The sequence below is a fragment of the Sciurus vulgaris genome (assembly GCF_902686455.1).
Source record: "Sciurus vulgaris genome assembly, chromosome: 17".
NCBI lineage: Eukaryota > Metazoa > Chordata > Mammalia > Rodentia > Sciuridae > Sciurus > Sciurus vulgaris.
The window spans coordinates 61,014,287-61,147,159 of record NC_136478.1 but is presented as its reverse complement, the minus strand read 5'-3'; the positions used below and the strand labels follow the sequence as shown (position 1 = coordinate 61,147,159).

General features: G+C 51.1%; 12 protein-coding genes across 43 annotated transcripts; 4 read left to right on the top strand and 8 right to left on the bottom strand.

The window, feature by feature from the left end:
• Positions 1–1,630: 1,630 nt before the first annotated feature.
• On the bottom strand, positions 1,631–4,275 carry RPS11 (ribosomal protein S11). The gene is made up of 5 exons (XM_079118072.1): positions 4,126–4,275; positions 3,075–3,206; positions 2,807–2,882; positions 2,396–2,525; positions 1,631–1,808 (listed from the first exon to the last, which is right to left on the bottom strand). The coding sequence occupies exons 1-5, from the start codon at positions 4,138–4,140 to the stop codon at positions 1,685–1,687; spliced, it is 477 nt and encodes a 158-aa protein (XP_078974198.1). The 5' UTR covers positions 4,141–4,275; the 3' UTR covers positions 1,631–1,684.
• A 3,986-nt stretch (positions 4,276–8,261) lies between these two features.
• On the bottom strand, positions 8,262–11,481 carry RPL13A (ribosomal protein L13a). Of its 3 annotated transcripts, none has more exons than XM_079118070.1 (8): positions 11,408–11,481; positions 10,101–10,173; positions 9,784–9,849; positions 9,471–9,572; positions 9,195–9,280; positions 8,962–9,021; positions 8,501–8,623; positions 8,262–8,375 (listed from the first exon to the last, which is right to left on the bottom strand). In XM_079118070.1, the coding sequence occupies exons 1-8, from the start codon at positions 11,420–11,422 to the stop codon at positions 8,289–8,291; spliced, it is 612 nt and encodes a 203-aa protein (XP_078974196.1). In that variant the 5' UTR covers positions 11,423–11,481; the 3' UTR covers positions 8,262–8,288. The 3 variants fall into 3 exon arrangements, with proteins under 3 accessions (XP_078974196.1, XP_078974197.1, XP_078974195.1); XM_079118071.1 differs by lacking the exon at positions 11,408–11,481 and adding an exon at positions 11,170–11,211; XM_079118069.1 differs by lacking the exon at positions 11,408–11,481 and adding an exon at positions 10,942–11,091.
• Positions 11,482–12,451: 970 nt separating this feature from the next.
• On the bottom strand, positions 12,452–27,269 carry FLT3LG (fms related receptor tyrosine kinase 3 ligand). 5 transcript variants are annotated; one of them, XM_079118062.1, is made up of 9 exons: positions 27,149–27,269; positions 21,632–21,698; positions 21,127–21,237; positions 20,904–20,957; positions 20,591–20,734; positions 20,050–20,188; positions 15,009–15,192; positions 14,844–14,912; positions 12,452–12,652 (listed from the first exon to the last, which is right to left on the bottom strand). In XM_079118062.1, exons 2-9 carry the CDS (start codon positions 21,662–21,664, stop codon positions 12,481–12,483), a joined length of 906 nt encoding a protein of 301 aa, XP_078974188.1. In that variant the 5' UTR covers positions 21,665–21,698; positions 27,149–27,269; the 3' UTR covers positions 12,452–12,480. The 5 variants fall into 5 exon arrangements, with proteins under 5 accessions (XP_078974188.1, XP_078974187.1, XP_078974186.1 ...); XM_079118061.1 differs by lacking the exon at positions 27,149–27,269 and adding an exon at positions 22,017–22,855; XM_079118060.1 differs by lacking the exon at positions 27,149–27,269 and adding an exon at positions 21,850–21,951 and having other exon boundaries at positions 20,050–20,134.
• Positions 26,048–38,098, bottom strand: ALDH16A1 (aldehyde dehydrogenase 16 family member A1). 2 transcript variants are annotated; one of them, XM_079118058.1, is made up of 17 exons: positions 37,967–38,098; positions 34,466–34,568; positions 34,004–34,130; positions 33,270–33,448; positions 33,094–33,171; positions 32,752–32,933; positions 32,515–32,667; positions 31,749–31,934; positions 31,499–31,594; positions 31,168–31,304; positions 30,915–31,020; positions 30,705–30,835; positions 30,219–30,386; positions 29,838–30,039; positions 27,436–27,621; positions 27,149–27,271; positions 26,048–26,706 (listed from the first exon to the last, which is right to left on the bottom strand). In XM_079118058.1, the coding sequence occupies exons 1-17, from the start codon at positions 38,054–38,056 to the stop codon at positions 26,545–26,547; spliced, it is 2,409 nt and encodes an 802-aa protein (XP_078974184.1). In that variant the 5' UTR covers positions 38,057–38,098; the 3' UTR covers positions 26,048–26,544. The 2 variants fall into 2 exon arrangements, 1 of the variants encoding a protein (XP_078974184.1); XR_013760327.1 differs by lacking the exon at positions 26,048–26,706 and having other exon boundaries at positions 29,838–29,986.
• PIH1D1 (PIH1 domain containing 1) lies at positions 37,988–43,040 on the top strand. 5 transcript variants are annotated; one of them, XM_079118068.1, is made up of 10 exons: positions 37,988–38,121; positions 38,931–39,024; positions 39,604–39,670; positions 40,174–40,353; positions 41,358–41,419; positions 41,508–41,589; positions 41,924–42,053; positions 42,267–42,342; positions 42,657–42,800; positions 42,919–43,040. In XM_079118068.1, exons 2-10 carry the CDS (start codon positions 38,935–38,937, stop codon positions 42,958–42,960), a joined length of 873 nt encoding a protein of 290 aa, XP_078974194.1. In that variant the 5' UTR covers positions 37,988–38,121; positions 38,931–38,934; the 3' UTR covers positions 42,961–43,040. The 5 variants fall into 5 exon arrangements, with proteins under 5 accessions (XP_078974194.1, XP_078974192.1, XP_078974190.1 ...); XM_079118066.1 differs by lacking the exon at positions 37,988–38,121 and adding an exon at positions 38,196–38,315; XM_079118064.1 differs by lacking the exon at positions 37,988–38,121 and adding an exon at positions 38,214–38,354.
• Positions 43,041–46,042: 3,002 nt separating this feature from the next.
• SLC17A7 (solute carrier family 17 member 7) lies at positions 46,043–56,826 on the top strand. The gene is made up of 12 exons (XM_079119730.1): positions 46,043–46,225; positions 50,640–50,892; positions 51,871–51,989; positions 52,229–52,343; positions 52,432–52,519; positions 52,673–52,759; positions 52,851–52,993; positions 53,602–53,751; positions 53,895–54,027; positions 54,607–54,717; positions 55,111–55,238; positions 55,451–56,826. Exons 1-12 carry the CDS (start codon positions 46,164–46,166, stop codon positions 55,742–55,744), a joined length of 1,683 nt encoding a protein of 560 aa, XP_078975856.1. The 5' UTR covers positions 46,043–46,163; the 3' UTR covers positions 55,745–56,826.
• A 264-nt stretch (positions 56,827–57,090) lies between these two features.
• On the bottom strand, positions 57,091–60,718 carry GFY (golgi associated olfactory signaling regulator). The gene is made up of 4 exons (XM_079119455.1): positions 60,616–60,718; positions 58,291–59,467; positions 57,877–58,050; positions 57,091–57,438 (listed from the first exon to the last, which is right to left on the bottom strand). The coding sequence occupies exons 2-4, from the start codon at positions 59,444–59,446 to the stop codon at positions 57,239–57,241; spliced, it is 1,530 nt and encodes a 509-aa protein (XP_078975581.1). The 5' UTR covers positions 59,447–59,467; positions 60,616–60,718; the 3' UTR covers positions 57,091–57,238.
• Positions 60,719–61,875: 1,157 nt separating this feature from the next.
• On the top strand, positions 61,876–64,369 carry PTH2 (parathyroid hormone 2). Its single transcript, XM_079119456.1, has 2 exons — positions 61,876–62,022; positions 62,524–64,369. The coding sequence occupies exons 1-2, from the start codon at positions 61,898–61,900 to the stop codon at positions 62,696–62,698; spliced, it is 300 nt and encodes a 99-aa protein (XP_078975582.1). The 5' UTR covers positions 61,876–61,897; the 3' UTR covers positions 62,699–64,369.
• Positions 64,370–64,553: 184 nt separating this feature from the next.
• KASH5 (KASH domain containing 5) lies at positions 64,554–89,297 on the bottom strand. Of its 6 annotated transcripts, XM_079118659.1 has the most exons (22): positions 88,956–89,078; positions 87,104–87,142; positions 86,825–86,962; positions 83,714–83,818; positions 83,061–83,247; positions 82,540–82,604; positions 81,494–81,560; positions 81,074–81,235; positions 80,385–80,502; positions 80,030–80,080; positions 74,768–74,845; positions 74,419–74,475; positions 74,065–74,124; positions 73,362–73,426; positions 73,110–73,197; positions 72,526–72,648; positions 70,844–70,902; positions 69,158–69,203; positions 67,628–67,692; positions 67,424–67,540; positions 65,196–67,322; positions 64,554–65,163 (listed from the first exon to the last, which is right to left on the bottom strand). In XM_079118659.1, the coding sequence occupies exons 3-21, from the start codon at positions 86,865–86,867 to the stop codon at positions 67,181–67,183; spliced, it is 1,698 nt and encodes a 565-aa protein (XP_078974785.1). In that variant the 5' UTR covers positions 86,868–86,962; positions 87,104–87,142; positions 88,956–89,078; the 3' UTR covers positions 64,554–65,163; positions 65,196–67,180. The 6 variants fall into 6 exon arrangements, with proteins under 6 accessions (XP_078974785.1, XP_078974780.1, XP_078974781.1 ...); XM_079118654.1 differs by lacking the exons at positions 87,104–87,142; positions 88,956–89,078 and adding an exon at positions 89,174–89,297; XM_079118655.1 differs by lacking the exons at positions 87,104–87,142; positions 88,956–89,078 and adding an exon at positions 89,174–89,297 and having other exon boundaries at positions 67,424–67,537.
• A 9,880-nt stretch (positions 89,298–99,177) lies between these two features.
• DKKL1 (dickkopf like acrosomal protein 1) lies at positions 99,178–106,576 on the bottom strand. Of its 6 annotated transcripts, XM_079117992.1 has the most exons (6): positions 105,363–106,576; positions 104,161–104,299; positions 102,944–103,118; positions 102,364–102,504; positions 102,148–102,237; positions 99,178–99,542 (listed from the first exon to the last, which is right to left on the bottom strand). In XM_079117992.1, exons 1-6 carry the CDS (start codon positions 105,391–105,393, stop codon positions 99,231–99,233), a joined length of 888 nt encoding a protein of 295 aa, XP_078974118.1. In that variant the 5' UTR covers positions 105,394–106,576; the 3' UTR covers positions 99,178–99,230. The 6 variants fall into 6 exon arrangements, with proteins under 6 accessions (XP_078974118.1, XP_078974122.1, XP_078974119.1 ...); XM_079117996.1 differs by lacking the exon at positions 102,944–103,118 and having other exon boundaries at positions 104,161–104,319; XM_079117993.1 differs by lacking the exon at positions 102,148–102,237.
• On the top strand, positions 104,808–119,613 carry TEAD2 (TEA domain transcription factor 2). Of its 10 annotated transcripts, none has more exons than XM_079117983.1 (14): positions 104,850–104,882; positions 105,252–105,349; positions 106,583–106,820; positions 107,182–107,246; positions 107,703–107,765; positions 108,710–108,721; positions 108,948–109,055; positions 109,163–109,221; positions 111,664–111,728; positions 112,756–112,898; positions 115,212–115,385; positions 117,364–117,534; positions 118,127–118,279; positions 118,987–119,613. In XM_079117983.1, the coding sequence occupies exons 3-14, from the start codon at positions 106,589–106,591 to the stop codon at positions 119,098–119,100; spliced, it is 1,359 nt and encodes a 452-aa protein (XP_078974109.1). In that variant the 5' UTR covers positions 104,850–104,882; positions 105,252–105,349; positions 106,583–106,588; the 3' UTR covers positions 119,101–119,613. The 10 variants fall into 10 exon arrangements, with proteins under 10 accessions (XP_078974115.1, XP_078974106.1, XP_078974114.1 ...); XM_079117984.1 differs by lacking the exon at positions 104,850–104,882 and adding an exon at positions 104,904–104,921; XM_079117989.1 differs by lacking the exon at positions 105,252–105,349 and having other exon boundaries at positions 104,808–104,882; positions 117,364–117,495.
• Positions 119,614–119,870: 257 nt separating this feature from the next.
• CD37 (CD37 molecule) lies at positions 119,871–125,034 on the bottom strand. Of its 2 annotated transcripts, none has more exons than XM_079117991.1 (8): positions 124,842–125,028; positions 124,680–124,752; positions 123,552–123,676; positions 123,142–123,216; positions 122,390–122,494; positions 121,452–121,691; positions 120,996–121,079; positions 119,871–120,097 (listed from the first exon to the last, which is right to left on the bottom strand). In XM_079117991.1, exons 1-8 carry the CDS (start codon positions 124,908–124,910, stop codon positions 120,017–120,019), a joined length of 852 nt encoding a protein of 283 aa, XP_078974117.1. In that variant the 5' UTR covers positions 124,911–125,028; the 3' UTR covers positions 119,871–120,016. The 2 variants fall into 2 exon arrangements, with proteins under 2 accessions (XP_078974117.1, XP_078974116.1); XM_079117990.1 differs by lacking the exon at positions 119,871–120,097 and adding an exon at positions 120,110–120,754 and having other exon boundaries at positions 124,842–125,034.
• Between the last annotated feature and the right edge of the window lie 7,839 nt (positions 125,035–132,873).

The window sequence follows — 132,873 nt, the reverse complement described above, 5'->3', positions numbered from 1 at the left end:
CAGGCCCAGCACACAGCAGGCATGGCCTGTGCCGCAGACCAGGTAACCTGATGTGATGGGGTGCCAAGGAGACGCCCCAAAGACCGCTGGGAGGAAACAGGGGAGCAGGCCTGTTGTTGTAAACACAGCCACCCCGCCCGGAACGGAAGCACCTGTGGCCAGAGGGGGCCGCACCTCTTGAGCGGCCTCAGATCCCTCTGGGTCTCTGTCCCCACCCCCGCCCCCACCTCTGGCTGCCTAGGGCTGTCCCCTCCCTCTGGGTCTGAGGACCCCTCTGCATGTCTGTACCCCTATGTATGTCTCTCCTGCTCTCTTCCCACCTAGCACAGCAGGCCAAGCTCTGCAGCTCGGGCGGTGCCCCCCTGACCTGTCCCTACCCCTTCCTGCCCTCTGATGCGAGCCCACTTCCTCTGGCAGGAACCCCCGCCCTCCCCAGCTTGGGTAAAAGGCAGAGGCTGGGCCCACTGGGTGCGGTGTCCCTGGAGGCAGCGACAGCTCCTTTCCTCAAGGCCCTGTCTCCCAACCCTTGTACCAGTGCTGTGCCTCAGACCCTGGTACAGGTCTGGGGGTCAGGGACCTGGGGATCCCCAGCACCGGCAAGACCCATTTGGCAAAGGTGAGGCAACTCCAGCATCTCTCTCCGGTCTCTGGCTGTGGTAGGTCTTACAGGTTCTCTGTCTTTGCTTTCTGCTCCCTGTCCTTTAACATTTCCGAGTAGCTGCTTTGCAGACCTGCTGCCTGTCCATCTGTGGGACACTCAAGGTTCATCTCTCCAGCTGCTTGTGCAGTCCCCATCTGCCCTTGCAGCCTGTCCCTGTCCCACTGAGCCTCTGCAGCACAGACTGAAGGCCCCCTTCCCATAGGGGGCTGTGTGGCCTCGCCAGAAGTCTTTCCCTAACCCTACCATCCTTACCCAGCCTCCATCTTCTCCCGACTCTGCAGCTGTCTCTCCCTGTTGGTCTCTTCTCTAGGGCTTCCAGAGCCCCATTTCTACACCTGAGCCCTAGCACTGCAGAGCTGGGTTTCAGACCAGCTCCACTTGGCCTCCCTCAGGCCATTTACCCTCAAGCCTGATCCCCTTAGAGGCAGATGGTATAAAAAGTCACCAGAACCTGAAGCCTGGAAATCAGCAACTCACTGGGACTCCAAGCACAGGACTCTCCCTCTCCCAGGTGTTCACCTAGGTGTGTGTGTGATGGGGGGAGGGCTCACTGGGTCCCTCTTTGGCTACTGGGGAGACTGGAGGACCAGGTAGAAGCCTAGATCTTCATAGTTCAGTCAGATAGCTGCGCCCACCAAGCCTTCCACAGCAGAGGGTAGCTGCTTCTCTCTTCCCTCCCAACCAAGGCCCATGGGTCCAGACCAGATTCTCCATCCTACCTTACTTCCTCCCTCAGGGACTTGGGGGGGGGGGGGGGGGAGACGACACACGAAGTAATTGACATCAAGAGGTGACAAGGACCAACACAAGAGACCAGGGAAGGACATCATCTTAATTCAGGTGGCACTGTCTGCACCCTGAGATGAGGGGAGCAGGCAGAAGTGTGCCCAACCCCAACCCCAACCCCACTGGGCATGAAGAAGTTCTCTCCACCAGCCCTGCTCAGTCCCAGAAATCTCAAGTCTGGCCTATGAATTAGAAAATAAGTTTATTTTGCTTTGCGGGGTGGGCAGGTATCCAGTCTCAGAACTTCTGGAACTGCTTCTTGGTGCCAGCAGCCTTGGTGACCTTGAGTACATTGAAGCGCACTGTCTTGCTCAAGGGCCTGCATTCACCCACTGTGACAATGTCGCCGATCTGGACATCCCTGTGGGGACAGGCAGGAGTAAGTCCTCAGGAGAGGCTAACGCAGCAGACCAGTAGAGGAAACCCTTGTCCCGTCACCAAGCTGAAGGTGCTCCACTCATGTAACCCCAGCCCAGCTACCGCTGCCATTCAAACTGCCTCCTAGATCTTTGTCAAGCACAGATTGTGTCTTCATCAGCTGAATTTCTATTTCACAAAGAACAAAGGGAGGCTCCTGGGAATGGTCAGCAGCCTCCCCCAGCAGACAGAGGCTCCTAATGACAATGAACCAGGTTCAATAACCAGGATCAGTGGTGGCCAGCCCTCTTCTGTCAGGTAACCCCCCACTCTGTTCCCATATTTGTTTCTTGACATCCTCCCTTATGAGCTACCACCCCACTGCCCACACTCTCTTCACTGGTCTGGTGTCCTTCCTGTTCAAGGTGCTCTCAGGAGGAGCAGGACCTTGCTCCTTGCTTGTCCCTGAACACCAAGTGTCTAACAAGGGTAAAATGTTAAACATGTTAAAACATGTTTGATGAAAAAGCACTTCATTCTAACATAGATGTCACCCTGGCCAGCTGCTTCCTAAGGGACCACTATGCTCACCTGAAGCAGGGGGACAGGTGCACAGACATGTTCTTGTGGCGCTTCTCAAAGCGATTGTACTTGCGGATGTAGTGGAGATAGTCTCGACGGATCACAATGGTCCTCTGCATCTTCATCTTCGTCACCACACCTGGGGAGGAGACAAGACAAATCGTGGGTCAGTCAGGCCTCATAGGAATGGGAGCCAAGGGTTGCCCGGATATACTAGGGATCAGAAATTGCTGAGTAGGGGATCCCCAAAAGCCCTGCTTCTGACATCAGCTTTGCCAACCAGCTTTCTCAACAGTACCCACGGTGGGCATCTGAAGACCATGGTGAAAACAGACATCATCTGCCAGTGCCCTGAACCCAGGAATCTAGGTCCCAAGCCCCTTCCTTCCAGTAGTTAGTCCCCCAGAATTCTTCACTCACCAGACAGGATTCGCCCTCGAATGGAAACATTACCAGTGAAGGGGCATTTCTTGTCAATGTAGGTACCCTCAATGGCCTAAAAGGATAAGAAAGGAGTGAGCCTTGGACAAGTAGTTTGTGAACAGAACTGGGGGGCGTGGCCTCATGGACACAAACTACAATTCCCAGCAGCCCAGGGGGCAGCCACTGAGATGTAGGCGGGGCAACTCTGCTAGGCACATGTGCAGGGACAAGAGAGTCTCATTTTCTTCTGAGAGTTCTCGCCCACCTCTTTTGGTGTCTTGAAGCCCAGGCCAATATTTTTGTAGTATCGAGGGAGTTTCTCCTTCCCAGTTTCTCCTAGCAGGACCCTCTTCTTGTTTTGAAAGATGGTTGGCTGCTTTTGGTAGGCACGCTCGGTCTACAGGAATGAGAAGAAAGCTGGTGAACTTGCAAGCTTGAAGCAGATGAATTCCTGACCTGAAGACTTCCCCCAAACCTCCAGATCCATCCTCTACAGTATTTACTACCTGCATGCCAGACCCAGAGGATCAGTGTCCTAGAAATATCCTCTACAGCACAGCCAATCCCAATTTTCCTATAATTCTAAGACGTCTCTGAGCCCAGGATTACTTCACTTTAACTGCTCTAGAACATCTCCCACTACCAGACGATTTAATCTCTTGAGCCAGAAACCCGGGCACCTTTCAGCAATAATTATTTTTCAAGATACAAGTCCACTCACTGAATACACTCCTTATTTAATCCAAGGGAGTTCAAATTTAGCTGCCAAACGACGGGCTCCCTGAACTCGCCCATAGGTCTCAGATCTCAAATTATCCTCAATGGTTAGAGATCTCCAAACATCATTTTTTTTGCGGGGGGCAGCGGGGGCGGGACGTACCAGGGATTGAACTCGGGGCACTCGACCACTGAACCACATCCCAAGTCCTATTTTGCATTTTAATTAGAGACAGGGTCTGAGCTGCTTAGTGCCTCGCTTTTGCTGAGGCGGCTTTGAACTTGTGATCCTCCTGCCTCAGCCTCCTGAGCCGCTGGGATGACAGGCGTGCGCCACCGCGCCCGGCAAAACATCATTTCCTAACCCTTGGGCTCTTGGAGGATGACTCCTAGATGCTTGAGCCTGCATTAACGTGAGAAGCCCGTAAGATTTAGGAAGCGTTTATCTAAGCTTAAAGCAAACGCATACGCTCTTCGCCTTAGATCATTCCTAAGAAATCGGAGACGCCCAGAATAACCCCCAACTGGAGAGCAGGGTCTGGGCCTCCCGAACGCGCCCCTGAAGCTAAGAGTTAGCCCCGCAGCCCCAGCGCCAGTACCTGAATGTCCGCCATCTTCCCGGCTGCCTGAAAAAAAAGAGAGCAACGGCAGCGTCCGGGTTTCCTTATCGACTGCGCAGGGGCTGTAGAGGAAGTGACGAAAAGGGGCAGGGTAGCACGTCTTTGGGCGGTGCTTCGAAGCGACTCTGATCGACAGGTTTTAACCAAGCATGTGCTTCGGAAACTGCAAGTACGCGGCCCGGCGAAAGACTCAGGGGCGGGAAGTGGTTCACAATATCTCGCGAGAGTTTCAGGCTATCATTGCTCTGGGAGCGTCCGTTCAGGTTGGTTTGGTTTGCGTTATCGCGAGAGTCGTGAAGAGGCCGTAGTTTCTGAGGCTTAGGTTCACGTGGGATTTGGGGACCGCGTGGCTCTGTTCTGGTAGGCTTCAAAAAAGAGATGAGGCGGCCATCTTTTTGTGGGGCAGGCGCCTTGCAGTTCCAGAAGCATTGCGGCAGCGCCGTCTTTGCGGGGGGCGGAAGCTGCCGGTTAGCTTTCAGAAGTTGAATGAAAGTTACTCGCCTGTGGAGGTTTTCATTTCCAGACGGTTATTGGGGGTTATTCTTTTGCGCTTTTTCTGTGTACAATAGCGTTAATAGAACTTACCACGATTATGGAACGCCGCTATACCCGCGCTGGGCTTTGGCATTTGAAATGTGACTTTTGCGACCGAGGACCGGAATTTTTGAGCTTTATTTTTTTAGGCTTAAATTTAGGGGCTGTGGATGTAGTCCAGTGGCAAAGCGCTGGCCCACGGTGCGTGAGGCTCTGGGTTCATTTTCCAGCACCGCACACTCTCTCACGCAAAAGTGCCACGTGTGACTACTGGCGACTGTGTTGAACATCATGGGACTATAACTGAATAATTTTATTGTTATAAATTCTTAAGCAATTGCCACTTGTCCGCCATTGAGTTAAGACTCAAAGGATGGTTCTGCTATTCCCAGTTTTTAGATGGATGGGTCAGCCGAGTTGTTTCAGCAGAAAGTAAGAAGCAGAGGTCAACTTTTAACCGGGGAAGTGACTCCAGAATCTCCCCCTCGTCATACCAGGGATTGAACCCAGGGGTCACTAGGTTGCCCAGCCAAGCTGGCCTTGAACTTACTTTGCTCCTGCCTTGGGAGTTGCTGGGATCACAGGTGTGCCACTGGCTCCAAATTTTTATTTATTTATTTTTAGGGTTTTATTTTTAGGATCAAATCCAGGGTATGCTAGTTAGACCCTGAACTACATCCTCAGCCCCGGCTCCACAATTTTTTTTTTTTCCCTGCGGTGCTGGGAATCGAACCCAGGGCTTTGTGCTTGCAAGGCAGGCAGTCTACCGACTGAGTTATCTCCCCAGCCCCGGCTCCACAATTTTTTATCACCTACCCACAAAGAGGGAAGCTTTTTGTTTTTTTCTTTCATCAATACTGGGGGTTGAATCTGAGGCCTTCCTTGCACGTACTGGCAAACACTACCACTGAACTACAATACATCCTTAGTCTGTTTTCTAAATTTTGAGACAGGGCCTTGCTAAATTATCCAGGATGGCCTCACCAGATTCACATTCTTTCTAAGGGTCATTTGGTTTAGTCCTCAAAGAGAGTCGAATAGTTGCGTCTTGAAAAGTGCTTGAAAGAGCAGGAGTGAATTGCTTTCAAGACTGCGCGTAGCAGTGGAATCCTTTTCATGTTTGGCTTACAGCTGATAGGGACGCACCGTGTACCTGGCACAGTGCTGGGTTAAAGTTAGTTGCATCTCAGGTCAATCCTGAGTGCCCTCTACTCCACAGGTGACTGAAATGACCCATACCTTAGCATATGCGTGTTCCACCTCTCTTCTTAAATCTTGGCCTAATTTGTTGGGTGTTTCCTGGTTGTGTCCCTGAACAAATGTCACCCCCTCTCAGGAAATCCGTGTACAATTGGCTCCTCCCACCTTGGCAGGAGTTACTGTTATCCCATTTTACAGAAGAGAGACTGGGGCTGAGAGAGCAGCAATCACTTTCCAGGGTCAACGAGTCTGCCAAAGCCAGTCAGGAAATAAACCAGAGGATCTGAGTCTTACTAACTCCTCACCTAAACCCTAAATCACTGAGCAGGTGGAAAAGGTGCCAGAGGCCCAGAAATACAGGTTGTAAAACTGAAACAAAACAAAAACCCAAGGTGCAGTAGCACTGCCTGTAATCCCAGCCACTGGAGAGGCTGAGGCTGTGGAGAATGCCTTGAGCTCAGGAACTGAGACCAGCCTGGAAACATAGTGACCATAGAAATAATGATAGCTAAGTGAGCAGTGCACACCTGTAATCCCAGCAACTCTGGAGGCTGAGGCAGGAGGATCACAAGTTCAAAACCAGCTTCAACAACTTTTACAGGCCTTAAGCAATTTAGTGAGATCCTGTCTCTAATTAAAAAACAAAAAACAAAACAAAAAAAAAAAACGGCTGGGGGATGTGGCTCAGTGGTAAAAAAGCCTCTGGGTTCAACCCCAGTACCAAAAAATTCAAAATAAAAATAGCTTATTACATAATTGTAGGTTGTTTTTTTAAAAGGCATTACTATGGTTTTTTTTTTGTTTTTTTTTTTTTAATTTTGAGATACTGAGGAATAAACCCAGCAGGGTATTCTACCACTGAGCTACATCTGTAGTCCTCTATTTTGTGAGACAGGGTCTCATTAAGTTTCTAAGGCTGGCCTGGAACTTGAGATCTCCTGCCTCAACCTCCAAGTCAAGTCTCCACTTCTGAAAGCAGCTCCTCTGGGATCCCCTGTCTCTGAGAGGAGCACCATGCAGCGATTTCAGGGAAAACCCAAGCCAGTCTGGTCTTTTCAGGGGCTGGGGGAGTAGGTCAGTAGCAGAGGCACTTTGCTTAGCACACGTGAGGCACTGGGTTAGAATCCTTAGCACCATAAAAATAAACAAAGGTATTCTATTTATAATTACAAAAAAATTTTTAAAAGTTTAATGAGAGCTGGGGACATAGCTCAATTGGTAGAGTGCTGGCCTCACAAACACAAGGCCCTGAGTTAATACCCAGCACTGCAAAAAAAAAAAAAAAAAAAAAAAATTGAGACCACTTTTGACACTGGATAAGTCACATTTCCTGTACACCGTGGCTAAAGGCAGTCCACAGAACTCAGTGTTTCCTCTGTGGTGAAGTTGTGTGGCAAAGCACAGAACCTTTACCTTGAACGTCCCCAGCATGCCACCTGCCTGGCCACTGACAGGCTAACAGTAAAAGGCCATAATATTCAGCTTGGAATCCTAGGTCACTGGGAAAGTGGGGAAGGGGCTTCCCAGGCAGGCCCGGACCTGTGAAAACATTGTCCCCAGTGCTCCCCAACCCCAACCCCCTTGGGGGTTCACACTGGCAGTCTTAATCCTCAGATGAGCCCTAACACGTTTACTCAATACCCAATTTGCTTGCTGTGATGTTAGACCCCTGGAGTCAGGCAACGGGGGATACTGTGGCGATCAAATACTTTGCAGCTGAATTGGAATGAGACAGCTTTAGGTCATTGGGACACTGCAGGCCATAAGAGAAAACTTGGCATATAAACAAGTTAAAGGGTTAACCCTTCCCTCTGATACGGGCCCAATTACAGGCTTTTGTGGAAAAGCATGTCCTGTGTGAAGCCTCTTCTTGCAAAGGGCTGACCTTTCCTGGGCCTGCCTCCATGGCACACATAATGCAAAGACACACATTTCATCAAAAATAATTTATTTACTTTTGATCACAAAACAGAGGGAAGAGCAGGGGCAATGCTGTACCCCTTGGTCACATCTTCCAGTCTTTGCTCCTCTAAAACTTGGCCCACTTCAGCAGCTGTGTTCTCCCATTCTGTCAGCTACAGAGTATAGGATGGCCACGTGGGAAGGATGGATGCCCCTTAGTGTTCCAGCTCATTTTTTCTTTTGAATACTGCAAGTAACTGGTGGTTCTATCAATTACCTAAAATTCATGAATGAGCAGGTCATAAGTTCAACTCTTAGAAACCTCACAGAAAGACCTTCTGAAAAAGGAGCAGAGACTAAAGCTGGGCCCTTCTCTGCCTCAGCTTTCTGGGTCCCAGGCTGCCTGTGGTACCTGGAGAGCTGTCCTGGGTCCCCCATATCCCAGGTGGTGATGGAGGAAGGGCAGGCCAGGCCAAACATGAGGCATAAGACAGTCTTTATTGGGCTCAGACCAGGAGTCCATGTGTCCTGAGGACCTCCGTGAACTTGTTAATTTTCTTCTCCACATTCTTTTCTGCCTGTTTCCGTAGCCTCTGTGAGTTAACACACAATGGTTTTAGGAATCTGTTCCCCACTCAGGCTGGGATGTAGGCAGACCCTCTGGGGCAAGACCTTGCCTGCCTCTCCCCCCAACATTACCCCCCACACCCACACTCACCATAAGCTGTTTCTTCTTCCGGTAATGGATCTTGGCCTTCTCCTTCCTTTTCTCCTCCAGGGTGGCTGTCACTGCCTGGTACTTCCAGCCAACCTCATGAGCCAGGCGCCCCAGGTAGGCAAACTAGAGGAAGAGAAAATATTTAAGGACATAGGAATATATGAGCTCTCTTACCCTAAGGAAGCTGGATTGAGGCCGTGCACAGGAAGTAACTGATGTGTTAGAAGATCATGGGAAACAGACATTCCAATCCTCAGAAAACCCACATGAAAAGGAAACCTGTCCTGTGTACAGCTTCCCCACTCCTGGCATCAGCTGAGCCCTTGGCATTCTCGGCACTGCCCACAGTGGCATCCGCAGACCATCGTGAGAAAAGACATCATTTGCCAGTCTTGGGGACCTCAGGTTCACCCCAGCAGACCATAAGCCCCCAAGTTAAATCTCTCCAACCTGGAACTCACCTTTCTTGTAGGCTTCAGCCGCACAACCTTGAGAGCAGCAGGAACCACCATCCGCTTTTTCTGTTGAAGGAGAGGGGCTTAAAGACCTGGTGCAAGAACACCAGCAAAGAAGACTGGCTGCAGCAGGCGTCTCAGCCAGTGATGTTTTCATAAGGCTCAAACAATGTAGGTAATTTCATAACATCATGGACGCTGGATGCACGATGCTGTGCTGAGGGCTCAGTGTTGCTCACCTTGTCGTAGGGCGGAGGAATCCCATCAAACACCTTGAGGCGGTCCAGGGCCGCCTGGCCTCGCTTCGTCTTGTGGGGCAGCATGCCTGTGGCAGAAGTATGCCAGGCCTCAGTGGGGCTTGAGGACTTCCACCTTCCCCAACCAGGGCAGGCATGGGGCAGCCTCAGATGGTAGTGCATGTGGAGTCATCTCATGGTTGGGGAACTCGAACACTAGTGGGAGATATCCTCATCACTGGCTGCTGCTGCCACCACCCAGTCTCATGCCCAGCTCACCTCGCACAGTCCGCCAGAAGATGCGACTAGGGGCCCGGAAGTGGTATGGGCCCCGGGATGGGTTGGTATTCATTCGCTTGCGGAGGAAGGCCAGGTACTTCACTGAGGGAAGGGAAGAGTGTGAGGCCTGCCTTGCCTGCAAGACCTAACAGCCCCCAGCCAAACCCTAAGTTCCAGTAAAAAAAATTCCCTGGGTCTGTTCAGGCACTCAAACCAGCATCTCTCTCATTGCCAGGATAGTTTTTGGAGCCACAGCCCCAGCACACCTCAGGGAGACCCCCCTCCCAAATCTGTGATCATGGGCTCAACTTACACTTGTTTCTGTAGAAATTTCCAGAAATGTTGATGCCCTCACAGCGCACAACCACCACCTTGCGGCCTATAGGGAAAAACAAGCATTCAAAAAGGGTTAGGAAGGGCAGACCACAGGGAAAAGGGGATTATGCACACAACTGGCAGAGGCTGTGTACTAAAATCTGAGACAGGGAGGGAGTAGCTTGGCTGGCAGGTCTCAGAGCGGTGCATGGGGTTGATCTCACTGTCGTGAGACTCAAACGAAAGATGGTGATTGTTGCTCATCATTGACCTGCAAGTGGAACTGAAGGCAGGGAGGACTGTGAGCAGACTTACCCAGCAATACCTGTTTAGCCACAATGGCTGCCAGTCGGCCCAGGAGATGGCCTCGGCCATCCAGCACCAGGACCTGCAGGAGACAGGGAGGGATGGGAAAACTGACAACTTTACTTTCCCACTCCAAGCAACCCCTCCTTTCTATTTCACCTTGCCTCCAGAAGGCCTCTTATCCAGCTCAGACCTGAGACTTGGGCTAACAGATCAAGGAAACAAAAAGTCAACCCAGCATCATGGGCAGGACAAGACACTAAAGAACTCCCTTCCCAGGACTATTTTGGATGGTCAAAGGATGAGCTAGGATGACCCAACCCTGGCAATCTACAAATCAGTGCTGGGGAGATAGCTCAGCTGATAGAATGTGTGCCTCACAAGCACAAGGCCCTGGATTTAATCCCTAGCACTGCAAAAAAAAAAAAAAAAAAAAAAAAAAAAAAAAAACCCACAACACTCCATGTTTTTACTTTCTCACCTATGAGGCTACCATCTGCTTTGGGAGTACTGCCAATAAACGAACAAAAACAATGCACATTGCTATTCACAGATACACATACATGCTTGATGATTCTACCACTTACCTAGTGTTGCCTGTCTGGGAACAAGCCACCCCACCACCACAGACCCATGGAAATAACTGCACAATGAAATCCTTTCCAGGACCATTCTCTTATTTTTATAGTAATTGCTTTATTTGTTAACATCCCTCTGTTAACAAATTTATTTTGTTTATTTTCCCCAAAACAAGGGAGAATAAAGCGATTAATTACTGAACACCCACCAAGTTTTCTCAACCCACTGCATAAGGGAATTTCGCACTGAAATAGCAGAAGCTGTAGGAAACCTTGATTGCCACCTCCACGTCAGGCTTAAGCCGCTCAGGCCTTGGGCACATGGCAGTGGCCTCCATTTTGGCCAATCCTTAGCTTCGCGCTGCCCCGACTCAGCCAGACCGCCGCGTGTTCCCCACCTCTGGGGTCACGCAAAGTACGACTTATCATAAAGACCGAAGGCTCCCACCCACCATCCAAGAGCAAGGTAAGGAAGGCGTATCTGTAAAATAAACGCTCACCATCACCCTTCGCCTCGAGCAGGAGTGAGCTGCCGCATTTTAGCCAATCCTAGGCCTAAGAACAGCCGCGGTTTCTCCTATGCCCCTACGGAATACCCCTACCCCCAAAACAGCTCCTTTTTCTTTAACTGCCGACCTCAGGTTTCACAACATATGCACCAAGGAATAGAGAAGCCAGCTCCGTTCCCTCTGTAGCCCACTCCACCCCACGCCACCCCAACCCGCGCGGAGCCCGAACCTGCCCCTCCGCCATCTTCAGCAGCCGCCTGGGAAAGAAGGAAGTGCCGGCGCAGGGTTTCTTATCCCTTGCCGCAGGGGCGGAGGCAGTAAAGCTACGCGAACTGCGCGGAGAGGTTTCTGTCTTCTCATTGGCCAAAGTATTGTGCGCGTGCGCAGAGATGGCCCACTGGAAGGCGGGCGGTTTTCTGACTGCCCAATCCGGTCGGACCTAGGCGGCCATGCCTGTGAAGGGCGAGAGATCACGTGGGTTGTGAGGCCGTTCTGCCAGGGTGGAGCTGTCGTGCCTCGGCAACCATCTTTTTGAGGGGCTGGTGATACTCACTCCGCCTGTCGCCATTACTCCGTCAGGCGACTGAGGGCTGCGGGGCGCATGGGGGCCTGCAGGGGGCGAGCAGACCCGCCTGGGCCGCCTTTAGGCGCTCAGTCTAGGTTAGGAGGTGTGGATTTCGATGCCTGGTCAGCCTCATGTAGCCAGGATGAACCGCTGGCCTTATCTTGGCCGCAGCGTCCGCCTTTGTGAAACAGGTGGAAGTGGAGGATGAAGAAACGACTTCCAGATGCCTGGCTGCACAGTCTGCTGCGGATACCAAGGCTGCTTCCCACTTTCCGGACTCTTGGCCTTTACTTCCGCCATGTCTCTTGCCTGGGATGTCCTCCCTGCTCTTTCGCCCATGCTCACTGCAAAATGTGTCTTATCATGATCCCAGGGCTCAAGAGGCTTGCCCTCCAGAGACTTCCCCATCTATCCCAGGCTGGGCCAGGTGCCTCCTGGGGGCTCCCACGTTGTCTCGTGCTCCCTCCACGAGAGTGCATGTCATCCTGCCCAGGCTCTCAGGTTGCCCTTACTCCCCCACAGAGACCAGGAGCGCTAGAGGGCTGGGCTGGTTCTGCCTCCCATCTGGTTCTGAGAATTGCTTAGCACAGGCTCTGGGCCCCAGGAGGTTTGAACAAAAACACTGCATTAACTAAAAAAACCAAGACTCCGAAGCCAATGCCATCCTGTTCACACCCCGTCCCGTCCACAGACAAGGCCAACCAGAGCTGATAGAAAAGAACGATTTATATACAATTTCATAGGGACAAGGGTTTTATACAGAGGGCCGAGTTCTGGCATACCCTCCATCCTGGGGAGAAAGCCAGAGGGGCAATGGAGCCTAGGAAGGGACCAGTTTGTAGCCTTCTTCCTCTGTGTCCTGGGTCTGTGTCCTCTGATAGGTGAATCCTCTCGCTGGGCCTCAGTGTCCTGTGTAAAATGGGATGATAAATATGTCTGCCTTATTGGGTTGTTTGAGAATCCATGGACAGAGGAGAGAGGAAGAAAGTACTTAGCTCTGGGCTGGGCACAGACTGCCCCAAACAACTCTGTTCCCAGAGTGAGCGGCATCTGCTAGGACATTACTGTCCAAGAAAAACTGCAGTGTAGGAAATGTTCTCCATTCCTGTTCTCCACTTGGTCAGCCATCAGCCACCTGTGACTACTGAGCACTTCAAACATGTCTACTGCGACTCAGGAGTTTTAAAAAATTTCACCTAATTTTAGTTAAATTTAAGAAATTAATAATATGGTTATTGAAGAGTAAGAAAGCAGGCTGGCTGGAGACAAAGGTGGGAAGGAAACTTCTCAATGTACTTACTTCCTTTTCCAAAAAAAAAAAAAAAAAAGAAATTCCTGCTTAGAAGCAAATCCTGAAGTGAAAAATCACCAAATTTAAAAACGGACCCAGTCCAGTTATTGGAGAGTTACCTATGCTTTGAACAATTTGAGTTCATGACTCCCATGTCTGAAGTGCAGATTTCCTGAATGTTAAATGCAGATCAAGCGTTTCTGATAAAAAATGTGTCATTCTGTAGCTCAGTGGAGCCCTTGCCTCAGGATTGCAGAGCCCTGGGTTCTATCCATAGCATACACCACACCAAAAAAGTGTTATCTGAATTGAGATGTGTCATGTGTGAAACACATACTGATTCTGAAATATGCAAAGAATATAAACTATCTCATTGATTATGTTTTGGATATACCAAGTGAAATAAAACATACCTGTTTCTTTGCGTTTGTTTGTTTTTAGTGGTACTGGGGATTGAACCCAGGGGTGTGCTACCTCTGAGCTACATCCCCAGCACTTTTATATTTGAGACGGTGTCTTGCAAATTGGCCAAGGTTGGTCTCAAACGTGCAGTCCTTCTTCTTCAGCCTCCTGAGTTGCTGGGATGACAGGCATGTGCCACTGTGCTGTCTAAAGCTACCTGCTGCTTCCCCGCCCCCTTTTTTTAATGTAAGGACTAGGAAATTGAAAATCGCACATGTGGTTTGCATTCTATTTCCACTGGGCAGTGTTTCTCTGAGGGCCTTTCGTGTGTCACTTCACTTAGTCTCATGACAACCCTATGGTGGAAGGACTATTTTAGAGACTCTTATAAGGATAAGGAAACCCAGGTGGACAAGTGAAGGACACATGTCAGAGTAAGACAGCCTGAGGGCTGGGGTGTAGCTCCCGGTGGAACACTTGTCTAGATGCTCATGGTGCTGGTAAGAGTGGGGGTGGGGGTGGAGAATGCAGCCTGGAGTCAAACTTTAGTTGTCACTCACAGCTGTGTGACTTTTGGAAAATCATTTCACTCTCTGTGCCTTGTTTTCAGCCTGTGTGAAGTGGGGATAATAATAGCACTTCTCAATGAAGCGTGTTAATTTGTGGAGAGGTCCAGCCCCAGGCCTGTTGGTGTGACTATGAGGACTGTTTCTTGGTAAATTCCTCTGGGCCTGGAGACTCACTGGGCCTTCCTCCGGGTACCCCAGCCTCCTCTCCCCATACCTGTTTCCAGATTCTGTCTTCCCTCACATGTCTCCCACGGTTCCCTACTGCTCTGGAACACCCTGAGCTCTGTCACACCTGGAGGACTTAGAAAAGGCAGTTCCCCGCCACACCGCCGTGCCATGCCATTCCTGCCCCAGGAGGACACTCAGTCCTGGCATGCAAACTCCCGCACCCAGATATTTGCCAGGCTCTTCATTCCCTCAGGTCCCCTGAACTCAGTGTCTTCTCCTGATCTTGCTTTTCCCCCAGGTTCCCCACTGGCTACCCTGTCACCGGGACAGATCTGAGGTCATCTGTGTCCACCAAGCTGGTCAGTCCCAGTCTTGTGCTTCTTGACCCCCACCCCTGACTCTCTGCCCCCCCCACTCTCCCTCCATGGTCCTGCCCTGAACTCAGGTCTTGGTCACTTTCTGTGGACCCTCCCCTGACCTCCTCCTTGGCCTCCTGTCTCTTCTTCCGGCAGGTCTTCAGGGGCCCATAGGAATCTTTCAGCACCTAGCACTGGCCCTGCCGCTCCTCTGCTCACAACCCTCCCATGGCTCCCAAGGATACCCCCGCCCTCCAGACTAAGTCCAGAGTCCCTGGCCTGACATCCCGGGCCCCACAGTGTGAAGAACTCACCAAGATGAGGCCTGGGCCAGGTCAGCACTCCGCAAGCAGCACACCTTGGGGACTGGAGGCAGGCGGCACCTGTGGCCCCCACAGGGTCAGCCTCAGGTGGGTGGGCAGAGCCTCCATCCACCCCTTCTTCCCTTCCCATCCCTTCTGCCCACCCAGCTGGCTCACCTGGTCCTCACCTGAGGGGCAGGGCGTCCATTCGCCCTTCGCCAGCGCAGACACAAGAAAGTGGCCAGCAGCGGGAGGGCTGCGGGCAGCAGCAGCATCAGGAACAGCAGATGGGACTGTGGGGCTGGCCCAGCCGTTGCCCCCAGGGCCCCGGGACTGTTTGGGGGCGGCAGTGTCGAGGAGTCTAGGGAAAGAAGGAACTGGGTGACGGAGGAGAAGAGCCACATCAGGGAAGGCAGGAGGCCTGGTGGGGCTGGCTGTGTGACCTCAGTGGGCTCCTGGCCTCCCTGTGCCACAGATGCCTCATCCCCAGGGAAACGGGGAGAGATAATGGTCTCGTACTTACCTCATGAGGCTGTCACAAAAATTATGCGTGTATAAATACCGAGTGCTTAGAAGAGAAGCCGGCACACAGGTTCTATTTTCTTCCACACTTAAACTCAAATGTTTGCAGTAGTTATGTACCTGTTTGTCTTCTCCCAGTCCTCTGTGAACCCACCCCCAGGGCAGCAGGAACAGAATCTGTGTTATTCACCACCCAGAACCTATGATTTAAATATGCGAATGAATGGACATTTAGATAATAAAACAGTAACAGAGCTGGGCATGGTGGCACACCCCTGTAATCCCAGAGACTCAGAAGGCTGAGGCAGGAGGATCACATGTTGGAGGCCAGCGTCAGCAATTTAGGGAGCCTCTGTCTCAAAATAACAAAATTAAAAAGGCTGAAGTGTAAATAAATACAATTTTCTCATACTAGACAAAGGTGCCAAAAACTTGCAATGGAGAAAAGATAGCCTCTTCAACAAATGGTGCTGGGAAAACTAGAAATCCATATGCAACGGAATGAAACTAAACCCCTATCTCTCACCCTGCACAAAAATCAACTCACAATGGATCAAGGACCTTGAAATCAGACCAGAGACTCTGCATCTTATAGAAGAAAAAGTAGGTCCAAATCTTCAACTTGTTGGTCTAGGATCAGACTTCCTTAACAGGACTCCCATAGCACAAGAAATAAAAGCAAGAATCAACAACTTGAATAGATTCAAACTAAATAGCTTTCTCTCAGCAAAAGAAACTATCAGTAATGTGAAGAGAGAGCCTACAGAATGGGAGAATATCTTTGCCACACATACTTCAGATAGAGCACTAATTTCCAGAATATATAAAGAACTCAAAAAACTCTACACCAAGAATACAAATAAATCAACAAATGGGCTAAGGATATGAACAGACACTTCACAGAAGAAGATGTACAAGCAATCAACAAACATATGAAAAAATGTTCACCATCTTTAGTAATAAGAGAAATGCAAATCAAAACTACACTAAGATTCTATCTCGCCCCAATTAGAATAGTGATTATCAAGAACACAAGCAACAATAGGTGTTGGCGAGGATGTGGGCAAAAAGGTACACTCATACATTGCTGGTAGGGTTGCAAACTAGCACAGCCACTCTGGAAAGCAGTGTGGAGATTCCTCAGAAAACTTGGAATGGACCTACCTTTGGACCCAGCTATCCCACTCCTCGGCCTATACCCAAAGGACTTAAAATCAGCATACTACAGAGATACAGCCACATCAATGTTCATAGCTGCTCAGTTCACAATAGCCAGATTGTGGAACCAACCTAGATGTCCTTCAGTTACACACACACACACACACACACACACACACACACACACACACAATGGAATATTACTCAGCTATAAAGAATAAATTAAATTATGGCATTTGCAGGCAAATGGATGAAATTGGAGAATATCATGCTAAGTGAGATAAGCCAATCTCAAAAAATCCAAAAGACGAATGATCTCACTGATAAGTGGATGATGACACATAATGGGGGGTGAGAGGGAGGCAAGAATGGAGGAAGGAGGGACTGTATAGAGGGAAAAGAGGGGTGGGAGGGGTGGGGGGAAGGAAAGAATAACAATGAATCAAACCTCATTACCCTATGTAAATGATGTAAATGTATGATTACGCAGATGGTATGCTGTTACTCCATGTACAATCAGAAACAACATGTATCCCATTTGTTTACAATAAAAAAAAAAAAAAAAAAAAAAAAGGCTGGAGTGTAACTCAATGGTACAGTGCTTGCCCAGCATGCACAAAGTGCTGGGTTCAATCCCCTGCACTGCAGGTAAATAACGAAAGAAACTCGGTGACATAAGATATGATATAAGCCATGGTGCTCCCTGGGGCTCTGCAAATTTGGCCCTTTTTGTTCCCTCTGTGTCTTCAGCTTCCCTCCTACGCCACAGCTTCAGTCACATGGGCCTCCCTGATGTCAGTTTTCTGCCCCGGGGCCTTCGGCACTAGCTATTCCTTTGTTCCCAACTTTCAGTGATTTTCCAGCCACCACCGTGGCTTAGGATCCTATCATCCTGTTTTAATTTGATGACAGTTAGCTACTTTCTTGTTTATTTGTGTGCTGCGTGTTTATCAACTGTTTCCCGGATTAGTGTGTCAGCCCTGAGCTGCGGTTACTGGGGGTTTTTTTTGGCGGTAGTGTGGATGGAACCCAGGGCCCTGCACATGCCAGGCAAGTGCTGTGCCTCCTCGCTACAGCCCCACCCTACTTCTTTCTTTCTTTATTCAGATTGAGTCGAGCTGATTTGCCCAGGCTGGCCTCCAGCAATCCTCCTGCCTCAGCTTCCCGAGTAACTAGGATCGCAGCACCTAGATCACGAAATAATCTTTTAAAATGTTGAATGTATGTTGAAACGGTCATGTTGGGATATTGCCCTAAATAGAATATTATTTAAATCATTACCTACTTAATAGAATCGTAGACTGGGAATGTTGCTCAGTGGCAGAGCACTTTCCCAGCACATGCAAGGCTCTGGGTTTCACCCACCAGGAAAAAAAAATATGCCCCTTATGATCCCAGCTACTCTGGAGGCTGAGGTAGGAAGATCACAGTTCAAGGCCAGCCTGGGCAACTTAGCCAGACCTGTCTGAAAATAAAAATGTTTCATGTGGATTTTTTGACCCAGGGCCTCTTCCATGCTAGGCAGTGTTATGCCACTGAGCTACATCCCCAGCTGGAAATAAAAAACTTTGTTTGTTTGTTTTGTTTTGGTACCAGGGATTGAACCCAGAGATGCTTAACCACTGAGCCACATCCTCAGCCCTTGTTTATGTTTAATTTTGAGACAGGGTCTCACAAAGTCCTTTAGGACCTCGCTAAGTTGCTGAGGCTGGCTTTGAACTTGCCATCCTCCTGCCTCAGACTCCGGAGCTGCTGGAATTGCAGGTGTATGCCCCTGCACTGGGCAATAAAAATGTTTTTAAAAGGGTGGGATGTAGCTCAGTGACAAAGCACTCCTGGGTTCAGTTCTAGTACTGAAAAAAAAAAAACTAAATCATTAAAATAAAATTAAAGAACATAATTATAGAGAACAGGCTAGTGGCTGCCAGGGGTCAGAGTGACCATTACTAGAAGGCACCCTTAGTGCCTCAATCATGGGGTGGCTACACAAAGCGGTGCCTGTGGTAAAACTGCAGAGAGCTACACGCATGCGCGCGCGCACTCACACACACACACACACACACACACACACACACACACACACACACACACTGTGCTGGTTTGAATGTGTCCCCTCAAATTATATATATGGGTGGTGCTAACACCCAGTACCTCAGAATGTGACTTTAGTTGGAGGTTAGCCCTTCTACAGGTAATCAAGTTCAAGGGTGCTCATTGGGGTGGCTCCGATCCAACAGGATGGGTGTCCTTATTAAAGGGGGAATTTGGATAGAGGAATATACACTGAGATGGGCTGGGCTGGGGCTCAGTGGTGGAGCACTTGCCTGGCACGTGTGAGGCATGGGTTTCATCCTCAGCACCACAAAAAATAAATAAAATAAAGGTATTGTGTCCATCTACAGCTAAAAATATTTAAAGATTTAAATATATATATACACTGAGAAAACATCACGACCATGAAGCCAGCCAACTTCCAGCCAAGAGAGTCCTGGAGCAGATTTGCTGTCACAGACATCATGAGGGCTGGCCCTGGTGACAAGGCATCTTGGACTTCTGGCCTGCAGCACTGGGACATCTGTGGATTAAGTCACTTGGCTTGCGGGGCTTTGTCATGGCAGAGCACAAACTCATACACACACTCAAGTGTGTACAAATAAGTGGTAAAATCTGAATAAACTGTGGATTGGACCTATCAATGTCAATTTCCTGGTTTTAATTTTGTTCTTTTAGTTAATTTAACAAGCAAAATGTAACACTGGGGAGGCGGGGCACAGAGGGCGAGGGATCTCCTTAATTTCTTTGCAGTTTTCCTGTGAATCTATTATTGTTCCCAAAGGAAAAAAAGGTTAAAAATAAAACAACTGGGCCTGGGTTTGTGGCTCACTGTCAGAGCGCTTGCTTAGTATGTGTGAGGCACATGTGATCCTCAGCACTGCATATAAATAATAGATAAATAAACAAATAAATAAAATAAAGATATTTTTAAAAATAGATAAAACCAACTATTCACTTGCTAAGAATTAAGAAACATTGCCGGATGCAGTGGTCCATGCCTGTGATCCCAGCAGCTTTGGGAGGCTGAGGCAGGAGGATGACAATTTTAAAGTCAGCCTCAGCAACTTAACCAGGCCCTAAGCAACTCAGTGAGACCCTGTCTCTAAATAAAATATAAAAAGTGCTGGGGATGATGGGGATGTAGCTCAGTGGTTAAGTGCCCCTGGGTTCAATCTCTGGTACCAAAAAAAAAAAAAAAAAAAAAAATCCTGGGGGAAAAAATGAATCCATTTTTTTTTTTCCTCCACATGGCTGCCAGGAATTTAAAACTGAAACACGTGACTTGTGCCGTGTCTGTTGGACAGGGTTTCTTAGACGCACAGGCAGGGATTACTGTTCCCTTCTGCAAGATGAGTAAACTAAGGCAGAAAGGGGAGTGGACTTGCTCCAGGTCATAGTGGCCAGGAGAAGGGGCCCTCTGGACACACTGAGCGGGATGGTGACAGGAGGGTACCAGTGGGCTTCAGGGGCTGGGAGCCGTTACCGGGCTGGCACTGCAGCTCCAGGCACTGAGAGAAATTCCGGCGGGTGATCCAGGGCTTCAGAGCCACCAGCTGCTCGGAGGTGTCCTGCAGGAGGTGGGAGATGTTGGTCTGGACGAAGCGAAGGCAGCTGGGGAGGGGCTGGGAGCAGGGGAGGGAGATGTCACGGCCACATCACCCCAGCATCTCCAGCCAGCCAGCCCAGGGCCTTCCCTGCAGCAACACGCAGCAGTGATCCGAACAAGGTCTGGGTCTCGGAGTTGAGACCCCCAGCTGCCCCGTGCTCCCTGGTGGCATGGGGACATGACCCCTTAGCAGTCCCTTTCATCAGACCTAAGAAACCTGGGCTTCAATTGTGAAGCCCTTCACCATCTTCTGGTACCCAGCAGCGGGGTCCCTGGGGAACCTCTGGGGAAACAGAGCTCCAGCTCATTCTCCCTTGGGGTGCTACTGCAAAAGAACTCCCAGTGAGGCCACCAGAGCTTCCCCTGCAGTGCCTGGGGGCCATCCTCCCCTCATTCCTCCTCCAAGTTCAGGGCTCACCTGGAAGGCACATAAGGTGACAAAGTGTATTTCAGTGTTGACAGCCTCCAGGAGGCCTTGCATCTGGGACCCGGCCACAGTTTTGAGTTGCTCCATCCAGCGCTGGGCCAGTACCAGCCGCCACAATGCCCTGCAGAGTTCTTCCTGGGGAGGGAGAGACCACACCCTCAATCTGAGGGAGGAGGGCTGGGGCCTGGAGCCCTGGGTCTGAGGAAGAGGGAGGCTATTGGCCCACTAGTCTGGTCTCTGAAGGGTGGTGCATCTTGAGTCAGGTCCCCACCTCCATCCCAGGCCCATCCCGTGTGTGACTCACGTCCTGCAGGTTGGAGGCCACAGTGACTGGGTAATCTTGAAGCAGGTAGTCAGACTGCAGGAGAAAAGAGAGCTGGAGAAAACAGAACTACGGAGACTCAGAGATGGAGGGCAGACATCTGGGGCGGGGGCACAGACCAAAGGAGAGAGATGACAGATACCCAGCCACAGAACCTTGACCTCAAGCAGGGACCCAGGGGAGAGGGCCAGTCAGAGAGGCTCACCAGCTTGCGGATGGTGACTGAAAAAGTGGAGGTGATGGGGCTGTGCTTGAAGGAGCAGTCGGGGGTCCCCCGGAGGCCAGGGCTCAGCAGCAGCAGCAGCAGCAGCGAGGACTGCAGGTGTGCGGGGCTGGTCAGCTCCACTGGTCCCTCATCCTCTCTTGCCTCTTCCCTTCTCAGGTCTCATTCCAGATCTTCCCGTTCCCTCTCTCCCCTGCATCTTGGCTGGTGTGTTCCCATCTCTCCCCAACATGCCCTACTCCTCTGCTTCTTGTCCAGCCTGGTCCAGGTTCATCCCATCCTGTCTCAGGTCTCTCCTTCCCTCCACCTCCCCCACATCTCTCCCCTCCCTACCTCTGTTTCCCCACCTCTGTCCACCTCCCCACCTCTGCACATGTCCTCACGCTCTGTCCACCTCCCCATCCCTGCCACCTCCGCCTCCCCTCCCCATCTCCCCCTCAGCCCGCCCATCTTGACTTGGTGCCCCACTCCCCCCAGGTATACGCACAATTGGGCTCCAGGCTGGCGCCAGCACTATCATCTCGGCCGAGAGCCCCTCATGCCTGTGGCCGGGTCTTGGAAGGGACAGAAGAGCTGGTCTGGGACACGCACCCCTCAGCCCCTTCCTCGCCCGCCCCTTCGCCTCCCCGCCCCTCCCTCGTGCCCTTGATGTGGCTAAGTTTCCGCCCACTACTCCCCCAGGCTTCCTGCGTGAGCCCCAGTTACACTGAAAACTCATCTCCCCTTCCAAGAACCCCGACGTCCTGTCCCCGAAACCCTCTGCAGGTCAGGGACCCGGGACCCGGGCTCCCCATCCCATGCTCCCTCAGCCGCAGGAGCGGGGACCCCAGCCCCTCCCCTCGGGGACCTGGAGTCCCATTCTCCTCACGCACTAGGCTTGCCCCAGCTGGGTGTGGAAGGGCCAAGCTGGGTGACAGCCAGAGACCGAAAGTGAAAGGAAATTTTGGGGGGAGACCGCAAGCAGGGGTGGAATCGGGTCAAGGCGTAGGGCGCCCCCTGGTGGTGACAGGTGGCGCCTTCGCCTGGACGGCGTGCCCCGCGCACGGTGCTTCAGCACGAAGCTCTCTCTGCCTCTGCTAAGACCAAGGCACACTGAGAAAGGCACAGGACAACCTGAGCCTCTAATCGCCCTGAAATCTCCTTCCGCCTCAAGGTAGATGGCAGCTCCATCCCTCCAGGCGCTCAGGAGCAAAGCCTTGGTGTCCACTTGGCCTCCTCTCTGCCTTCCACTCCCCACTGGCAGGACAGTCTTTGAACGAATGGATTGGCTACTCCTTCAAAATGTAACCAGAATCCTACCAATTCTTGCCACAACTGCCTTCCTCTGGCTCCTGCCACCACCTCCTGCTCTGCCTGGGATACCACTCACTAGGCTCCCTGCTTCAGTCCTCAGGGGACACCAGATGCTCTCCAGGCAATTCAAAGAAGTCCATGCAGACCTGTCAGCTCCCAGCGGCTCCTGCCCCATTCAGAACAATAGTCCTAGTCTTCCCTGTGGTCCACATGGAACTGCAGGATCTGGTTCTGTCTCCCCTCTGACCTCACCTCCTGTCCCTCTCCAATACCAGTACACCTTGCTGTGTCTGAGGTGGGCACGCTCCTGCCTTAGGACCTTTGCACTGGCTGTGTCAGTCTGAAATGCCCTTTCCCCAGGTGCCTGCGTGGCTCACCTGCATCGCAGTCAGGTGTTTGCTTAAACACACAGGCAAAGGATTTCTGACACCATTTCAAAATTATACTCCTCCACACACCCCTTTTTAAAATGGACCCCCACCCCTGCAGCACTCCTACTCACCCCTACTTCATACTTATCATCTCCTAACACACCATGTAGCTTTCTAATATTGTCATTTCCACCAGGGGACATGGGCTTCAGGAGGCCCTCAGTGGGTATCTATTTTACCCCTTCTGAGTTTCTAGAACTATGTCTGGCCCTAGCAGCTGCTCCACTGAATCATTTGCACAAATGGATCCTGACCTCTTCCTTCATCACCATACTTGAGTTACAGAGAAAGTGTCTGGCTTTGCCTCTGGGAGATAAAACTTTGTTTCCCTGGGAGTTAAAACCTTGGAATTTCCCAGGTATTAGGAGTGTCACTGTTATTCATGGTTGCCACCTTGAGTTTATGCTGAGGTAGGCTGGTCATACTAGAAAGACCAATTATGTGATTAGAGGGCTGGGGATTTGAGCCAGACTTGCGAAACTCTGGAAAGTGCAGGGACCACGTCTGCCTAAGGAAGCCCAGGTAAACCTCTGGGACGCTGGAGCCTTCTCTATTGGTGAGCGCAGTATGCCAGGGAGGTGAGATGCTGGGGACGAGGGCTGGGAAAGTCAACCCTCAGCACTCACGAGTTCTTAATTCTCAGATTACTCAACCAAGGATTGAAAAACTATATATTTATGTGTATTTATATATACATTTTTTGGTACTGGGGATTGAACCCAGGGTGCTTAACCACTGAGCCACATCCCCAGTACTTTTTCATTTTTTATTTGAAGACAGGGTCTTTCTGAGTTGCTCAGGTTCTTGCTAAGTTGCTGAGACTGGCTTTGAACTTGTGATCCTCCTGCCTCAGTCTCCTGAGCCGGTGGGATTACAGGTGTGCACCACGGTGCCCAGCCTGGTCTGTATTCATTATGACGACACTGTGATTGTAAAGTATAGCACTTCCCCCGAGTTCTCAAACCTGAAGAGGTCATGGGAGCCCTGAATTTGTGACAGGTTAGTCTGAAGTACAGGTGGCCTGAGGACACCTGGGGGCACAGGCTTGTCTGAGACTGAGCCTTACCCTGTGGGCCTGGGGCCCACTCTGAGGACAGAGTGCATGCCTTCTGCTGTGCTGAGTGCGCACAGTGCTGCCAGCTCTGCGCTGGGGCATGGCAGTGTCTTGCCCTGAGAAAGCCAGCAGACTCTGAGTAAACCTACCTGAAATGATGATTTCATTGCAGATGTATTGTGTGTCTTTAAAATGAAAGCACTAGCTGGTGTGGTGGCATTACATTTGTGATTCTAGTGAGGAGGCTGAGGCAGACGGGTGGCAAGTTCGAGGCCAGTCTCAGCAACTTAGTGAGACCCTGCCTTAAAATGAAAACTAAAAAGGGCCGGGATGTGGCTCAGTGGTAGAGCACCCCTGGGTTCAATCCCTAGAGTGAATGAGTAAGAAGGCCCTGATGTGAGCTGGCCCTGGTCCTTCCACATTCCATCTCTCCAAGGCTCCCAGCTCCTCCCTGGGTGCTCTGGTGCTGCTGCCTCTGCAGCCTGGCTCTCACTGCTCTTTTGTTTGTTTGTTTCGTTTTTTTTGCAGTGCTGGGGATTGAACCCAGGGCCTTGCCCTTGTGAGGCAAGCACTCTACCAACTGAGCTACATCCCCAGCCCCTCGCTGCTCTTTTCCTTCCAGCTGCACTGACTTGGCCAACCCACCCCGTGGCTCAGGCTTGGTTGTATGGCTTCTGAGCTGACTACATGAGAGTGGAAGTGCAGGCCCGCGGGGTGGAAGCTTCCCAGGCTGGGCATGGACGGTGACGGAGGTAGGAGCACTGCAGGGCGCCTGTGCAACAACTTGATTGTGTCACCCAAATTTTACATTGAAAATTTAATCCCCAAATTCCTGATAATGGTATTTGGAGGTGGGACCTTTGGGGGGTGACTGGGTCGTGAGGACATTAATCCATTCATTAGTTAATGGAGGAGCAGGTTACAGAAGTGGCTTTGCTATGAAAGTGAGCTCTCCAGCAGACTGGCACTGTCTCGCCACACCATGCCCTCTGCCTCCTGCCGATGCAGGAAGATGTTCTCCACAGTCGCCGTTCCTCTTGGCCTCCAGAACCATGAGTCTTTATTCTTTGCAAATTGCCAGTCTGGTTGGGCATAGTGGCACATGCCTGTAATCCCAGTGATTCTGGAGGCTGAGGCAGGAGGATGGCAAGTTCAAAGCCAGCCTCAGCAACTTAGCGAGGCCCTAAGCAGCTTAGCCAGACGTTGTCTCAAAATAAAAAATAAAAAGGGCTGGGCATGTGGCTCCCTGGCTACATGCCCCTGGGTTCATTCAGTGGCAGCAACAGAGTGGAGTAAGACAACCTTTATCAGTCTGTTCCCTGGCTGACTCCCAGGGCAGAAGGACCCTGCCAACCCTGGATGGACAGGCATTGGGAGCAAATGAGCTCTGTGGCCTAAGCAGACATGGTGGCTGTTACTGCAGCAAAGCCTGGCACACCTTGTCACAGCAACGTTTCTCTTCCCTGCTCCCTTCATCTCCCTTCTCAATCAGCCCAGGTGAGCAGTCTTTCTGTGATAATTGACTTGTTTTCTGCCTTGTTTTGTGGCAGGCAGAGCTATGTCCCCCAAGGATGTCCACATCCTAAGCTCTAGAACCTATGGCTGACATATGGCAAAAGGGGCTTGGTAGAGGTGATGAAGGATCCTGAGATAGGGAGATGACCTAGGACAATCCAGGCAGACCCAATGTCATTATAATGATCCTTAGAAATGGCAGAGGAAGATGAACTAGTCAGAGATGTGTCAAAAGAAAAGACAACAGTGTGAACCATGCAAGACTGTCAGCCATTGCTGGCTTTGCAGGCGGAAGAAGGGGACTGGAGCCAAGGGCTGTTGGTGGCGTAGAGAAGCTGGAAAGGCACAAGACAGGTTCCCCAGAGCCTGCAGAAAGCAATGCAGCCCTGTGGGTTGACTTAGCTCACCAAAACTCATTTCAGACTTCTGATCTCCAGAACTGTGAGGCAGTATTTTGTTATTATTGTTTTTTAACCTCTGAGTTTATGGGAATTTGTGGCAGCAGTGACAGGAAGCTCACACATCTGTTATCAGCACATAGGCTCCAGGTAGCTAGGTGTCGACTAGCTGCTTCCCCCAGCACCCTGAACGATAGACTGGCTGGAGAGCCTACCTCCCACCAGGTGACTGGACCAGAGGCAGACACGTGGTGCAGGCTGGCCAATTAGATTTCTCTGTCCCGAGATGCTGGCAGAGACCTGCCTGGCACATTTGGCTCCAGGCAGGGTAAGCAACAGGAGGATTAACGGGAAGGACCCTGACGCCATCCATGGGAACCATGCCTAAGCACGCGGGCGACAGAGCCTTCCAGGGACTTCCCTCTGACTCCTCCTCTTGCCCCTCAGACTGCCCAGTGTGTGGGTTCTCAGAGTCCCTGTCATCTGTCTCACAAGTGCCGCTGCCCTGGAGCCGCCCACGGGGCTGCCGAACCAGAGGGGTTCATACAGATTGGAAGGTGCTGTCCCCTCCCCGCTCAGAAACACAGCCAGGGTAAGGTAGACAGTTTATTGGTGGACCCAGGAACCATGAGAGGAAAGTTCCAGGCATCTGGTATCTATCGGAATCCATCTCTTCTCCATACACAACAGTGTGCACGACACTCACACATCAGTCCCCCATGGGCAGCCACAGGGCCTTCGTCCGTGCTGCCCGCAGCCCCAGCTCTGGGCCTGCCCCCTCGGCCTCCTGATCCCAGGCCCGCGGGCAGCCTCTGTTCACCCACACGGGCTTGAGGTTTCCTGCTGAGGCCCATTCCACAAACTGGGAGCCCTGGGATGGGGAGAGGGAAGGATCAGCACTGCCAGCAGCTTGGTTACTAAGCAGCTGCTTCCTTAGCAATGAAGATTCCTTGGAGAGATCTCAAGGTTTGACCTAGCTGGATGCTCTGCTCCTAGCAAACAAGCCTTCCAGATGCTGAGGGAAAAGAGGTTGACCCTGTGGCTAGGGAATTTCCTCTGCTTCAGCGCCCACGTTCAAAGGAATGAGGCCCCAGGCCTTGTTAACTCGGAGTTCCCATCTGCTGCCAATAAGATGTTTAAGAGGGTAGACTTTGTACCTAACTCTGTTGCTAGGGTGTGATCCTTAGCAACAGGTCAACCAATGTCCTTGAGATCCTCTTCCTTACCAACTAGGGTTCTAAATGGCCAGGCATTTCTCCCCTTTAGCAACAGGAGTGCTCAGGGGATAGGGCTGTGATTCCAGGAAAGAGCACCTGAGCAGATCCGAAGTACCACAGGGCCTGAATGTCCTGGTGCAAGGCCAGGCAGCGGGTCAGGTGGTCCCGATCTCCTGTTACCACGTTCACGAGGCCAGCAGGGAACAGGGTGGCCATATCCTAGCAGGTAGGGGGAAGTGGGGTCAGGAGGGTGCATCGGGTTGGCTTAGGTGTGGGTGCTGGGACTGGGGTTACTATGGTTACCAAGAAGGATGGGAAGACAGCCGAGCTCCTGTATACCTGGGGGGAGCAGCAGGAAAATGCACAGGCAGGTGAGACTGTACCTGGCAGACCTCCAGGGCAAACAAAGGACAGGTCCCACTGGGCACCAAGACTACAGTGTTGCCATGAGCCAAGGCAGGGGCCAGCAGAGACACGAAGGCAAGCAGGGGCCGCTCGTCAGGGCACACGATCGCAAGCACACCCAGCGGCTCCCGAAGCCGGAGCACAGGGCCTCTCAGCCCTGCTACCTGCAGGGACAGGGGACAGGTCAAGGGTGGGGCAAGGGAGCTGACTACCTCCCACAGCCTTCTCTATTACTTGCCCCTTTCTTCCTTGCGTTCCCATCTGCACTTTTCCATAAAAACTCCAATAATTATATGGCAGGTGATGGTGCAGGCTACAGAACTCCACAGTCGGACAGCCACCCACCAACTAGGCAACCTTGGACAAGTTACTTAACCTCTCTGTGCCTGTGTCCTACCTTCAAAATAATAACCGTGCCAACCGTACAGATTTGTTTTTAGGATAAAATCAGTTAATGCGTGCAGGGAGCAGAGAACCCAGCCTGTGGGCTGATTTGTGTATGTGTATGTGTGTGTGTTTTACAGAAGTTTTATTGAATATAATTGACTTTCACCAAGCTACACTCACTGTAAAGGGTACAGTTTCACGGGTTTTGACAGTATGCATACACCCAAGCCACCCCCATTCCCATGCCTCTTAATCCCCACCTCCTACCCTATCTGAGTCCTCCATGTCCCTAGCCAATCCCTAATCTGCCATCTCCCGCAAAAGATGAATTTCTGTTTTCTAGAATGGTATAGGCACGGAGTCCTACGGTCTGCACTGTGGTTTTTATTTACTTGTTTTTTTTTTGCAGTGCAGGGCATGGAAGCCAGGGCCATGCACACGCTGGCAAGTGCTCTGCCACAGAGCCAGACTCCAGCTTCAGCGTCTGCTCTCACCTGGCTTCTCGGCTCAGTGTAATTACTCCATGTTTGTCCATGTTGTGGCATATTTGCTGCCCTTGGTAGCTGAGCCAGATTCCATTGTTGGATGTATCACATTCGTTTATCTATTAACCCACTGACGAATGTTTGGGTTGCTTCAGTTTTTGGTTATTATGGATAATGGTGAACGTTATTATAATGAACACCTCTGAATAAATCTTCGTAAGGACACATGCTCTCATTTCCTGGGTTAAAACCCAGGAATTACTTTCTTTGTTTGGGGGTGGCGGGGGGTGGGGTGTCTCGCTATTTAGCTCAGGCTGGCCTTGAACTCCTGGGTTGAAGTGATCATTCTGCCTTGGCTTCCCAAGTAGCAGAGATTAGAGACAAGTGCCACCATATCTGACTTCCTTCCCTCCCCTGCCCACTGCCTTTCCTAGTGCGGGAGATGGAAGCCAGGGTGTTATCAAGGCTAGGCAGCGCTCTGCCTGAGCATCTCTTCCCTGCTCCCTGGTCAGCCACGAGGAGACATCTTTTGAGTCCTTGGCTGTCTGTCAGGCGATAAGTGCTTAACTCATTTAGTTTTCACAAATGCATGCGACTGATCACAACGGTAAACTGCATGCTACTTATGGAGGAGGACGAGGAGACAGGTCAAGGGACTCGCCATCTTTCTATCAGCCCTAACCCTGAGCACTCCAGTGGTGCCCTGAGCCACTGACCCATGACTCGTCCACATCAAACTTCTGTGTGTGTGTGTGTGTGTGTGTGTGTGTGTATGTACCTAGGTGTGCTTTACCACTAAACTACACCCCCAGCCCTCTTTATTTTTATTTTGAGGTAGGGTCTTATTAAATTGCTGAGGCTGACCTTGAACCTATGCCCTGGTCTTCAGAGTCACTGGGATTATAGGTGCATGCCACTATGCCTGGCTAAGCCAGTATGAATATTGAACCAAATAATATGTATATAAATAAAACAAAAATTCCAGGAAACAATATTCAGTGCAATGCATTATTTTCTATCTTCTATTCTTTTTTGTTAAAAAAAAAGGCCCTTGCTGGGGAGATAGCTCAGTTGGTAGAGTGCTTGCCTTGCAAGCGCAAGGCCCTGGGTTCAATCCCCAGCACAGCAAAAAAAAAAAAAAAAAAAAAAAAAAGCCCCTTGTGGACTGGGGAGATAGCTCAGTGGTGGAGCTCCTTGTCTAGCACACACGAGCCCTGCATTTGATCCCTAGTACCATCAATTGAAAAAAAAGAAAAGCCATCATGGTTACATCCACTAAATGGATATCACAGCCCAGTAATGTATCCATGACCTTAATATGGACAACTACTATGGAGGTGGGCCAGATGAGGAAACAAATGCAGAGAGGTGAGGCCACTTGCTGGTAATCATGCAGCTGGGAGGGGGTGGGGCTGGTCTGAACCACAAACCCAGCTCATTCCAGAGCCTTTGCTCTGACTCTCTGTTTGGCTGCCTGCTCTGTCCACCTGCCCACAGACCCGTCTCACCTGCAAGGTGTGGCCTTGGGCCCGGGCCTGGGCCCCGCACGCCCGGAGTCGCCGCACGCTCAATTCCACCTCTGCCTTGGCCGCCTGGAGCTCCACTCCCTGCCTCTCCAGCCTGGAGGCCAGGGCAGGTTCCCGGCGCTCCAGTGCAGCTGCCAAGGCACACAGTAGAGCCGCCCGGGCTCCTGGTGACTGGCCTGCCCAGCTGTGGGCAGACAATGCAGACTGGGGGCAGCGTCCTTGTTCTGGCACTTTCCAGGTACCCACTCCACCACAGCCCCACCCTGGGAATCCAGGCACCCCAGGGCCCACCATCTACTGGGGGTCCCAGGCGGCCCCTCTGCCATTCCATGGCCCCTAGGCTTCCCATGTGAGTCCTCTTACCCCGGGGCAGCCCGGTGAGCAGCCTCCACAGCATCTCGGACGTCCTTGGCCCCGCCCTCAGCCACATAGCTAAGGAGGTTGCCGGAAGAATCTCGGATAGGTCTGGAGCTCCTGGACCCAGGTGCTTGGAAACGGCCTCCCACAAAGAGCCCATAGGGAGGTGCTGGGCTGTGTGAAGAGAGGTGAAGAGGTCCTGGGTCTGCTCAGGCCCCATGCTAAACCCCACTGTGCAGACCTCCCAGCTCCCAAGAGCCTCTGGGGGACTTTAAATTACTGCTCTCATGAACCAGCACAGACCTTTGTTAGGCAGAACTGAGACTCGTCAGGTCTAGGGAGTGAGGCATTAAGATACGGAATGCAACGCTCAGCAAGACCTGGGGACCCAGGAATGCCACTAACCAGCTTCCCTCTAGTCCTCCCATCCTTGGTGGAGCCTGATACAACCTGCTCTCCAACCTCTACACCACTGGGCCCTGGACAGCTCACCTGGGCCCTATTTCTGGCCCAGCTGGCAGAGCTGGGGGCACAGCAAGGCCAAAGGTGTCATAGTTCAGATTCTCACAAATGAAGCGTGCACGGGCTGGGGTCCCTAAGGGCTGCAGATACTCATACAGACCCTATGAGAGGGGTGGTGTCAATAGGGTGCAAGATGACACAAGGCAACACAGGGGTGGTGACCAGAGGACAGACACTCACATCCAGGCCCCCGTGCCAGGAGTGCCCACTCTCCTTGCAGCCACCTGTGGGCACTGCAGGGTCTCGAAGGCCATGGGCATTGATCCACACTGTGCCCACATGCAGCCTGCAGCGGAGATGAAGGGATCAGAAAAACAGGAAGTGGGGGTGGGAGGAAGAGGCCCAGATGGAAGGGAGACGGGAGATGAAGGAAAAGAGGAGCTGGGGCCACGCTCACAGGCTGCCCTTTGTGCCTCAGTGCACACTGACTGACCCGTAGCCCAGCTCCAGTGCTGGCCCCAGCCTCTCACTCCACACGCTGGCGCTGCCTCCCCGGGGCGTCCCATTGGCCATGGCCAGGGCCTCCTTGGTTGTGCGGAAAGCGGAGGCCGTGACTAGAGGCCATGGCACCTGGAAGGGGTGTCAGGAAGCTCAGTGGCTAGGCGAGCACCTCCTTTTAATACCCCATCCATTAGGGGACAAGCCTAGGCAGCAGCCCTCAGACCCAGGTCACAGGTCACCACCCCAGGGTAGTAGGGTGCTGCTGCCCATGACTGGCTGAGGACAGTGAATGGAATAGGATCTGTGGGACCCTAGGGACTCACCTCTGCCTGGGCGCATGGGGATGCAGGGGGCAGGCCAGAGACCAAGGTTGGGGGACAAAATGGGCTATCTGAGGGCATATCACCAGCCTGGAATACCTAGGAGGGAAGAGAAATAGATCTTTAAGTTACCATAGGCCCTCCTCCCTCAGATGCAGGGGTCCAGGCCCCACATCGTTCTCCCTCAGACCCAGAAGTTGAGCCTCCAGGCTCCTCCACCCTCAGCACCCACCATCTATGTCGCAGAGCTTACCTGGGCACCCTGCTTCTGGGCCTCACGCACATAGTCCTGGGCCAGGACATGTGCACCAGGCCCTTTGAGCCCCATGTCCACAGCCCCATCCAGCCCGTGGCCACTCCGAAGCCGGCCCATGCGTACTTGGAGCCTCTTCATGGTTTCATCCCACACAGACTCCTGGACAAGGAGCCTGAGGCCCCCCTGTTTGGAAAGGGGCATCAGATGGGCAAAGTAGGGGCCAAGTGAGGAAAACAGGACCCCACAGAGGGCTGGGCCTGAGGGAGGAGGAAGGTCATGGAGAAGCGGCAAGGACCAAATCCAAAGTAAGAGTTACAGAAAGTTGATGAATTGAAGGGTGAAGTCAAGGATGGAAAAGTAGGAACGTGGACACTCAGAAAATGAAGACAGTCCTAAAGAATGAGGGACACAGAGCCTCAGACTGTCCAAGACGAGGAAAGGTGGCTGTGGAGATTCAAAAATGATGTGAGGAGCCCTGGACCCACAGTGCTACAGACAGCATTTAAAAAAAAAAAAAATTTTTTTTTTTTAAGATGTTGATAGACCTTTATTTTATTCATTTATTTCTATGTGGTGCTGAGAATCAAACCCAGTGCCTCACGCAAGCTAGGCAGGCGCTCTACCACTGAGCCCCAGCCCCAGCCCCAGAGATGGCATTTTAAGACCCAAAGAACCAACCAAGTGAAGACAGACTTAAATCCCAAGGTCTACAGAGACACAGTGGTCCCCAAGGACGTTGGGGACATTAGTGTAGAGATCTCACCGGGCTGCGGTCAGACCAGGCTGCATCCACAACACCCTCCACGGCTGAGTCCACGTCTGCCGAGTCCGTCAGGAGCAGCAGTGACTCTGTGCCCAATGCCAGGCCCAGCTCAGCCCCCTCACCAGCCAGCATCCGCCGAAGGGCACGTCCTTCCTGAGGGACCCCTGTAGGCTTCAGCTGGGGCAGGACACTCCAGGCCCCAGTCTTGTCCCACCCCACTTCCAACCCTGAAGATACCTCAATGGCTCCACAGAAGGCTACCTTCTGGACTCCAGGACAGGAAGCCAGAGCAGGCCCCAGGGACGCAGGGCCACTGATCACGTTGAGTATCCCTGGGAAAGGTCCTAGCTCCCCTGCCAGCTGGGCCAGGAGGAGGGGCGTTGGGGAAGCCAGGGGCACAAGGGCCACCACAGTGCAGCCTGAGGAAAGGGGAACTCAAAGACACTGGCATCTAGCCCTCAGCCCTCCTCTCTCAATCCCAGGAGTCCAGGCCCCAGCCCTCCTTCCTGAGATCCAGGGGTCCAGACCCCCAATCTCCTCTCTCAGATCTAAGAGCTGAGACCCCAGCCCATCATTTACCCACAGCCAGGGCAGGGCAAATCCTCCACATCATCTCAAGGAAAGAGAACCTGGATGGCAAGATGAGGCCAACAACGCCTGCAAGGAAAAAAAATAATAAGGGGACACTTATTATATGGTCTGGCACACTGTGTCATGCAGGAGAAGGGGACTGGCGCAGGGATCCGGGTTCTCACCCACGGGCTCCCAGCCTGCCAGTGCCTCCTCCTGGGTGTACGCCTGAACTGCATGGAACTGCAGCAGCTGCTGGGCCAACGCTACATCCCCATCTCGAACCTCGCGAATGGCCCGCCCAGTCGCCAGGGACTCCAGGGTCCACAGCAGCCGTTGGTGCTTCTGCATCATCTTAGCCAGCCTATGGAGAAAGTAAGGGGAGGGTCCTTCCCCAGACAACATGGACTACCATCCCCATGAGTCTCTGGGGCATCCTCACAATTTACCAGAGGCAGAGGGCACCAAAGATTTGTGAGAAATGCAGTTGGGGACATTCTCAAACCCTGAGAGTGCTGTGGAAGGGTCTTGGCCACCAGTGACCCCCCAAAACATATTGGGAACTTGACAGTTTTTAATCTCAACTCTATTTTGGGAAATGGAATATTTGTCCCTAGTTGCCCCCAAAGCATGCTGGAAAATGGGGTTTGGAGTTACACCAACCCCAATGAACTGCTAAGAAATGGGGGCCTGATGAACCCCAAGTGTTTCCTGTGAAATAGAGGCTTTCTGGCTACCAGTGAATGGTGGGAAAAAGATACTGTGGTCACTAAAGACCCAAATGCATGCTGGGAATATGAGACTTAGCTGCCAGTCAATTCAGTGGGAGACTGGGAAATGGAGTCGCCATTTTGTCTCCAGTGGATGCCGGGGGATGCAGTTTCTCCCCACCTCCAGGGCCACACCTCAAGTGCATCACCTGGTCAGGTGCTGGGCACGTCCGGAACCAGGGAGTTTGCTCCAGCTCAGGAAGGAGTTCCTAGCTGCTTCCACTGCTGCAGCCACATCCTCTGTCTGGGCCTGGAGGCAAGTGGCCAAATTCTCTCCTGGGGAGAAAAGTGGGGGAACCAAGATAGGAGGAGAGATGTGGGGAGCCCGTGTGAGAACTGGCAGGAGTTAAGGTTCCTGGAGCCTGTGAAGGTTTAGGGCAGTACAGCTAGTCCCCAGCCGTCTGGGCCTGTTCTGTCACTGGTCTTTGTTCTGATCACCTCCCATAGGCAAGGAAAGGATTTTAGTAGACAGCAACTTCAAAGAGTCTTTGTAGGGACTTGGAACCACCATTAGGAGGATTACCCTCAGGAAGAACTAGACACCTCCCTGCTCCTTCCCTGCCCTCCAGACAAAGTTCTCCTTCCTCCAATGACCAGGGGACACCTCTTACCTGTGTTGGGATCCTGGCATGGCACAGAATCCCTGTGCACAGGTTTTAACCACTTCCCATTTACATAGTGGCCCAAGCATCGATCCTGAGTGTCCAGCCAGGCCTGGGGGAAGAGAGTTTGGAAAAGGGCCTGTGAGGCTGCTGGGGCAGCTCAATCCCTACCCAGAGTCCTCAGGGAGGAGACACTTGTACCCCTGATCCCAACCATGCATCTGTTTCTTCTTGGGTTTTTTTTTTTTGGGTGCTGGGGACTGAACCCAGGGTCCCCTGCTCTTCTACTGAGCTACACTCCCAGCCACACTCCACCCCTGTAATCTTTTTTTTGTTTGCTTGTTTCCATGCTTAACTTAGTGCTGTTTTCCAAGCAAGTGCACCATTTTATATTCCCACCCGTGACACAGGACGGATGTCCTATGAAATTTATTGACATGGAGAATTTGAACAAAAAATAAAAATTCTCTCTTCTCCATGAAGAAATGACCTCAGGTTAACTTTGTTTCCCTAAAAACCTGACATAATTCAGCTGTGTTGCTAGGAAACATTGACTCCAGATTGGCCCACCACACCTGATCTAGGAAGACTAGAAATGTACCAAAAATATCTAGCAGGAAGCCAGAGCTCTGGGGCTTCTTGGAGTGATCTTGCAACCGGGCATATTCCTGCCCAGCACTCTAGAAGCCATGCTCACGAAACTATATCAATATTTCTCTTGGGATGTGGGATTTCTAAGCCAGGGGGCTCCTGCAGCCATCCATGTGATCTTGTTCCTTCCCATCTCAGCTGTTCTCACCCAGAGGAGCAGTGAGGATTCCCACTGAAGACAGGCCTGACACTGACCTGCCATGGGCAGCCTATGTGGTTATGAAGCATCTACCTGAGTACCAGGTGTGACACATATGTGTTGCCCAGGGATAGCCTGTGGGGGAGCTCCTGGAGTTTGAATGCTTGCTCTGGTACTTCCTGATGTGTAACCTTAGCCAGGGGGTTATAACAATACTCTGCCTCTGCTGAGCCCTCTGGAGGAGGGTGGATCGACATCCCTTCCTCACAGGGCTGTGGTGAAGATTAAAGGAATCATGCAGGATTCATGTCCAGCAACACTACTTTCACTGAATCTCACCCTCTACACATTCCACGATGCTGATCCCACATACATTTCCTTTCTCCTACAAACTCTGTTTTTTAGCATCCTCTTAGCACATTACCCTGCACCCAGAGTTCCAAACACTTGCCCACAGGGAAAAGAGGTATTTTTGAAAGCCAGGGATATGTGAGCATGAACTAGGCATTAGATATTAAAGAATGTTTATAATGCTGTGAACTAGAACAATGACATGACAGTTAAACAACAAAACCAGTCCTTATCTGTTAGAAACAAGGATTCAAAAATGTATGGTACCCAGATGGGGTGGTGCACGCCTGTTATCCCAGCAGCTCGGGAGGCTAGGGCAGGAGGATCGTAAGTTCAAAGCCAGCCCCAGCAATGTGGAGGTGCTAAGCAACTCAGTGAGATCCCGTTTCTAAATAAAATAAATAAAATACAAAAAGAGGTTGGGGATGTGCTCAGTGGTCAAGTGCCCTGGGTTCAACCCCTGGTACCAAAAAAGAAGAAAGAAAGAAAGGAAAGAAAGGAAGAAAGAAAGAAAGGAAAGAAAGGAAGAAAGAAAGAAAGAAAAGAAAGAAAGAAAGAAAGAAAGAAAGAAAGAAAGAAAGAAAGAAAGAAAGAAAGGGAAAAAAGGAAAGGAAAGAAAAAGGTATGGGAAAATAACATGACATCTGGGATTTGTTTACTCTAAAAAAAAAAAAAAGAAAATAAAGAGATAAAGGGAATCAACATTGGATGAAGTGTGGGTGACTGCTGAAGTGGAGTGAGGGGTCAGTGGAGTTCATAAGTACCAATTACTCTGTGGAAAATGGAAAATTTCCCCCCAAAAGAAAAAAAGTCCAGAAGAATATCCACAAGGTCCTGACAGGTCAAGTACACAGAAGAGGGCCTGCTGCAGACTAACAGCTTGCAACCTGTTTAATTTATGACAATGGCAATTGGTTCCAGATGACTTTTGTCAGGCAACTGGACCCAAAGGTTGCAAATTTTGGAATTTTATTTTGAAGACAAGCTGGAATCCCGGATGTTTACATGGAATTAATTGTCCAGTAAGGGACATTTTCAAAAAAAACAAAGCTCAGGCCAAAGAAAAAACATTTGTTGAGTCTGGCCCACAGCAAAGGTTGGAAAACTTTGTTGCTGGGAGAGAAACATGAGTTCAGAATCCAAGGGTTCAAGTTCAGATCTTCACTTCTTTTAAGCAAAATTTGTTCTTTTCAACTCTCCGTGTGCTGTTACAAAAATTATGACAAGAATCTCTCAGCTGTTCTGGGGATTAAATGAGATCACGTTTTGCATAGAGGCTAGCACTTCAGAAAGCATCCAATAAATATCAGCCATTATCTCATTTTTGCTGTTTCAGGACATTCTATTTCTAACCAGCCTCCAAGTGTGGGGATTCTCTGTACTTTGTCCCAGATCTTGTTGAGTCTACATAGTGACACTTCTAGTCACTCCTACAGTTCAATTATCTTTCTATTCTGAAGTACCGGCCCAAGTAGCAGTGGACTCCCGCACACTGCTTTGGAGGACTCCAGAGCTCTCACATGGCCTTTCCTCCAGTTCCGCTCCTCCTGGATTCACCACGCAGGGACAGTCACACAGACATAGGGTTAGATGCCAAGACCAGTCCCTAATCTCTCAATCCTCCAAACCGTGTACCCCCAGGACCTGTCTCACCCATTCTCTCCCAGATTCAGAGCTGGCGCCAGACTCCTGCCCTCCTCCTTAAAGTCCGGCCTCCTCATGCCGTGGAGGACCCTGCAGGATCACGAGGACCCCATGAAGGAATTCTGCGGGACCCTCGGGATTACAGAAAATTCCAGGCGCTCTACTTATCCACGGGGAGCCCAAGAGGATCCCTGAGGGATCACGAGAGTCCTGGGAAGGTCTGAGGAAACCCAGGGGCTCACTGGCGCCTCAAGAGGAACTTAAGGGGCCCTGAAGAATTATGGGAACTCCTGGGGCATTTTGAGAGCCAGAGAGATCATGAGAGCCCCACGGAAGTCTGGGGCTGCAGGCAATTACAGGAAGTTCTGATTGTATCCTGAGGTCCCGAGTTCCCCCGAGCCCCATAAGCATTAAGGGGCCCCTGAGGAAGCACGGAGGCGCCCCGCAGGTCCTGAAGGTCTCCAGGTGATCAAGCGAGCCTCACGGGGAGAATAAGGAAGGGCCCTGAGCAATCACCACAAGGCATTCAGGACGGTGGAGCACGAGAAACCCTAGGGACTCTACAGGGACAAAACAGCAGCCGGGTCCTAGCCAGTGGCGGGAATCCCGGGAGCCCTGAGGGGCGGAGCTGCGTGGCGGCCGCGGTGGATCACGGGAGTCCGCGCGGAAGAAGCGGCCGCGAGGCCTGTGGAAGGCAGTGGGCAGCGACGGCCAGAGGCCCTCACCAGTGCGCATGCGTAGCTCTCGGGCACCGGTCCGTATTCCAGCGTGGTGAAGATCTCGCGCGCGCGGAAATCTGCGCGCGTCGCAGCCATCTCCTGCCCGCACGGTTTTCCGCGAAGAACTGCGGGGCGCCCGGGCCAAAGGAAGGAATCTGGAGGTCCGAAGGGCGGCACCGACCGCTCCAAGACCAACAGGGCGGGACGAAGGAGAAGGGGCAGGGCTACTAGAAGGGGCGTGTCCCCGCCCCCTGCCTCCCTCCTTGGGGCCGGGTGACCCCGCCTACAGGCCGGCTCTGGGAAATGTAGTTTGGAACATGTGAGCTCACGCCAGGAGGCTGTGGAGACCGGAATTGTGGGTACCCTGCTAACACAAGGGCTCCGCGTTTAGAAGGTTGGCTCGCAGTGATGTGTCTTCCCGCCCCTCTTTTGCATTGGAGATAGGAAGTGCAGCTTTTAGTTCGAAATACATTGCTAGGGATTCAGATCTAGTGTGTGGCAAGCTTTAAAGGCGCTGTAATCTGGTCAACAGAGGTTAAGATGGAAGGGTGGCATTTGGACATCCACCTGAGGACTTATTTTTGATTGGTTGTGGGGAGAGGCGTGGCTGCAGACTTGGAAAATGATTTAAAGGTTGCCTGCTTGGTGAATGAGTGTTGGGGTAGTCGGAAGTGTGGCTTACTCTTGTTCCTTGGTTACAAAGGGACCGGAAGTGTGGCTTTCGTTTACACTCTTGGCCAGTAGGACCGAGAGTGCGTCCTGGAATATTGGTTCCCAAAGGATTTCACGACGGTGTCTGGTTTAGAATGAAATTGTAGCCTCAGGCCAGATTCTTAGGTTTTCGAATAAAAAGTCAGTAGAATAGTGAGTGGGTAGGCGACTGAGGGCCGGGAAGCAGGCCCCAGGTTTCGGATCCCGGGAAGATTTCCCCACGTCGAGGGTGCTGAGGGCACCTAGATCTTCTTCCTAGGGCCATGGCGGACTCCAAGCTGCTGGTGCCAGAGCTAAGCGAGGCAGAGACGATGGGTGATGAGACGGCGCGGTTCGAGGAGCTGCTGCTGCAGGTGCGGACTGACTGGATTCCTGGGTCCCTGTGTACTGGAGGATGTTGCGGTGCTCAGAAATGGCAGTACAGCTCCCAGGATGCACTAGGGCGGCAACAGGCCTATGGGAATTGTAGTTATTTGGCTTAAAGTTTGCTAGGTTCTGAGAAAAGATAGGAATGGGTTTGGGGCTGTTCTTTGGGTGCTTGAAGGAGGAAGAGGACCTGGAATGTCTAATTTTTTGTGCCATCTATAACTCTCATATATAAGAATTGCTTCAGGGCTGGGGATTTAGCTCATTTAGTAGAGTGCTTGCTTCACAAGCACAAGGCCCTGGGTTCAATCCCCAGCATCACCAAAAAAAAAAAAAAAAAAAAAAAGGAATTGCTGCAGGGCTGGGGATGTAAGCTCAGTGGTGGTAAAGTGTTTTGCCTAGCTTGTAAAAGGCCTTAAGTTCCATCCCCAGCACCAAAGAAAGAAAGAAAGAAAGAAAGAAAGAAAAAAAAAAAAAAAAAAAAAAACCCTGCTGTAAATATTTAAAGACTAAATGAGAGGTCCAAGTGCACAGACTCCAAGCCTGAAGACTGTTTTTCTCCACAGGCTTCCAAGGAACTCCAGCAAGCCCAGACCACCAGATCAGCATCTACGCAGATCCAACCTCAGGCTGGTGAGAAAAACAATCCCAGAGAGGGAGAGGAATAGTGTCTCATAGAGACACCGAGACCCAGAGAAAGCAAGTATAGATTCTGTGGCCAGGGGACACGGAGGAAGGAAGAAAGAATAGGTGGGGGTGTAGTTTGAGTGGACAAGTGCTTGCCTAGCATGTGTGAGGTCCGAGGTTCGATCCCTACATAAACCAAAGGGTGGGGGAGGGTAAAGAGCAAAAAGGAGCAAGACGTTAAGGTATAAAGGCTTGGTGTGTGTGTACTGACACCCAGGGAAATCACTAGGGCTAGTGATCCAGAGAGAGAGCTGATGGAGGTTGGAGAGCACAGTGGAAGAGAACAGAGACTCAGCAAGAGGATCAGGGGTCTTAGGAATGGAAAGGGGAAAAGATCCAGAAAGAAGAGGATAAAGAGCCCAAGTAGGAGGGGAAACAGACCCAGCAGAAGGTGGATGGAGACCGAGGCTGTGCAAAGACAGATGGTCAAGACAAACCCACTCCCACAGGTTTCTGCATAAAGACCAACTCTTCGGAAGGGAAGGTTTTCATCAACATCTGTCATTCTCCCTCCATTCCACCTCCGGCTGACGTGACTGAGGACGAGCTGCTTCAAATGCTGGAGGAGGACCAAGCTGGGTTTCGTATCCCCATGAGTCTTGGAGAGCCACATGCTGAATTGGATGCAAGTCAGTGCCCTCAGAGGACCTAGGAGTCTGGACTCTTAAATCCCTTCTTCCCTAGAACCCAAGAACCAGGGCCCAGGATCCTTCTCCCTCAGGTCCTGGAAATCTGCTCCCCCATTAGTCCTTTTCCCTGTGGCATATCCCTAGTCTCCTGAGGAGATCTGATTCTGCCCACCTGAACAAGCTGGCACTCCTGCCCTACTCAGGGAGGGCAAAGGTGGGCAGAGGGCTCATTCTCCTGGCCTTAGTCCTGGGCCTGTGGTTTCTCCTCTGCCCTTCTCCTTTATCTTCATCTCTGCCTTGTCCCTATTTCTGCTTCCATATCTTTCTCTTCTATTTACGTGTGTCTCCAGCAGCCTGGGACTAAGCTTTGGGCAGTGCCAGAGGAATGGGGACTTATCATATCCAGATCCCACCCTTGAGAAACTCCCAGTCATGGGTCCAGGCAGAGGCCTGGATGCGATTTCATTGTGGTGTGAATTGGGCTGCACTGGAGGGGACATAGCCCTGAGGGGCTCTTCACTGACCCAGAGGGAGGCTTCCAGGAGGAAGCGCCAGATTTAAGATTTGAAGGAACAGGATTTTAGAGGGGCTGAGGATACAGTGATTGTATTGGATTGGTCAGTAATCCAGAGTTATTGGAAGAAATTGAAAGGCTGAGGTTACTGGACAGAAATAAGCTTCTCCCTAGAGGTTGGAGGGATACACCACACAGGGCCTGCCATTCAGAACCAGGCAGAGGGCCTCAGACCTTGGCTTGAAGGCTGTAAGCAGGGGAAGGGCAGGTTCCACCCTGGGGACGTGAACTTTAGAACCAGAGATGAGAAACAAGAGCAGAGGACTCTGGTCTGAGTGTTGACTGCACTGTGTGTCTTGAACTGTCACTACCTGATGCCTTTGTCTTTGGTCCTGTGGCTGCTATCCCTTGGTTCATGTTTCTTTGCCTGTGCCTGGACTGTGGGGTTACTGTGGAGGGCTGGGGAATCTCACCCTCTTTCTCCCTGCAGAAGGCCAGGGCTGTACTGCTTACGACGTGGCTGTCAACAGTGACTTCTACTGGAGGATGCAGGTTGGGGTGGAACTGTGGGTAAGGCCTGGGGAGGGGCCTCTCCCTTCAACCCTCAGCCCTACCAAGACTTTTCTCTTCCTCAATGTAGAACAGTGATTTCTTGCGGGAGCTTGTGGTTACCATTGCCAGGGAGGGCCTGGAGGACAAATATGGCTTGCAGCTGAATCCAGGTGAGGGGCGTGGCCCAGGCTTTGGAAAGGAATGGATCAGAGATGCCACCCTTGGGAGAAATTAGCTTGGTTCTGAAGACTAGAGGTTCCAGGGAGTGGGTGGAGCATGCCCAGAGGCTTCAGATGGGGGTGGGGCCTGGGGCATCTGAGGTGGGCTTTATTGGGTTTGCCTGGGAGGGGTGGGTCTTCCTAGAGCAAAGCTTCTGGTGTGATCTGAACCCAGACCTCCAGGGAGGGGGCGGAGCCTCTTGGCACTGCTGTCCTCTGGGCAGGACCTCCTGAAAGCAAAGGGACCCCTGACCCAGTGATCTTTCACTCTGCGATCCACCCTCAGAATGGCGCATGTTGAAGAATCGAACTTTCATGGGGTCCATCTCGCAGCAGAACATCCGCTCCCAGCAGCGCCCTCGGATTCAGGAGCTGGGGAACCTGTGTGCGCCCAGCTCCCAGCCAGCTGAGGAAGGGTGGGCCTTCGCAGATATCCTAAAGACTCCCCTACACCTCTGAACCCCTCTTTTGGTCCTCCTGCCCCACACTGGGCTCTGCCCTGGGGCTTTTGCCTGGGGATCCTGAGGCCGCAGGGCCTGGTGGGCAGAAAGGGAGCAGCAGCCAGGCAGAGGGAACTGTGCTGACAGACCTGGCAGCTGTCCTCAGTTCTGGACCTGGCTCCTCCTCAGCCCTGAGAGACCTCACCTGAACCTTTGGCTGGAAGCGCCCGACCTCCTCTTGGGTGAAATTGACCTCCCCAAACTGGTGAGTGCAGGCTGGGCCAGGACAGAGCTGCTCTGGAATGGTGGGGTGATGTGCCAAACCCATATGCTGTGCCAGGAGGCCTGCCTTCTGGTCCCATCCTGAGGATGCCTGAGCGATTCCTTAATTACTATCTTTTGCCCTTTTTCTGGGCTATCAGGCTTTTGTGTGTGCACGTGCTTGGAATTGAACCCAGGGCTTCAGACATACTGTAGCCCTTTAAATGTAGTTTCCCAATATGTGAGGCTACTGTTTCACGGCCATGTTGTTATTGTCCTGTTGCTGGAGAGGGTGGGCTGATTACACCGCATCTGCAGGATGGAGCCCTGGGGCTGTCGTTGGAGATCGGGGAGAACCGCCTTGTGATGGGGGACCCCCAGCAGCTGTATCATCTGGATATTTACATACCCCTGCGGATCAACTCCGAGGAGAGCAAGGCAGCCTTTCACCGGAAGAGAAAGGTACCTGGGGGAGGGGTTGGGGCTGGGACATAGGGGTGCCTAGGCCCTTGTGTCTGAGGGAGGAGGGGCTGGGGCTGAACTTCCAGGTCCTGAATCCTCATTCTTTTTCCTCTTTCAGCAACTTATGGTGGCCATGCCCCTTCTGTCGGTGCCTTCCTGACCAGAATGTCTCCTTATGCTTCCAAATGTAGCGAAGAGGTTGATGACTTCTCTAGCTTGAAATAAAAGATTTTTGCCTTTGTTCTGTCTCTGGCTAGGAATCTGTGGGGTAGAGAATGGGAGAGTGACTTGGGAGGCTGAGGCAGGAAGATTGAGAGTTCAACGCCATTCTCAGCAACTTAGCCAGGCACTTAGCAACCCAGCATGACCCTGGCTCTAATAAAATATTAAAAAGGGGTTGGGGATGCGACTTAGTGGTTAAGCACCCCTGGGTTCAATCCCCAATACCCCCTTCCCCCCCCAAAAAAAAAAGACTAGGAGGGAAGAAGGACATTGGATTGTGGTCCCAGAGTCCTCACCCCAGTTCAGGCCTCATCCTGTTCCCATGAACCCTTTCCTAGCCTCCTCTCCTTTGTCTTTCCCTTTATTTGTCCTGTTTCTTTCTGGTTCACAGCCCTCTGTCTCCCCGAAGCCCTCAGGAGAAGGTCCAGGCCCCTCAACTTAGCAATTGAGGCTCTGTGTGACCTGGCCCACTTCCTCCCTCCAAATGATCTTTTCTTGTTGGGAACTGGTCACACCCATAGTGACCACACCATTTATTCCCACTTTCTCTTGGCTTCTGTGTCATTTCCACCTAGCATTCTCCACTACACCTACCAGTTTTGAATCCTTCTCAGCTCTTGCGCTGTGGTTGCCCCCTCAAGGGGGCACTTCCTGACCCCTTTGGATCCACACTCTCTCTAGCCCCTCCTGCCCCTCAACTGAGGGCTTTCCATTCCTGGAATGCTGCTCCATTTCACAATCACACCAAACTCTGGGGCCTCAAGCCACCAGGTTGTTGTCTGCTTCCTGACTTTGCAAATGCTGTTGGGGACGTGCTCCCCACTCTACCCTTTCACAAACATCCATTGTCCCAGACCCCCTTTTCTTGATGCTGGAAATTGAACCCAGGGCCACTGCAACACTAAGCACACCCAGCTCCACTGAACTACACCCTCGCCGCCCACATCCTTTTTCTGAAACATTGCCTGAAGTTTTTTCACATCTTATACTTCGATCTTCCCTGGCTGAGATGAATTCTGGGTGGGACAATGCCTGCCTGGTACCGTAGTAGGAACTCAGTATTTGTTAATGAATTACTACCAACACCCTCCCTTCATAGTTAGCACTAGGAGGATAAATAAGTGGAGGAACCTCACTGGTAAATGTTGGAAGAACAGAGGAGGCCAGGGTGATGGGAACCGAGTGAACTGGGTCTGGAGGGAGTAAATTGGTGAAGCTCTCTAATAGGTTTGTCTGGCCTCAGACGGAATGAGCGAATGTGGCTGCTGTGTCCACCAGAGGGCGCAGCGCACCCTCATGAGTGTGGCTCCCAGAACTACATCTCCCAAGTGCTCTTCCCAAGCAGAAATGGAGGAGGGATGAAACGCATTGTGCGGTCCAGCAACCTCTGGGACTTGTAGTTCGGATGCGGACCCTCCCTCAGCAGCCAACGAACTCATTCCCACGTCTAGAAAAAGCGTGGAGCTAGGTCCTTTCCTCTTTCCTTGGTCTCCATGGCGATGATTCCGGTGAGGGCCAAGATTTGGCAGCGGCCGGGCCCCCTTCCCACTCCCTCCTCTGCACCATCTGCTCCTCCCTCACACCTGGCCGCGAGCCGCGGCCGCCGCCTCCGCACCCAACCCGGACTCTGCCGCCACAGGGTGGCGCGTGTGAATGCGTTCGCCCTTCTCCTCGGACCCACTGTCTGTCTTCTCCCGGGGATCTGGGAGTTTGTCATGCTCAGACAAAACTGTGAGACCCAGAGACCGAGCCAGTCCATCCTGAAGGCCAGAGGACGCGGTGTTCGGTGGTTTCCCGGTTTCTCGGCGCCGCCCGCCGCGCCGTCTGCTCCTCTCACCCCTTCGCTGGCCGCATCATGAAAATTTAATCTCAAATGCATTTGCGGTCCGATGCGGGGAGGCGGTGGGGAAAGGAGCACCCAGCTGGAGCCTGGATCTGGAGGTGGACAGCCCAGGAGAAGGGCTGGTCTGGAGAACCTGTCAGGGACAGAGCTGAAATCCAGGAATGGAGGCAGAACTCAGAGGGCGGGGACAATCCCCGGCCAAAGCAGACCCCAGGGGAGGGGACAGGCTCAGGGGACGGGGACAGATCCCTGAAGGCAAGGACAGAACTCAGAGGGCGGGTATATTTAGGGGGCGGGGACCCAGAGGTGGAGCCCGAACTCAACCAGTGAGGACACTACTCGACGAGCGGAATAGACCCAGGGAGCTCAGAGCGCGGACATCCCAGGGGAATGGGGAGAGAACTCCGAGTAGGGAGAGAACCACGGGGGTCGCATCCAGCTTTGGAGGGGTGGATATAACAGTAGGGAATGAAATTCAGAGGGAGGAAAGAAATTCAGGGAGAGAAGGAACTGGGAGAAGGACGAATCCAGCGGCGAAGTAGAACTGACGGGGTGTGGGATTCAAGAGGGAAAGAATGGAACCCAAGGATGAAGAAACTGGGTGGGGTAATAGACTGGAGGGGACAATGGGTGGATAGAAGAAGGGGCGGGAACTGAGGGGGAAAGAATTCCCTAAAGGAGAGGAAAAAGAAGTCTGAGTGAGAACTCTGGTCATGGGAATGGTGCGGGATAGGAATGGAACTGAGTGGGGGCCAGAGTTCCGGACGAGGTGGAAGTGGACTACAAAAGCAGTAGGGATGGGACCTGGAGGATGGAACTGTCGGGGATGAAATCTCAGGAGGAAATTAGGGGGTACTGAAGTGGGGAACCAAATCTAGGATGAGGAAGAGAATTCAGAAGCGGAGAGAAAATCCGGGTGGGAGGACCTAGGGAGGTTGGAGCTATCTTGGGTCGATGTAATTCCGAGTGAGTTCAGAAACTGGAGGCGTAGTCTTGGGGTGGACCGGCGGAGACGGAGGATGGGAGGGCTGGGAAAGGGGCGTGTCTAACGTATAAGGGGCGGGATTTAGCGTGTTCTGAGGCGGGGCCTCTCCGCGCCCCGCCCCGCCCCGCCCCGCCCCGCCCCCGGTGCTGAGTCCTGTGACAGCCCCCAGGCAGCCCGCACTCGCAGCCTCCTTCCCCCCGAGCGGAGCTGCGGGGCCGGCCGGGCCGGGGCGGACCCCGGGAACCCGGACGCGGCCGCCCGGGCCCGCGGGCGGGGGGGATCGGCGGGGGGACGGGCGTCAGGGGCAGCCACCATGGAGTTCCGCCAGGAAGAGTTTCGGAAGCTAGCGGGTCGCGCCCTCGGGAAGCTGCACCGGTGAGCCTGGTGGAGGTCTTGGGAGGGGAAGAGTGTGAGGGTCCAAGGAAAATGCTCATTCCCACCTGGGAGCAGGACAGAAGGACAAGGCAATACCCTAGTATGGTGTGTGTGTGTGAGGTCCACCCATCTGTCCATTTTTCTCGCTCAGTCTCCAAAGGCGCTGTTCTCCCCGTCCAGTCTGTCCATTACCTCATTCATTTTTGTCTGCACCTCACGGGCACAAAGGACTCTACTCTTTCTCTGGGACTGTACATTTCCCTTGCTCAGGGTCTCTGTCCCATTCTCTGATCCCTGTACCACTCCCTCTTCACGTTTATCTGCGGGTTCCTGTCCCCTCTTTTTCTCTGGATCTCTGTCCCAGTGCTCACTCCTGCTCCTCTCTGACCACTGCTATCAATAGATCTCTGTTAACTTCTGACTCTGGTCTTTTCTCTTCACTGAGTCTATGGTACCCCTTCTTTGGGGATTCTGTCTCCCTCTTTATCTGGGATCTCTGCCCCTGTCTCTCTGAGTTGTGTTTCCCCACCCTGGGTCTCCCCATCCTTCTGTCTTTCTCACTTTCTGTCCCTCAGGGAGTTTAATCTGAAGCTAAAGCGGATTGGGGCCCACAGGTCCTTGTCCTTGAGGGGGGTTAAGCTGGGGGAAGAAGCCAGGGTATCCTGGGTCTCTGGGGGAGTGTTGCAGGCCAAAAAATTAGGCTCCTGGGGTAGGACAGACTTTCCAAGAGATACAGGCTAGAGCTGAGAGGGACTTCCTTCTATCTGGAGTGATGACTCCAGTGACCTGGGTGTCCCTCAGGATAGTGTGGACACTTCCCCTGCAGTCTCTTACCCCCAACCTCAGCTTTGGCTCTAAGTCAGAGAAATAACTCAGCTGCGGAAAAGCCTAAAAATACCTGGCCACAGGGCGGGAAGGAGACAGCCTCCTTAACACTGTGCCCCTGCCCCCATGGCCTCAGACCCTGTCCCCTTGACCCACAGCCCTGAGGCCACCTTTAGTTGACCCTCAGTTCATCTCACTAGGCCATTCAAGTCCTTTTCTAAGTCTAACATTAGTCCTGCTTGCTGCAGGATCACCTCCTAGCTCCAACCAAAGTTACCCCACCTTTCAGTAACATGAGAGACAGGAATAAGGCAGGACAGAGGGAGGAGGCACAGGGATGGCGCAGTTCGGGGGGTAGAGGGGGGGCTGAGAGCACTTCACTCCTTTTTTTTTTTCCCAGTTTTTCATCCCCTCCCCACCCTTTTTCTCGCCTCCTTTCACGAGTTTCTCAAAATACATCAGTGCGAAGTCAGGAGAGGGAGAGAGATGTGCTGACGGAGGGGGCTGGGGGGGTGGCAGCAGGAGGGATGTGCTCCTTAGGCCCCCTCCCTTAGTCTGGGCTTCTCAGTTTCTCAACCGTGTCTGGGTTTCTCTCAGTCTATTTCTGCCTCACCCTCACCTCGCTGAGCTGCCTCCTGGGTCCCAGAGACCCCAGAGTTCAGAACTCGGGCCAGGACAATGAGCAGGGAGTTTGTGCAAAGAAGAGCATTTGCATCCAAAGCCCAGGGTTCCTTCTGATGGCTAGAGAAGGGGGAGAATGCCTGTATTGGACCTACCACAACATCCCATGTCATCCTCTAGATAAGGCTGGGGAAACAGGTTCAGTTTGGGAGTGGGGGTGTCAGTGACTGAGTACAAGACCCATCATCTGAACCCAGATGAGCCTAGTCTCCATCCCCAACCTGGTATATAAGCTGCAGATTTTCCTCGAGATGAGTGACGCTAGAGTGGGTGAAGGACTCTTGGGCCAGGAAACAGACAGTACCCAGGGAGACATGGGACAAGGACATGGGAGGAAGGGGAAAGCAGGGAGATGGAAGTCATAATACCTCCTTTGAGCAAAACTGAGGACCAAGAAAGACCAGGCCCCAGTGCTATTTTTTTTTTTTTTTTTTTATACTTGGGATTGAACCCAAAGGTGCCTAAGCACAAAGCCACATCCCATCCCCCCATTACTATTGCTATTCTTCTGCATGACCTTGATTCTGCTTTCTGAACCTCACTTTCCTTAGTTGTGCAAGGGGGAAGATAAAAACAAAAGGCCATAAGGAGAAAGAGAGTGGGCATTCCTGAGAGAGGGCAATTGAGACCTCCTCTCCATTTTGGTCAACTACTTCTTAAAAGTGGCTTCTCCTCATCACTGAGTCCCCAGGTCTGAGGTCTGGGCATCTCTCCAAAGAGGGGAGGGGGATCTCCACCCAGGCTGTCCTCTCTCTGTTCTGTTGTCTGTATTGCTGGTCTACTAGAACGGTTACCATCACCTCAACATTTCCTCTGTCGGAACTTGCTAATCTTGCCCCCATTTTATTTTTATTTTTATTTTTATATTTTTTATTTTTTTGTGGTGCTGGGGATTGAACCCAGGGCCTTGTGCTTGTGAGGCAAACACTCTACCAACTGAGCTTTATCCCCAGCCCTTATTTTTATTTTTTAAAGATTTTTTTTTTAGTTATAGATGGACACAATATCTTTATTTGATTTATTTATTTATGTGGTGCTGAGGATTGAACCAGTGCCTCACACATGCTAGGCTAGCACTCTATTACTGAGCCACAACCCCAGTCCCTCACCCCCATTTTATAGATGTGGAATACTGAGACCACCATTTAAAAAGTCTTGGCTTGAGATCTGACATCTCACAATATAAACCATGATTATCACATTTCAGGGGCTGCAATCACATTTTGAACTTCAGGGTCAAATATCTGATATCAAGATGGGTCAAGACCTAATCTCATTGGGTGACAATTGGGCGACAGGGGGTACCTGAGGGAAATTCCTGCCATACTGTACTATTCACTCTGCGGGCTCCAGTTCCACCTGTCTCAGGCTCTCTCAACCCTCACCCTGGGTCTCAGTCCTCATTCCCCTGAGTTCTGTCCACTCCTCCCTCTTTCTAACCCCTCCATTTCTTAACATCCCTTCCCCACCTCCTTAAGTTCTAGGATGGGAGCGTGGCTGTGTTTTCTCATCTCTTCCACTTCCCTCCCCCCAGACCGTCTGGCTGTTCTTTCCTCCCCCGTCCCAGTCTCCCTCGCCTCCATCTGTTCTAGCCCCTTCCTGGGATCCAGCCCGATACCCTGGTTGCTTACCCGCTTCAGAGAGGGGCCACACCTCACACATCAGTTCCCAGCCTGCCTCACCTTTGTCTCTTAGTCTCTCCATCTTTCAACATCCGGGGTATCTATTCTCCTCCCTCTGCATCTATGTCCTCTGTCCTGGGTTTTGGGTCTTACCTCTCTTTGGGTCTCTGCCTCCCTCTCTGGATCTCCGTCCTGCTCCCTCTCTGTTTATCATCCCTCCTCTCTCTGGCTTCTGCCTCCTGTCTCTGGGCCTCTGTCCCACTCTCTTTGGGTTTCTGTGCCCTTTCTCTGGGTGTCTGTCCCCCACCCTCTCCCCTCTCTGCCCCTTCTGTATTTCCAGCCCTGGCTCTCTGGGTGCCTATGCGGCTCCCCTTTATCTGTTCCCCTCATCTCCAGTCTTTCCCCACCTGTCTCCAGGCATCTCTTTTTTTCCTGCAGTCTCTCTCTGGGTTTGAGGCGGCCCTCCAAGTGCCCTATCCATCATCACAGACTCAATCCTGGATCCAGAATGGGCGGGGGCGAGAATCACGCTGGGGAATGAGCCAATCTCTCTACCAGGGCCATCTGTCCCCTGCCAGGACACCACCCGCCACTCCCCCCTCCCTGCCCCCTAGGCTGACAGCCTGAACTCAAGCTTCCTCAGGGATGCTCAGGCTGGGCTGCTGGATTCCTGGGCTTGGCTGGCCCTCTCCCCACCTCCTTGTTCCTGGGAATGGGGTTCTGGTGGCTGTGGTGGAGTCAGCTGGATGTCAGCCCCACACCTGGGCCTGAAAGCAGGGAAGGGCATGTGTGTGTGGAGGCGGTGGTGTATAGCTGGGAAGCATCTGTTCTTTTGACACCTTTGCTGAGGTCTCTCCTTAGCACCTTTTGCTTCCTCAAATAGACTGAGATCTAGGATGGGGGCTGGGGAGAGTATTTGGGCCTTAGAGTGGGTGATGGGGACATAGTCTCTTGGATCTCAAAGAAGTCTTTGGTCTAGAAGTCCCGAGTTGAGAGAGATGAGAGAGTTGAGGGATAAGGAGGCTGAGAACCTTCACGCCTGAGCCTGAGGGCGGGGAGGATTGGGGACGCGTTTTCCTAGTTCAAGAGAGATAGAAATGGGACCAGATTCCTTGATCGTGGGGAGATAAGAGATCCAGGGACCTGGACTCCTAGCAAAGAAAGGGGTGAGGGCTTAGAATTCTGGGTCTCGAAAAGCAGGAGTTTTTGCATTGGACTCCCGTGTCACAGGGAGTTGGGGTCTGGGGGTACGGACTTCTGAGACTTTAACTCTTGTTGCACTGAAGACTTCTGGAGAAGCGGCAGGAAGGTGCGGAGACCCTGGAGCTGAGTGCTGACGGGCGCCCGGTGACAACGCAGACCCGGGACCCGCCAGTTGTAGACTGCACCTGTTTTGGCCTCCCTCGCCGCTACATTATCGCCATCATGAGCGGTCTGGGCTTTTGCATCAGCTTTGGCATCCGCTGCAACCTGGGCGTGGCCATCGTCTCCATGGTCAACAACAGCACAACCCACCGCGGGGGCCACGTGGTGGTGCAGGTAGCTCAGGGCAGGAGTCCTGGCGCAGCAGTCGGGTGCTAATCTTGCCCACGCCCCTGATGACGTCATGTTCGCCTACAAGCGGTCCAGACCACGCCCCTCACAACCACAGCCTTAGTGCCGGGGTCCAGCTGTATCACTCCTTAGCTCTAACTCCCCCCACAGGGCTCTCCACTTCCTAAGCCCCACCCAGATCGAAATGAAGCCCCGCCCCCTTTTCTGGTCTCTGATTCCAAAAAGTAGACTCCGTTCCAGCATTAGGTCCCCTATGTGTTACCTCTTTTCCATTTCGTACCTACCAGCAATTTTGTTCACGCCTGTGCCCCAAGCTCATGTTCCTGGCTCACATTTATTCAATTCTAGTCCTATCTCAAGTTCCTCCCTAAACTTGATCCTGTATTATCTGAAGTCCCGCGGCCGCCTTAGTTATGCCCGATGTACTCTGGTTGTCTTAAAACCCGGCCCCATCTCAGATTTTCCGATATTTTAAGTTCAGTACTGTAGAGACCATGCCCCTGCCTTGCGGGGAAAAATCCTGGTTTGGACTGTGGACTACCAGAGGCCCTCCTTTTGCTCCTTTCCAATCAGGACCACCCCTAATTTAGCAGTTCCTTGTCCCTGCCCAGACCTTATCCAGGTCATCCCACAAACAGGTTATAAAATGGATAGAAGTAGAGACAACCCCATGCTATGGGCCCTGGGACATTCAGAGAGGGGTATTGAAGTAGGAAAGCAGGCAGAAGGAAGCTACTAGGCAGCAATGTGTCCTGTTGTTAAGGCGGTAGTACTCCTCCTAGCAACTTGAAGAGCGGTTTGTCAACTGACAGAAGATGGCCTGATATCTGATTGGCAGGTGTTTGGGCGGTGGGAGGGTATCCTTGCTGCTGATTGGCCAAGGGGCTAATTCTCTGGCCGCTGATTGGTGGAGGGCAGGGCCTGGGGCTGGGTGGCTGGTTTGATGTGCCTTTTGGCCCACAGAAAGCCCAGTTCAGCTGGGATCCAGAGACTGTCGGCCTCATACACGGCTCCTTTTTCTGGGGCTACATTGTCACTCAGATTCCTGGAGGATTTATCTGCCAAAAATTCGCAGCCAACAGGTATGGTGGTGGGGCCTCAAGGTGGATAGACCTACAGTTGAGTGGAGTGAGTGTATCTTGAACTTGGGGATCTGCCTCCAGGGAAATGGGAAGAGCCTGAGTTTGGGGCGGGGCTTGTGATTGTGGAAGGTGGGAATCACGGATTTGGTGGGACTAGGAATTCTGGGGAACATAGGGCCTAGCCTGGTGTGGGCGGGGAGGGCATCCTAGGAATCTTTTTCTCCCACCCTTCCCATCAGGGTTTTCGGTTTTGCCATTGTGGCTACCTCCACTCTAAACATGCTGATCCCTTCAGCTGCCCGAGTCCACTATGGCTGTGTCATCTTCGTGAGGATCCTGCAGGGGTTGGTAGAGGTAAAGCCCAGCCTCATATGATCCCGCCCCCATCTGATCCCGCCTCTTCTCATTGACTTTTTTTTTTTTTTTTTTTTTTCGTATTTAGGGGGTCACATACCCCGCCTGCCACGGGATCTGGAGCAAATGGGCCCCACCCTTAGAACGGAGTCGCCTGGCGACGACAGCCTTTTGCGGTAAGAGAAAGGAGCTGAGGACCCAATTCCTGCATCTGAGGGAGGAAGGGTGTGGTCTTTACTTCAGTGTCCTAGAAAGGCGAGGTCTGAGGGTCCATATTCCTGAGATCTGGGAGGATGGACTTGTTCTCTATCCAGAATCCTCTTCCTTAGGTTCCTATGCTGGGGCAGTGGTCGCGATGCCCCTCGCTGGGGTCCTGGTGCAGTATTCGGGATGGAGCTCTGTTTTCTACGTCTACGGTGAGGGACCCCGATGCCTGGTTCCAGGAGGCTCTGGGGCGGAGTGGGGCCCGTCGTCACCCCGTTCCCATGCCCTCCTGACCCCCCTCAGGCAGCTTCGGGATCTTCTGGTATCTGTTCTGGTTGCTTGTCTCCTATGAGTCCCCTGCACTGCATCCCAGCATCTCCGAGGAGGAGCGCAAATACATCGAGGACGCCATCGGCGAGAGCGCCAAACTCATGAACCCCGTTACGGTCTGGGCAAAAGCTGGGGTGGGGCGGGGAGGGATGTCTGGGTTTGAACATGCACAGGCTGTAGATCCTGCCGGGTTCCTGTAGACTCTGAGGAGACAGGACCCGACCACAAAAACAGCGGGGCTAGAATCTAGGAGCCGGTTATGCCCGGTGGAGGGCGGGATTAGCAGGCGCATGGGGCGGGGTTAGGTCGCGAGGAGGGTGGGATTAGAACTACCAATGAGGCGTGGTTCAAAGCAACCGGAGGCGGATTAGAATGTGGGGTTTTTGCTAGTCCTTGGGGTGGATGAAGTTAGATTTAGGGGGTGTGGGGAACAGAGACTCCTGGGCTCAATATATGAGTCGTCGTGGGCTGACACCTGAGAAACTGAGAGGCCACTGAAGAGCCAGGATCCACCACTTCATCCCTGAAATGTCGCAGCGATTCCAACCTCTTAGGTCCCCATGGGGAAACAGCTTGGCCAGTGCCCTTAGATTCCCTAGAGACTTCAGTAAGGTCGGGATTCATGGATCTTTGGGAGACTACAGTGGGGTCACTGAAGGGACATGTGGAAGCACCTATCTCTGGTGTCCATCTTAGCGGCCTCTCCCATCCCCGCCCTCCCCAGAAATTTAACACACCCTGGAGGCGATTCTTTACGTCTATGCCAGTCTATGCCATCATCGTGGCCAACTTCTGCCGCAGCTGGACATTCTACCTGCTCCTCATCTCCCAACCCGCGTACTTTGAAGAAGTATTTGGCTTTGAGATCAGCAAGGTAGGCCCTGGAGGAGGGAGCGCGGCGCGGGTGAGAGAGGGATCCCCAGGCAGGGAGAAGCCGGTGGAGCGTCTACAGGCAGAGACAGCAAATCAGCAATCTCTGACGGCACCTCACCCCCCCACACACACCTGCTCCTGCAGGTGGGCCTGGTGTCAGCGCTGCCTCATCTGGTCATGACAATTATCGTGCCCATCGGGGGTCAGATTGCGGACTTCCTGCGGAGCCGTCGCATTATGTCCACCACCAACGTGCGCAAGTTAATGAACTGCGGGGGTGAGTGGCCTAGGGACCTCCTCCTTGGAGCAGAGAGAGGTGGGGCGAATCCAATGGGTGGGCCCTGGGATGGGCGTGGCCTAAAGGCGTGGTTAATAGGACAGGGCGAGGATTGAAGGCAGGCCTGCGTGGAACAGATTCTCATGCATCAGTCTCAGAGGCCACGCGTGGAAGGGCAAGGCTAGTGTAGGAGACGAAGCTGGGCACGAAAGGGCAGGCCTTCAAGTGACTTGGCAGAGCAGGACACTAGGGTCTATGAGTGGGGGGTCCTGGCAAGGGCATGCTGCCTATTGAGTGGGGGCGGGGTGACAGAGGGAGAGCACGGAGGTGCACAAATGTGGTTCAGATCCTGCAGCTTCAGGATGTGGCCTAGTTAGGGGGCCATGACAAAGTCTGGTCTTGGGAAAACAGGGTACTGCTCCTGGGTCTAGAGGAATGGGAGAAAAGACCTGGGCCCAGTACAGCGGTGACCCATCCGGGACCAAGAGGAAGATTGGGATAGGAACAGGCCTGGAAAGGGGATCTGGGGCAGCCTGCGCCCCACCTTGGCGGGCACTCAGGAGACACGGCCCTCCTTAGGCTTTGGCATGGAAGCCACGCTGCTGTTGGTGGTCGGCTACTCCCACTCCAAAGGCGTGGCCATCTCCTTCCTGGTCCTTGCAGTGGGCTTCAGCGGCTTCGCCATCTCTGGTGAGAACGGCAGATGCGCAGCTTGTGGAATGTTGGTCAGTTGTATAGGGAGCTTTCTGACTCAGAAATGGATCTTCCTGCCTTGCAAAAGGTGGACTAAAAAGTGGTGGTGGAGGGGGGTGTTCAGCTGCTCCAGAGGCTGAGGCGGGAGGATCACATGTTCAGTCAGCCTCAGCAACTTAATAAGGCCCTAAGCAACTTATCGAGACCCTATCCCAGAATAAAACCATGAAATGGGCTGGGTGTGTGGCTCAGTGATTAAGGGCCCCTGGGTTCAATCCCTGTTACCCACCCCATAAACAAGAGGGGAGTTGATGTGGGGATCTGGAACATCCTGGTGGGATCCCTGTAGTGCGATTTGGGTGTAAAGCTTCCTGGCTTCCTCCATGTCAGGGTTCAACGTGAACCACCTGGACATCGCTCCGCGCTATGCCAGCATCCTCATGGGCATTTCCAACGGCGTGGGCACATTGTCCGGCATGGTGTGTCCTATCATCGTGGGCGCCATGACTAAGCACAAGGTCGGTGTTCAGACCCTGCTTCCCTTGCCCTCCAAATGTATGTCTGGTTGCTTCTTGACCACGTTCTGTCCATTGCCCTTTCTGGTCTCTTTCCTCTCTCTGAACCTCAGCCTCCCTTTCTCTGATTATTCATGCCCCCCTGCCTTGTTCACTCTCCACCCCTGTTTATCTGTCCTCTTACTTGACCTCATCCTTTGTTGTCCCCCATACAGACTCGGGAGGAGTGGCAGTATGTGTTCCTAATTGCCTCCCTGGTGCACTATGGGGGTGTCATCTTCTATGGGGTCTTTGCCTCTGGAGAGAAGCAGCCATGGGCGGAGCCTGAGGAGATGAGCGAAGAGAAGTGTGGGTTCGTTGGCCATGACCAGCTGGCTGGCAGTGACGAAAGTGAAATGGAGGATGAAGCTGAGCCCCCTGGAGCACCCCCTGCTCCCCCTCCTTCCTATGGGGCAACACACAGCACGGTTCAGCCCCCCAGGCCCCCACCCCCTGTCCGGGACTACTGACCATGTGCCTCCCATCGAATGGCAGTTTCCAGGACCTCCACTTCATACATCTCTGGCCTGAGTGGCAGTGTCAAGGAACCCCACTCCTCTCTGTCTTGCCAGGCCTAAAAAGCACTTTCCCTTGTTCCCAATGCTGTCAAAACCTCCTCCCTTCCCAACTGCCTCTCAGGGGTAGTGGAGCTGCAGACTGGCAGTTTCAAGAATACCCACATGCCCCTTGAAGTTTCCCTTCTCCACTCCTTCTGCCTCAGTGGTTTCAGATCTCTCCTTTCAGGGCTTTATTTGAATGGACAGTTCAACCTCTTACTCTCTCTTGTGGTTTTGAGGCACCTCCTCCTTTCCTTTAACCCCAGAGACTCTCAGGTTAACCCCTGAGATTCCTCAGTCCGCCTCCCCAGAAAAGTTCAAGGTCCTCCTCTAGAATTTCCAAATCTCTCCTAACTCCTCTGCATTTTCTGGGTTGGTTTCCCAATTCCCCATCCCCGCCATTCCAGGGATTCATTCTCACCAGCGTTTCTGAGGGAAAAACGGCGGTTTCAACCACCCCCTTCACCCCTACCACCAGCAGATTCTGCTGAAGCACCAAATTCACCAACCTTCTCCCTAGCTTTGCACAACCTCCAGGGAAACAACCAAAATGGCAGTTTTAACAACTTGCCTCTCCACCCCTGTGCACTTTTTCTGATACAGTTTTCAGGTTTAAATAGTGGCTGCTCTAGTCTATTTATTCAATGGTTTGAAGCCACCACCACTGAATTTCCCCATGGTGGTTTCAAGATGCCCTTCACCCCCCCGATTCCTTGCACTTTATTCTCCTGGGTGGTATCGGACTACCCTGTTTCTCAGTGGCCATTTGTTGTGTCCCTCAGGGGCTAAATGATTAAAATCTGGGATCCTTCCCCTCTCAGACACCCCTCTTTCAGTTTAGAATTTGGGGAATATATGTAGGAGAAGTCACAGAATCCCAGGAAAGGGAATGGGGCTGGGGGAAAGGAGTTTTTCCTGGGGCAGGGTTGTGTCTTGGTGTCTGTCTCTGTGATCGTAAATCCTGCCCTGCCCCACTCCAATAAAATGCTTTGGTGTACAGACTCAGTTGTCCTGGGTTGTGGGGTCACAGGAATCCTGACCCCCCCTCCTCCCTCAGGCCCAGGGGCCCAGGTCCAGCCCTCCTCTTTCCTCAGGCCCAGGGGTCTGGGCCCCAGTGCCTTCCTCTCTCAGATCCAGACCAGCCTCTAACTTGCTCCCTTCCCCCTCAGTCACAGCCAACTCAGTACTCTGTCCCTGTGGCCCAAAACTCAGGTCGGAGGTCTCAAGCTGTGGGAACACCTGATTTATTCGGCCTCAGACTGTGTTCTCAGATTAGCGAAAGCGATTCTCTTTGTCGGACCCTCTACCGAGGAACTCCACTAAGCAGCCAAGCCTGCCAGGAGGACAGGACCTCTGGGTTCTCCCTCCGTCTAGCAATGCACAGGTCCCGCTGGACCCCGAAGGGGCTCACACGAAGTTGTTGGGGAGGGTGGCTGGGGACAGCGACTCCAGGCGCTGGGGCCGACCCCCGCGTGGCGGCGGGGGAAGCTTGGGTGGTAGTGGGGGTGTGGGAGGGGGCTGCTTGGTGGCGATGTGCGAAGGGACCCAGGCATCTGGCGCATAAAAGTAGAGGTCGTAGGGGTCCTTCGGGGCGTCCAAATGCAAAACTGAGGAAGCAAAGGGACGGGGTCATCCCCAGGACCTGTCGGTCTCCTGACCTCTGGCCTGTGAGGAGGCCCGAGAGATTCCGATTATCCATTTAAACTGGGTGTTCAAAGGATACGTTGAGGGCACCTGAATAAACGTGGAGGTGTGGTTCCGGGAAGGGGCGGGGCTTTATGGGGCGGGGCCCGCCGGGAGGGGGCGGGGAAATCAGAGCCGCAGCGTTGCTCCGGGAGGGGCAATTTCCAACTGAGTTAGAGGAGGACCTGGAAGTGTGCGTGTGAAACTTCAGATAATTAAGGGGCAGGACATGGCCTTGGAGCGGTCAGGGCTTTTACTGGTCTTGAATGGGGGTCCTGTATTTTGGGGCAGAGCGCCCTAAAGGGCCCAGAAGGTTAAGGAAATTCAGCGAATTCAGGCATTCAGGGAAAGCAGGCACTCACCGGGCTCATCCCCGCTGTCCGGGAGCCTGTGGTGTGCGAAGGGCCGGTGTTGGGCCGCCCGGCGGTAGAGACACCACAGCAGGAGGAAGATGCCGATCAGCAGCCCAGTCCCCGCAAAGAACAGGCACAGGGCCCCTCCCGTAGCGCCGCGCGGGCGCCCCACCAGAGTCACACCTGGAGCAGGAGAGGGGCAATCCAATCCAGCTTCTTCATCCTTCAGACCCAGGGCTCCAGGCCCAGCCTCCTCCCTCAGACCCAGGGCTCCAGGCCCAGCCTCCTCCCTCAGACCCAGGGCTCCAGGCCCAGCCTCCTCCCTCAGACCCAGGGCTCCAGGCCCAGCCTCCTCCCTCAGACCCAGGGCTCCAGGCCCAGCCCTCCTCCCTCAGACCCAGGGCTCCAGGCCCAGCCCCTCACCGGTCTCTTTCACTCGCTCCACCACGATGATAGTATTGACTCTGTCTCCTCTGCTGCGCCGCTGGGGGGGCCGGGGTGTTGCAGGGGCCTGCTTATTGGGGAGCTCTTGAGAAGCAGGGGGACCTGCAATCCGGGCTGAGGGAGGAGGAGTGTCTGACCCTTTAGTGCCAGAGTTCTGGGGGTCCTTGAGTTCAGTGGTCCCTGGAGAATCTGAGGTGGGCAATTTAGAGAGGTCGGACTGCGTGGCCGTATGGGTTTCTGGTGGGGGGTTCAGGTGCAGTTCATTTAAGGCAGTGACTTCATTCTTGAAGGTCATAAGCATTTCTGGGTCAAGACTAGTGGAGATTTCGGGCTCGGAGGTCACGGACACCTCTGTTGCATCTTGGTAGTGGGTGGGAGGGATTTCAGTAGGGCTGGTGTAGGTCACATGGGACTCTGGGTGGGGGGTTTCAGTAGGATCAGGACGGATTGTTCGGGGGAATTCAGACTTTGGGACCTCAGAGGTGTCAGGGTCATGGGTTTCTAGAGATTTGGAATCAAGGGTCTTTGCGGGGTCAGGATTTGGGGTCTTGGGGGTTTTGGCATGTGGGACATCAGTGGTGTTAAGTTGGGGAGTCTCTGGCAATTCTTGGTGTGTGGTCTGTATAGGGTCAGTGTTTGGGATCTCAGGAAATTCTGGATGTGAAGTTTCTGAGAGATTAGGTTTGGAGGTCTCAGGGGATCCTGGGTGTGGATTTCCAGTTGGGTCAGATTTGGGGGTCTCAGAAGTTTCTGTCACTTTGAAGGGGCTAGTTTTGGGGGTGTCTAGGAGATCTGATACTGAGGTCATGAGTAAGTCAGGCTTAGAGGTCTCAGGGGACATAGGCTGTGGGGTTCCTTGGAGGTGAAGGCTGAGAGTCTCAGTGAAGTTGAGGGGGGAGGTCTCAGGAGAAACTGCAAGAGTGGTCTCAGAGGGCGCAGGATAAACAGTCCCAGGGAATTCTGGGTTAGACCAATCTCTGGTAGAATTTTTAGAAGCACCAGGGGAGGTCTCAGAGGCATGGCCCATCCCCTGAAACTTGGAGGCCAGAGATGGAGAGGCTGAGGGAGCAGCCTTGGAACCCAGCTGGGTGAGGAAGAAGACGAGGAGGAAGAGGATAGGGCTGAAGAACTTCATAGCTCTGGGAGATGCCTGTAGCTGTTGGAGGAGCGGGGACGAAGAGGTTAAGGTCAAAGCCTCCTGAGCCCCTCCCAATCCCCAGAGGCCACTCCTACTGACTCCCAAGTGGACTAGGTGGGTTTAGGGCCCTGTTTGGGCACCAGGGAAAGGAGCAGAACCCCACTGCAGCTCCCCAAAGGCTGTAGGGCTGTAGGCGCTGTTGCTAAGGAAGTCACAGGCACTGGGCTTCTTGGCAGTGGTAGTTAATTTTCTTATCTGTTCCTCCAAGAGGTCCCAGAAAATTGGAAAAAAATGACACCTCTCTAAGCCCTCATAAATCCTGGGCTTTAACTTTGGCGGCTGTCAGGTCTCCCAGGGGACACGGTTCACCCTTCCTGAGCCTCCAGAACTACGTGACTCAACAGTTGTTTACACAAAACTCAGAAGGAACAGCTTGGGGCTGGACTCTGCAGTCTGAGAGAGAAGGGAGACACTTAGGTTCTGGACCAGAAGGTTGCTGGGGCTTCAGGATCCTGGGTACCACAGGGTGAGGGGGCTAAGGTCTAAATCCCTGGCTCATTCCACAGATTAGAAGGCTGGAAGTTCAAACCCGGCATCGTGGTGCACACCTGTAATCCCAGAAAGTTGGGAGGCTGAGGCAGGAGGATTGCAGGTTCAAAACCAGCCTCAGCAATTAGGGAGGCCCTAAGCGACCAAGTGAGACCCTGCCTCAAAAGAAAAAGAAAAAGAAAAATGGGCTGGGGATGTGGCTCAGTGGTTAAGCGCACCTGGGTTCAATCCCTGGTACCAAAAAAAAAAAAAAAAAAAAAAAAAAAAAAAAAAAAGAATGGAAGTTCAGATGCCTAGACTTTTGAGGGAGTAAGGTTTGCAGGGCTGGAGAATAGGAGAGAAGGGACACAGGGGTCTGGAACTCTTGGACCCAGTTAGAAGGAATTTGGGAACCCTGAGTCCTGGGTCTTCCAGAAATAGACTCTGGAGGACTGGGTTTCTTAGCTGAGTTGGGGGGAGCTTTGGGGCAGGACTCTTAAGCTCCCTGTTTATTGAGGATGGAGCTAGGATCTCCACATTTCAGGGGATGGTCTGAATAGAGATGCATTGGTCTGTGGTCAGGTGCAGGTGGAGGTAGCAGATGCCTGAATGGGACAGGGTCACTTGGGGTATCTTACCTGTTCAGTAGGTGTCCAAGATAACAGCAGGTGAGCAGTTAGATGCAAAGACCTGTTAGTGCTGCAGAATGACTCTGGGTGGGGCAGCAGGAGCTAGGGTCCCGGAGGTGCACAGGTGACGCATCTGACCCCTCCCCAGGGATCCTGGGAACTTAGCAACAGCTAAGGCTCTTAAAGGGACAGAGATAAATGACATTGTCTCTGGAGTGGAGAAGGGAGTTAGTGACTGAGTGATGTGGGGAGGATGTGACCCAAACTATCTTCCCTCTTAAACCAAATGTCCTGACCCTCTGCCCCCAAAGCCAAGGATCTAGGTCCCTGGTACCTTCATTCTTGAACCGACTAAGTCAGGGTCTCCAGCTCCTTCCAGTCAGACCCAGGAATCCATACTTCCAGCTCCCTCCTTCCCCAGATTCAGGAATTCAGGTTCCCAGCAATTCCTTCCCCAAAGTCAGGAAATTGGGTCCCTGTCCCATCCAGCCTTAGACCTAGGAGTCCAAGCTCTGTATACATCCTCTCTGGGGAACTGGGAATCCAGGAGCCCATGTCCCAGGTGCAGCCCTTTAGTACTCCAGCCTCTGCCCACCTCCCTGCTGTGTGGGGCCTGCTCTCTCTGATCTCTCCCTTCGGGATTTTCTCTGGGCATGTCCCTCTCTCTGCTATCTGTCCTTTCCTTCTCTCTGACAGCCTTTTCCCTCCACCTTCCATCTCAACCTGGCTCTGGCTATTTCTCGCTTCCTTCCTCTCCTTCCCTTGCTTGGTCTCCTCTGTCTTTGTCCTTCCCTCCTGTGGCATTTTCTCCCATGCGTGTCCCTTCCTCCTCCTCTCTGTTGTTTTCCTCGTCTCTTTCTATGTCTCTGACTTCTACTGGATGGTCCCTCTGCAGTCTCTATTTTTATCCCTCTGACACACCCACCCTGTGCCCACCTCTGTGTCTCTCTCTCCCCCTTCCTCTTCTCAGGTCTCAGCTCCTGGTCCCAATTAGTTGGTGGCCGCCAAGGAAGCGGCAAGGCCCCCACCCTGGACTCCTCATTATCGCAGCTGGCTCCTAATGAGCCTGTGGGGGGAATTGACCCAGCGCCCCCAGCCCGGCCTGCGTCACTAGAGCCGGGGGCTGGGGAGAAGATATAAGGGGGCTACGGCATCGCTGCCCAAGTCCACTGAGCGGTAGGGGCCCCCGCAGGAGGTTGCTGGGTGGAGGGAGGGTGAAGGGAGGGTGGGGCCCCGGGCTCTGGTCCGGATTGAACTTTAGGAGCTCTTCCTTCTCTCTCCTCCACAGGTGATGGAGACCCGACAGGTGACCAGAAGCCCCCGGGTGCGGCTGCTGCTGCTGCTGCTGTTGCTGCTTGTGCCCTGGGGCACCCGCAGTGCCTCAGGTGTTGCCCTGCCTCCTGCCGGGGTCTTCAGGTACGTGCGAAGTCTGGGAAGGGGTGGGAACCCAGAGACGTGCGGAGAGACCCAAAGAGGAGGCAAAGAAACCCAGAGGACAGAGACTAGCCTGGGCGCGCGGGAGGCGGGGATGTGAAGAGGAGGGTGGACCGAGAATCAGCACGAGAAGGAGATCCAAGAGAGATTCCGGGAAAGGTGTTGACTCGGTGCCGAAACGGACTCATTCTTTGAGCAACGTTTACTGCCTGCTACTTTGCCAGGCAGTGCGCTGAGCGCTGGGGCCCGACAAGTGCGTGGGACTCCGCGTGCATACTAAGAGAGCTTCCGACCTGGGGAGCGGAGGGGAGAGAGGGAGAGAAAGGGAGAGAGACAGACACGCAGCGGGCAGAGGAGAGGAGACCGGGGGTGGCGGAGGGGGGGGGCGGGGAGACCACGGTGTAGTAATGGAGCTTCGAGTTAGACCTCAGGAAGGACCACCTGCAATGGGAGGGGGCAACGGGTCCATCCGTCTCCCTACAGCCTTCGCACCCCGGGCCGGGCCTCGTCTGGTCCAGTCACCCCACTGTCGCGGCGAAGCTTGGCTCTGGCGGACGACGCGGCCTTCCGAGAGCGCGCGCGGCTCTTGGCCGCCCTCGAGCGCCGCCACTGGCTGAACTCGTACATGCACAAGCTGCTGCTGCTGGACGCGCCCTGAGCGCCCCGCCCACCCCGCATTAATAAAGATACTGCGGCGAGCTCGCGACTGCGCCTTCTTCCAGCGCCGTGTGTGTGTGTGTGTGTGTGTGTGTGTGTGTGTGCGCGCGCGCGCGCGCGCACACCGGGGCGAGGCCTGTGTGGGCCACTTTGGTGTCTAGCCTCAATTACCCCCACCTTAAATAATCTTTCCTTCCACCCCATTCCTGCTTTTCTCTCTTGGAAGCTGGCTTCCCTCCTCCCTCGGGATCCCGTCCTACCTCAGCTTTGTTCCTTTCTCTCACCTCGGACCTCTGGTCCTCCTCTCTGCCTCTGCTCGCAACCCTCATCTCTGCCCTTTTCTCAGGCACTCTAACCTCCGAGGTCTCTGTCCCCTCAGTTTCTGCCCCCTTCTCTGGGCCTCTTTCCCCCCCTCTCTTCTCACCTTTCTGCATTCCCATCCTTGTGCAGATCTCCCTCTTCTCTCTACTCTTCTGCCTCTAAAACTCATCTTCCCTTCTTAATCACCTCCCTTCTTTGTCTCTGCTCTACTCTTTCATGACTTCTTTTTCTTTTGGGTCTCCATTTCTCTCCTCCAGCTCTTATTCTCTCTCAATTTCGCTGTTCCTCTCTGGTCACTTGCCCCTGGGTGGAGAGGAAAGAACGCCGGCTCTGGCGTGAAACCCTCTGACATCCGAGCCCAGGATCTCCCAACCTAGCTTTGTGATATTGGGAAGGGCTTAACCTCTATGCGCACCCTTTTCCTCATCTGTAATTTGGATCAAATTAGATAACACCCAAAAGAGACTTCAACCCAGCCCCACACAGAGAAAAACGCTTTCATTAGAAAAAGCCTTTCCGTCTCTTGCAGCATAGTTTCTTCTGGATTTCTGAACTGCGACCTTCTCGGGGAATCTAACCGGGTGCCAGGAGAGAGGGGACTAGCAGTATCCGGGCGGGATGGGGAGGGGTTGGGGAAGGGTCACAGGTGAAGCGAGGAAACAATCGAATCCACCTTATCCGCTAGGGGTCTGACCATCGTTCAGTTCCGCCCCTGAATGGGGTCCCAATGACTCACTCCAGGCAGCAAGCAGAGCTCACTGAACCCACCTGGGTGCTGGGAGGAGCTGGGGCGGCTCTTGCGGACAGGTCTCTGATTGGCCTAAAGTGGGCGGAGCTGAGAGCGTGCAGGAAGAGGGGCGTGGCTGGCCGGCTCCTGGAAACTTGCCTTTCCCGAGGTTATCTGAGTCCTAATTGGCCTGCAGGTTGTGAGGGGTGGGACTATTTATGAGTCAACCAAAAAACCAAGGAATAATCATAATCCTACCAACCATCCGGAGTTGACCCCCGCCACCCTTATGCTGTGTATTGAACCCAGGGCTCTGCGCGTTCTAGACAAGCGCTGTATCACTGAGCTACACCCGCCTCCAGCCTAAGTTGGTCTAATTTTACAAATAAACAAAGACTGAAAGGTGCAATTTCCCCTGTGATGGGTTGACAGATCTGGTTCCATGAGAAAGTTAAAGGCCAGACTGTAAGGGAAATGACTAAACAGACTCCATTTTGCTCTGAGACTCCATGTTATGTAGGAAACACTTCTCCTATGGGAACACCCCGCCTCTGCCCCCATCATCAGTTACTTAGGGTGATATGTTTAGCAATACAAAAGACAATTCTTATGAAATGAAAAATTTCTTTTGATTCCTATTTCTCCTAAACAATGTACCATGTGAATGGTGATTGTGTGGATGTAACCATTCTTTAGTTTTTACCTAGGTAATGGTCATTTTGACCCACCTCCCCCTCTGTTGATGATCTCATGTTAGTTTATAATTTCGAATCATAGCAACAGACACTTATGACTGATGTGATTTTTGGTATAAGAACCCCTGCAACCCTATGGTCAGGGCTGTTCTCCCAATAGCCACTTTTTGGGCATTGTGTGAGACAGTTAGCAGGCAGGCTTAATAAAGACTGACAAATTTGGACTTCTCAGTGGTGATCGGTCTGTTCTTAAGCTGCGCCCCATAACATCCCAAGCTGTCAGAGCTAGTAAGAGACAGAAGGATAACTGGAATCTAAACTGTGTGATTATTAGTCTAGGCTTTTCTACCACTCTCAGGAAGAAACGGGTTAAAATGTTGATCTGCAGTTGCTGCATGCCAGGCATTCCCCCACTCCCCATTTACTGAAAACCAAACCCAGGACTCTCCAGGGCTCTACCACCAAGCTACATCTCCAGCCCTTCCAAAATGCTGAGGAGAAATTACCAGTGCTGACCTTGACCTTGGGGATTCTGCCTCAGTCTCCCCTCCCTGGGATTACAGGTGTGCCCCACAGGATGCCAGGCAGTGTTCTCAGTGCTGCACCTATATTTGTCCTTTTAATCTCACAACCTGGTAAGAAACCTCCTGTTTGCTGGAGGGCCTGGCAGTTGGGTATTGGCCTGGGTTCTTCCCATGCTCTACTTTCCCCCAGATCCCTTGCCTGGCAATAGAATCTTTTTCACAAAATAGTGCCTGGCAATAGAATCTTTTTCACAAAATAGTATCTGGAACTCCTTTCCTCCCTGCCCCCCCCCTCCGCCCCCACTCCCAGGAAAACTCAGTAATCCCCAATTTTGATTACTATCCACAGATGACAACCTTTGGACCCCTTCTCTAGACCAGGAGCTCAGGACTAAGGGCTCAAGGGTCTAGGAACCAAATGAGCTCTTTCCCCAAACCCACTGCTCCTCAAGGGTTCCCCTATTTTGGGAATGACTCAGCTGTCCTCCAGGCCTGGACCAGACCCCAGGTGCTGCCCTTGGCCCTTCTCTCTTCACTCTCCTTCACAGCCTGTCAGTTTCCAGCACCACACCTCCTGCCTTGCCTCCCTCTTCTCTTCCCCTCCTCTCCATCCACCTGCCCAGCCAGCTCAGACCTCATTCTCTCCTTCAGCCCACACCTCAACTCCTTCCACCTCCCTGCCTCTGCCAAACCCCTTCATTCACCCCCTCTCCAGGCCCAGTAGATACTTTTCCAGAGGGGGCTCTGCCTTCCCGTGCTTACTGCCCTTTCACAGGCACTTGGGAGTGAATTTCAGGCTGGAGTTCAAAGCCCTCCATGAGCTCTTGTCTACTTCTTTATTTCCCACCACACTGCAGCTTCAAATCCTTCCCTAGCTGCAAATCTTTTTCCTTTCCTTTTCTTTTTTTTTAAATCCCAGCAACCAGGTGCTGCCTGCCTCTCTCCACATACACTGGTCTCTCTTCTACCACCTGGTCTTTACACAGACTATTTCCTCTGCATGACACTCTCCCCTGATCACTGTAACTAATCAGTACCTATTTTCAAGAATAAATGCAGATGTTACTTATCTGGGAAAATAACTTCAGTACCATGGACTGTGTGCTGGACATAGAGTAGTGTCCAGTGGTGTATTTTGCGGGGAGGAGGGTCAGTCTCCATCTACTCCCCTCCTCCCCCCAAATTATGTCGCTGGACACCTACTCTGTGTCCAGCACTCAGTTCATGGTAATGAAGTGGGAAGGGGCTTATAGCATTATTATGTATCAAAGCTGAGCCATGAAGATAGTAAATAGCAACAAGAATGAGAGGTGTTGTGGGAGACAGAAGATTGCCCATTACTGACCTAGGATGCAGTTAGAACTTGGCCAACCCAGGCTCCTCCTACCCATGGGGTGGTAGCAGAAGAGAGTCAGAACTCTGGCGTTGGGACAATGCAGGAAGGAAAAAGGGATCAGGGAGGTGTCCAGGAGCCCCTTCAAAGCAGCCTGGCAATGCTTGGGGGCTGAAACCTCAGAGGCTACAAACTAGAAGTCTAAAGGTGACCACTAAGCCTATTTTATGGTCCATATTGTTTTCAGTAATCTGAATGAGTTGCTCTGGCAGGTATTTATCTGCTTTCCCCATATGTACCCTTACTAACAGATTATGTTTGGGCAGCAACATGTCCAGCCCCAGGAGAGATGCTCAGAGTCCCAGGTCTCCCGTCCTGCCTTGTAGCTAGGGATGGTCCTGCAAACAGGCTGGCAAATGAGACTTCAGCACAAGACATGGGTAGCTCTGGAGAGGCTGTCGCTTCTGTTATGAAAAGGAAGGACATATCCCCTTCCCACTGCAGATGTGATGGAGGAAGCTACAACTGCCATCTCCTGGGCATGAGGGAAAGGCCAAGAGAATCCCAGAGACCCTGGTCCCTGGGGCTGCTGTGATTCAGCTATGAGCCCGCGGCAGCCTGCCTTCCTCCAAACTAATAATTCTTAGTACTGAAACTGTTGTTGGGTGTGCTTTGCTATTGTTAAGAAACAGAGTCACCAACAGTAGAAAATCAGGAGACTTCACATAAGAACTCAAGGTGGGGATGTGGATCCCTGTGTACTGGCTATGGGGTGAGCCCAAATAACAGTGGCATAACAATAAAGGTAACAGGAGGAAGCTCCCAGAGAAGCAATCCAAGGAGGCATGGCTCCCTGGGGAAGGAAAGCCGGATCAGCTCTGCCTCACACTGGTGGGGGCTGCAGGTAGCAGAGCTGCAGGTGGGGCCAGGTGGGGGTCGGGGACTGGCCCAGCAGCAGGACTGAGAGCAGCAGCAGCAGCAGCAGGCCCAGGATCGGGGCTGGGACCAGCGGGTGCTGAGTGACCCTGGTAGGGAGGCAAGAAAGGACTTAGAGTGGGTCCTTGGGGAGCCACATCTTCGCGGTGTCTGACCACTGCCCTGCTCTGGAAATGTCTTAAGGGCACACCTGAGTCGCTGGCGGTGCCGGGAGTGTAGGCAGCATTGGCCCCAGGGCCTTCTGGCTGGGACCAGCTCTTTCACCACAGGCACCAGGGCTTGCTGGAGCTCTGGCTCAGCAGAGCTGCTGGGGAGACAAAAGGGAAAGGAATCACTGTGGAGCTTTTTTGTTCCTCCTCGCCAGTTCCTTTCCTGTCACTGTGGGTCCCATTACCTCTCAGGAGGGCTTCCTGGGATGTCTTCAGGGTGAGGGTCTCCAAGAGGGATTGGGGTAACAGTCTGGGAGGATAAAGGAGACAAAGCTGAGACACTGGGTCCTTGAGTGGGAGAGGCCCCGGGTCAGTCCACTGGCCCGTGACCATGCAGTGGTGGAGACAGGAGCTAGTGCAGCTGCTTCTCTGGGACACCCTGCCTGGTTGGGTTCCCAGTTGCACCAGCCTCTGGCTGTGTGTCCCTTGGCAAGTTACCATATCTCTCCATGCTTTGCTTTCCCCATCTGCTGGTTAGGGATGATGACAGCCCCCATATCACAGGCCTAACATGGAGAGTAAATGAGTGAATGCAGGGAAAAAAATGGGGCGGGGCTTGTCCAGAGAGAGCGCTGGAGAACTGCAGGAGTCATTCGATATTGACTTCTCCGTGTCCCCACCTGATTTTCAAAGTTTCTAAGGCCCCTGGGGGCAGAGGTCCTCTATAAGTGTCTACCTCTGCTAGGTCAATAACAGTGTGGACACTCCTTGGAGGGACAGTCTTCTGGCTGATGCCAGAATCGGCAGATGCTGTAGAATTAAAGCCCTGAAAGACTCCTCCAGGGGCCAGGTTCGGCCCACTCTGCTACCTTATCCCCCCATGTCTTTCTGGAAGGGCCCCTACCTCTTTGCTTCACAGATGATGATGAGGATGATAACAATAATAAACCAATAAAAAGAGAATACTAATCCCAATTACTATCTTCACTGCTACCAGTTACTGTGCCGGGCATGGAGCCAGGCCCTTTACCGTGTGATCCTTAACTCTAGGAGCTGGGTGAAGGTCACTGCTGCGTTACCTGTGGGATGCTGAGGCGGACCTGGGGCCTGCCTCTGGGGAGGCATGGAGAAGGTGGATTTTGGGGCCAGGCTTCTCAGAGCTAAGTTTCCTCAAGGGCGGTCACTGTGGCCCGTCTGGACCCTGGAGTCCCAAGTATCCTGACAGGGCCAGACATTTGACCAAGCAAACTCCAGTTCAGCTCTGGATTCCTGTGTGGGCTGTGCCCACCTTACCTCCTCTCACCATTTCTTTCCTTTCCTTTGCCTGAGTCTGGCTGGTAACTTCACCTTGCCCTGCCACTGTGAGGAGTGAAGGAGCCAGAGTCTGCGGCTCCGACCAGGGAGCAACGGGGTGCTGTGCTCCTAAGGGCGTTCTGAGGCTGGCTGCGGGGGGGCCTCAGTGTGTGGGTGCATGTGTGTGTGTGCATTTATGCAATCTGGGGGTGAAGCCACCACATCTGTGAGGCCATGGTGTGGTGGCTGCAGCCCTGTGCCTGTGGTTGAGGGATCTCCTGGGAACATTCTGGCCGCCCACTAGGCTCCCGGTCTCCCTGCTACCTCCCCAACCGCTCTCATTAGCTACAGTGAGGACCTTGTTATTTCTTGGCCAAACGATTTTTCTTTGTGCTCCTGAGGAGTGGGGGTGTGGGGTGGGGGCTGGGGAGAAGCTGGTAAGTCAGCCTCTGGGGGCTGGGAGGGGTGCTGGGACTGCCTACCATGACCAGGCTCTCCACTTCCTCCTCTTCCTCTCTTCTGGACAACCTGAGGGTCAACAAAGTTACTGCAAACACCCTCCCTGTCTGCCTGCTGTGGGTCTAGGAGGTAGCTTTTAAAGCAGGGTCTTAAAACAGACCAGTCCATGGATGGCCCTGGAGGTGCCCTGCGTTAAGTACTCTGCAGGGGAATTTTCACCAAATCTTTTGTGACCCCCAAAACGTAAGGGGGCCTCTTCATCTCAGATTAGCTGTCTCAGCCTCTACTTTCCCATTTTTCTCCCAGCCAGGAGCTAAAGCTTGGCTCTCTCAGACCCAGGGCACATGCAGATGCCCTCCTGATTCCTGCCCAGTGGCTTGTGCCATTTCCAAAGGAAGCCTGGGTATTCCTGGGTCTCTGAGGACTGTGATTCCGGTTCAGATCTCCCTGCCCCTAGAATTCAACCATTTGAGCTCTTCCCCACTCCAGATCAATTCTCTTAGGGTGTGCAAATTCCCAGCCTCTGTTCCTCCTTGGGTCATGGGTATCTGAGTCCCTGAAATGCTTCCTTGGGGACTCAGGTCTCAAGCTGCCCAGGCTGATTGCTCAACAGAGACCTTGCTCCCCAGATGTCCTCATTATCACCAAAATTCTCAGGGTTACAACTATTTCCTCAACCCCCACCCAATATAGGATCTAAGCTTGTAGACCTCAGTCCTGCCCCATCAGATGTAGCTCTGATCTTCTACTGAGACCCAGGCAGTTTAATCTCCATCTCCTCTTGGAGTCAAGTCCTCAACCCTGGCTACCTTTGGGGCCACAGTATTTACTACCTCCCCCACTCCCAGCTTCCCAATCTGTGGTCACACAGCTCCCCGACTCCGGAAATGTGGATGGCATCAGCACCCCCCTCCCCCGCCCCACCGCTCAGCCCCTTCTTCTCTCTATTCCTGATGACGCAGGTGGAGGTCACAGCTCCAGAGCCCCTAGCCCGCCCAATCTCAGCTCTTCCCAGACAAGTCCAATTAGAGGCCATGGCAGGCAGTCTCATTAGTTGCTGCAGCAGGAACCTGAAAGAGGGGAGGGGTAAGAGGGAGGCACCACAAGAAACCAGAGGCTTCAGGTTCAGACATCCAGTGCTTTCTTCATGCTCAAGGCCTGGACTCACAGGACTGGGAATTCAGGAATACAGCTGGAAACTCATACCAGCCCTATGTGATTCCAGAACACTGCAGGATCTTCCAACTCACTGGGAACTCTCCAAGGGCCTGATCTGGGACTTATTCATCCCAGGGTTCCCTGGAGGCCACATGAAAGGTGTGTTCAGTGAGACAGTGACTGAGACACTGAGCTGCCCCATCTGTCTGACAATTGTGTCTTCTTGTCTAAATGTCTCCTGTACTAATTAATCCAGTCCTACAGGGCCCACTCAGGCAACACCTCCTCCAGAAGCCCCCGTCTGGCAGAGCCAGGTGCGAATCTCCTGGAACTGTCTAGGTCAGGGTCTGTCTTCCCCAGACCCAAAGGCACTGAGGTCTGACTCATCTCTAGTCCACAGGCCTTAGGGTCCCCTCAGCAAAGACGTGAATGAGTGAGTGAGTGGAGTGGCACATGACTCCCTCAGGAAACTTCCAGTCCCTGCACTGTGAACATCCATAAACGGGATGTCAGAAGCAGAGGAAAGGCTCAGTAGGGAACAAGCTTCTTACCCCCTTGATGGCACCTTTGTTCCTTCTTCAAGGTGCGCTGACTCTCCCTCGGAGTTGCTCTGTGGAAACAAAAAGGTCAGCTCTCCCCTGACTCTTCTCACTCAGACCCCTATCCCTGAGGCTCAGTCACGCCCACCCCTGCAGTACCCACTCTCTCCCCCAAGTCCCAGACCCCATATACAATGGCTCTCCTAGATGCAAGCTGTCCATGAATTGACCATTGTCTTCTAAGTTCTCTTTTCCCCACTACTTAGAGATGACTCTATCATCCCTCTAGGGGCAGAAGCCCAAAATGCCATTGTTCTTGATTCTGCTAAGTCTCCTTTTGCTGTAGGACTCAATAAACTAGGTTCTCTAAACCCTTGGGATACCCCTCAAATCTCTCACACTCACCTGGGCCCAGGAGTTCAGCATTTCCAACCCCCTTCTCCTCTCAGGTTCAGTCTTGGGCTGGCCCCATCGGCTCTCCTCAGGACCCAGGGACCTCTGTTTTCTCCAGAGACATCTCACTGTTGCCTATAACCTCTACCACCAGCTTGATACTGTTTTCTAAATACATTGCCTATGGCCTTGTGTGCCCAACTGCCTCTGGTAGCTCCCTGTTGTCCCTCAGGATGTCATTTCATGGTCATAAGATAAACTCAATGTCTTTCCTTCTCTTTTCTCATCATCACCCCCTCCCTACAGCCCACCTGTCCCCAGCCTTGTCCCTCCACCCTAATTCTCTGTCCCTTTTTCTCTGTCTCTATAGTCCTGGTCTGGAACATCCCCTTTGCCTCAACCTTTTCTCGGCCTTACTGCCTCCAGTTGGTACCAGATGGTTCTTTCTATGCTCAGAGCTGATCTGGTACCTCCTTGCTCACAGCTATTTTGTGGTTTTATGGAAAAAGTCCAATCTTGTAGCTTGGTAGGGTTCCTTTCACTAATTTGCCCAGCCTCATCCCTTGCAGTCACCCCTGGATACCCTATACTGCCCAAGTGTAGTATGTGGGTTTATGCCCCAAGGCCTTGCACAGGTTCCCTGGAAGGCCTCATTCCTTGAACCACCTAGCATCTTTTTATTTCTCAAAATAAATTCACGTCAGTTTCGCGTTGATTCCCCATTCTCCCATCTCCAGACACTTTTTCTGAGTGCCACCGTCCTGCATTGGAGTGGCCCACCTGTGTGCTCCATCAGGCCTTCAGCATTGAAGGGCCTGGACCAGACGGACCCAGTTCTGTATTCCCTGGGCCAGCCCGGGTGGCATCCTGAGGCCTAGGATCAGCCTTCCTCACAGGCCTCTCATTCAGGAGCACCTGAGAGCTCAAAACAGAAGACCAGTCTAACTTTCATTTTCTCTGAAGGACGTGGCTCTGCCCCAAGAGGCTGAGAGTGGACCTGTGATTTTCTTTGAACCTTGGTTTTTCACCAGTAGTAGGGTGACGCATGAGAATGCCCACCTCACAGAGATACGGGAGAGTTATGTGAGAAGCACTGGTATAAAGAGAGATGCCCTGGCCTCTCAACCCAGGGAAAAAGGGACCAGAGGAACAAGTTTCTCCTTAAGGATAATGAGGCCCTGAAGTGGTATAGTTTTCAAGAAAATACAATATTTTTTATAAAGCTGTGAATGGCCCATGGAGTTGTTCTCCCTTTCCCAGCTCTGAGACTTTTGTGGTCTCAGATACTGTCCCCTGCTCACCTGTGCCCCAGCTGGGACTTCAGATGGAAATTCAGTTTCCTCATGGGGCTCACTGATGACCTCCTCCCACTGCCATACTCCACACAAAGGACTGGAGAGCTCAGAACCTGCCATTTCCTGTTTCTGTGAGGAAGTTGTTTCTGAGTCAGGGAGGGTCACACTAATGCAGAAAAGGTTAGAGATGGAGCTGCAGATGGGCTTAGTGTGGGGCTGGGACTAGGATGGGAGGTGAAAAAGGGCTGGTATGAAGCTGAGGTTGAGAGGGCATGGAAGGAATAACAGGAAAGGGTTTGGTGCCAGGACCAGGGATTGGGTTAGAGATAGTTAAGGAACAGACGGTTCTGGGGGGCAGACAGGATAGAGATGGCCAGGGCTGGGTCAGAGTTGGGCCTGGCACTGGCAATGGCTTTGGGGCTGGGATCTAAGATACTGAGAAAGTTAGAGAAGCTTGGGAGCCTCTTTGGCAGCCGATTTCCCAGGGCTCTGAGGCCATGGGTTGGGCCAGGTGTGAGAGTCAGAGCTGGGTGACATTTGGAGTTTCTGTCTTGGTGGCCCCCAGGATATTTCAAGGGTAGTAGGCTCACCTGACAAATGGCCTCAATCTCCAAGCCCAGTGACGTGGGCAGCAGCGTGGTCCAGCCCACTCTTCTTGCCTGGGCCCCTTCCAGTAACCTGGTCACACAGACAAGCACGGGAAGGCCATCTCCCAGCCTGCCTGCAACTGCCAGTAAGCCTGCTTGGGGTCCCTGTCCTGTCCACCTTCAGTTGGAGGCCAGGGTGTCCTCCCTGACCTTGGGCTCCCTTCTGCCTCCTCCCACTTCCAACATGCCACTCACTCTTCTGGCCCCCCACTGGTCTGATTCAGCTGCTCCTCCAGGTGTGAGATTTCCCGTCTCAGTTCCTATGAGGGAGGTGGAACATGGTGACACACAGCTCTCCACTCTGACTCTCCCAACACACACACACACTGGGCTCCTCTTCTGTGTCCCCTTCACTTCCCCAGACAAATATCACCACGGGGCCAGGGGAAGCAGAGCGAGAAACCTAAGAGTTCAGAGAGAGGCAGAAGGCAAGAGGAACCCAGAAGCTACAACAGCCAGGAAGATGAAGAGAAGGAAGGCAGAAGCAGAGACATGGAAAAGTGGGAGACCAATGATGAAAGACTCAGAGAAGTGCAGGGTCTGAGACCAGAACCCAGAGCTGCCCAGAGACAGACAGCCTTGACCCAGAGGCAAAGACAAGAACTCTAGTGAGCCTAGTAGACACAGAGATGAGGGGAGATGCTGGGGGAAGACACCACCAAGAGAATGAAACTGAGAGATACAGAGTGAGGGAGGAAAGGAGGAATAGAGAAAAAGTGAAAAGAAAAAGAGATGGAAGGAGAAGAGAGCCAGTCATACAGCAGGGATAAAAGAAACGAGACGTGCAGGCTTGAAAAAAGATCCATGGAGACAGAGAGAGGCATGGGGAGGAGAGGCAGCAAAATTTCAGAAATGACCAAAGTGGAGAGGGCTGAGGCGGGCAGAAGGCGGTTGCTACCTGCGTGGTCATTCTGTACTCCTCCAAGGTCTTGGCCAGGCTCTCTGTGTGGCGAGTACGCTGGGAAAGCCCAAAGCTGACTGAGACTGGGCCCAGCTCCCCAGACAACGGGGCTGCTGGTGGTGGGGTCTGGCTAGGGTTCAGGGAGAGAGCTAGGGCCTGAGTAGAACACTAGAGAGAAGGGCTTCCAGATCCTGTGGAATCACACTTGTGACCTGGGGAAACCCTTGGACCCCTCTGGTCTGTCTGTCCAGAAATCAGATCCAGGTGGGCTTTCCTTGCCAGACTAGGGGCAGAGAATACATGGCAGGTATACATGGAAGGCAAGTCCATTTCCCTCCCCAGTCCCCTCACCTCGGACAGGATGGTGTCTCGTTGGCAAATGAGGCGTTCATACTCACAGAGCTGCCGCTGCCAAGGAAGGAGCCTGTACATCTCTCTGGCCTCCCCGTTTTCCCCTTGGCCTTCCCTCCCTCTGGCCTGCCCCACTCTCCCAGGGCTCTCTCCTCAAACACCCAATTCCTGGTCATCAGCTACACTGAAGGGAATTTCAGTCCAGCTGTCTGGGTAGCCCTGGGAGCCTGAGAGCTTGATCCTGATGGAAGACCCCTGCTCTGAACAGGCCTTCGTGGTTCAAACTGGTGATCATAAAAATGGCCCCAGGGATGGTGGGAGGTTGCCAGGCACTAGGGAGGGGCCTCACCTTCAAAGCATCCTTCTCTGTGGCCAGCTCCTCATTCCTCCTCCTCACTCCATCCCGCTCAGCCAGTAGCTTCCCATTCTGGAGGAAGAGCCCACCAATCACATTCATAATACTAACAGCTGACACTGGATGAACACGTGATGTGCACCAGGACTCATCTTATGCACTTTATAAGTTTTAGACCCTTTAATTCTTTCAACCATCCTACTGGGACCTCAGCTTTACTTTCTCTGTGTGCGGCTTCCCATCAATAAAAAGGGAGATAAAATAGGACCTACTTTGTGGGACTGCTATGAGGGTTAAATGAGTTAATAATAATAATTTTATACTTAATTTTATAATTTTAATAATAATAATAGCACTTTGCATATGTTAATGCATTTCCTATCCTGTTTTAAAGACAAAGGCAACTTGGGCACAAAGGGATCAAGCAACTTGCCCCAGGTCACACAGGTGCAAATACATGTTGATAAATGTTGGTGAGAACAAAGCATTTAGAATAGTGTTACCAGTGCCTGGCATGTGCCAAATGCCTTGATAAATGTTAACTTTTAATATTGGTTTATTAAACAATATTTACCAGGTATTATATATCATGTGATATATACACATTTAACTTGTTACTATATTGTTTTGGTGGAGGATTGAATCTAGGGTCTTACTCGTGCTAAACAAGTGCTCTATCACTGAACTACATTCCCAGCCCTTTAAAAATTTTGTTTTACTCTTGAGACAGCGTCTCTCACCAAGTTGCCTGGCTTGCCTTGAACTTGAGTGAGATCCTGCTGCTTCAGCCTTCTGAGTATGTGGTGTTACAGGTACATGCTACTTGCCTGGCACAATATTTTAAACATACACACAAGAAGTGTAACAAAGCACCATTATCCATATTTTTTATCACCCAGTTCCAATTATTATATGCATTTCCCTTGTTTTATTTCTTCTCTTAAACTGTATTTAAAGCAAACTCCAGGCATCATATTATTATACCACAGCTACTCTAGCATTTATCTCCTACTTGAGACTTATTTCCTTTAGCAAAATCACAATGCCATTATTACCTTCCCTCAGATGAACAGAGATTCTTAGTATCATCTCATTCTGTGTGCTGTTTTCATTTTGGTCATCTCACAACTGTCTGTACCTTTAGTTTGTTTGAGTGAGGATCCAAACAAGGCCTGCCATTGACTGAAACATTTAATTTATTTTAATGTAACAATAATCTCTGCCTGGTACTTTTTAGGCCCTTCATCTGTGGAAGAAACCAGGTCATCTGCCCTATAGAGTTGGAACATTTGCATTTGGCCAATTTATTCTTGCTGTCTGTGGTGAGCCAAGCCGGGACACTTAACCACTGAGCCACATCTCAGCCCTTTTTGTCTTTTATTTAAAGACAAGATCTCACTAAGTTGCTGAGCCTGGCTGTGAAGTTGAGATCCTCCTGCCTCACTCTTGTGGACTCTGGGGACAGGTGTGTACCACCTCGCTGGCTGGGCTTTTCCAGACTCTTGTTCTGTGCTTTCATAAGAACACTTCACAGGTGGTGCTGCACACATCACATGTACCCCTCAGGAGAAATGCCATGTCTGGTTGTCCTAACTATTCCTTCTTTTATGGAGGACATGGGAGGTAGAGACACTGAAACTTGGCCAAGGTCATATAGGGGAAAAGTGGACTCCAACCCCAATCTGTGTGATTCTAAATTTTGGGTTTATTGTCCTCAGACTGCTCTGAGTCAGATGCAGCTCTGAGGGAGAATGGGGCACAGAGTGCATCAGTTTCACCTTGGCCTTAAGGAGCTCAGAGTAGATGATGCTAATGCACCAGGGGCACTGAAGAGGCTCAGGGCCAGAGGCCCTCCTGAGGCAGCAGTGCCTGGACTGTCCTCAAGGGCGATGGGAGTTATCTGGGAAGAAACTAAGGCCAGGCGAGGGCAGCCCACTCCAGATCTCAGAACTAAAGAGCCCAAATTTCAGTCTTAAGTCTTCGGGCACCAAAAGTCTCACAAACTGCACTGAGATGAGTATCAGGTGGGTCAGAGGCAGTCCAGAATTCCCCTTCACCCAAAGCACTCCTCCTGGTGCCCCAGGGGAGACAGACCAGTTCCTCTGTCTCTCTAGCCAGCTGGGCTCCAAATCTTCCATCAGCCACCCTCACTCAGCCTCAACAGGCCTGGGCTGCCAGGAGAAGGACAGAGGAAGGACGGGCCAGGAGTGCTGTGTCAACATCTGTCCACCTGGTGGGGATTTGCAGGCCGGATCCTGGGCCACTCTGCAGGGCTCCTGGTTACTCAGCTGCTCCTGCCTCCTCCTACAGTAAACTAAGCCAACTCTGTAGGTCCTCCAAAGAAAAGCTGCCCAGACCTTCAGAGCCAAAGTGTCTTGTTACTCCAGCATTATCCTGTAACTTGAGAACTCAATCTATAGATGCTTGCTAGGCGGCTGTGGGCGAGGGGAGGGAACCAAGAATAGCTCTAGTTTATCGAGCGAGCGCCTAGGATGTCCCCAGCACTGCTCAGGCACTTGATTCGGCAGTGGGCCTTGTGGTGGGGGTGGGGTTCTGGGGGTGGGGGGTTAGGGACCACTTCTTGTTCCTTTTACTTTTATCAAGGATCCACTCTGGCAAGTACAAGTGCCAGCCTCAGACCTGAGTATGAAGAAGGAAATCTTGGCAGACTTGGGGACAGACTTGGGGGACGTGGCTGGTTGTCAAACCCAGCAGCTATCCTTTCTTGCTTGTTTGCCTCCTAGTCTAGCTAGAAGCTGAGGATTCTCCCACCCTGCTGTGATCCAGTTCCAGTAGGTGAGATAAGATAAGCATGCTGGGGGTGAGGAGTGGAGAAAGGGACAAGGGGCTTCTGGAAAAGCTTTTCCTTTTGATGAACAGCCATCAGAGGTGTATTTGCTGGCACCTCCTGGTCCTGCTTGAAATGAGAACAAGAGGTTGGGAGCTCTTGCAGTCATTTGTGATAATGAAGCCACAGGCAGACAAAAAGTCCAGTGAGTCACCAAACCAACCTAGAGACCACCTCCTTAAGACACCCCCCCCCACTCCCATAGAGGGCGGGTTTGAACCCAAGGCATCACACACACTAGGTAAGTACTGAGCTGCACCCCCAGCCCCTTTATTTTATTTTGAGATAGGATCTCATTAAGTTGTCTAGGCTAGCCTCGAACTTGTGATCCTCCTGTCTTGGCCTCCCAAGTAGCTGGGATTACCATGCCCAGCCAGAATCTCTTGTTAAAAAAATGAGTGTCCTTCAAACTGAAGTTGCAGTTTCCTTGATATTCTCTTCACTGGAGCTGAAAGTGCTCTGAACCCATCAGTGGCCATGTTACTCACATCAGGGAGCCATTTGGCTAAATTGTTAGATGCCAATGAACTGTAAGGATGAGGTTCTTCCAGAGAAAACTTCTTCCTCATTCTTAAAAAAATGTTCTGGAAGAACTCCTCATATCCTGTCTGCACTCGTGCCTCACACTGTAGCAGCCATTCTGTTGTGAGATTCTCACTGCTCCAGGGGAAGAGATATTTCATGGAAGAGCCACAGAATAGCAGAAAAATTTTGGATTTCAATGTAAAAGTCATAGACCAGATGTTGGACAAAAATTTAGGGGAAATACATGATATGCTCAGACTAGACAGAGATCCTTAGAGAGTAGGAGAGTCAGAAAATATAGTAGACCGAAAATGGGCCCAGAGCCATTCCAAAGCCCTGAGTTAGCTGTGACGATGAGTGCAGTAGACCACAAAACCCCTGGAGAGGCTGGAGGTCTGAGAGACGCCCTGCGACCCCCTTCTCAGTTCAGTCTTAGAATCACAGAGAAATAAGAATAATAGAGTAGAGATGACTGTCGGGAATGGAGGAGGCCCCCTGAAATCCCGTGTTGGCTTTCACAGGAAAGTGGCCAAAGCTTCTCTGTGGCCATGAAAAAGTATAGAAATGGATAAATGAGAGCCACAGCCCAGATAGGGTCCTGCCAGGAGATGCAGCAAGGACCAGTAAGTCCAGAGATCTGAAGGCTATGCAGGCCTCCCCATGAATGTAGTGGTGACAAAGGCCGAGAACCAGATGGAATGAAGATCATCAATCTTGTGAATAACTGAGGGGACAGATGTTGAGGACCTTCTGCTTCCTGGAGCAGTAGGACCCTGTGTGGCAAATTAGATGCCACCGTGGTTAGGGGAGCAGGGGCAGCAGTGATGAGTTTCATCAATTGATGAATGTCAGTTTCAATCTAAGAGCACTAGATAGGCCCACAATGAACTAAGATGATGTTTCCTGTTTTAGATGAAATGGAGCTTGAATTAGACTGAATTTCATATGATGTGGTAAGACAATGGGCAAAATGCTGTCGTTTAATCATTTCAAACAGACTACTGAACAGATAACCCCCCTCCCTGGTCTTGGAGAAAAAAATTAAGGCTTGGGAGCTGGGGTCTAGTTCAGTGATAAAGAGTTTGGCTAGCTTGCATGAGGCCCTGGGTCCAATCCTAGTACTGCAAAAACAAAAACTAAAGTTTAGAAAGGAGAAGTCACAGATTTAAAGTCTGTCCCTGGTGTAATTGGTAGAGATGGGGTCTAAATTCAGAATTGACTTCAAAACCTTTCAGTCTATGTTCTTTTTTTTTTTTTTTTTTTTTTTTTTCCTTAGTTCTGGGGATGGAATCCAGAACCTAGTGCTCTACCACTGAGCTACATCCCCAGCCTTTTACATTTTATTTTGAGACAGGGTCTTGCTTAGTTGCCCTGGCTGACCTTGAACTTGTGATCCTCCTGTCTTAGCTTTCGGGGTAGCTAGGATTACAGGTATGCAGCACCACACCTGGCAAAGTCTATGTTCTTTTTACCATAAACAAGTGCTAATACATACTAACTCTTAGGGAGCACATCTTGTGTGTCCTGACCTTGTCTGAGGCTCTCCAAATTATCTTCTGGTTTAAATCTCACACAACCCGAAGGAGATGCCATTGTTTTGCTCATTGTATGGGCAAGGACAGTGAGGTGACAAGAGGAGAAGGAAGGGCACATGCTTGTGTATGTGGCCTTACTGGGAACCCAGGCACTGGCCCTGTGTTCCATACTCTTGTCATCAATGCAGTTCCCACTCTGTGACCTCAGGGACTTCCACATCCTATTGGGATGCGGAGGTCTCCCCCTGCAGGCTTTAGTTTGAATGTAGGCTACTGGAGGAAGCAGGGATAGAGCCAGGAAGCCCCTGTGGATGGGGGGAGAATGGGTGGGCATGGGCCTCAGCTTACCTCCTCCTGAAGAGTCTCCACCTCCGCCACCAGGTGCTGCTGCTCCTTTTCCTGACCAGAAAGAGGATGAGGGCGTCAGATGCAGCCTCCTTGCTCTCACAGCACCCTTCTCCCAACCAGGGAACACACCAGGGCCTGGGCCACTGAAGAACAGGGCTAGGGGAACAGCTGCAAATGCCCCGTTATCACAAGAATGGTGGTAGGCAGGTGTGGGAATGTCTGGGGCAAGTAGGACCTGGAGCGAAAGAGGAAACCACGTGACCTCGGCCCTTCCCGCCTCACAGCCAGGCTCTGTTGCTCTCACTCCAGGGAGGGAAGAGGCAGGGCATCTTTGTTTGCCAGGGCCAGCACCCACCGTCTGTCGGGCCTGGGCCAGAAGGCTGCGATTCTTCTCTTCCAGGCTCTTGGCCAGAGACTTCAGGTCCTCCAGCTCTTCATCCACGGCCTTGGCAAACTGCAGAGCCTGCTGGGTACTGAGCAGCACAGGGGCAGAGGAGCCATATGAAGGGCAGGAAGGCAGAAATGCAGAGTTAGATCTACTCAGAGAGACACAGGGAAATCTCAGGCTGGAGTAGGGAGTGCAGAGATCTGGAGGTGGGGAGGCTGAAATACAGAGAGAAAAGGGGGAGCAGAGACAGAGGGAGGAGAACGAAGATTCAGAAAGAAAAGAGAGAACAGAGACCAAGAGATAGGGGTGGGACAGAGACCCAGTTTCAACCAAAAAGACTGAGGTGGGGGGACTACAGAGAGTGGGAGATTAAAACAGTGGGACTGCGATAGACATAAGGCACGAAGAGCACAGAGAAAGGAAAAAGTCAAAGATATGGAGAGTCAGAGAGAGCTGGAGAGGAACAGAGAGGTCTGAACTCAGAGGGAAAGGCAGGTAGACCAAAACTGACAGGTTGAGACGTGAGCCAGAGAGAAAGGAGAGAGAAGATAAAGATGGGGGAAGAAGAAATGGACAGGTACAGAGTCAAAGTCACTCAGCAGAAGCAGAGAGCGAGGCTGGGGTTGTAGAAAGAAGCAGAGTTGGGGCACAGCCACCTGCGAAGCTGCCTGCGCAGGGCCAAGATCTCCTCTGTGAGGCGCGCTGACCCCTCCTCGGCCGTCTCCACGCTGCGCTGCAGTTTGGCATTCTCCCCGGCCAGACGTCGGTTACTGAGCTCCAGGTCCTCCAGGCTGCTCAGAAGGTCAGCTGTGGCAGGCCTAGGGGTAGCAAAGGGGCTGTGGTCACTGTCAGAGTCCTGCCTCCTTTCCCAGGTCAGTGTAGGTTCTGGTGGTGGGGAGGGCTCTTCTATAGAAACAGAAACAGGAGTGAGACTCTTCTGCTCTTTCCAAGCTATTAACAAGGCCTGTGTGCCTGGCCCAGATCCCCAAAGGACCCCAAGCCCCACACCAGCCTGGGCAGGCAGGAGAAAACAGGGCTGGGGTGGGAGAGGCTGGGTGGGGTCTGAGGATAGGTACATCTCGGGTCTGGTGTCTTCGCCTCCAAAGCTCTCCAGGTTGGCTGGCTCCTCAGCTTCTGGGCATCCTGGAGGGAGACAAGGAGGTACTGGTGACCTTAAATGTCAATGTGCCCCAGGGCTCCAGACTCGCCCTTCCTCTGACCTCCACGGCTCCCTTTGCTCTAGGTGATCTCCTGGGCTCCCAGGGCTTCAGTTACTCCCATCATAAAGACCTCCTGCTCATCATCTACCCTGAGCTCAGACTGGATCTTCTGAACAACCCCACTTTCCTATTCCTTATGCCCAACACTGGGCAGCACCTCAACGTCCCCAAACCTGTTCCTCTTCCCAGTTTCCATGCTGTCCATCATCTGCTAGGCTCACCTGGCTCCCTCTTCCTCCTCAACCTGAGCCCAGGCCCATCCCTGTACCCTGATTCTCTGACTCCACTCCTACTTTGTCCCCATGGTGCCCCCTGCCCTGGTTCAAGCCTTGCCCTCTCCCCTGGACCTTCACCACATTCTCCTCCCCAACTTCCTGGCCTCTGGTGTCCCATTCCTGTCCTTCCCCTACTTGGCCCAGGGTTCACCTGCCTCTCCTCAGCTCAGAGCCTTTCCATGGCTCCCAGCTGATGAAGGAGGTTTGAGATAATATCAAGAAAGCTGCATTTTGGGGGGCAGAAATATCACATGGCCACTTTTTAGCAGACAACTGCCTAGTTGTGAGGTCCTGGACACAGGATAGTGAGCAAACCAACCAATCAACAACGAGGCAGATGCCTAACCAGCTGAGCAGAACAGGCTAGGAGGGAAAGACCTGCAGGTTTGGGAGCTAGTGGAGAGCCAGGGAGGTAGGCCTGGGGCCTTCCCTGGCTTCCCAAGGCCAGAGGGCCTTTGGGGACCAGAGGATGAGTCACAGAGACACCTAGAAAGCCAGACTCACAGCTCCAGGGTAGAGCAAAGGTCCTTGCTTGGTTGTACCTTATCTTTTGCTCTGCCCCATGGGAAGTCCCCCCACTGGCTGACCCTGGACCTGCCTGCTTCATTCTATATATAGTAATCTCACCAGATGGCAGCTGCTGGGAGGTCAGGGCTCCCTCCAAGGCGGTCTCCTCTCCGAGCTCTAATCCCCTGTATCAAAGGGATGAGGCTTAGGGCCCCCCTGCAGCCAACCCACAATCCTGACCTGTCACTGCAGGGGGATTGTGGGTGGGAGGAGGGGACAGGTCAGGTGAGAGAAGCACTGTGGGAAGGAAGGTGAGGCCAGATGGTGACTACCCGGGGCCAGATGGAAAAGCAGGAGGGGCAGGGACTAGGTTTGGTGAAGAGATGGGGAGGGACCTCTGTCAGCCCCCAAAGCATTCCCCATATCTCCAGTCCCCTTTTATTTCTGTCTCCTGGAAGCCCTGTGCCTCCACATCCAAGGCATTTTGTCCTCAGGCTCCCCACCCCTATCTCTTCACTTCTCAGTCCTATTCCAACCACAGTAGGTCCCTGGGTCTCACAGATGCTAGCTGTGTAAACAGGTATGATGTTGGCTTTTAGAAGGACTTCTCAGAGGGAGAGGATGGAGAAACAGGGACTCACCCATGCAGCTGACAGGCAGCAATCCAGTCCCGCATGACGACCAGGAAGGTGTCCAAGTCCACAGTGGCCCCAGGGCCCTTCCCTTTGGGGTCCAGGCTTCGGGCCAATGTTTGGAGGCGTGTATCCTGGGGGCCCTGGCCTGTCACAGCCTCCAGGTATGCCAGCACGTGGGTCACTGCCACAGTGCCTGAGACAGAGCACACCATAATGCAGGTTGGACTTGGGAGCAGGATGTCACTGGTTAGATTGGTGGCATCCTTGTTCCACAGCTTGGCAGAGACACCTTGGGCAAGTCCCTTCCTCTTCTCTGACTCAAATTTTCCACTTGGAAATGGAACCCAGTCATCCCACCTCACAGAGTGGACCAACAAAGATAGAGTTGAAGGGTAGCACCTGTGTGCCCCACCAGGCATTATGGCTGCCTCCTTCCCCTCCCAGACACCAAAAGCCCCACCATCTTCTGTCAAGGTTCCCTAGTTCTCCTCATCCTGAAAGGCATCCATTCCTTTATTCATTTCTTTCCTAAAGCTTCTCACAATCATCCATTTGCTCTTCCAAGAAGATATAGCCCAGTCCTCTCTCTGTGGCTCCCCAGTTCCCAGCCCCACCATCCTTTCCCTCTGTTCCCCAGACCCCCAACCTGCCCCTCCCACCTGTCCTCTGAGGGTCACAAGCTTCAAACGTGGAGTTGAGTATCTGCTCTTCTAAGCTGAGCAGTGGTCCTGGGCTCACCTCCTCAGGTTGCTCCCAGAGGTACACTGAGGAGATAAGAGGGCCCAGCCCACCAGTCAGAGGAGCAAAGAGGATGACACCAGGTCCCAGGTCCCTGGGCTCCACAGAAGGGAGGGAATTCACTGGGAGCTACCTGGGGTTGGGGCTGGTGAGGCTTATCAGGAAGCTTTGGGTGGGGAGACAATGTGAGGGTCTTGGAGTAACTCCCCCAACCCCTGCCATGTGGGCCCTATCTTTCAGCCAGAATCCCTTTGTGTCCAACGTGCTCAGGAGCCCAGATAACGAGCTGAGATCACCCTCGCCTCCTCTTTTCTCCACCCTCCCAGGCTGGGCTCAGAGAGGAAGAGGCGGGAGGACAAAGAGAGGATTCTGGGTGTGTAAAGGGGCCCAGGAGCCAGGAACAATCCAATAAAGCGCGGGCAGCCTGCATCGATTCTGCCTGCTACATCTCCGGTCTCCCAGTCTGCCCCAGGGACAAGGTCTCCCTCCTCAAGGCATTCCCAGGCAAGGCTGGCATCACTGGAGCCCATGAACAGGGTTCTAAGATGTGGAAGGGTGGGGCAGCTCAAGCAGGGTGGGCAGTGACAGGGTGGTTAGGACCTGGATAAGGTGTCAGACCAACCTGGGCTCAGAGCCCAGCTGCACATCTGTGGGCAAGAGGCTTCTCCTTTTGCAGGCTCAGTCACCACACTGGTAAAACAGGGGATGGGTCGAGCAACCCCCTTTACCAGGGCTAGGAGAGTTAGGTCTGTGTATGTGAAGGACACGTGTATGTCTGCTTGCCAGGGTCTGTTTGCCCACTACTGCATTCACCACGACTACACACAGCGGGAACCCAAAATAAGCTCCACGACACAGGCGGATATTCTCTTCTCCAGGAGCCACTGCACTGGCTCAGCCTCTCTCTCAGGGCTGGAAGTAACTTTTCAGGTTGCTGCCCTGGCCTTGGACAGCTGGAGTCAGCAGCTCACTGAACACAGGTTGCAGAGTTGGGTAACCTGGGCTCAGGCTTGATTAGGGTAAGGGTTTCTCTGAGTCTCAGCTGCTTCCTCTGGAAAAAAGGGGGTGGTATTACCTCCCTCCAAGAGAAAAAGTGAGGTAAAATCTCAACAGGCCCTGCCTGGCAGAGGTGCTGGCATGTGGCAAGAGACTCAAAAATAGAACTGATTATCTATTGAGCATTTAGTAGGTGCCAGGCCTACTAAACCATGGGAGGTTGCTATTTTAGCCCCACTTTACAGATGAGGAGACTGAGGCATAGAGAACTTAGAAACTTGCCCAAGGTCACCTGTCTAACATAGGAATCACCTTTCTCATTCCTCTTAACTTTTCTTTGTTGTGAGAAAAATTTGCTCCCTTCCGGCTTGAACCCATTCTTCTGGGTTTGGCCCTTGGAAAGGAGAACGGGACCCAGGGCTAAAGGAGGCAAGGTTTTGACTGCAGTCTGGTTTCTTCCTTAGTATCCTCCCCTTGTTATAGAGAAGGACTCTGTGGCCCAGTGAGTTCACCTGCCCAAGGCTGCTGCCCAGGGAAATCCGAGCTGGGTAGATTGTACTGGCTCTGAGGATCAGCACATCTGCAGTCCCTCTCCAGGGCACCAAAGGAATATTCACTATTTCTGTTCTGTTCTCTCTCATTTCCTTCCTCAGTGTCTCTACCTCTGTATCCCTGCCTCTTCTCTAATTTTCTCTCTATCTTTTCCCCCATCTCTCTTACCAGTGCGCCTCTTTGTCTCCATGTCCCTTGCCCCGTTTTCCTTCCTATCTTCCTATCTCTGTATTTCTCTTCCCATGACTTGGGTGACTCTGTTCCCTGAATCTTCTCTTTACTTCCTCTGTTGTACCTCTGTTTCCTCCCCCACCTGCTTTCTCCATCTCCATCTCTGGGTGTGTCCCTCGTTTTCCTTCCAGAGCCTCCCAGAGCTGGCTCAGCCCTTGCCCATGGTTCCTGGTGGCCGCACGCCCTCTGCTGGTACAGGTGAAGTTTGGACTGTGGTCACTAAGCCATCAGCCTGCCCTTTGGTTCCCTCACCCTGGTGTATGCTTTTGACCCTCCTTATCTGGAAAGCCTCGTGGGGCCAGGTTCTAGTCCTGGGTCTTTGAAAAAAGCTGCAGGTTTTGCTCTGGGATGCCTGGGAACCTCTAAGAAAGGGACCCTGCTTCTACCGTCAGACTGGGCTCTCCTGGTTAGCAGAGGAAATTTCTGAGGTGACCCAGCAGCTTCCTTCCAGGCAGGCTATTACACCCACGTGTCTGCATCCACTTGGCGACAGTAACTGAGTTCCTACCATGCTTCAGGCATTACTCTAGGGCAATGCCAACTGATAGGGCAGCTACTTGCTACATGTGGCTCCTGAGCACTTGAACTGGGTTTTGGAGTAAAATATATATTAGATCTGAAGACTTAATACCTCAGTACATATTAATACTGGTTACATGTAGAAAAGATAGTAGTTTGGATATATAAGGTGAAATAAAATCTACTATTACCATTCATTCACTTGTTTCCTTTCCTTTTAAAATAACTAAAATTTACATAGTACTGGCATGATACTGCTGTGAGCTAGGGCTCTCTAGGGATTGGGAATACCAAAGTGAATAAAACAGACGCTGCCTTGTGGAGCTCATGCTCTAAGGATGAGACAGAGACTAAACAGGTGACAAACAGATGCCAGTGCTATGAAGACAAGTGAAGCAGGGAAGGGGAAAGAGCGTGACAGAGCAGTTGCTTTGCCTAAAGTTAAGAGGTGCCACCCTGGCATCAACCTGAGCATGTGGGTAACTAGGGAAGGGTGTTCCTGGTGAGTGGCACAGCATGAGAAAGATCTCTGCTCTTGAACAGCTCAGTCTTCCCAGAGCAGAGGAGATAGGTGGGTGAGTACATAGTAGGTATTTAATTCACCACTGCTCCCTCCTGCCCAGCTTGCTCAGATACCTGAGCCACCTCTTCCAAGAGTTCAAATCGCAGTCTGATGCCCATTTGCCCCAGCTCCATCCCCCTCCTCCAGGGCAAACAGAGGCCCAAACACCTACTTTCTGCAGTTGAGCCACCAGCCCGGCCCTCTGGTAGGTCCATTGGCCACTCTCGCCGTTCCACAGCCGATAATGAAGCTACCAGCCTCCCTCCATCACTGCAAGGGATGGGAAAGGGACCAGCTGCCCAGAGAGCTCCTGGAAGGACAAGAAGGGAAATGGTTTTCTCAGATTAACCACCCTTAGGTGGGGATCTACCCGCCCACTTGTGCCCCAGGCCCTCTGGGCTCTCAGAACCTGTTTCCACCTGCGCCTCAACCCGACAGCTCCCGCTCTGACCTGTTTTATGAACTGGAAGTGTGGGCTGGCAAAGGGGACCTGAGGAGAGAGTAGCAGAGATCAAAGTGGGGGCAATGGATGGGAGTCACTACTCCACCTAGGAAGATAGGGTGGACTCCCCTCCTCCTCGTAGCTTGTCAATTTCCTAGCCCCATCCCCTTTCTAATGAATCTCCTTTCCCATCCCTGCCTCAGGCCTGCACTGTCTTCTCCCTGGACTCTTGTCCCAGACTCCAGTCTATCCCCATAGGGTCCCAGAGGAGACCTGCCCTCTTCCCTGCTCAGTGTCCATAGCTTCCTAGCACCCCAGGGATATTGCCTGGTTGGATGTGGCAACAAAGGCCTTGCATGGCCTGGGAAGCTGTTTCAATTCCTCAAATCACTTGATTTCCTAGCAACTCTGAACTATGTACTACTACCCACCAAATTGAACTGGCTGTTCCCACCTCTGGTCTTGCCTGGGACCCCCTTCTTGTCTTCCTATCTCTGCTCCTCTGGCTGAATGAGGTGCTCTGTCTGGGCTCCCAGACAGTCCAGCAGCTGACATTCTTGCAATTTTATTCTGTATTTGGACCATTGTCCTTTCATGCCAGTTTGACCTTGTCTTTCTCCTGCTCCTAGACCTTGATTGATACTTAGTGCCCCTGGACTAAGTCCCAGCCCTTCAGGCTGGAATAACACACAGAGGTCCCTGAAGCTCCTTGCCTGTCACTTTTCTTTCCACCAGCCCACCCCAGGTCCCTTGCCCTCCATGGCCCGAGGGAGCTCAGCATTGTGCTCCGAACCTGCTGCTCTCCATGTTCCAGTTCAGTATGGACCCTGGTCCCCCTAGGCTCTGCCCCATCCCACACTTCTCCTTGTTCAAATCCAACTCTGCCTCACAGGCCCCTGAGGAACTTTCAGAGGTCCCTGGAGAGCTAGGGACTCCGTCCCCTGTGCCCCAAAGTGCTGTTTCTCCTCCATTATAACCTGGTTGACCACACCTGCTAGTCTGAACTCCAGGACACTTTGGGGAGAGAAAGGGACATTATTAGAAGTTAAACCAGACCATGAGTCCCTGGGGCCCAAGGGGACACTCTGGGCCAGGGCCAAAGAGGGTGGCAGGGGGGGCCTGTATCTTTTCCCAAGCTGCTCGGCCCTTCTCTCCTCACCAAATGCTCCCAACACCCTGCTCTCCCTGCTCCAGACAGGATCCGACACTGCACACTTCTCCGAAGCTTTTAGAAGATTCTAGAAAATGAGAGCTCTTTACAGAGACCTCGCCAGGAATCCTGGAGGGGGCAGAAGTGGCAAGGGCTGCCTCCCTGTAAGGGTGCCAACAGGCCCTGGAGCTCAACAGGACCCCACAGGGCCTGGGACAAGCCCCCATGGAGCAGGGAGGCCCTGTCCTCCAGATACTGGAAGCTTGGGACCTGGGCGTGGAGGGTGGCAGGAGGTCCTGGGAGGCATTCTGGGGAGGGAAGCCTGGGCTGGAATTCATGGGGTCTCTGACTGGATCTTTTGGGGGGCTCGGGATTTCTGGGAAGTCTTGCATTTGCAAGTTTTACTGGACTTCTGAGGGGTTGCGACAGAATCTCTGATAGGGTCTTGGGAGGGAATCTGCAGGATTTCACAAGTCTGCCAGAATTTCTAGAAGATTCTGACAGGATTTCAGGGGTCACCAGGCAAGATTTTCTAGGGGGTTCCTTTTAGCATTCCAGGAATTTGGTCAAGCTTTCAAGAGATCTTTTAACAGGATTTGGAAGGTGCTGGTGTTGGGGAGCCTCTCCTTCGCTCTGGGGGGACCTCGCTGGGATTTCCGGGCGGACTACGACAGGGCTACTCTGGGTAACCTTGCCTCACGCAGGGCGTACCTGGAGTCGTGTCCCCGTCTCGGGACACCGCCGAGGGCCAAGAACCACGAACGGCAGTTGCGCGTGGAGGGGAGAAGTGCGCGTGCGGCTTTCCCGCCAGAAACGTAAAGGGCGGTGCGGTTCCGAGGAGGCGCGGCGTCTAAGCCCCGCCCCGCCTGGACTCCTCCCAAGACGCAGGCGCACACCGGGGGCCGGCGCCGGCTGCTCTTGTCCGTTACCTGTAACGCCGCGGGCGCGCATGCGTAAGGCCGTCCGGGCCCGGCTCTGGGCCCTGTGCAGGGCGTGCATGCGCGCTGGTCTGTGGCCGGTGGCGGGAAGGTGAGGCTGCACTGCCGTGTCCTCTTCCGCCGGTGAAATAGGGCCGAGCAAGGGAGAGGTGGCCTGAGGGACTCCGTGTCCATCCCCCACTTCTTATCAGCCAGCATGCCGTGCCCTTTTTGTCCTGTATTCCGTGCCAGGTCGCCCGGCACCGTCACAATGATGTCTAGCCTCACCTTAGTCCAGTCTATTCCTGGGCCCTTTTATGATTCCTGTCACGCTGTTTTAATAGGTCCCTGAAGGCTTCTTTCTCAAACCATTTCATTTATTCCTTTTCAGAGAGAGGGGGACAAAACAAACAAAAAACAACAAACGTTAGATTTTTATGAGTAGACAGAGGAGGAGAGTTACCTCCAAAATTGTCTCCCAATAAGAATATTTGGGCTGGGGTTGTAGCTCAGTGTTAGAGCGCTTGCCTAGCATGTGTGAGGCACTGGGTTCAATCCTCAGCACTGCATCTAAATAAATGAATAAAATAAAGGTTAAAAAAATAATATTTGGGACAAAGATGTTCCATCCAAGGATTGGGTATGTGGTTCAGTGGTGGAGTGCTTGCCTACCACGTGTGAAGCCCTGGAATCTATACACACACACACACACACACACTCCCATCCACTGCGCCCCTTTACTAGGTCAGACTCGGAAAAGGAATCCTCTTGTTCATCCAACCGTCAGACCAGCTGTCACTTCAGAAAGCCCTTTCCCTGCTGCACTGTCCACTTACTCTGTTTTCGTGGTCCTCCTGACATGTTTCATCTATTTGTGTTTTATCTGTTATGCCAGATTCTACTCCCCTAATTCTGTTCTGTGCATGAGGAGACTGGGTACTATAGCAGGCTTGGCCTGTTATAGGTGTTCAAAAAGTTTTGTTGAATGAACGAATGAATGAATGGAATTCATGCCTCTTAACTACTCGGCAGTGTAAAGTGATGATAAGGCAGTGGGCCTGAAGTCAGATATTCTTGGGATTGAATTTTGGCTCTATTGATTCCCAACTGTGACCTTGACACAATGGTTTACCCTCTCTGAGTTTGTTTTCCTACCATAAATGGAGATCATGCTGACTTCTTAAGGTGCTAATCAAAGGCTTATAGAATATCCTTGTTAATTTGTAGTTATTTGAGTATCAGATAGTGCCTTGTTATAAGGCCTGGAAAGGAACCTGTTTGGGCAGGTGGTGTGTCCAGTGGTTAAAAAGATGAGATGATAGGCAGGCACGGTGGTGCATGCCTGTAATCCTAGCAGCTAGGGAGGCTGAGGCAGAAGGACTGGAGTTCAAAGCCAGCCTCAGCAAAAGTGAGGTGCTAAGCAACTCAGTGAGACCCTGTCTCTAAATAAAATACAAAATAGGCTGGGGATGTGTCTCAGTGGCCTAGTACCACTGAGTTCAATTCCTAGTGGCCCCCTCCAAAAAAAAGATGAGATGATGAATCAGGCAAACCTCGTGCCATTGCTGTGTGACCTTGGCACATTACCTTTCTGAACCTCAGCTTCTCTAAATTGGGACAAATATCCACCTCATGAGGTCTTATGAGAGTTCAATAAGAATATATGTCAAGTGGTTCCTTAGCATAGGCCGAAAGTAGTGGACCCCCTTAGCTTTATTAGTATTCAGGTTTATTCCTTCAGTTTTTCTTGTCCTTTCCTTCTGTTTTGAGATCTGGATAATTTTGTAATACCTGAAAAAATGTTTTTAGAATAGTTGTAACATACATAAAGGGAAAAATCTTAGGTTATGACTCAATGAAATTTTTATGAAGTAATATATTAATGAAATTCTACATGTACACATGGACACACACACACACACACACACACACAGTATTGTCCATAGCCCAGAAGCTTTCTCCTAATCATTACTCTCCAAAGGTAACAACTTTTGACTATGACTTCTTTTGCTCAACATTGTGAACTCATCATGTAGCACAGCAGATCACTCTTTTCACTGTTGTATAATATTCTAAGGTATGAATATGCCACTATTTAATGATTTTACTCACAGTGGATGTTAGGTTGTTTCTGATTTTTGGCTATTATAAATACTATTGCCATGAGTTATTTATTTAGATCCTTTAAATTTATCTCAGGAATGTCTCATAGTTTTCTGTTTAGATTGAGCACATTTTTTGTTAATTTAATCCTAAGCATTTTATCTTTTTTGCTAATGTGACTTTTTAAAAAAAATTAGCTTTTTTGTTCATAAAATTCAGGGACATAATTGATTTTTTTGGTATGTTGATCTCATATACAACAATCTTCCTAAATTTACTTAATTCTAATAATTTATTTGTAATTTCATTTTGGATTTTCCATATGTACAATCATGCCTCTTAAGTAAATGCTTTTTTCTCTTTCTTCCTTTCTTCTCTTCTCTCCTCTCTTCTTCTTCTTCTTCTTCTTCTTCTTCTTCTTCTTCTCTCTCTCTCTCTCTCTCTCTCTCTCTCTCTCTCTCTCTGTCTCTGTCCTGGGGATTGTACCCAGAGACATTCTATCACTAAGCTACATCCTCAGTGCTTTATATGTATGTTTTCTACATTTTGATACAGGATCTCTCTGAGGTTGACCTTGAACTAGCAAACCTCCTGCCTTGGCCTCCTGAGTAGTTGGGATTATGGGCATGTGCCATGTACCTGACTTGGATAATATTTTTGTTTATGTTTTCCACTTTCTGATTGGATGATATTTTTGATGAGTAAATGAGTTTGTATTACTACCTTAATTGTAACACGTAGATTGTTTCCCTCTGCAAGCAGAACAACATAAAAACTCAATATCATCCCAAAGCTCCACATGATTTGCCCTCTTCTGTCCCATCTCTACTTTTATGATCTTTTCTTCCACCGATAGCTGTGCTGTGTCCATCCTGGCCTTCTTGTTTTTGATTAAGCCAAATCATTTCCAACCTCAGGGCCTTTGTGTTTGCTGTTTCCTCTGCCTGAAAGTCTCGTCCTCCAGATTTTCCCTAGATAGAATTTGCCCTGTTACCTTGTTTCAGTCTTGCTGATATTGTCAGAGTGCCCTTCTTGACCATCCTTTCTGTAAAGACCTTACCCTTGAATTTCCTTTTTGCCCCACACTTTTTGCTGTGAATTTCACAGCATTCATCCTCACCCAGTACGTATTTAACATCTGTCTCCTCTAAATCCACTAAATCCACTGAAGCTGGACATTGTTGTGTTTACAGCTTAATCTTCAGTGCCTAGAACAGTGTTGGGAGTTCAATAAATATTTGTTGAATAAATAAATGCTGGGCTGGGGTTGTGGCTCTGTGGTAGAGCAATTGCCTGGCACATGTGAGGCACTGGTTATCATCCTCAGCACCACATAAAAAAGTAAATAAATAAAGCAAAGGTATTGTCTATCTACAACTAAAACATATTAAAAAATAAACGCTATGTCACGAACACCTTCTTTTCTAAAAACGAACGAACAAAACGACAACAACAATAATTAAAAAACCAGGATGACACTAGGAAACACCAGTCCTGGGTAACCAAGTAGAGTTGGGGCTCTCTCTTGAAACCACTGAGAGGAAGACTTTGAGATCAGTCTTCGAGGTAGTGATTTTGCCATCCCGTGGGATTTTCTTGGAGGACTTGAAGTTCAAGAGGGATGAGTATTCCATTTTTCAATCTTTCCGCCTTTCCTCCTCTAGTTGGTCTAGAGGACCCAGTTATGCCTTTAAAGATCTGAGCACTCGGGGTCGGGGATTTAGCTCAGTGGCAGAGCGCTTGCCTTGCATGCGCAAGGCCCTGAGTTTGGTCCTCGGCCCTGGGAAAAAAAAAAAGATCTGAGCACTAAAAGAACTATGGTTGCCCTATTGCTGTGCCCCCTGCTGCAAGAGAACCTAATAAAGCTGCGGTTGTGGTTCAGTGGCAGAGCATTTGCCTAGCATGTGTAAGGCACTGGGTTCGATCCTCAGCACCACATAAAAATAAATAAATAATAACAGTCTAAAAAATAAAAAAAAAAAAAAAAAGAAAATGTAGGGAATTTGCTATGGTTTGAATATGTACCCTAAAATTCATGTGCTGGAAGCTTATCCCCAATGAACAGTGTTGAGAAATGGAAACTTTAAGAGCTCATTATGTCAACCCCACCCCGCCCCCTGGATTAAGGTGACTATCAGGGGTGAGTTAGTTATAAAAGCCCGGGTGGAGGTGAGAATGGAGCAGCCTCTTCTCCCAGTCTCACACACACTTCCGCTTCTGCCATGTTATGATGCAGCACTAAGGCCTGGGCCAGATGCTGGTGCCAAGCTGTTGACTTCACAGCCTCCTGTGAGACCCATAAATTTCCTTTTCCCCCACTCTTTCTATTGGTGCATTATAGTTGTACAAGAGCCCAATAAACTTCTATTATTTATTCATCACCCAGTCTGTGATATTTTGTAATATAGCAGAAAAGGTCTAAGAAGAGAATATTAAGAATTTCTTTTAGAAATCTGAAAAAGATGAACCATAGTTAAGAAAAATGATACTTTGATTGCATTACTTCTGCAAAGTAATGGCAGAAGATATTGGTGATGCCTGCAATTGACAAGGAGTCAGTGAGAAAAAGATTGCAACTCCAACCAAAAAATATGGCAAAATAAAAAAACCACACACAGGCAATTTTCAGAAGAGGACATTCAAAAGATTAACAAATATGTGATAAGGAGCTCAAGAGCTTAGTAACCAGAGAAATTCTAGTGAAAGGAACAGGAAACTACCCTTATTAGATTGACATACATCAACAAACTCAATAATGCAGAACAATTAATTAATCTTAGCAGCTTTCTGGAGTTATAACCCACATACCACTCAAGTCACCTAATTAAACTGTACAATTAAATGGTTTTCAGTGCCTTCACAGTTTTATGACCAGCACCACAATTAATTTTAGAACATTTCATCACTCCAAAATAGTCCCTTGGTCATTATTATTTTTTTGGTATCAGGGATTGAACATAGAAGCCCTTAACCACTGAACCACATTCCCAGAGCTTTTTATATTTTATTTTGAGACAGGGTCTCGCTAAGTTACTTAGGGCCTCACACTGGCTTTGAACTCAGTCCTCCTGCCTCAGCTTCCTGAGTGGCTGGGATTACAAGCGTGTGCCACCGCGCCTGGCCGTTGGTCATCATTCTCACCTCAATCCTCTTTTCCCACAAACCCTAAGGTTATCTACTTCGTATCTTAGATTGTCTATTTTGGATATTTCGTATAAGTAGGATTGTCCAATATGTGGTCCTTTGTGAGTGGCTTCTCTCACACCGTTTTCAAGGTGGTCTAATGAATTTCTAATGTGGATTAGACATGGTGTAATCACGGGAGCTGGTTGAGCACATCTATGTAAATACTATCCTTGTGTCTAGGGCTGGTCGGGCAGTGAGGTAAAGTAAGTCGTGAAGTTGGGGAGCTCATGGATGGTCTGGAACTCTGAAGATGAGCCGGAACCCATCGCAACGAATTAACACCCATGCCAGGCTCTCTCTGCCTACAAGCTGTCCCCTTTAACAATGCAGATGACCCGTAGAAAAGCTGGGGCTGGGGCTGGGTTCAGTGGCAGAGCACCTGGCACTGTGTGGAAGAGTGCCTGGCATGTGTGAGGCACTGGGTTTGATCCTTAGCACCACATAAAAATAAACATAAAATAAAGGCATGTCGTCCACTACAACAAAAAAGCTAGAATAACTTTGCTATGGAGCTATGCCCCCAAAAGACTAGGATTTTTTTTTTTGCGGTGCTGGGGATTGAACCCAGGCCCTTGTGCTTACAAGGCAAGCACGAAGACTATGATTTTGAGGAGTCAGAAAGATTTGTGGGTCAGGACCTTCTACCTCATCAAGGTAGGTGAATGCAAACCCTACAACCCAATAAAGTGTTATCGCTGAGAGGGTAGAGATGTCAAATGTGGCAAAGATTAGTCACAGAGTCTCATGAAGCCATGGATTGGATGGATATTGTGCCACCGCTCCATAAACGATTTTTTTTTTTTTTCGGTACCAGGGATTGAACCCAGGGGCACTTAACCACTGAACCACATCCTCAGCCCTGATTTGTTTTTAAATAATGCTAGGAATCAAATCCAGAGTCTTATGCATGATAGGCAAACTCTTTGCCACTGAGGTACATCCCCACCCCCATGGATGAATCTTGAAGATGGTGCTGGGAAAAAAAAAAAAAGTCTGTCAAATATGTAATACCACCAATGTGAGTTAAATATACACACATAAGAAGGAACAAGGGCTAGGGATATAGCTCAGTTGGTAGAGTGCTTGCCTTGCAAACACAAAGGCCCTGGGTTCAATCCCCAGCACCACCAAAAACCAACAAACAACTTTGAGGTCTGATGACACATAAGAAGGAACAAACACAAACTGCAAGAGTATTTGCTGTTGTGAATTTTATTGTGGGCCTCCTAAAATTCATGTGTTAAAAGCCCTAATTTCGGAATGTGACTGTATTTAGAAATAAGTTTTTTAAAGGATAATTAAAATAAAACAATGTTCCTAGTGTGAACCCTGATACAATCTAATTAGTGTCCCTCTAAGAAGTGGAAATTTGGACACGGGCATGTATACACATGTGAAAGAGACCACGAGAGGACAGAGCAAGAACACAGCCATCTGTAAGCCAAGTAGAGAGGACTCAGAAGCAACCAAATCTTGAATTTGGTCCTCTAGGTCACAACAGAACATAAATGTGTGTTGTTTAGGCCACCCAGTCCACGGGTTTGCTATGACAGCCCTCATATACAAACACACTTTCCAAAGACACATTAACGTAATATAGATTTGTTGATGGCAGAGATGATCAGGGAAAGCACATCAAGTCTCATCAACTTCTGATGTTCTCCATGAGGACCATATTGATAGGTTTTTTTGGAATTAACAAAAATATAATTTTTTTCCCAGAAAAGTTCACTTTTATTTATACCTGTGCATTCCTGGGTTCTTGAATATGCATGCCTGTCTCTGGAGTGATTCAACCCTAAAATGGGGCTTCAAGAGAGAGAATACATGCTGTATCTGGGTCCCCTGTGGGACTCAGCACTTGGGAGACCCAGATCTGCCTTCTTCATGGTGGGTCATGAAGGGGTCTCAGAGGGTATAGCAGATGTTCTGGGGAAGGACAAAGTGGGCAAGCCTCCAGAGACAGGGTCCGATGGCTCTTAGGTTTGACTGAGGCATCAGGCATAGCAGAGATGGGGTCTGAGTTAGGTATTATATTAGTCCATTTTCCACGGCCCCAACAAAATACCCAAGTCTAGGTACTTAATAAAGACAAGTTTGTTTAACTCATAGTTTTGGAGGCTAAAAGTCCAAGTTGCATGGTTCTGGTTCTGGTAAGGGCCCCTTTCACTGCATCACGTCATGGCCAGAATGCATTTGAAAGGGAGATATCACATGCTAAGACAGGAAACCAGAGAGTAAAAAGAGGCCAGGCTTACTGTTTCACAACTCAGTCTTGCAGAACTAAGAGGGTCCATGAGAACTACCTAATCTCTTCCAAGGGCAGTGGCCCCCAACCACACAATCATCTTCCATTAGGCCCCATCTCTCAAAGGTCCCACCACCTCTTTATACAGCTACATTGGGAACCAATGTGAAATATTTAAAAAAAATTTTTTTAGTTGTTGATAGACCTTTATTTTCTTTATTTATACGCAGTACTGAGAATTGAACCCAGTGCCTCACACATGCTAGGCAAGCTCTCTACCATTGAGCCATAACCAATGTGAATTCTTGGGAGACAAATCATATCCAAACCGTAGCAGTCAGGGAGGACCAGACACAGTGACACAGAGAAACAAGAAGTCAGAGATGAGTTGCTATGTAATTGAAAGTTAGGGAATGAGAAGAAAGAGATGAGTGATAACACAGCCAGCAATCGAGGTAGGGAGAATAATGGTCCTAAAAAGGTGACTGACTATTCTCTAAGTCCTGGAACCTGGGATCCAGGTCCAATTTCAAGAGCCCTGAAAACAGAGAACTGTCTCCTGCTGGAAGAGGAAGAGAAGGCATACTAGAGATGGAGTAGGAGGGGAAGTGAGAGGGATTCCAATGTGGGATTGGATTGCTGGCTCTGAGATGAGGTAAAGCTGACACAACTGGAGAGAGGTTTCTCAGTAAAGGGTGGGTAACACCCAGCTATCGGCGAAGGCACAGGCCTCAGTTCCAGAAGACCATACGGAGAGCGGACTGTGCCCTGCTCCAAGTTACTCCATGATACATAAAACAGTCGTTTTTAGGCTGGGTGTGGTGCAGCACGCCTGTCATCCCAGCGGCTTGGGAGGCTGAGGCAGGAGGATCATGACTTCAAAGTGAGCCTCAGCAACTTAGCAAAGCCCTAACCAACTCAGTGAGACCTGTCTCTAAATAAAAATATAAAGAAGGGCTGGGGATGTGAGTCAGTGGTTAAGCAACCCTGAACCCAGTACCGAAAAACCAAATAAAACAAAAACCAATAGTTTTCAGACCATGCCTAACCCAGAGTTATTCCATTTTACAAAGCAGTAATTTGCCAAGAGCCAAGGTAGCCAGATTCTACATCTTACTTATGCAAGTAAACAAATATGAATAACTTGTGTCAACTTATCAAATGAAAGCAGTAACATCTGTGGAAAACCCAGACACAGTAGCTTGTCAAGTGTCAATCAAATGTAACCCCCCTCACCTAAGATCAATAAAACAAGGTATATCCCAAGAATGGACACAGTGGCACACTGACCCCCATCACCTGGTCTCTCATCTTGAGCCTTGCCCAGGAAACCTGCCACATTGATGAACCTCTAACTCTCTGACTCTGAGTTTCAGCTCAGAGAGATTTATCCTACTGGTGACAATAATGCAGACTGCTCACTTCAGGTTGACACTTTAGGCTGACATTTCAGTAACTGCCATCCATTTGGACTCTTGCCTTGACATCTCTGCAGAATTGTTTGGTTAAAACCCTATCTGACCTAGAGTGACTCTTTCCATGCACATCTAGGGTCTTTGATTTGGGTACAGCATCCTGTAACCCTGTGGCTGCTTTGATCCTTCCTTAGTCTTTCTGCAACCTACAGCATTATGTAGGTAAGTATGAGATGTGATCTTAGGGTTACAGATATTCAAAATTGAGCTGGCAATGGAATAAAATACATAATTGCCTCAGTCATGACACTAAAGGAACCATGAGTATTTTTGGTGAATTAAAGTTGATGTAACCTGTTTATTCCATAAATTCTGACATTGTGGAAGACACAAATGTGTTTGGTCTATATTAATGGTATATCTCGCTCATGACATGAACTAGATTCTGCCAAAATCTTGAGTGGGAAGTAACTTCTTCCCAGAGCCCCACTAAAAGGTGTCCTGCTGGGGCTGGGGTTGTGGCTCAGTGGTAGAATGCCTTAGGCAAGTGTGGGGCAGTGGGTTCGATCCTCAGCCCCACATAAAGGTATTGTGTTCATCTACAACTAAAAATTGAAAAAATAAAAAGGGCCCAGCTGGCTGATGCCTTGATTTGGCCTTTTGAAACTCAGAACTGAGGGCTAGCTGAGCCATCCTGGATTTCCTATTGATCTATGAATAGGCATTTGTGTAGCTTTGGGTCACTGAGTTGGTGGTCATTTGTTATGGCATACAGAGGAAACTAATTCAGGGATTAAGTGGACAGACAGAGCTGGAGTGACAGGGGCTGGGAGGGCAGACCAGGCTAGAGGTGACAGGCGTGGGAACTGAGCAGATGAATGGGGCTGCAGGGGATGGAGTGGCCCAATCAGGACACAGTATCTGAATGAGAGAAAACCGAGACTGGAGACTTAGGAGAGGGCTAGAACAGCTGGGCCTCATACTCAGGGTTCGGACTGGAGGCGACTACTGAGATCTGGTTGGCCAGGGCTTGGGGACAGACCCCCAAAGGAGACAGTGCTGTGTGATGTAAGAAGAACTTTATTTCCATCTGGTGTTGGGCTCCTGGTCCCCAGCCTTATAGTTGCTGGGGGGGCCTGAGGATGTATAGGAAGTGGGTTTTGCGGGCAGGCAGTTTAGAGTGGGAGGAGCCCTGGGTCCCATCTTCCAGGACATCCTCATGGGTCCCCTCTCGGAGCCCATCCCGGATGGCTTGCAGACGGTGCCGCTTCTCACTGAGCCAGTGACCACCCTCCTGGGCATCCTGGTGTGTCCTCCTCCGAGGCAGCTTCATGATCCAGAAGGATACCCGGGGATGGGGTTCTGGGTGGAAGTTGTCCATGAGTTTCTGGAGGGGCACCAGAGCTTCCTTCTCTTCCATCTTGGGTACCTGGAGAAGAACAAGGAAACCCTCTCACACTCCAAACAGTACACCCAGGTGTGCTCAATCCCTGTGGAGTTGTCCAACCCCCTATGTAGCTGATAGGGTGCTTTGGAGTTTGAAAAGCTCTTTGGGGTTTACTATGCACTTGGGTTTGTGAACACTTGAGGATTAAAAATACTCAGGTTTATATAATACTTCGGGATTGAAAATGTATTTTGGGGGGTTTCAAAAGTATAACAGAGAGCTTTAGGGTTTGTAACGCTTTGGGGGATTACAAAGCACTTTAGGAGGTTTTGAAGGCAGTTTGAAGTGGACAAAGCACTTTGGGATTAGAAGCTTTTGCGCTTACTAAAGAAATATGACCATAAATGCAACATGTCATCCTTGATTGAATCCTGATCAAAACTGAAAACCAGATTTCAAGGACAGCTTTGAGTCAAGTGGCAAATGGGAATATGAACTGATTTGTCTATTGGTCTTTGCTACTCAAGTGTGTGGGCCACTGTTGTGAGGCATGCAAATGAGTGAGTCCCACCCCACCTAGGCCTACCTAAGCAACATCTGTAACAAGCTGAGGTCTGAGAAGCCCTGTAGGAGATGGCTATTCTCACCAAATTTACACACATATATATATTTTTTTTTTGGGGGGGGGGATACTGGGAATTTAACCCAGGGGCAATTTGCCACTGAGCTACATCCCCAACCCTTTTTAATTTTTTTTTAAATTTTGAGACAGGGTTTCACCAAGTTGCTTGGGAGCCTCCTTAAGTTGCTAAGGCTGGCCTTGAGCTTACCATCCCCCTTCTGTCTTGGCCTCCCCAGTTGCTGGGTTTACAGGTGTGCACCACTGTGCCTGGCTTCCCAAATACATATTTTGAAATCCTAACTTCAGTACCTCAGATGTGACCTTATTTGTGAATAGGGTCATTGCAGATTTAATTAGGATGAGGTCTTAGGATGATGACTGGTGTTCTCTTGCAAAGAGACACAGTGGTAGGATGCCAGGCAGAGAAGGCAGACATTGGGGCAAGGCATCTATAAGCTGAGGAACACCAAAGACTGCTAGTGAAACACCAGAAGCCATGGTTGAGGCATGGAACAGATTCTCCGCTCAGCCCTCAGAGAGGCCATCTCTGTTGACACCTTGATCTTGAACACCCAGACTCCAGAACTTAGAGACAAGAAATTTCTGCCATTTAAGCTATCTAGTTTGTAGCACTTTGTTATGGCAGCTCTATCAAAAATAACAACCTTCAATTTTGGAGGGTGTAAAAATGGTACTTAGGTCATGAGGGAGAATATATTATTCTTAGATTTGTTGAAGTATTCAAAGGTGAAGTATCCAGATGTCAGCAATTAGCTATCATATGGCAAAATGTTAACAAGTAATGAATCTACTCCGGGCATTCTCAACCCGAGTCTGGAAACATTTGTTGTCACAACTGGAGGGGATGGGAGTGCTACTTCCTTCCAGTGGGAGGCCAGGGATGCTGTCAAACATCCTACAGTGCCCAGGTCAGCCCCCCACAGTAAAGGACTGTCCTTCCCAAATGCCAATGATGCTGAGGTTGAGAAACTTTGGCCTATGAAAAAGGGAATGCAGGCATAATGAGTGTACTATTAAAAAATATTTTTTTGTAGGTTTGAATTTTTTGTTGTTGTTATTGGTGTATCAATCACCTCAAAACATTGATCATTTTTTTGGTGTTGGGGACAGTCAAAAATCCTTCTGCTGGCTCTTTTGCAATGTACAATTAATTGTTATAGTTTGAAAATTTTAAAACAAACAATTATGTGCAGGAATGTGGGAATCACATGGATATGCCATGTACTTTTAGGTAAATATACTCTGATGATTACAAAGCACTTTGGGATTAGAATCACACATAGAGGTTTATGAAGATGAAATACACCATTGGGATTGTATTTGGAGTTCACAAAACACACTGGAATTGAAAATCACATTTTGCAGTTTATAAGGGAGAGGTTGACCAAGAACTTTTAGATTAAAAAATACTCTGAGGTTGGCAGAACACTTACTTTGAATAAAAACACATTTTGAGGTTTACAGGGGTGAAGCTTACCAAGCTCTTACAACCAAAGCACTTTTTGATTTACTTTTTTTCTTTCTTTTCCAGTGCTGGGAATTGAACTCAGGGTCTTGCACATGCTAGGCAAACCCTCTACCACTGAGCTAAAATATCAGTCCCCACCTTTCTCTTTTGGAGTACTGAGGATTGAAGCCAGGGCTCTTATCCACTGAGCTACACCCTTGGCCCTTTTTATTTTTTTTATTTTGATTTGAGACAGGGTCTCACTAAGTTGCCTGGGTTGACCTCCTGCCTCAGTTTGGGTGTGCCACCACATCCTATTAGGCTTACTTTTAAAACACTTGGAGTCACAAAACCCTCTGGAGTTTACTAAATAGTTGGGGGTGTATTGTGAGGTAGTAAACCTTATTTCTTAGTTGGTCTGTCCCTTTTGGCAGAGGACGAAGTCGAGGCCTAGAAAGAGGAAATTCCTCAGAGAGAGAGGAGGAGGATCAACCCTTCTTCTTAAACGACAGACAGTGTTGAGGACTGGACACTTTAGGGACAGGGCATGTCCTAACCTTCCAGTCACCTTCCAGGCTCCCCTCTGGTTCAATGGATGCTACCACCTTCTCGGAGATGAGCACCTCTCCTGTCTTATTGTCAGTTACCTGTGAAAGAATGGGTTAAGAGGGTGAGAGCAAACCCAGTTTTCTCCTCTGCCCTGCCTGCAGAACTGTGGGTACTACGGCATGAGGGATGGTGGGGAGATGCCAGGGTCTTTTCTGCATACACACCTTATCAATCTGGAGGTGACTAGAGAGGGTGCTATTCCCCAGGTGACGCTCCTGGTTCTCCTCTTGGTGGAAGTTCCTGGGGAGGCCCCGGAAGTCCATGGGTGCAGAGAAGAAGTTGTCCAGACCCCGTAGCAGGTCATCCTAAAGCCAGAGGGGTAACCAGTGAGCTGTTGGACCTCACATCTCTCCAGTGCATCTGCAGCCCTGCCAGGATGCCCTCAAGGTCTTTCCCAAACCCTCCCATCTCCTTCCCTCTCTGTACTCTGATCCTTTGGACCTAACCTTTCATTCCCAAACCTCCTTTGTTGGGTCTCTACTCTGTTCCATTGCTTTATCCTCGCCTGTCAGGTTGTTTCTCTGTCCCTGTCCTCTCTCCTCCTTTTTCTTCTTTTCCTTTTCCTCTCTTCAGTCTCATCTTCCATTCTCCTTGTCTGTTACTTTCCCTCTTGTTCTATTTTTTGTTGCCTTCTTTGTCCTTTGGACTTCTTTCCGTCTGATCCCGTTCTCCGCCCCGACCTGTCTCTCACTCTGTCTCCCTGAAATCTTTCTCCACTTCCAAGCAACCCTTGCCATCACTTGCTTTCTGGAAAAGTCGACTGAAGCCTTGGAGTAGGCTCTGGAGGCCTAGAAAACCCGAGGATATCTCCTGGGGGTCAGTATCGCGGATAGGGGCCGCAGAGGAGGGTGGCACCAGGGCGGACGGCAGCAGCAGTAGCAGGATCAGCGGATGCCACATTGCGGGATGGGAGAGGAGGCTGTAGCAAGGGAAGGAGTCAGAACCTTTATCCTGGCAGTGGCCACTCACCACCCGCCCAAGACCCCTTTCCTGCCCCTTGCCCAGGCACCGTTCCCTGTCTAGACAACTCGCCACACCACGCCGGTTAGCTCCTACTCCCCTTTTCTTCTATTCCTACGCATTTCGTCCCACCTAGTCACCTCTCCTTCAGACCCAGCTCTTTGGGTTCTGCTTCATACACGGTTCTCATTCCTCACCTTTGCCCACGCCCAGCCCCTTCTTCTGGGCCCCGTCCTTATGCTAGACCACAGCCCGGTCACCGGACTCCAGGACCACTCCGGTCACCGGACCACTCCGGGCCACGGACTGTTAAAATCCAAACAGTTCTGGTCTCGGGCCAACGCTACAGTCCTGGAGCGTTGGATGTGCTCCGCGAGGCGTAGCCACCCTCTATTATCTGACCACGCCCCCACCTGCTGACGTCACCCAAGAGCTCATGCCTTTACTCCAGGGTCACGCTCCGGTGGACAGAGCCACGCCTACATTCTTCGCTAACCACACCCCTTAACCCGGAGCCGCTCTCATTCCCTGGCCTCGCCCCTTCGGTAGACCTTGGCCCTGCCTGTGTTCTCGGATTCTGGTCCGCCTATCCGAGACCCGCACCAATAGCAGATGGCCGTGCCCCGTAACTTAGAGCCACGCCCCTGCACCTGGACCCGCCTCTGAGCCGCTGATCTGGCTCCCGCGCTCAGTTTCATTCTCAGGTTCCTTGTGCTATGGAAACTCCAGAGTCCCAGTAGTTCTTCTAGTTCCCTCATTCTTCAGTTCTATATCTATCTCTGAACCTTTCTGCGTATCCCTTCTCTTTTTCCCTCTCCGGTTCCACTTAAAAAGCCCCGTTTTCTTCGGAAACTCAGTCCTATGCTCCATCTTCCAAGGACCCCCCCCCCCCACTCCCTTCTCCTTCAGGACCCCAAGGTCTGGACGCTAGCCCCCTCTAGTCTTGTGAGTTATAAAACTGAACCCTTCATCTTTAAGGGATCAGGAATCAGGGACCTCACCCCTCTTCTGTTAGACTCCGAGGCTCTCTCCGGTCCTGGGACAACTGCCATCGTCCACTACTAGAGCTTGGGGGTGGTAGAGTATGCACCTCTGTGGACCTCCAATAAATTCCGAGGGTTTTGCCCACGACTCTTAACTCTGGTGAAGTCACAAGGAAGCTGTGTTGTCATAGGAAATCAGTTAAAATCCATCCCAGTACACTGATCTTCAAAAATAAAGTTGGGGATAACAGGAAGATTCTTTGTGTTCACATCACGTCTACATCTCTGACACAAACACACTAGAGGGTAGCACAGGACTCGACCTCTCCTCTATCACATCACCACGTCCAGGTCCCCGTCTCTACTCCTTCAGACCCAGTGTCCAGATGCCAGCCCTTCTCTCAGACCTAGGAGTCAAGGCCCTAGCCCCCTTCTTCAGACGCAGGTTTCTCGGCTCCCAATCTCCTCCCTCACACCCAGCAGTACGAATTCCCAATCTCCCTCCTCTCCCAGAGCCCAAGCATTCGAATCCTTAGTTCCTCCCAGCTTCCAGATTGACTCCATCTCTCCCGGAGCAAAAATCCTTCCCCAAACTGTCACAGTCAGATTCCCTTCCCGCAGTCGGCCTCCCGGGCCCGCCCCCCCTCCGGTCCCTCCCACTTTTCCCAAACAAAGCTCCCGGCAACTTTCTCCCTCGCAGCGCCCCGCCCGCCCGCGGCTCCCCAGCCCCAGGCCGGGAGGTAGGAAGGCGCCGGCGGGAGTCGGGATCCTGCTTTGGGGTGTGTGAGTTGGGGTGGGAAGTTACGCGTGATGAGGTGAGGCGTGTGTTTGTGGGACCCTCTCGCAACTGCTTGCCGCCCTCTTTTTGCCTGGGGGCCCGAGTTTGCGCTCGTGACCGAGTCCAAGTGTGGAGTTGGAACTTTCGCGGGAGTTAGGGTGTTGATGACGGGTCTGAATCTGGGAGTGTGCGCGCGGGAGTGGCTGAGAGCTGTGGACCCAGGCACTGGCGTGCGGTGCGTGAGTGTGAGCGGTGTCCCTTTGCAGCGAGAAAGACCCCTTGTGTATTTCTGACCGAACTGGTGAGCTCGTGTGATCTCCCTTACCAAAAGGAAGGGTCCCCCGGGTGGCAGAGGAAGAACTATCGGGCGTCCTGGATGTTCTTTCTTGCCTTTTCGGAGATTTGGGGACTGGAGCGGTAAATTAGGAGGTATCTTTCTTACCCTGCTCATCCGTCCCTTTGTCTGGCCACATGGGGGAGGGCTGGTTTGGGATTTTGGCCTACGGGGGTCCTGAATGCTGCAGCGCCACCGGACTCGGCCTGGGGTCTTTGTCTGCCTCCGCCCTGGGTCCAGGGTCCGAAGGAGGAGGGGGATGGGAATCTGGACTCTGAGGTCCTGGGAAAGCCGTGGAAGACATGGAGCCTCCAAGGAGGCGGGATCGGGCTGTATTGGAAAAAGTTTTCCCTGTTCCCGGCCTCCGGAAAGTCACTGGGAACTTGGGTTGGATCTGAGCCCACGGCGCTGGGGGAGGGGAGGAGGCGGGGCTGAGGGCCGGAGGGGAGGCGCCCTCGCTGGCCAGCCCCTCCCCGATGGGGGTTGTGGGAAGCTGGGGGAGGGGACGCCTGGGCCCTTTGTTCTGGCACTCCAGATGGCCGAACGGCCTGTCCCCCAGGCTGTGGTTCTGTGGGTGCCCCTGGCTCCCAGCCTGTGGTTCTGTGGGCTTCCCCGTCCCCCAGCCTGTGGTTCTGTGGCTCTTTCCTGGTCTCCGTATCAGTTTCGGCCGAGTCTCTGTTCCTGTCTCATTTTATCTCTCTGTCTCTCTCCCGCCTCCTACACCTCTTCCTCTCTCTGGATGTCAGTCCTCTTCACTCTGGATCTTGTGTCCCATTCGCTCTGGGTCTCTGTCCCCTCTTTCTGGGTCTACGCACAGCCGGTGTTGGGCCGACGCCCCTCCCCCTTCTAGCAGCTGCCGCTGGGCTGGCATCCTAGCACCTGTTCTTGGATTGGGACTGGAAGGTTTCACCCACACTCTCCTTCCCGACAATTAACACGGCTCCTGTCTTTAAAATCAATAATCCACACCCAGAGTTTCAACCCTCATGGCTCTCTCGGCCATTACTCTGGGATATTCAGAACTTCATCATAATCTAAGTTCCTCCGGAAACTCAGGGGATAACAGCTCCCCGAAGCTATCCCAGAATCCATCCCCTTTCTCCTCTAGGATCCAGGAGCCGGGCCCCAGCTCTTCTCCCTCAGACCCAGGAGTTCAGACCTCAGCCCTCCGTCAGAGCCAGAGGTCCAGGACCTAGTCCCTCCTCCCTCGGACCCAAGAGTTAGACTCCCAGCCCTCCTCCCTCAGACTCCGCGGTCTGACTCCCAGCCCTTACCGCTGCAAGACCCTTTGGGTTGGAGGAAGGCTGCTGAGCTCTGTGTTCCTGCAGGCCCAGATGGGGGAACCCCGGGCTGGGGCCCCCCTGGACGATGGCAGCGGCTGGACAGGCAGTGAGGAAGGCAGTGAAGAGGGCACCGGCGGCAGCGAGGGGGCTGGGGGAGACGGGGGCCCAGATGCAGAGGGTGTCTGGAGCCCAGACATTGAGCAGAGCTTCCAGGAGGCCCTGGCCATCTACCCGCCATGTGGCCGCAGGAAAATCATTCTGTCTGATGAAGGCAAGATGTATGGTGAGTTCCCAGTGTCTTTTGACCTGACCCCCACCTAGTAATAACAAGAGTAGCCAACATTTATGGGCTCTAAGCATTGTCCCTGTAAACATGCATTGTGTCCTCCCAGTGATTCTCAGTTAGGAACCAGCATCACCATTTGCACAGATGAGGAATTGTGCCCGGGAAGGTTAAGTGGTTTGCCTAAGGTCAGAGCTAGTATGTGGCAGGGATGGGATTTGCTCCCTGGCAGTCTGGCCCCCATAAAAGTGAGGAAACCAGCCGCCAAGACTGCTATAGCCCTTTAGGGACTGTTCCCTGATATCCTTTCTGCCCGGAAGTTCTGTTCGTTGTCTAACTCTTTTTTATTTTGATTCTTCAGGTCGGAATGAACTGATTGCCCGCTATATCAAACTGAGAACAGGGAAGACCCGTACTCGCAAACAGGTCTCAGGACTGATTTCTGGGCTTCTGTCTGGGGCCAGCTTATCCCCTTATGGCCATCTTTGTATGGACTAGTTCAGGCTCAAGGAGGCTCTGGTTCATGTGTTTTAGCTTGTCTCCTAGGCGTGTCTGGGAGTCCGAGCTAACTGTCCAATTGGCTGTAGTTTTCCTAACAGTTGTGCTAGAAGCAGTCAGATAGACCAAAAAAGTCAAAGAGGGAAGCATGTAGCCAGGACAGGAGCCTGGATTTGTGGGATCTGGAAGATTAGTGGTATTAGTGAGTTCTTGGCAGGAATAGCTTTGTGGGCACCATTGTGTTCAAATACTGCAGAAATGACCTACCTGTCTGTGGTCTTTCATGTCTAGCAGCTCTGTGGGGCACCTGAAGGAGGGAAGGGGAAGTGGACACCGAGATGGGTGGTTTGTGACCTCAGTCTGCTTCTCTATCAATCCCTGCAGGTCTCTAGTCATATCCAGGTTTTGGCTCGAAGGAAATCAAGAGAAATCCAGTCCAAACTGAAGGTAAATGCCAAGGCAGGGACTCTGAGGGACGGACAGAGACCTGGGGGGAGGGCAGAGACTCAGAGGGATGGGGATGGAGACCCAGAAGATTGGGGGTACTGAGACCCTGGGTAGGGAAAGACCTAAGAAAGGGAGGAGACTGAGCTTGGGACAGGTAAGAAGAATGAGCTGCGGGGCCCCCCGTTGGCTCCTGCTGTTTTCCTCTTGCCTCTGCTCTTGGCCCTTCCTGGGAATCTCATTTCCTTTCCCCTCTTGTGCTCCAAGGGCTCCTTTTTGATTCCTTTGGGTCATCTCCCCATCTCCAGCCCCCATGTGGCCTGCCTGTTTTTTCTGTGCTCAGAAAGCTTCATTTCCTTTTGGAGATATTCATATCCATTTTCCTTTTTTTTTTTTTTCATCTTCTGAATTTCCTATTTCTTCTTGGCCTGAGACCCTCATTTTCTATCCCTCTGGGTACGAGATCTTTTCTGCCTCTTCTTTTAGACTTGGAGATAATCACTTCCTGTTCTTTTTTTTTTTTTTTTGTACCAGGAAGCTTTTCCTTCCTTTCTCTCTGGGCCTAAAAACCTTTGCTTCCGGCCTTTTCTGCACCATCCCTGTTCCCTCTCTGTTCTGCTTGGATTAGGAAACATTTACCTTCTATTCCCTGGGGGTGTGTGATTCTCATTTCCTGTTGCCTGGGCATCTAGAAACCTCTATTTCCAACTCTTTCTTGACCTAGAAACCCTCATTAGGGTCTTATTCTGGGTGTAGAAACCCCCTTTCCTCTCTAGGTCTGGCCACCTCTGCTTCCTGATCCACATCTATCCATCACTCCCTGCTTGCTCAGCTCAGAGTGGCAGGGCTGTGTGGGCTGGTAGGATAGAGGAGGTAGGGGAGGCCAGGCTTCATTCCTAAATCATGTTTTCTTTCCTCCTGTGGAACCTTCCCCGCCTCTTGGGCAGGCCTTGAATGTGGTAAGTCCCCCTGCCCATCTTCCCATGTACTCTTACCCCAGACAACTGCCCAGTCCCTAAGGAGACCCAGAGGGGTGAGGGCACTAGGGAAAGGGGCTTAACCCTCTCTAACCCCTTGCCTTGACTCCCTGGATCTGTATCTCCCATCCTTGCCCTACCCCATCACTGTCCCACCCTGTTGTTGACTTGTGTCCCCCATTAATATGGACCTTCAACTTCCCCCCAGGACCAGGTTTCTAAGGACAAGGCTTTCCAGACGATGGCTACCATGTCCTCTGCCCAGCTCATCTCAGCACCTTCCCTACAGGCCAAACTGGGTCCTGCCGGTCCTCAGGTGGCCTGGGCTGGGAATTGTGGGCTTGGACTGGAGGGGCGGGTCTCCATTGCCAACAGAGGACCACCTGACACTTCTCTCCCCCACCTTCTTTGTCTTCTCTCTAGGCCACTGAACTTTTCCAGTTTTGGTCAGGGGGCTCTGGCCCACCCTGGAATGTTCCAGAGTGAGTACTTTGTGTTCTGGCGTGGCATCTGACCCCTACCCTCCAAATTTCTCACCCCACCTTCCAACTTCCAACTCACTTTTGAACACAAATTCTGGAGCCAGGCTATTTGGATGTGAATCCTAGTGCTGCTCCTTTTTGGTGATGGGCCTTTGAGTAGGTGATTTCAATGCTCAGAACCTCAGTTTCTTCATCTCTAAAATGGGAGTAATAATAGTACCTTTCTTACAACATTGTTGGGATAAATGCGTTTAACCTGTGTATAATGATTCAAATAGGACCTGGCACATAGGAAGTGCTCAGCACTGGGTCCAAGCTGTGATAGTGGGGAGGGGATGGGGCAGTGGAAGCCAGGAGGAGAAGGAATGCCATAGGCCCTGTCAGCTGGGATGGAGGGAGGGGGCAAGGGTGGCTGGTGACTTGAGGCTATCTGGAGATGTACAGCCTGCAAGAGGAGTGGGTTTGGACCTGGAGGATATCCATGAGAAAATGGCTCCCCAGAGGGATTGTCTGTGCTCCAGAGGCTCATGGGAAGACCGTTGTAAGTCCAGAGTGTTAGGAGCCTCTGTTTGTCCAGAGGCTGCTGGGACTGCTGAGGGGAGTCCCAGAGACTCATGGGAAGTGCATTTTCCATCCCGGAAAGGCTGGGTATTGGAAGGGCACAGGAAAATGTTGAGGGTATTGCCAGAGAAAGAATAAGGTGACAGACTGGGGTATCTAGTTCAGGAGTGAAGACTTTTCACTGTGGACAGAGGAGAACAAGTCCCCGGGGGCTGAAGGAATCACATGTTTGCAAGGGAAACCATTGCAGGAGGGGCCATTCACCAGCACTGCTCTGAGTGCTGGGTTCCCCGCTTTATGGAGCTGATATTCAAGTGTGTGTGAGGGTGCTGAATGTTAATCAAATCACCACCTACAGTAAAAACACGAAATTGAGGCGTGTGAAGTGCTGTGAAGAACCATGGTAGCTTCTAGGTTGGAGGAGAAAGTTCTGGGGATTTCTTTGAGATAGCATTGAAGACTGAGTAGAGCTTACCCAGGTAAAGAATGAGTGTGGGAATATTTCAGGCAAAGAAAATAGCATATGACAAGGCCCTGAGGTAGGAAAGTAGTAAGTTTCAGGAAATGAGAGATGGCCAGTATTAAGCAGATGGCCAGTCAGGTATTTATTGAGCACCTATAAAGTGTCTGGTACTGTGTTCAGTTTTGAGACCAGGCAGTGAACAAAGGAGACAGACTCCTTATCTTTTTTTTTTAATTTGTTTTAGTGTTAATAGACCTTTATTTCATTTATTTATATGTGGTGCCGAGAATCGAACCCAGTGCCTCACACATGCTAGGCAAACGCTCTACCGCTGAGCCACAACCCCAGCCCCCAGACTCCTCAGCTTTATGGAGCCTTATATAGTTGGTGAGGGGAGGAGATAGACAGTAAACATGTAAAAATCATGAATTAAGAAAAGGAATAACTACAAGAAATAAAGCAGGGATCATAAGCTCTATTTTATTTTGTTTAGTTTTTTGGGGGGTGCCTCACACGTGCTAGGCAAGAGCTCTACCACTGATCCACCCACCAGCCCCAAGAGCTCTATTTTAGACAAGAGTCAGAGTAGTCCTTTCTGAGAAGTTAGCATTAGAGTAATGACCCTGATGACAAAAAATTATGTTACTAAGCAGAGTATTGGAGTTTAGTTTTCAGAATTGATATGACCAGGACTGGGGCAGAGTCCCTGGGAGGTGGGGTCTGAAGGTTCCTGGAGGTCTCTTCTGATCCTGGTTTTTCGCTTGGTGCCTTGACTTCTCTCCTGACCTCTGACCTCCAAGTTTCCTCACCACCATCTCTCCTCGGCTACCTCTGGGTTTCTGGGGCTGTGTCTGAATCTAGGCCATTAGCCATAGGCGGCTATTTACATTAAAATTAAGTGGTGTGAAAATTCAGATCTTTAGGTGTGCTGGCCACACTGCTACTTGGGCACAGGTGGCCAGTGGCTACTGCAGCATGTACTGTAACAGAAAGTTACATCAAACAGAAAGTTCCACTGGACGGCACTGCCTCCCCACCCTGACCTTTGGACTGATGTCTGGTCATTTTCTTCCAGTTCTCCTGACCCTTCAGCTTCTCCTTTCTCAAAACTCCCATCTTCTGTGTCTTCTCCCCATCTCCCAAGACCTGCTTTCTCTTCTCTTTCTGGCATTTTGTGAGAGGCACTGGGTTTGAGTCCAGCCTCCACTGTACCCTTACTGTGTGACTTTGAGCAGGTTGATTGATCCCTCTGTGCCTCAGTTTCCTCAGTTGCAAAACGAGAAGAGCAGTAATTGCACCTGCCTCAGTGGCTGTGAGTCTTCAGTGAGACCATGCCCGTAGTGTGTTAGCACAGGGTCTGCACCCCTGCCTCCGTGCACCTCTCCACTGTGCTGACCCTGGCTTCCTTTGTCCTTCAGCGTGAAGCCATTCTCACAGACACCGTTCTCCTTGTCACTGACTCCCCCATCTACTGACCTCCCAGGTAAGAGCCCGTTATCTTCCTTTCCTTGTGTCCCCTCTCTACCTTTGACCCCAGATCTCTCCTTCAACCTTCCATTAATCAGGGGACACATTCTTACCGAGGCAGGGTGTCTGGTGGGGGCAGATGTGTATTTGGAAAGGTAAGTGGCAGAATTCACAATGGTTAAGAACACAGCTTCTGTATCTAGACATCCTGGGTTTGTGTTCTGCCACGTGCTAGTTCATGGGACATTGGGATGTGTATTAGTCAAGATTCTTTCAGTTGCAAGAGAAAGAAACCCAAATCAAACTGAATGAAGCGGGTGGGGGAGAAGAAATTATTGGTTTCAATTAACTGATAGTCCAGAACTATGACTTCGGGCTTGGCTGGGTAGCACAGGACCTACTTCCCATCTGCTTTCCTCTGTGGTGATTCCATGTTCAACCAACATCTTGGCAGCCAAGATGTTTTTCAGAAGTCCATGCTGATGTGACCCTGAACAGTCAACATTAACTGGTGAGACAGCAAGTCCCTAGCTAGCTCAGGTTCCACAGACTCATCAGTTAGGAATACCTATGGCTGCAAGTAATATAATATCCAAATTAATAGTGCCTTACATAGTAAAGGCTTTAATGATTCCATATAAGAATTCTGCAGGTGAGCTGCTTCTCTGTTCAGCAGCTCAACAGTATCAGGACTGACATCCCTGTAGTTCCCTTGGCCTCTGTCTTATTGTGGCTAGATGGCTTCTCCAACTCCAGACATCACGTTCTCAAGCAAGACTTGGCCAGGGCCAAAAACTTTCTCCTCCCAAAGTTCTGTCTTTTTTATTCAGGAAGAAACTCCTTCCCAGAAGCCCCCCAGCAGATTTCCCCTAACGTCTCATTGGCCAGGACTGTGTCACATGGCCACCTCTAGCTGCATGGGAGGCTGGGAAAGTGAGTATTTAGCTTTTTCAGCTTCTAAGTGGAGGCAGGCAAGAGAGCACAGTGCCTGATGCGGTCAGGAAATGTTAGCCATTTTTATTGTTTGTTCTCTCTCTCTCTAGGGTACGAGCCTCCCCAAGCCCTCTCACCCCTGCCCCCTCCTGCCCCATCACCCCCAGCCTGGCAGGCTCGGGCTCTGGGCACTGCCCGGTTGCAGCTGGTGGAGTTCTCAGCCTTTGTGGAACCACCTGATGCAGTTGACTCCGTGAGTGAAATTTTGGGATTGTCACTGGGGGATTTGGGAATGTCGAGGGTGACTGGGAGGGAAGAGAGCAGCGTTTCCCTGACTTGGTAGGTATCAGAATCACCTGGAGGGCTTGTGAAACTGACTGCTGGTCCCCACCCCAGAATTTCTGATCTAGATGGGAAGCTTGACAATTTGCATTGCTAACCATCTCCCAGATGAGGTTGAGGCAGCTGCTCCCAGGGACCATATTTTGAGAACCACTAGCATAAAGGAACTGGATGGTAATGGGGTCGCAGGTTGTGAAGGTCAGAGGAACTCCCCAGGACATCATTCATTCATTCATCAAACGTTTTTGAGTTCCTGTTGTTTGATAGGCTTTGCGATACACGTTAGGAACCTGGAGAAGCAGATCTTATTTCTGGGAGCTCAGATTTCTCCTGGGCTAGGATGGAGATAGATTCTGTACTAGCCAGGGTGGGCCAGCTGCTAGAAGAAACAACTCCCAGTGCTCAGGAATTGAATACCATTGAAAATTTTCACTCATGTTTCAATGTGGGTGTTCGTCAGGAATCTTCCACATGCTGATTTGGGGATCCAGGCTCCTTCCATTTCATGGTTCTGCCATTTTCTAGGACTTCAGAATCGGCTGCTGGATAATCTGCATCTGGCCAGCAGATGGTGGAAGGGAAAGAGGCAAGATTATTCTGGAGATTTTTTGCCTTTGGCTTGGATGTTGCCATGATCAAGTCTGCTCACATCTCATTGGCTATAACTTGGTCATGTGGTCACAACTAACTGCAAAGAGGCCTGGGAAATGTAGTTTAGTGCTGTGTACAGGAGTTTGTGAACCCATAGCAGTCTCTGCCATGCCGCATAAGCACCAGTGGAATCACCAATCACAGTAAATGACAATTCTGGTAAGACTTGAGTTGGATTAGGTTAAAATCTCCTAATCTCCATGCCACTTGGAGGAAAAATTAAAGTTTGTTCAGTTGCCCACAAAGATCTGCATGGTCCCATTCTCTGTGCTGGTACCTCCTGCCCTTTCATCCTGGTTCAGTCTGCTCCAGCCCCCAGCTGACTTGCTCTTTCTTGAACACACCAGGCCCTCTACTGCTCTTCCTGTTGTCTGGAATTGCATGCCCACATCACGCATGCCGTGACTCATTCTCACCATTTCTTCAGGATGGTTACTTTCTTCTAGGCTTTCCCAAACCACCTAATGGAAATATCAGGTGCCATCACTTTCAGCTTCTTTACTTATGATTTCTTTTCATAGCATACATTGCTTCTTGAAATTTACATTAACCGTAAGTTGATTTTTAAAGTTTTCTTTCTTGGTCAGTAGACTGTGAAATCCATGAGGTCAGGGACTTTGTCTTGTAGTCCCAGGACTCAGAATAATGTCTGCATACAGTAGGCCTCTCAAGGCATGTCTGTTGAATAATGAGTATGTGCTGACATTGAGAAAGCTTGAGTTTTTGTGGATATACAGAGGACAAATTCTCTGGGAAGTCAGTGAAGGCTTCCTGAGATGACTGTATTTGAGTTGAACTTTGAGGGTTGTATGGGGGTTTGCCATGGGCAGCAGTAGATGCTCTAGGTGTAGAGATGGGCAGAGCATGGAATTTCCAGAGAAACATATAATAGAATAGTGGGAGCTGGTGGGGCTGTGGATGGGTAGGCAGTGCTGGTTCTCATCTGGCTTCTTCTTAAGTGTGATTGGGGAACCATGGAAAGGATGGGGTGGAGAGACCCTGTCTGTGATCAAAAGAGGCTTCTAGGAATAGGCAGATTTGCTTAACTTGGGTCTGGAAAGATGGACAGAAGATTTGTGTTGGAGGAGACGATGGAGAGGACCTTTAGGATATGGGAGAAATTAAGAAATCATGAGAATTGGGACAGATGGGGAGTCTTGGATATGGGCTATGTGAATTCCCATCCATCCACCTATCCATCCACTGAATGATCATGAGCACCTGTTCTATGCAGAGCTGGGGACCCTGGGGAGCCATGGAAGGACTGAACACAAGGGAGGGCCAGGATCTGCTTTGGAGAGCCCTGTTAGGAATGAGATGAAAAGGAGACATTGGAGACTGGGAAGTCAGAGAGGATGAGGCCTGAGCTAATGCTGGCGCAGAGCTGGGGCCAAGGAACTGGGAGTGCTGGGGCAGATGGTTGTGAACAGTTCCTGGGGTACTGGCTCAGCACTAGTGGATAGTGTGGAGCAGCAGGCTGGAGCTGCAGGGATGGTGACAGCGTGGGATGGACTCTTGCAGTGAGGCCAGGAGTTTAGCCCTCCCCTTCTCACCCATGGTTGGCCCTCCTCAGTACCAGAGGCACCTGTTTGTGCACATCAGTCAGCACTGTCCCAGTCCTGGAGCACCCCCGCTGGAGAGTGTGGATGTCCGGCAGATCTACGACAAATTTCCTGAGAAAAAGGGCGGTCTGCGGGAGCTGTATGATCGAGGCCCTCCCCATGCCTTTTTCTTGGTCAAGTTCTGGGTAAGTTCTGGCAGCAAAACCAAGTTCTGCTCAAAAACCATGTGACATCCCAGCTAAGACCACAGGAAGAGTCTCAGTCCTCAGAGCGTTGAGTATCAGCTCCTGTTGCAAGAAGGAACACTGAGGAGTTCAGCCCCTGGGGTGGGATGGAGGCACTTGAGCCTCCCCAGATCCTCCTAGATACCATCCCCAGTCATGGGACTAACATGGCTTGGGATTGGCTTGCCACATTCAGGTGACTCCAGGTCCCACCTGACCACACCAACACTGTTGCTAAGGAACAGCCCCTTCCCTTCGCCCATGGATGTGTGGAGAGTTCTAGTCTCCATAGAGGGGACTGAGACTTTGCTAGTTTTCACCAGACCCTGTTGCTAGAGAATGTCTTGCCCTGAGGAAGTGACTAAAGGAACTGGGGAGTGGCTTTGTAAAGTTCTGTATTTCACAATCATTTATTGAACATTTACTAAACCTGATACCAGCGTCAGTACATAGTCAGTCCCTCAGTGTGTCTGGATTTCACATCCACAGATTCATCAAACTGCAGGTTAGGCTAATGTAGTTAGGCTAATGATGTAGTTAGGCTAATGATGGTTGTGTTTGTGCTAATGTGTACAGATTTTTTTTTCTTGTCATTATTCCCTAAACAATACAGGATAACAACTATTTGCATTTCATTTACATTGTATTAGGTGTTATAAGTCACCCAGAAATGATTTAAAGTATACAGGAGCATGTGTATAGGTTAAATTAGGGACTTGAGTGTCTGCAGACCTTGGAATCTAAGGGGAATCCTGGAACCAGTATCTCCTGGAAACCAAGGAATGACTGTATATAATTGTGACTAAGGATTCATCTTGGGTTTTTTTCCCCAGTGCTGGGGATTGAACCCAGGGCCTTGTGCTTGCAAGGCAAGCACTCTATCAACTGAGCTATATCCCCAGTCTCTATCTTGGGTATTTTTTAAGCCTATTTGGTTTGTGTCCAGTACAATAACTGACACTATTAGGGCTCAACAAATATTTTGTGAATGTTTAGGGGATATTAACTCCTGTGGTAACCAGAGTGGTAGAGGAATAGTCTCTCAGAAGGAATCCTCCTAGGGGCTTGAGATGTACTGGTTTTGCTGGGTATGATTGACCATGGTTTTAAAGCTTTCTGGTTTGTGGCGTGAAGGCCCGAGGTAACTCCCTGTATGAGCTGCAGAGGTCTTGGGTGTTGTTAGAGCTTAAGACAGGCCCAACCAATTCTCAGGTCTGGAGAGCCACCCCTTTAGGAAGCCTGCTGGTAAGGCCTTGGGTGTTGCCTGGATTCACAGGGTCCTGTTGCCAGGGTGGAGGATGGAGTCAGGCTTCTGAAGAGAGTGATCTGGCAAGATGTTAGCAACTAAAGTTAGGAAGAGGAGAGGTATCCTCTACCTCCCAAGGAGGTGGCTCAGACTCGGCCTTTATTAGGCCCTTCCTGGTCTAATGACACTCGACCACCTGTCTGCACACTTGGCATCTGGGATGATGGAGGGGGGTCTCACCTCCAAGCCTCAGTTGAAAGTGCTAGAGAATGTTCTGGAGAGGAGTCCAGCCCTGTTGCTAGGGAGTAGTACTTACCTTAGCAACCAAGATAGTGAAGAGCTCTGAGGGAAGTCACTGGGCCTCAACCTGTTGCTAGAGGTTAACTGTCTCCTTAGTAATCAGGCCCTCGGAAGGGGCTGAACTCTTAAGTTAGGGGCTTCGAGGGGAGAAACATGAATTCCAGATTCCTTGACTACTGGGGAGAGACAGCCAGCGTCATTTTGGGGACCCAGACTTTCCCAAAACTGATGGAATAGGTGGGTCTTCTCCAGAAACCAGCTCATGGAGATATGGGAACTTTGAAAGCTGAAGGAGATGGACAACTATAGGGGCAACAGGGAAAAAAACCAGGCTCTGGGGCAGAGTTTATAAAGATGTCCCCTCCTACTCACCTGTGCCTCCCCATCTCCCAGGCGGACCTGAACTGGGGCCCAAGTGGTGAGGAGGCAGGGGCTGGCAGCAGTGGCGGCAGCAGCGGTGGCTTCTATGGAGTGAGCAGCCAGTATGAGAGCCTGGAGCACATGACCCTCACCTGCTCCTCCAAGGTCTGCTCCTTTGGCAAGCAGGTGGTGGAGAAGGTGGAGGTGAGGCTGGAGGTGTGGGCTCTGGGCAGCAAGTGCCTGCCATCTCCCCTCTGGGGGTGCCACACAGACCAGGAGCCATGGTGGCATGGGCACTGGCAGGGTGGGGGATGGGGAGCAGTCCCAGCCTCTCTGGGGGTTCTAGTGTCTGAGCTTGGAGCTAATACAGAGTTCAGAAGTCACAGTTAGGGGGCATTTTGAGGGCTGAAAGGTGTGGAGATTGTTAGTAAGATTCAAAAGATTCTTATGGATTTGGAGGAGTTTGCAGGGCAAGGAGGTTCAGAAGTCACATTTAGGGGTTGCTGGGGCTTTGGGGGTTTTAAGTACAATTTGTAGATGTCATGGGGGAAGGGTCTTTGGAGGTCTGGAGATCCAACAAAGTTGTTGAGGGTTCAGAGGGTGTGGAGGGGTTTTTGGTTTGCCTGCCCAGACCCTAACTCGGAAGACCCTGAGTGTTCAGGGCCTGGTCTCTGGGCACTGTGGTGGGCTGCTGCAGGGGAGATGGCAGTGGGAGTGAGGGGCATGGTGGGCCTGATTCTCAGGTGCTCTGCATGTGTCTCAGCCACTCTCCTCCCCACTCCCTGCCCCTGTTCAGACGGAGCGGGCCCAGCTGGAGGACGGGCGCTTCGTGTACCGTCTGCTGCGTTCGCCCATGTGTGAGTACCTGGTGAATTTCTTGCACAAGCTGCGGCAGCTCCCCGAGCGATACATGATGAACAGCGTCCTTGAGAACTTCACCATCCTCCAGGTGACATGGGGGCGGGGTCTGGCTGGAATAGGGACCCCGGATGTAGAGGAGCGTGCCCTTCACAGACTCTTAGCTTAGGGGATCCCTTTACCCAGGGGACTGATGCAGAGGGAACCCCACAGGGAATCCTCATCCTGGAAACTGAGGCAGTTAGGACTGCATAGATGACCCTTAGCTCAGAGGTTCCGTTCCCCCAGGGAACTGATGTTTTGGGGACTTCACAGCACTCCCACATAGGAGGATCCCTCCCTCATTGGGGAAACTACATGGGGGACACTTCAAGGTGATTCTCAGCTTCCCAGGGAATTTAACCTGGCTCAGGGATCATGAGATAAAAGGAGTACATTTAATTTGGGGGGTGTGCTGAGGTAGAGACCTGTTGACTTGGGCATTTGAAGTGACTCTCTTTACCTCTGACATGGTAGAGACCTCTTTTACCTGGGGAATGTGATGTGGTGAGGTGTGCATTGACATTGAGACATACGCCATCTGATTTGAGGCCCCTCCACTGCTACCCTCATCTTAGGGACAACCCCTATTGCCAGGGAACCTGACCTGTTGAGAATCCGTTTACTTGGGGAACATAATGTGGTGGGCACTGCTCTACTGGGAGGTGGAAAAGAGGCCTGCTGGAGTTCCCCTGGTAACCTGGGAAGGCCCCATGGATCCTTCCAAGCATAATCCCATTCTCCTGGCCTCCCTGGCAGGTGGTGACAAACAGAGATACCCAGGAACTGCTGCTGTGCACCGCCTACGTCTTTGAGGTCTCCACCAGTGAGCGTGGGGCCCAGCACCACATTTACCGCCTGGTCAGGGATTAAAGAAGGAACCCACAATTGGCTCACCCCAGAACACCCTCCTCCTAGGAAGGACCCTCCTGCTCTCTTCCTGATTCTTATTTGGGGAGGGGGCTGTGATGGAAAGGGGCTGACCTCAGAGGCCTGAGCAACTGGGACTGTCTCCTATTAGAAAGGACCCCCAAACCTGCTCAGTGACCTGAACAAGCTAAGACTGAGGATAGACCCCCGTACTGGGACCTCACAGGGGGTGTCTGAAACTCCAGAGCATCAGGGATTGGGGACAGGAGTGAGACAACCCCCAGGTACACCACTGGCTTCTTGGCCTCTGACACTCTTCTGGATGTTTTGGCAGGCCCTGGTTCCACATTGGTTTGTCCCCCTTTTTTCCAGCTGTCTCCCCTCAAGTATCTGCCTCCCTCCCTTCTGATCTGTGATGTCACAAATTAAGGGTTAACCTTTTTTTGTGCAGGAGCAGAGCCAGGTGGGCCCTGCAAATATTTTGTTTTTTAAAATATAACAAAGTATTTATACATGGGTGTTAGGTTGTAACTTTTTCCATAGCTGAGTCAGGAGGGGGGTGTATTTTCTGATCTCATCTCCCCGCTTCTAAGTGAGCCTCGGGTTAGACTGCTGCCTCCCTTCCCCTCTCAAAGTGTTTTGGTTTGTGTTCTAACAAAGTAAGGCCATTTTACCAAAATGCAAGGGATTTATTTGAGGTTTGAGTGAAAAATAATCTTGTGGGAGGTGGTAGGCCAACAGATGAGGCAAAGAAAGGAAGTATGTGTGGGGCAGGAAGCCCCAGGTCCCTCAGGGGTGCTGGTGGCAGTGGCCAGGCAGACACCTGGGTCCCCAAGGGAATGAGAAGGGCTCAAGAGAAACGAATATTTACAAGCCACAGGAAAGTGTCCAGGGCACCTGAAGGGGGTCGGGGTAGGGCCTAGCGGTATCGAGCCAGCTGGTTGTAGTAGACGTAGTCCAGGTTTCTGCACAGGAATATCGAGAGCGTCATGAAGCCGAGCTATGGAGAAAGAAGACGCGATCAGAAATGTCGAAGGGCTTCCAGCAACAGGGGTGTGACTTTGGCCCTGAAAGCAGAAAAGTCAGGGGGTGGGGTCAGGGCAAGAAAATAAGGCGCCTAAGCTGCTAAGTGTGTGTGTGTGTGTGTTGGGGGTAGGTAGAAAATGGGTGGGGCCAGAGGAAGAAGTGGGGTAAGTTGAGAGCCTGGAGGTCCTATTGCAACAGGTGGGGAGGCGGTGGGGTTGAGCCGGAGAAGGAGTCAGGTCGGAAGCAAGCCTAGGGTCCTTTATTCTGGAGGCTTATCTGTTTCCCCCTCCACTTCGGCTTCTACGTCCGCCTCAGCCTCCATCTCTGCGCTAGAGCTCCCGGTATCGGGCTGCTCCTCGTCTTGATCCGAAAGCCGCCAGGGCCCCAGGGCCATGGGAAGCTTGCCCTGCGGGACCTTCTCCCCCCAGTTGGGGCAGGCACCTGCCATGCCCCATCCACCCCAGGGAGCACCGGTACGCCCGCTGCTGGTGAGCACGCCACAGCGACCGCCACCACTGTCGGCGCTAAGGCAGGGCGGAGAGCTTGAATCACCACTGCCGGGGATTTGCGACTCGGGTTCCGGGTGGAGTGCTTTGCGCTGCAACTGTAAGCTCAGCACCATCACACTCACCTGCGAAGAAAGGGGAGGAATATTGTGGCCAGTAACAGGCGGCTTTCCTGCGTACGGCCAATCAGCGCTCGTCGAAGCTAGGTCTCCGCCCCTTCCCATCCATCCAGACAGGCGGGAGAGCCCGGAGGGGGCGGGACTCCAAGACGCAAGCGTCTTTCCCAGGTTACCGGAGGACTAGGGGTTAAGGACCGGGCTGTCTATGGACTAGGGCCAATCGCCAGCGTGAGCGGCGCCAAATCACCTCGAGTAGACCGACGCCCAGACAAATGCCCACTATGGAGATGAGGTTGTTGTGTAGCCACTTCTGGAGGCTCTGCGCGCAGCCCTGGACGTGTAGGGAAAGGTTAAAGGTAGCTTTCTAGGATTCGTCCTCAGGCCTACCCCCAGCATCCTTCACAGCCTAGCCCTCTCTTCTCAGACACCGACCCATTTTTCCAGTTATCTGGATTCTCTAGTCAGCTTGTGTGCACCCGCCTCACCTCTCCCAAATATCTGCCCGCCGTATTTGTCAGTTAAGGCCCCCGCCCTTTCCTCAGACTCCGCCCCTTTTAGGGGCTCCCGTCCCTCCTGTAGTACTGTTCCTTCGAGCCCCACCCTTCTCTCGGCCCCGCCCACCTTAGGCGACACCCCCCGCGCCCCTATGCCACGCCCTACCTGTTGTTCCGTCTGGTTATTTCTGCTCCAAACCCTTTCTTACCTCGCGGTAGATATGACCATTTGCAGGGACCACGCAGATGTCCATACTGTGCCTGGGTCGTGCCCGCGGTCCGAACCGACCGAGCTGGGGGAAGATAATCTTATCGAAGACTGAGGAGTCATTGGTCGCCGCCGAGGAGTTGTAGCAGGAGCAGGGCACCCGGTGCTCTTCCGACCCGTTGCCTCTTAGAATTAGGACCGGGAACCAGTCCTGCGGAGAGTGCCAGCCGCAGCAGCGCAGCTGAGAGAAAAATACCAGTCAGAAACCGGGACTGGCCTGATGCAAGTGTTGGGGATCTGGGTGATGGATATGAGGTCATGCCGGGGAGCAGGGGCCGAGTGGTTTGTGCAGGGCAAGGAAAGGTGAGCTGGGCTGGGACCGCGATGGAGCCAGGGCTAGGGCCAGGAAAGACACTTAAGAACACGGAGAGATGTGAGTTACCGGATGACTGGGGTAGAAGAGAAGCATCACGTTGTGAACCTGAGACTAGGTCGGAGATGCAAGACTATGTCACACATGGTTAGCTGGTGGGGCGCAGAGCTACATGTCTAGGGAGTGGAGTCTTTACGAGGGTTGGGTTCTTGTGGGAGTCAGAGGTAAAGGCAGGAACCTAGTCATGCTAAGCTGTTGGGGATGGGGTCCCCACCACGTGAGGGCAGGGGCAGAGTCTCGAGGCAGAGGGTGGAGCCACGCCAGAGTCGTGGTGCTGGGCTAAGATGAAGCCAGTTATATTATCATATGGGGGCGGGGGACCACATCCCGCACCGCTATCGGGAGAGGGGTAGAATGAGTGAGTAGGTTTTCATTGGAGTCCTGGAGCTGGAGGCTGGGGCCAGTAGGGGCGGAGTCTCCTTGATACGTAGGACTGAACTCAGTCACATTAGAATACTGGAGCTGGAGAAGGGGTACACGTCCAGGTTGGGTAGGGGCTCATGTACCTGGAACTGCACATAGTCCCAGCTCTCCTCAGCGGCTGTCTCCTCTGGATCGGCGCGGTAGTTTTGGATGGCTTCTAGCACGATGTCCTGCACCCTTCGCTCCAGCTGAGAGTTTGTGGGTGAGGCTGGGTCCTATCAGCCCCATCCCGCTCCAGCCCCTCCTAGGCTGTTCAGTGCCAACAGGTCCCTGGGCATATCTTTGCGGTGATTTCGGTTCCTCCCTGAATGGTTAGCTTGTTGCTCAGAATCTTTCTGCGTGTTTCTGTTGTCCTCCCACTATTTCTAGGGGTCATTAGTTATCTATAGAATTTTGCGGGGCTTCTGTTTCTCGGTTTCTCTCCCTCCCCACCCCTCTCCATTGGCAGGGGCTTGTTATGTTGCCCAGGCTGGTCTCGAACTCCTAGACTCCAGCGATTCTCCTGCCTTAGCCTCCCCAGTGGCTAAGTATCTGAGGCTGCTGACTGGCCACCGTGCAGGACTTTCCCTTTGGACCTCTGCATTTCTATCTCTCCGTATATGTCCTTGTGTCTTTGTGACTTTCTGTGTCTCTTTGTGTGTCTTTCTGTCAGCCTCTGTATCTGCATCTCTGTCCTTCTGTATCTCTGTATCCCTGTTTCTTTTCATCTTCTTTCCTGTTATTTCTTTGTCTATGTCAGCACCTGTCTGCCTCCACCCCGCCTCCATCCCTCCCGCAAACCCCATCAGCTACCCAATCAGCTGCCAGGGATGGGGTGTTATTGGCAGGAGCTCACCCGGAGCCGCTGAGTGGAGATGAGGATTCCCAGGGTGATCTGCGTGGCAAACAGGAGCAGCAGCATCCCAAAATACTAGTAGGTAGAAGGGAGAGGTCAGGCTGACCTTGCCCCCTGACCTTTTTAAATAAATACATTAATTTTGGGGGATACCAAGGATTGAACTAAGGGCACTCGACCACTGAGCTACATCCCCATCCCTATTTTGTATTTTATTTAGAGACAGGATCTCACTGAGTTGCTTAGGGTCTCACTAAGTTGCTGAGGCTGGCTTTGAACTTGAGATCCTCCTGCCTCAGCCTCCCCAGCCGTTGGAATTACAGGCATGTGCCAGTACACCCAGCTCCCCTGGTCTTTTTTGATAGGGGATTGGCGTGTTCTTGGGGATAGTCAGTGAACAGGGCACTCACCAGACCCAAAAGGCAGCGGAGCTCCTTGAGGGCCCCCACACAACCCAGGAGGGCAAGGCCCATGGTGAGGATTCCTGAGATGGCCAGGATCTTGGACCAGATCTGCAGGGTCACGAAGCTCAAACCTGGAAGAAGTGAGAGCCAGTGATGGTGGACAGACAGCGCCAGGCAACTCCATACCCGCCACCCCCAGGCAGCCACTCAAACCAGGAGCCACTCAAACCTGAAGTCTCTCCCTGTGCTCTGGACGTCCTTTTCTCTGAATCTGTTTGCTATTCTCTGGGACTGTCTTTGCCCTTCCCAAGTCTGTTTCTCTTCTGAGACTTTCTCCTACTGTCTCCCTGCCTGTGTTCCTCCCATCTGGATCTCTGTCCTTCTATTTGACTCTCATTTTCTCTTTTCCTCCTTCAGCACCTCCTCACCCCGATACTGTCAGCCCTATCACTTGTTCCATGACTTTGCCTCTGTCACTTAAACCTCCTCAAAGCCAAGGGAATAGTAATGTTTATTTCCTAGAGGTTATATTTTGTTGTTGTTTCTTTTTGTTTTGTGAGACAGGGTTTTGCTCTGTTGCCTGTCTGGCCTCAAACCCCTGGGCTCAAGTGATCCTCTTCCCTCGGCCTCCTGAATAGTTGTGTCACTACATCCAGCCACATGTAGCATATGTTGATCCCAGCCCTAATGCAGGGCAAACACTTATTAAATGTGAACTATTAGAATTTTGATGGTTACCCACTTCTTTTTTTCATTATGGCTATTAATATAGCATTTGCTGCTCTTCTGCTTCCTTGCTGTGTGACACCCAACAAGGAACTTCCCCTCTCTGAACCTCAAGAGAGGGGAAGGTTTATCGGAGGACCTGATAAGCATTGTCCAAGATCTGGAACAGGAAGAGCTTGAGAAATGAATATCATTCTCACTATTATTATGATTGGTGTGCACAACCCCATTTTCCAGAGGACGACAGCTCTGAGAAGCAGAGTAACAGTGGTGGGGCTGGCACCTGCCTGGGGAATCAGGCCCTCCAGGCCTCCTTAGGATGAGGGAGACCCCAGGAGGCTGCTTGGTGGCAGGCTGGGTCCAGGTCTGCTCCAGGAAGTCCCTCCCTGACTGCCCCAGTTCCCTCACCCACAAACGACACGAAGCTGGTCTTGTCAATAAGGATCCAGATACCAAAGCAGAAAATCAGGCTTCCTAGGACCTGGGGAAAGGAGATGGGAATGTGACAGTGGGCAGGGGAAATGAAGTCCACGGGCAGGTGGGGGGCAGGGGCTGCGTAGGGCAACTCACAAAGAAGAAGAGGTTGAAAACGAAGAGGAAGTACTTGATGAGGCTGAGGCAGCTCTTCTGGGCAGACATCTTCACCTAGAGTGTAGAGTAACTAGCTGGATGGACCAGGCAGAAGAGGTGTTGGCGGTGGGGAGACAGGCGGAGCGACAGAGGCCGAGAGGAGACAGAAAGAAAGGCCAAGAGGAGGAAGAACACAGAGAAAGAGGAAGTTCCAGTGGTGGAGGGGTGAAGGGGTGGGGCCCTACCCCATCCCTCTTCACAGGAGGTGACTCTCTGTCTCTCTCACCCGCCCCATCAGGATGCACACTTGTACCTGAGGGGCCTTGGAATTGGTGGGCACCAAGGACATAGTGGGTGGTCCCTCCCAGGTCTCCATGGCTCAGCCTGGGGGATCCACAGGGACTTCTAATCTACTGACACCTGTCTGGGCACCAGGAGCCCAGGGCTGTCTCTGGACAGCAACCGACCTCACAGACACTCTGACCTCATGGCTTGCTAAGCTTTCCCATCTCTGCATCTGCTCTGTCCCCCTTTCCCTGCTCTGGGTCTCCCCCCAACCCTTTCTAGGTCTCTAACCCTTTCTCCCTGGATCTCAGTCCCTCTCTGGTTGGCTGTCTTCTCTCCGAGCCTCTGTTCTCTTCTGTGTCTGTTCCCACACCTGTGTCTGGATTCTCCCTCCCTCTGGGTTTCTGGTCCCTCCTCTCTGGGATCCTTTCCTCCTTTCTCTATCTCTCACTTGTCTTTGCCCCTCTCTCAAAGGAATCTGCATCTCTTCCTGATCAGGGTGCCCCCACATGCTGGGGGGCAGGGGCTGGGCACCTGGGGGAAGTGAAAGTGCTGTGGGCCAGAGGTGGGGGGGTCCCTGGGAGTGCTGAGGGGGGCCAGGCGGTGCCAGCCCACTCAGCAGAAGCCGGAAGTGAGCCTCAGGCAATACTTCCTGCCTCTGCCAGTGGGGCCTGAAGGGAGGAGGTTACAGAGGAGCCAGGGTGCTGAAAGGCACCCAGCAGCCTCTGCAGTCTCCTCTAATGTCCCCAGAGGCTCCCCACCCTTATCAAGTCCCAAATCCCTCACAGATTTCCAACTCTGGAGGCTTCCCCACTACCTAGTCATCCACTGGACCCTGGGAAACAGGTCTCTGAAGACCCAGCTCCTTATATTCTTTGACTTGTTTTATTTTTGTGCCACTGGGCATTAAACTTAGGACCTCATACATGCTGGGCAGACACCCTATGCCTGATCTGCATCCCCAGCCCTCATCTTCCAATTTCTAAATCCTTCTGCTGAGCTCCACCCAACTGAGCCCTAGAAGTCCTTGGGACTGTCACCACATTCCACACAGAGCTCAAGAGCTCCCCCCAATTCTCCCCATCATCTGGCTTTGCCATCTGAGGCAGCCCCACCATGTACCCACTGTGCCAATCCCCCAATGCTACGCTCTTCTCCACCCCTCCACACCTGCCAGATCTTGCTGCTTAAGCACATCCCTCCTGTGACTTATCTCCACTTTCTTCTGAGTCATCAAATTCTCCGTATTATCCATCCCACCAGCACACAAATGTGTTGTTATTTCTCCTGTCTTTAAATTTTTCCCCTTGAGCCAGTCTCGGTGACACATGCTTGTAATCCCAGCAATTTGGGAGGCCAAGGCAGGAGGATCCCAAGTTCCAGGCCAGCCTCAGCAACTTGGTAATGCCTTGTCTCTAAATAAAACACAAAAAGGGCCGGGGATTGGATCAGTGGTTAAGCACCCCTGGGTTCAATCCCTGGTACAAAAAGAATTTTTTTTCCCCTTGACCTTACATCCTTCTACAGCTTTTTATCATTTCTTCCTCCTGTTGATTACAAAATGTATGAAGTTGTCTATGCCTGCTGCCTCTGCTTCTCCTCAGGTCTTTGAATCCAGCTGTCATTTGCACTCACTCACAAAAACTGCTTTTGTCAAAGTTACCAGTGATATCCACATGCTCAATTCTCAGTCCCCATCGGGCTTGATTTCACTGCCTCAGCAGTTGTGGTTCCACAGGGACCACATCTGCATCTCCTGGGAACGTGTTAGAAATGCACATTCTCAGTCCCCATGCCAGACCTGTAGTGGTGGTTTGAATGGTGGCCTCCAACAAAACAAACCAAAAAGAAAACAAACAAAAACCCTCCAAATCCTCTTCCTAACCCCTGGAACCCATGAATATGATCTTATTTGGAAAAAAAGTTCTTTGCAGATGTAATTTTGAGTTAAGGAGTTCAAGGTGTGATCAATTTGAATTATTTGAGTTGGCACTAAATCCAATGACAGGTGAGTGTCCTTATAAGAGACACAGAAGAGAGACACCCAGAAAAGTGAAACTTCCAGAGGACAAGGTCACATGAAGATGTAGGCAGAGATTGGAGGTGTGCAGAAATAAGTCAATAAACCCCCGAAGTCACCAGAAGCTGCAAGAGGCAAGGAAGGATTGTCCCCAAGACCCTTTCAAGGAAGTGGCCATGCTGACACCTTGCTTTTGGACTTCTGGCCGCCAGAATTCTGAGAGAATGAACTTGTGTTGTTTTAAGATACAAAGTTTGTGGTAATTTGTATAGGAAGTAAAGATACCAACTGAATCAGAAATTCCAGATGTGGGCCAGTCATATGTTTTCAGGTGGCTGATGTGCACTAAAGTTTGAGAATAGTGAATTCACATTATCCTTCCTTCCTTTATTGGCCTTCACCTTTGATATTTTTCCTCACTGGCTGCTTCTCTTCAATCTGCATTGAAACCTCTTTCTAATTTTAAAATTTGGAAAACCCCAGCCTTTTCTATCTATATCCACTTCCTAGGTGATATGCAGTGCCATGGTGCTTACCACACCCCATGTGGTATGAGTTCATCAATTTATATCCCTAGTTCCATGCTCTTCCCCAAATGTTAGGCCAGCAGTTCATTATCTTATTTTTATTCATCTGCTTTTTATTTCTATTACAAAATACTGAGGTTGAGAACTTTATAAGGAAAGAGGTAGGTTTTTTTTTTTTTTTTTTTTTTTTTTTTTTTTTTCTTTTGGTACTGGGGATTAAACTCAAGGGCACTCGACCACTGAGCCACATCCTCAGCCCTACTTTGTATTTTATTTAGGGACAGGGTCTCACTGAGTTGCTTAGCACCTTGTTTTTGCTGAGGCTGACTTTGAGCTCACCATCCTCCGTCTCAGCCTCCTGAGCCTCTTACAGGCGTGTGCCAACGTGCCCAGCTAAGAAAGAGGTTTACTGAGCTCACAGTTTGGGAGGCTGAAAGTCCAAGATTGGGTGACTCCACTGATCCAGCTTCTGGAGAAGAAGCTCCTGTGACTGCATCACATCGTGGCGAGCAGCATCAAGGTGGCAGGAGCTCACAGTTCACATGATGAGACAAGAAGCCAGAGCACAGGGAGTGGCCGGTCTTGCTCTTTATAACCACCCATTCTCACAAGAACTGACTCTCTCCACAAGACTGCATGAACCCCGTCTGAAGGCAGGACTGTGCACCCAGTAACCTAATCAGTGTACTAATTCTCAAATCTGAAAGATTCCATACTACTATATACCAGCAGTGCCACACTGGGGAACCAAGCTTTTAACACGTGAATCTTTGGCAGATGAACCACATCCAAGCCACGGCACTCCCCAGGGTCTTCCTTGGCGGTGTCATTAGCATTTCAAACTGAACGTGTCCCAAACCAAACTTTGGATCCCCTTCCACTCCATGTCCCAGTCTTCTCCATCTCAGCAATTGCAACTGCATCTTCCGGTTGTTCAGATTCAAAGTTTGGAGTCATTCTATTTTTTTTGTAGTTGTAGATGGACAATATGCCTTTATTTTATTTGTTTATTTTTATGTGGTGCTAAGGATCGAACCCAGTGCCTCACACATGCTAGGCGAGTGCACTGCCTCTGAGCTACAGCCCCAGCCCTTGGAGTCATTCTTGATTCCTCTCTTTCTCTCACCTCTCAAACTCAATCATCGTTAGTTATCTAATGCTCTGTGACAAATCATCCCAAGCAAGAAGCAGAGAGGAGTAACCACTACACTCAAGCTCCTCCTGACTCGCCTGGTTTTCATTAGGGCAGAATAGGTGTGAGTTCTCTGCAGACCTGGGAACAGGCCCAGCGACTGCAGCAAAAAGGATCCCAGGAGGAAACTCGGGAATAAGAATGGAGAAAATCGTGCTTTGGGAGGAAATTTCCAGAAATACCCAGGTACTGAAGAAGGGAAAAGAAAACCAGAAGTCGGGAAAGCTCTCAATTTGGTTAATTAAACCATGGAATAACCAGGAAATCTGGAGTTTCCCGCAAGAATGGGAATTTCTTGAACATGAAGTATACTTTGGAGTGAAGATACTCATGTAATATCAAGAGCAAGTTCCCAGGTATTAATCAGAGAGGAATAGAGAAGAGTTGGACAAAGTGTTCCCATATGCTGACAAGTTTGTAGGATCTGTACTGGACTCTTCATGAGGCCAACGAGAGACCAAGAAGTGAGCCACTGCCTTGTCCTTATGGAGAGTCTCTACTCAGGAACCTGGAATGCAGACAGAAGGACAATGACTTCTCAGATCCTCTCTGTAAAGATGCTGCTGCTGACCTTCTACCTCCTGAGTACCAGCCAGAGGACTGCGGTATCTCTGTTTTCTTTGAGGAGCTACTGTGGGTCCCTCCACCTGTGATCTTCATGGAGGAGCCTCAGGTACCTGGATGGGAATCCTGGAACATGAACCTTCCATGGATAATTCTGTAAAAACTTCCTGCCATTTCCCCAGGAGCCCCCATCCTGCAACAGAACAGTACAACTCTAACTGGTGATTCCTTCCTTTTTCCCATCTGATCGAATGAGAATAAAATATGAAATTAAATGAAAAACGATCACCCCAAGCTTATAGCTTAAGACAGTAAACAATTACCTCATACAGTTTCTGTGGGATCCAGGAGCAGCTTAGCTGAGTGGTTCCTACTCAGTGTTTTATGAAGGTACAGTCAAGATGTTGGCTAGGGCTGTAGTCCTCTGAAGGTCAACTGGGCTGGAGGATCCACTTCCGCATGGTTCACTTACGTGGTGCTGGCTGTTGGCAGGAAGCCTCAGTTCTTCCCCACATGGATCTTTCCATGGCCTGCTTGAGGGGACTTACGGGATGGTGACCAGCTTCCTTTAGAGAATGTAAGAGAATGAGCAAGGAAGAAGCAGAAATGCTTTTTATGGTTTAGTCTCAGAGGCCCCCACCATTACTTGTGTTTACTGGATGTCAGTCACTATATGCAGCCTACCCTGGAAGATTGGGGAATTAGGCTCTATCTCTCGGTATCAGGGAATTTTAAGGCTCCATGCAATCCATCGACAAATTGTATCAGCTCTGTTTTTGAAATAGATTCAGAATTTGATCACTTCTCACTGTCTCGGCTGCTATCCCGCGGATGTAGGCACCACCCACCTCTTGCCTGGACTGCTGAGATGGCCTCACTGGCTCCCTATTTCTATCAGTAGCCCATCCATACTGTTCTCTTCCCAGAAGCCAGAGGGATCCTTCTGTTAAATGTGAGTCCTTTCTTGACTCAGAACCCTCTAATAGCTTTTCATTTCACTTAAAAAAAAATCCCTACCTCTCATTCTTTGAAATTCTTATTTATGCATTTATGGATTTATGTTTGGTGGTACTGGGAATGGAATCCAGGGGTACTTTACCACTGAGTTATAACATCAGCCGTATTGTACCATGACCTACAAGGGCCTCTGGATGACACTGCCTCCTGCTACTTCTCTGACCCCACCTATTACCACTCTTTCCTTCAATCACTGGGATCTAGCCATTTCAGACTCCTTGCTGTTTCAAGGTTTTTGCTGTTGCTATTCCCTTGGTCTAGAATGTTCTTCCCCAGGCTATTTATATGATTCCCTTCCTCAGTGCCTTTGGGTCTCTGCTTAAATGTCATATCCTCCAAGAGGCACATTTTGACTACTCTGTCTAAAGTAGCTTCCTGACTTACCTCTTAATGTCACAATATTTTGATTTCTTTATTTTTTTCTTTTTTAACAGCACTCTCATTCTTTGAAATTTTTGTTTGTGTATTTACTACTTTTTTTTTTTTGGTGGTACTGGGGATTGGATCCAGGGGTGCCTTACAACTGAATTACAACACCAGCCCTTTGGATTTTTTATTTTGAGACAGGGTCTCACTAAGTTGCTGAGGTTGGCCTTGAATTTGTGATCCTCCTGTCTCAGCCTCCTGAATTGCTGGGATTACAGGCATGTACCACTATGCCCAACTATTTACTACCTTTTTTGCAGAATGTAAAATCATTTTCATAAATGTATCCCAGGGGTCTAGAACAATGTGGGGCACATCACTCAGTAAGTGTTGACCGACAGGTACTTTTCCTGGTGCCTTGAACTCACAGCTTTCTTTTTGTCTCAGGGCCTTTGCCTCACTTTTCACCTATTAAATCATCCTTCAAGCTTTACATCCAATGTTGCTTTCTCAGAGAAATCCTTCCTCTAATTAGGTGTATAGCCTGTTTTTTTTTTTTAATGTCACAGTACTTAACAATTTATAATCATGTAATTATTTGTGATTAGTCAAATATGTTTGCCTATTCTGTGAAGCAAAAAATGAAGGCAGCAGTTGAGTCTGTCTTTATTTCCACATTATTCCCAGTGCCTGGTATTTAGTACCTCCTTGGTAAATATGCCGAAGGATGGAATGAGTCCCCCTGACCAATTCTTATAGAACCCAGAAATTTTCATTTACCTCTCTTTGTTCAATAATATTTTATTTTATTTTAAAAAATTTTAAGTTGTCAATGGACCTTTATTTTATTTATTTATATGCTGTGCTGAGAATCAAACCTGGTACCTCCCACATGCCAGGCAAGTGCTCTACCACTGAGCTACAACTCCAGCCCAATGCTTACTAATAATATTTAAGCCTGTTATTCTCAAAATGTGACCACAGTCTGATTTTCATATTACTACTGGTATGATATTTTTCTTTTCACTCTCATTCTTTTTTTAGTGCTGGGGATCAAACTTGGGGACTCATGCATGCCAGGCAAGCTGTCTATCACTGAGCTACATGCTCAGCCCCTTCACTCTCATTTTGCTTTTGAATTGATAGTGATATTTTCTAGAAGTTATGGGAACGTGAATAACTTCTTTTGACAGATTCAGTGCAGAAGCAGATATGAGAATCCAAATGTCTCTATTAAGCCAGCCTTTAAATGGTTTCGCGGAAATTTAAAACAATGCTATTTGTTTCACTAAATTTACTTTTGGTGTAACAATTATAACTATTTTTCACAGAAGTGTTATTTATGCTGACACATAATAGTATTTTTATTGTTCCCCTTCCCATACTGGGGACTGAATCCAGGGTCACTTTACCACTGAGCTACACCCCCAGTCTGTTTTTTATGTTTTTATTTTGAGACAGGGTTTCACTAACTTGCTCAGGCTAGCCTTGAACTTGAGAACTTTGTGCCTCAGAACTTCCTCCCAAGTGACTGGGATTATAGGAGAGTGCCACTATGCCTGGCACATAATAGCATTTAGAAAAATATTTTGTTTTAGTTGCAGATGGACACAATACCTTTATTTTATTTTATTTTTTTATGTAATGCGGAGAATTGAACCCAGTACCTCACACATGCTAGCCAAGCGCTCTGCCACTAAGCCACAACCCCAGCCCCAAGAATTTTAAATAACAATCATTCTTAGAAATTTCTTATAGTGATAGATATAACTCACATTAACACACAACCTACATAAATAACGCATACACATTATATGGGTCCTTTCATTTTTAGGAGTGCAAAAGTCTTGAGACCAAAGAATTTGAGAATAGCTGACTGGAGTCAATCTTCGGTTTTTAATTTTTGTCTGCCACACCGGATTTCTGGAAAAAAAAAAATTTTTTTTTTTTTTTTTTTTTTTTTTTTTTGAGGCAAGGTGCATGTCTGCCTTGTTTAGGTGTATATCTAAGGTTTGTCTACTGGTAGGGGATCTCTGAATATCAAAGATTTGAAGGCTAGGA

What these genes read in the sequence shown, in the direction of transcription:
- GFY (XM_079119455.1), bottom strand. Translation starts at nt 59,446, where the DNA reads ATGAAGTTCTTCAGCCCTATCCTCTTCCTCCTCGTCTTCTTCCTCACC. An exon ending in GGAGCGAGTGAAAGAGACCG is followed by an intron (nt 58,051 to 58,290) that starts GTGAGGGGCTGG and finishes CTCCTGCTCCAG; the next exon opens with GTGTGACTCTGGTGGGGCGC. An exon ending in GGACAGCGGGGATGAGCCCG is followed by an intron (nt 57,439 to 57,876) that starts GTGAGTGCCTGC and finishes TTGCTTCCTCAG; the next exon opens with TTTTGCATTTGGACGCCCCG.
- PTH2 (XM_079119456.1), top strand. Translation starts at nt 61,898, where the DNA reads ATGGAGACCCGACAGGTGACCAGAAGCCCCCGGGTGCGGCTGCTGCTG. An exon ending in CCTCCTGCCGGGGTCTTCAG is followed by an intron (nt 62,023 to 62,523) that starts GTACGTGCGAAG and finishes GTCTCCCTACAG; the next exon opens with CCTTCGCACCCCGGGCCGGG.
- TEAD2 (XM_079117980.1), top strand. Translation starts at nt 106,589, where the DNA reads ATGGGGGAACCCCGGGCTGGGGCCCCCCTGGACGATGGCAGCGGCTGG. An exon ending in TGATGAAGGCAAGATGTATG is followed by an intron (nt 106,821 to 107,181) that starts GTGAGTTCCCAG and finishes TTGATTCTTCAG; the next exon opens with GTCGGAATGAACTGATTGCC. An exon ending in AGACCCGTACTCGCAAACAG is followed by an intron (nt 107,247 to 107,702) that starts GTCTCAGGACTG and finishes CAATCCCTGCAG; the next exon opens with GTCTCTAGTCATATCCAGGT.
- DKKL1 (XM_079117992.1), bottom strand. Translation starts at nt 105,393, where the DNA reads ATGTGGCCAGACAAAGGGACGGATGAGCAGG. An exon ending in CAAAGGGACGGATGAGCAGG is followed by an intron (nt 104,300 to 105,362) that starts GTAAGAAAGATA and finishes TGACTTCACCAG; the next exon opens with AGTTAAGAGTCGTGGGCAAA. An exon ending in GTCACCTCCAGATTGATAAG is followed by an intron (nt 102,238 to 102,363) that starts GTGTGTATGCAG and finishes ATTCTTTCACAG; the next exon opens with GTAACTGACAATAAGACAGG.
- ALDH16A1 (XM_079118058.1), bottom strand. Translation starts at nt 38,056, where the DNA reads ATGGCTGCGACGCGCGCAGATTTCCGCGCGCGCGAGATCTTCACCACG. An exon ending in AGAGCTACGCATGCGCACTG is followed by an intron (nt 34,569 to 37,966) that starts GTGAGGGCCTCT and finishes CTCTTCCCCCAG; the next exon opens with GCCTGGCTGGACACTCAGGA. An exon ending in CCTTCTGTGGAGCCATTGAG is followed by an intron (nt 32,668 to 32,751) that starts GTATCTTCAGGG and finishes GGGGTCCCTCAG; the next exon opens with GAAGGACGTGCCCTTCGGCG.
- PIH1D1 (XM_079118068.1), top strand. Translation starts at nt 38,935, where the DNA reads ATGGCGGACTCCAAGCTGCTGGTGCCAGAGCTAAGCGAGGCAGAGACG. An exon ending in TCGAGGAGCTGCTGCTGCAG is followed by an intron (nt 39,025 to 39,603) that starts GTGCGGACTGAC and finishes TTTTCTCCACAG; the next exon opens with GCTTCCAAGGAACTCCAGCA. An exon ending in AAATTGACCTCCCCAAACTG is followed by an intron (nt 42,343 to 42,656) that starts GTGAGTGCAGGC and finishes CCGCATCTGCAG; the next exon opens with GATGGAGCCCTGGGGCTGTC.
- CD37 (XM_079117990.1), bottom strand. Translation starts at nt 124,910, where the DNA reads ATGTCTGCCCAGAAGAGCTGCCTCAGCCTCATCAAGTACTTCCTCTTC. An exon ending in CAGCTTCGTGTCGTTTGTGG is followed by an intron (nt 123,677 to 124,679) that starts GTGAGGGAACTG and finishes CACTTCTTCCAG; the next exon opens with GTTTGAGCTTCGTGACCCTG. An exon ending in TGGGCGTCGGTCTACTCGAG is followed by an intron (nt 120,755 to 120,995) that starts GTGATTTGGCGC and finishes CTTTCTTCGCAG; the next exon opens with GTGAGTGTGATGGTGCTGAG.
- RPS11 (XM_079118072.1), bottom strand. An exon ending in GCTTCAAGACACCAAAAGAG is followed by an intron (nt 2,883 to 3,074) that starts GTGGGCGAGAAC and finishes TTATCCTTTTAG; the next exon opens with GCCATTGAGGGTACCTACAT. An exon ending in TCGAGGGCGAATCCTGTCTG is followed by an intron (nt 2,526 to 2,806) that starts GTGAGTGAAGAA and finishes TCTCCTCCCCAG; the next exon opens with GTGTGGTGACGAAGATGAAG.
- SLC17A7 (XM_079119730.1), top strand. Translation starts at nt 46,164, where the DNA reads ATGGAGTTCCGCCAGGAAGAGTTTCGGAAGCTAGCGGGTCGCGCCCTC. An exon ending in GCCCTCGGGAAGCTGCACCG is followed by an intron (nt 46,226 to 50,639) that starts GTGAGCCTGGTG and finishes GTTGCACTGAAG; the next exon opens with ACTTCTGGAGAAGCGGCAGG. An exon ending in GCGCCATGACTAAGCACAAG is followed by an intron (nt 55,239 to 55,450) that starts GTCGGTGTTCAG and finishes TCCCCCATACAG; the next exon opens with ACTCGGGAGGAGTGGCAGTA.
- FLT3LG (XM_079118059.1), bottom strand. Translation starts at nt 21,938, where the DNA reads ATGGGGAGCCCGGGTCCCGGGTCCCTGACCTGCAGAGGGTTTCGGGGA. An exon ending in CAGTCACCATCCGCAAGCTG is followed by an intron (nt 20,958 to 21,126) that starts GTGAGCCTCTCT and finishes TTTCTCCTGCAG; the next exon opens with TCTGACTACCTGCTTCAAGA. An exon ending in TGGCCTCCAACCTGCAGGAC is followed by an intron (nt 20,735 to 20,903) that starts GTGAGTCACACA and finishes CTCCCTCCCCAG; the next exon opens with GAAGAACTCTGCAGGGCATT.
- KASH5 (XM_079118654.1), bottom strand. Translation starts at nt 89,243, where the DNA reads ATGCACGCCCTGCACAGGGCCCAGAGCCGGGCCCGGACGGCCTTACGC. An exon ending in CAGAGAAGGATGCTTTGAAG is followed by an intron (nt 74,476 to 74,767) that starts GTGAGGCCCCTC and finishes CTTCCTTGGCAG; the next exon opens with CGGCAGCTCTGTGAGTATGA. An exon ending in CCAGGAAGCCCTCCTGAGAG is followed by an intron (nt 67,541 to 67,627) that starts GTAATGGGACCC and finishes TTGTCTCCCCAG; the next exon opens with CAGCTCTGCTGAGCCAGAGC.
- RPL13A (XM_079118069.1), bottom strand. Translation starts at nt 11,007, where the DNA reads ATGGAGGCCACTGCCATGTGCCCAAGGCCTGAGCGGCTTAAGCCTGAC. An exon ending in ACGTGGAGGTGGCAATCAAG is followed by an intron (nt 10,174 to 10,941) that starts GTTTCCTACAGC and finishes TGTCTCCTGCAG; the next exon opens with GTCCTGGTGCTGGATGGCCG. An exon ending in TTCCTCCGCCCTACGACAAG is followed by an intron (nt 9,022 to 9,194) that starts GTGAGCAACACT and finishes CTCCTTCAACAG; the next exon opens with AAAAAGCGGATGGTGGTTCC.